Source organism: Ochotona princeps, chromosome 3 (assembly GCF_030435755.1).
Source record: "Ochotona princeps isolate mOchPri1 chromosome 3, mOchPri1.hap1, whole genome shotgun sequence".
Lineage (NCBI taxonomy): Eukaryota > Metazoa > Chordata > Mammalia > Lagomorpha > Ochotonidae > Ochotona > Ochotona princeps.
In genome coordinates this window covers 22,409,684-22,553,862 of record NC_080834.1, presented here as the reverse complement: position 1 = coordinate 22,553,862, position 144,179 = coordinate 22,409,684, and the positions used below count along the sequence as shown (strand labels likewise).

Genomic DNA, 144,179 nt, shown 5'->3' with positions numbered 1-144,179 from the left:
TCAGGTGGGGCAGTGTTTGTGAGAATTCAACAGTGTGTGTGTGTGTCAGGTGGGGCAGTGTTTGTGAGAATTCAACAGTGTGTGTGTGTGTCAGGTGGGGCAGTGTTTGCATATGTCTGGAGTGTGAGGTTTTTTCACTGTGCGTTGGAAACCTTAAACTCTGCAATGCATTTTCCAAATAGCTTCAAAATTAGTTATAGTGTTTGTGTAACACTTTTACTGAGCTATAACTTCTATAGGAATTGTTGTAGTTCTAGGAGACCCAAGAAAACACAGTTAGAATCCTGAAGATGATGCAAAAGCCAGGCACCTGGTGTTGCAAAGATGCAGGTGGAACTTGGACTTGAAGACTGGCATGGACACGCAGCAGTCACTTTGTAGAGTGCGGTGGAGGCACTCATGGGAGAAAGAAAACAATAGGTACTCTGACCTGAACATGGGTTTGCCTTGTGTTTCAAAAACCCAATGAACGCACGGTTTCTAAATTCACGTTACAAGGATTTGTTTATTCAAACGGAAACAGATTTCATTCTTTTAAATATTAGACTTGATTTGTGTCTTAAAATCCTTGGACACATAGGGTAGGGTCCTGTATTTATGCACTTGCCCAAGGACATGCAACTGTGGGAGGTCAGTGAGCCCATATTCTAGCAGTTTCCCAGTAGTTCAAATGCTTTTACGATCTTTTGCCCTATCTTTAAAATATTTGCTTCATAGAGTGAGATGGACAGGAAGAGACAAAACCAGAAATATGCAGGCTGTGACAGGATAGCTTAAACCAGAATCAAATCAGCCAGAGCAGCTTATCTGTCTCTTCTAAATCCAGACCTATACTTTATTTCTTTATACTCAATTTTCAGCAACAAGAGAAATTGAACCTGAAGAAATATTACTAAGGGAGAGGGGGAAAGGAGGTTCACTTCATGACATAGAGAAAATAAAACTATTACTCCAGGATCTCTTGCTCTGAGACCTACCCTGACCTTTGATAGATATATCTTTCTGTCTTTGTGCTTGTCTATTGCTGCTTGGTGAAGAGGCATTTGTTACTACCACGGAGGTATTATTAGTATTTGTTGTGTGTTTATAAAGGGTTAAAAAGCTATAGGTTGAATTCTTTATTTCCTGAGTCATTTTGCTGTTATGACCAAATCCAGAACAAAAGTCATTTTGGAGCGTGTTACAGCTGAGGGTCTAGCCTTGGACTGCTGCGAAGATCACTGTACTGGAGGGCTAAGAGATCTTCTACAGCATTCCATTCCATGAGCGCGGTCTCTGCCCAGAAGTGCTCCCTTACATAAACACAGCCGCAGCTGACGCAGCAGGGTGAGTCAGGATTGCTCACACACAGCAACCAAGTGGTAACACAATGCGTGATTCTTATGATCCTTCATCTATATTCATTTCTTCACCAAGCTTGCAGGCATCTCACCATTGATGGAATGAAGTTCAGATGTCAACACATCACCAGTGTCAACATGACTGCTCCTCTCCTTCTGGCAGCCTAGAATGCAGAAGCCATGATGAAGGATCGGCCATGTGCCCTGTTTTCAGGTCTGATGGTACACCAAGCTGCCCACCAGTGCGAATACTCATTGAGCTCCATGTTTCCAAGTTCGCTCTGAGGTAATCAGATTGGGAGATTACCTCCCTGACTTGATTTTGGAAAAATGCAGTATTTACTTTCCAAGCTATCAGTGCTGCGAACGTAGTAGACACAGCCAGCTTACCCAAGTGTGCAGAGCTCATCAAATTCTTCTCATTCAGTGATGAGGTCTTCCATTCTGCCTGTGCTGAACGATGCAGACAAAGGAAATGAGACTCACTGCTCTATGAACACCTGTGTTAGTTAGGGTAAGGCTGCTTTGGTCTTTGAAGTTGTGGTTTTTAAAACACAGGCGGTGTCCTACCAAATGTCTTTACCTGCGCGATTGAAGCTGAATTGTGGAGGCATCCATGTTCCGACTCACAGCAGAGGAAAAGAACAAATGAGAAGGAGCAACACTTTCTTTTAAACCAATGAGGCAGAAATTGTATGTGTCACTTGGCCTCATGTTCCCTTGGAGATAACCACGTCACATCCAGCCAAGCAACAAAAGGGCTGAAAATGTCACCCGCAGCTTGGCGGCCACATGGAATTCTATTCAGGAAAAGCAGGAGCGTGTGTTTTCATAGACGACTAGTAGTCTCGACTACAGAATCATTCAAAACGTCGGTACCTTCTGCAAGGTCCATTCAGTAAAACGGACACTAGCCTAATATAGTCACAGGGTTATGATGTAGACTGGTTCTGAGGCAAAAGTCACTCTGCAGGATAATTGGGCCTGACTGCTCACTGGGTGCAGAGATGTGGGGCGAGCTGCCTGAGATTAACTTAGAGGACAATGCCATAGGCACAGACATGGAGGCGGCATGGGGAATCACACTGGGCATAACGAAGATCTTAAAGAGAGGAAGTGCTTTACAAGATAAGACAGTAAGACCATCAATAACTGTAATATAGGTATATTTTCATAAGTATGTCTCTTTGGAAAAGCTGTGTAGACAGGAACATTAGTTTTGGACATTTCTCTATCTAAAATTCTCTAGCATTAATATCAGACAAATCATCCCATAAATTTTCACATATTACGTTTGAAAGGTGATGAGAGAGGTTGAGAGGCTGGTTTCCCACGTACTGGTTTACATGCCCATAAAAGGCAGGATTAGATCAGGTCAGCCAGGAACAAGGGTCAGAATTCAGACTTCCTACATGGTGGCAAGTGTTCCTCTAACAGACTTGTGAGACAGAGCAGGCCTCCAATTCAGGCACTTCATCCGAGGATCAGGTATCCCAGCTGATGCCTTCATTGCTATGTGGAGCACATGGCCACCCCAGAAAAAAATGTATTTTGAATTAGTATATTCTTATTAAAAAATGTGTCTTTTCCCTCTTTCTGATAATTTTATCTAGGTTTTGTTGAATGAAATTAAATATGTATTATATTTCTATTCTATTATAAAACATATATATGGACATCATCCTATTTTTAAACTTACTCATTTGAGGTTTTGAAAATACTTGGTGCCCAGGGGCTCCATTGTTAAGTGATGATCTGGCGCCACCCAGCAGATCAAATGAACATCGTCTTTGTGGTCACTTCTAGAAGAACCTCAGATTGGGTGGGGGAAACGGGCAGACAGCCTTTGAGGTGGTCACAGTGGTCCCAAACTGCAGCCTGCCTGGTTAGGTCAGCAAACAGTCAGTTTCACTCTGGATGAAACCATCACATCATCTGAGTTATATTGTTGCTTTGTCAATGGCAAATTATACACATAGATTTTAAAATGTCTAACATGAGCAGTTTTGCTTCTACCCTATGATTATAAGCAGAGTTGATGGTTTGTCAGCCCTCATGGTCCTTTATAGTCTTCTTTTTTTTTTTTGTAAGATTTAGCCATTTTTATTGGAAAGGCAGACTTACAGAGAGAAGGAGATGTGGAGAGAAAGCTCTTTCATCCACTGACTTACTCCCCAAGCAACCGCAACAGCCAAAGCTGAGCTGAGCCAATCTGAAGCCAGGCGCCAAGAGCGTCCTCCAGGTCTCTCACATGAGTGCAGGGGTAGTGGATGGGAGGTGGAACAGCCTGGATACAAACTGGCACCTGTATGTGATCCCCACAAGTGCAAGGAGAGGATTTAACCTTCAGGCTATTGCACTGGGCGCCATCGTATTCTTTTAAACTTTATTCTGAGAAATCACAGGATAAAAGTGATAGGAATAATTTACTTTCATTGACATCTCAGTCATAAAATACTCTTAAATGTGTCCATGGTGTTCAAATTGGGGGGGGGGAGCATCCTAAGGAAAATCACATATTTTTTAAAAAGTTAATTATTTTTATTTGAAAAGCAGATCTTCAAAGAGAGAGCCAAAACAAGCCTGAGAGTTAGGGCAAGCAAGCGAGAGAGAAGCATCAATCCACTGATCCACTTCCCAGATGGCCATGATGGCCAGAACTGAACTGATCCAAAGCCAAGAGCCAGGAGCTTCCTCCAGGTTTCCCATGTGGATGCAGGAACCAAGGACTAAGACTTCCTCAGCCACCTTCCCAGCCCAAAAATAGAAAGCTGGATAGAAAGTGGAGCAACCAGGATGGCAACTGGCACCCATGTGGGACAGCGGTACTGAAGGGAGAGGCTTCCCCTTTGAGCTGCGGTGCTGACACTGCGATTCAGCTGATTTAGCATGCTGTAGGTGGTTTAGATCTTCCTAACAATGGCATGTTCTCCACATGCCTTTAGATCTCTTGAGCTCCTTGGAGAGTTTATTGGAAACAAAATTATGTCAAACATTGTCCACCTTTGTTGTTAAACAAATAAACCAACATAGGTTTATTGGTATTTGACCAAATTGTCGTCAAGTATGTGTTGTATTTTTCCTTGCAAATGTTCACCTTCACACAGAAAACACTGTTCATAAAACATGTTATTAAAGACATAATATTTGAAGATATTTATTTATCTATCCAGTTTCCTAAGGAAAGGCTAGATGTGTTCTTGTGACAATTTGATTTAGGATTGCTCAACATGCTTTTAGATTCCTCAAATCTGGGGACAGGTGGAATGTGAAAGTTGTAACTGGTTGAACTGCTTCCTGCTTATGGTCCTATCACTATGCAGTATTAACGTGTTTATTGGTACAAATATTCACAACACAGTGTGTGTCTGTGTGAGTGAACAATAGCTTTAATGACTCAAATAAACTTTCAGCACTTTTAGATTTTTCCCTGAGTCACCATTGCAAACTAATTTTTCTTCTATACAACATTTGGCTGTTCCTATCAGTTGAGTCTCTCAATCGAATATTCCTGTTCAGGATTTCAAATGAACTCATGTTGACCTGTAGTAATGCCTGGTATCTTGAAGAGACATTAACTTCTAATGTTATACATGGCCTCATATTTTCCTAACAATGTACAAGTTTCATATACCTAATAATACTCCATATGCTATCCTGATAGTGATAAGTGGTCATTATATCTTTATATGATAGAGATGTACATATTATACATTAAAAGTCATCAGGTGTGAAAAATATTTCCCAGCTAGTATTGCATATACAGCACAATTTACGGTGTGCAATTCTAAAGTTCATAAAATACAGTCTGAGTATTTTTCTAATGGAATTGAGGTTTTTTATTTTTCATAGCAAAAGCAAGTTATTGACCAAGTCACCTGGCTTTTCAGAGAATCTTACTCCTTTTTATGTTTGCTGTAGACTGACAATACTATAACTTACATTTCAAGATAAAATCTGCATTTCACAGTTAAGTCCTTCTGCTGTGCTTGGATATAAGAGCAAAAAGAAAACTAGGAAACTAAGACACTCTGACTCATCTATGCATCTCTGGAACATGAACAAAATGAAGCATTGGCTAAGCTGCAAGTCCGTTTTCTGCTGTGGAGGTTCGTTATCTGTTCCCTTGCTTGGCTGAACAGTTGTATGACAGAACAAGAATTGGAGTGCCTTCCCCATCTTCCTTTCTTGTAGCGCTTTCCGGAGACAAAGTGCCTGGATGGAGTGGGCACATTATCAGCCCGGTGCATTTTCCTCTTGGCATCAGGACACTGTCAGCCCGAGCTTGCTTTGTTTCTTTTTCGTTCCACCCACACCTCACCCACTCATCACCACTTAATTTTCTTCATCTGTATCTTGCAATTTGTTGGGCTTAAATTCATTATACAAGCAAACATATGTGATCTTGTTTTGCCAGCAGTTTGTTTAGTGCTTTAAAAATCACAAGAACCTTTTTTTTCCCCCACTCCAAACGCTGCTGATTCAGCAGGACATTTTTTCCTTTTGAAAGGTAAAACTATTTCAAATGAAAGTTCTCCTAAAGATGATTTGTTTTTTCTTAGCCTTACAAGTTTCGTCATCTCTGCATTTCTCTCAGCAGAAAAGGCTCCCTCCTGGCTTTCCCTTTATTTATAGGGTACTATACCAAAGATATTTTTTCCTGGAAGCAGAGAGATTTCTTACCTTCTGACATCTTGCGGGTCGACACGACTCTGTTTTGACATATTACATTCCTGAATGAATTATTCACTTACGAGGCTAAGCAATATTTTAAGGAAGACAAAGCAAGGACATAACACTTATCTGATGATTGGTTCATAACACGGAAAAGAAAAAAGTACACAAAAATGTTGAAATGGAATAGGGAGTGATTTATGCAATTTAAAAACAGCAACATGGGCCATCCATGCAGCAAGAATGAGGAAATTCACACCCTTTTCAACCCAGGGTGGCGCTCCACCGCATTCAAGAGAACCCTGGATAGTCATCTGGTCATTGCAGAAAAAAAATCAAAGAAAAAATACCCACAACGCAAGGGAAACATAGAACTAGAATAAGAAAGACAGGTGAGATGAGGCGGCTGTGGAGAGGGGCCAGCTTTCTGTTGGTTGAGTTCTTTGTATTTATAAATGATGAAATGATTAGGAAGAAAAATGTGCTGACCTCATCAGGCAAAAGCCCTGAAACTTCACGCTCCTTTTTTCTGCACTTGCAACAAATGTTGGTAATTTAATTTTGTAGTATTGTGACACTGTGGTAATATTTAATTTATGTATTGCGAAAAGCAAGGACAAACAGTAACTTTTTGTTTTCTGGAAGAAGCATACACAAGTAGCCTCTGCTTCTCACAGGACTTAAATTAAATAGAATGTCCCTGAAGTAATTTTGCTGAAACTCAATCTTCATTACTCTTTGCTTTCTGAAAGAAAAGGGCCTGAAAAATTGCTAATGTGTTTTTTCCAATTAAAATGTTATTTTAATATTTTGCACAATATAATATTTACAGAATATTTACAAAAATACTACATATGTTTGCTTGTGTAATGGATTTAATTTGAAAAATGCAAAGGCTTTAGAGTGCATTATCATTGTTTTCATTTGGAAAGCCCTCCTCATTTGCATGCTTTCATTCATAGGCTATTCATATTTATAATGTGCTGAAGCTATACATATTTATAGTTTGCCAACACACTCATGCTTAACTTAAAGCAAAGCAAAGTGAGGTACTATCTGTTAAAAATGTTACATCTTAGTATGAAAAAATAACAAGGAAATTCTAGATTTGTGAATCTCAATTTTACTTATTTTAAATTCCCTGAGTACATTAGGGTAGAATTGAATATACAAATGTATTCCTAGATACTACAAGAGTGGAAAATGGAATTAAAAATTAATTTTAAAACTATAAACTTGTTTGCAGTTTTCATAATAAGAATGTCCCTTGAACTTTCAAGAATATTCTCAGATATACTCTCTGTTACACAAATGAGTGTGTTTAAAATGTGAATAAAAGCAAGTTTTTCATGGATGTTTTTTGTTTCAGTAATCTATTTGGAAGATTTATTTTTCCTACTTATAGAAAATGAATATATTTTGCATGTTTATAGTATAAGTCTTTTGAGGTATGGGGCTTCTCCCTGTCTCCTCGTTCTCCTTTCTCCCTTACCATCACCTTATTTTTTTTCTTCCAAATTATTATAAAGCCAGCTCATTCACTTCACAATATCCAACTTCACTTTCAATATCAAAACTTTTCAAGACATATTCAAGTAGATGAAAAAGAAAAGTAATTACACGAAGCAGAAGTAACAAATCAAAATGGAAATTCTAATGCTACTCAGAGAAAGACATGTGCTGTGTACAGAAGTTCGTTCAGAGTGCGCTAACTTCACCTATGCATATGGCATATTTTGGTGCTCCGTGTAGCAGTTGTCACAGATAGAGACACCTGTGCTATTTGCTTTTCTGGGACAATTTTAACTAAGCATTGTGGTTTTCAGCTGGGACCATTTTGTTGCAAGTGATAAGATTTCATTCTTTTTGTGGCTATATGGGGTTCTGTACTGTATGTGGTGCCTATTTTATGGGCACCACATTTTTTTATCCATTCATCAAATAGTTGGCATCTGGGTTGCTTCTATATCTTAGTTATTGTGAATTATGCAGGGATAAACATGGGGTTACTGGTAACTCTCTCATGCAGAGTTTATTTCATTTGGAAATATTCCCAGAAGTGGGATGTCTGGATCATATGATAAATCTGTTTTCAGATATCTTAGATATTTCCATAGTGATTTCATAATTGCTGTAGTAGTGTACCTTCCTACCAACACTGGATAGGCATGGCTTTTCCACCACATCTTCACCATCTTTTTCTTTTTCTTGCAATACAGCCCTTCTCACTGGGGCTAGCAGGCACTTCATTTGTTTGTTTTTTCACATATCTATTATCCATTTAGACTTCATTTTTTGAAAATACCTGTTCATGTATTTTGCCCATTTCTTAACCTGATTCTTTGTTCTCCCATTTGAGTTTCTTGAGCTCTTTGTAAACCCTGGATATTAGCCCTCTATCTGTTGCGCAGTATGTGAACATGTTCTCCCATTCTTTTGGCTGCCTGTTCACTTTATTGACAGTTTCCTTTGCAGTGTAGTGACTTCATAGTTTTAATTAAATATCTTTCAGTATCTTTCCCGTGAAGTCTTTGCCTGTGGATTAAGGATCTAAAGCTATGATCTGACACCATCAAACTGTTAGAGGAAGTCCTTTTTTAAAAAGATTTGTTTGTTTATTTATTTATTTTTGTGAAGGCAGATTTACAGAGAGAAAGAAATACAGAGAGAAAGCTCTTCCATTCACCGGTTCACTCACCGAGTGACTGCAACAGCCAAAGCTTAGCAGATCTGAAGCCAGGAACCAGGAGCTTCTTCCTGATCTCCCATGAGGTGCAGGGTCCTCAGGCTTTGAGCCATTTTCTGCCACTTTCTGAGGGTACAAGCAGGGAGCTGGAAGGGAAGTAGAGTCGCTGGGACACAAACTGGAGCTCACATGGGATCCCAGCATATGCAAGGCCAGGATTTAGCCACGGAACCAATCACACTGGGTTCCAGAAATGCTTAATAAAGTATCAAATTCATGGACTATGTACTTGAAAAGGATCTAGTTTGGGACATTGGGGATTCTTAAAACTTGTGTGATGAAGTTTTCTCTTTTTTTCTGTATCTGCGTGGGACAGACACTTTTATTTCATACCTTGTTCAGTGAGACAACTCCATTAATGATGGGGCTTGGATGTTTCAGAGACACCAGCTGCTATGGAAATTTACAGGTGCTTACCCAAATATTTGTACTTATTTTCTTCAAGACTTATAGGAATAGTACAGAGATCACAAACTCTCACTGATGTTCAAAGCATTGCATTGACAATCTTGTGAAAGTCTTTAAGAATCTCAAAATTCGTCTTAGGAACAGGTTGTCTTTCTTCCTTCCAAAGATTTATTTATTTTTATTAGAGAGGAAGATTTACAGACAGAAGTAGAGACAGAGTGAAAGATCTTCCATCCGTTGGTTCACACCCCAATTGGATAATGGGTCAAAGATGAGCCTGTCTAAAGCCAGGAGCCAGGAATTTGGAGCTTTTGGGTGTCTCTTGAGGGTGCAAGGTACTAAGGTTTTGGACCATCTGACCAGAGCCAGTGTGAGATTCTGGCAGGACTTAGCCACTGAGCCATCGTGCCAGGCACAGGAGCAGGCATTTTTTGTTTTAAACAATTTCCCTAAAGTGATCCTTATGCAGCCAGAAGTTTAAGAACTCTTCTTCCTATTGATGTAGTGTCTGAAAAAACCCAGGGACGTGTGTGAATGGAAGCCGCCAACCAACACGTAATCATTCCTGTTTCTTCCTGTCGATGCAGTGTTCGTCATGTATGTGGCAGATGCGTTACAGAATGCCAGGCACAGATGCTGTTACAAGAAAACAAAAAGTTTATTATTTTTTGTGTTTGCTCTTGTGGAAAAATAAAATACTGATATGTATTGTGAAACACTCCTGATATTAACCTGGATTTGGACACTTTTTAAAAAGATCTATGTATTTTTATTGGTAAGACATATTTATAGAGAAGGAGACAGAAAGATCTTTCATCTGCTGGTTCATTCCCCAAGTGGACCCAAGGACCAGAGCTGAGCTGATCCGAAGCCAGGAGCCAGGAGCCTCCTCTGGGTCTCCCACACGGGTGCAGGGTCCCAAGGCTTTGGGCCATCCTCGACTGCTTTCCCAGGCCACAGGTAGGGAACTGGATGAGAAATGGGGCACGGGAATTAGAAACGGAGGCCAAATGGGATCCTGGCACGTTCAAGGTGAGGACTTCAGCTACCAGGCTACCACTCTGGGCCCTGGATTTGAACACTTTTTAAGAAGTATGTTTTGTCAGCAATTTTTTGAACAATGGTGTTTAGCATGTAGCATCAGTGTTTGTCATTACAAAAATAATCAATCATGTCATAATGCTTCCTGCTGTCACATTTAACCTTTCCAACGCTTTATTGACCAAATCACTAATAATAAAGAGTCGATATTCATTTGTTCAGTAGTTAAGTCACTACTTTGTACATCTTCACCTCATATTGGAATGCCTGGGTTTGAGTCCTGCCTCAATTCTGAGTTCATGTTTTCTGTTAATGCATGTCCTGGAGACAGCAGCTGAATGCACTAGCTGAGTCCCTAACATCAGCATTGAATCCCAAGCTCCTCACGGTGGGCTTTGGGAGTACTGGGGGAGTGAACAAGTAGATGATATCTCTCTCTTTCTCTGCCCTCCTAATAAATAATAATAATATTAAAGCAATATAATATGCATTCCTTGAAAACATAAATTTTGCCATTGTTAAAATATATATATTTTAAAGATTTATTTATTTTTATTACAAAGTCAGATATACAGAGAGGAGGAGAGACAGAGAGAAAGATCTTCCATCTGATGATTCACTCCCCAAGTGAGCGCAATGGCTGGTGCTGCGCCAGATCCGAAGCCGGGAACCAGGAACCTCTTTCAGGTCTCCCACGTGGGTGCAGGGTCCCAAGGCTTTGGGCCATCCTCGACTGCTCTCCCAGGCCACAGACAGGGAGCTGGATGGGAAGTGGAGCTGCTGGGATTAGAACCAGTGCCCATATGGGATCCCGGTGCGTTCAAGGTGAGGACTTTAGCCGCTAGGCCATGCTGCTGGGCCCAATGTTAATATATATTGTTTGTGGAATGCTTACAATTTCAGAATTTAGATTAAAGTAGCTAGGAAATCTTTCCCTTTTTCTTTTTGTCTTATTTTGTTTTTTGATCATAGCACTTTCCTAGTCATCAGTTAGAGGGCACAAATTCTGGGGGTTCTAGGAGATTCTGACTACGTAGGAGTGATGGGAGACCAGGAAGCTAAAGGCTTAAAAGAAATGCCCCCAAATAGGTTTGGTGGTTAAGAAGCGCATCTGCAGTTCTTGCAGAGGACACGCCTGTGATTCTGTGCGGTCCTGCAGACCTCTGGAGGTATTGGGAGGAAATACAGCATGGGAAACGGAGCGTTCACAATGATGCAATCAATCAGTACTAAGCCTTGACTCTGAACCGTCAATCTGTTGCATAGCTCTAATTACTTTAGCCGGTGACTTGTATGTGAAAATGTATTTGTATTATGTGATCTCTTAGGAGCCTCCTTACAATCTGACGGTGTTGTAAATCAATTTTATCAATATCTTATAAGGATTAAAATTATGGATTTGTTTACTCAGCCACCACATACAGTGTTAAGGTCAACTTTAGGTCTCAAGACTTTTTCCTATTTTCCTCCATGGCGGCAGTTTGGTTCTCTAGCACTGGCACTGTTACCTACTGTTCTTGCATACTTTGCCAAGGGGAATTCCACTAGCTTATCCTTTCATAAACAGATCAACATGGCAAATCAAAACTGCTAGCATGGCAACTTCCGATTATTGCCACCCAAACTAGAGACTAAAGCAAACACAGTTCAAGAGCTCTGTCTCTTCCTAAGAAAGAAGTTCACAATTCGTCAGAGTTGAAGAAAACACTCGTCTAATGCATGGATCGCTTCAGTGTTGGCCACGTCCTTCTGAGTGGCATAAGCACCAGCTTTCTGAAAGGTTTGGGGAGAGATTCTTAGGGAGGAAGGATGAGAATTTTAGGGCTCTTTTCAGGGAATGAATAAATTAGAATAACAAGGCTTATTGAATCATAGGTTATTTTCAAAATATCTCTGTTTATTTTCATGTCTGGAAGCCAGTGGCAAGATGTTCATGTTGGCCCTTGCATCAGCAAGCACTTCCACACTGGATGGATTTTTTGCACTACTTGGTTTGGCAGGTTCTTGAGGTTTACCTCTGAATGATTAAGACAGAGTTTTCAGGATTGGGCCTTTATACTGATATACGCTCAAATCATACTGCTGGAAAGAAGCAAATCAGATTATGGATGCTGGAATAAACCTTTTGTTTTACATAGGAACTATTTCACTAAGTATATATTAAGTTCTTGTCCATTTTCTTAAGCATCTATTAGAATGGATCAGCATTAATGAACTCGTGATTCTTGGGGTAGGTAACATTTTGTCTCAAGGAACCGGAATGCTGACCTCTGAACTTGATGCCAGAAAATAAACGTATCAGAGTATAAAGAGAGAGAGAGCTATGCTTTTTTTCTTTCAAGGATTTATTTTTCTTTTATTATTACTTTTTAAAATTCTTAGCCCACTTTTAAAAAAAGATTTATTTATTTTTTTAGGAAAGTCAGATATACAGAGAGGGGAGACAGAGAGGAAGATCTTCGGTCTGCTAATTCACTCCCCAAGTGGCTACAATGGCTGGAGATGTGCTGATTCAAAGCCAGGAGCCCTGAGCCTCTTCCAGGTCTCCCATGCGGGTGCAGGGTCCCAAGGCTCTGGGCCGTCCTCGACTGCTTTCCCAGGCCACAGGCAGGAAGCTGGATGGGAAGCAGGGCCACTGAGAGTAGAACCGGTGCTCATGTGCAAGCTGAGGACGTTAGCGGCTAGGGTATCCCAGGCTCAATATATATATATTTTTAAAATCTAGTTATTTTTCATATTCTATGTAATCTCTTCCAATATGCATAATTTCAGGAAAATAATTAGTTATGTTTGTTGGTATAATACGATTAAATCCTGAACTATGTTTTCTTTGTTTTTAAGGTTAATGAATGTTTCTATTATTTTATTTTAAAGATTATTTTTATTTCTAGTGATTTTTACATAGTTGATTAGGGTGATAAGGGCCAAGGGCTACAGGAAGGTGAGTGAGATCACCATTTCCACATTCTCTTTTTTTCCTTCCTGTATCTGGGGAGAGGAGGGAGATAAAGGAAGAAGCCACACCCAGCCTCCCAACCATCCCAGGGTCCCTGATGTGGGGCATGCTCTGAGGGTTCAGCTCAAGAGGTTTTGATAGTTCAGCAGTTCTGATTTACTGCTGATCTCGCCACTCCAAGCATGATGAAATCTCTCCAGAAACCACTAGTTGACACAGTCCACTGTAGAGTCTTTGTGCAGATATTCACTGCCAACAATTGGATAGGATAGTTTATACATTTGTTCTGTGCTCCGTCCTCTGTTGTGGTACCAAGTGTCCTCTGCAGACTCCAATATACTGCCACATCCTCCATGTGTTCTAAGTCAGCAATTCAGCTGGGGGGATCCTCATGGAAACCTCATCTCAAGTGATCCCAGACCTGATTCTTGTGTGTGCTTGCCAATGCAGGGTCCAGCACAGTCCCTTGCCCCAATCAGTTTATGCACATGCTGGTGGTTGCAATTGCTGAATCAGTTCTGCCTCCAGCCCTGTCTTCTGCACAAACCGATGGATGTTTCAGCCCAGCCTGATCCCGCCCACTACACGCTTGGCCTTCACGTACACCAGTGGGAGCTGCAGCCTAGTCAGAATGACCTGCAATAACCCTCACCAGGCCCTCCCGCTGCCCTGGTTTCCATGCTTGCCAGTATATTCAGTCTGCTGGTTCAGTCTGTCCCACATCCCATCAGCTCTCACACATGTCAATGGGCATCAAAGCCTAGTGCAACCCAACTAGCCCCACTATCCAGCCCACACATGTGCCGAGGGTGCCATTCTCTCTCTAGCCATATCTGCTCCAGTCCTGGTTCTCATGCTCACCAGTTGGAATGGCAACTCAAGAGGGAGGTGCCCATTGTTTCCCTACTGGGCCCACTCCTACTCCCAGATCCTGTACTCTCCAGGTGGTTCTGCAGTTAAATTTGACAGAAGTTGCCCCCAACCCTTGCGCCCGCATCTGACAGCTGATGCTGCTGCAAAACCCAACCAAAACAATACCACTCTGGCTTGTGCATGCACCAAAAGGAACAGTCAACCCAGCTTGGCTTTCCCCTGATTCAGCTCACATGGGGCCAACAGGTGTTGTAGCCTTGCCTGGCCTCATTTGCCCCCGTCTACCACCATTCTAACTCTCACACTCATCCCCCGGTGACTTCGCGCTCTAACCCGAGTGTCACCTGTGGTGGTTGAGTGCTGCAGCCCAGTCTCTCATGGCCCAGTTCACCTCAACATTTGCCAGTGGGTGCTGTAGCTTGGCTGGGCCCAGCCCACCCCCGATTCTAGCTCACTCTGGTTGGGGCTACAGCTTATCTCAACCCATCTGATCCCCCAGTCCCAGCTCTTATGGGAACCGGCATGGGTTGAGACCCAACCCAGCCTGACCCACACTCCATTCAGGTGCTCAGATTCACCAGTGCATAATGTGAACTGGCCCAGACTGGTTCACCCCTGATCTGCGCCAAGCATACCCCTGTGGGTACCATTCTCCAGCCTGGTCTGGGCTGCTCCTTACAAAGTTCTTGCTCTCACCTGCAGGGGCTGTGTCCTGAAGGATGAGTTCCACAAGCTCCTCCATCAGAACCTCTCCCAGTACAAGATCTCACGCACACTTGTGGGTCCATTGGCCAGTCCTACTTATTCCATCTCCCTGTCTTCTCAGGAGCAGTAGCCTTTTCTGACTGGCCTTCAATCCATTCCAGTTTGTATTGTTGAGCGTTACAGCCCAGCCAAGCCTGGTACACATCCAGACATAGCTCACACATGCCTCGCAGGGACAGAGACCTGGCCTAGCTTATCCTACACCTACCCTGGTTCTCACAAGTACCTGTGGGAGCTGGAGTCTAGCCCAGTCAGGTGCCTGACAGTCCCAGCTCATACTTGTGCTGAGGAACACTGCAGTAATGTTCAGTCTGGATAGCAGCCCCCACTCTGGCCTTTGCACTCACCAGTGGGAACCACAACCCATCCAGGGTGTCTCCTTAGCTTCCCAACCAGGCCTGTTCTCAGCCATACATCTTGTGTGTGCCAATGGTTGCTCTGATAAGTCTTGGCATAGTCCTTCACCTGTCTTGGCCTCTTTTTTTGCCTTTAGAGACTGTAGCCTGGCCTGATCCAGTCTGTCCTCAGTCCCAACTCTCGCTGGTGGGTGCTAGAACCTGATCCTGCTCAGTCTGCCCCCATTCCTGGCTCATGCAAACTGGTAGGTATAACACCCTAGCCTGGGGTGACCTGTGCTCCAGCCTGGTTTCTGCTCTTGCCCCTGAGCTAGGGTTTGCCTGGCCCTACCTGTTCTATCCCCTTCCGAAACCAACCCACACATTTGCAAACAGTTGGAGCTTCCTTGCCCAGCTTGCCTGAACCCCATGCCTGGACCACATGCTCACTAGCAGGAGCTATGACCGACTAGGGAAGTTTCCCAAGTTACCCCACTCAGCCCACTCCCAAACTCAGATCTCACTCATGCCAGCAGGTGTTAGGCTCTTGCCTGGCATAGCCTGCTCCTACACAAGCTTTTCTAAACAATAGAAAGACCGGCAATCCTTCCAAACTAGTTCTATGAAGCTAGTATCACCTTAATACCAAAGCCAGAGAGAGAAACAACAGACAAAGAGAACTACAGACCGATATCCTTGATGAATATAGATGCAAAGATCTTCAATAAAATACTAGCCAACAGCATCCAACAGCGTATCAGACAGATCATTCACCTGGACCAGGCAGGATTCACCTCAGACATGCAGGGATGGTTCAACATTTGCAAATCAATAAATAAATACATCACATTAACATATTAAAAAATAAAAACCATATGAACTTCTCAATAGATGCAGAGAAGGCATTTGATAAAATCCAACACCACTTCATGCTGAAAACCCTAAGCAAGGTAGGCATAAAAGGAACATTCTACAACACAATCAAAGCAATTTATGAAAAACCCAATGCCAGCATTATCCTAAATGGAGAAAGATTGGAAGCCTTCCCACTAAAATCTCAAACTAGACAGGGCTGTCCACTGTCACCGCTACTCTTCAATATAGCATTGGAAGTCTTTACTTCTTTCAATCTCCTTGGCTTAAATGCTAGATTGCTGATAGGAACTGTACTGACCATCTTTGGTCATTCGTGATAATCAAATACAGTAGGATACAGACAGCCCGAGAGACAGATTACTCTCTCTCTCTCTCTCTTTTTCCTTTAAGATTTATTTATTTTGGCTGAAAGGCAGGATCACAGAGAGAAGGAAGACACACACACACCCCTACCTCCCATTCATTAGTTCATCCCCAAATGACCATAGTGGCCAAAGCGAGACTGAAACTTTCACCCATGTGGATGCCAGTGCTGAAGGGAAGGGCTTAGCTTATTATGCCATGATAACGGCCCATCCCTGCTACTCTTTTGACATAATACTGAGTGAAAGAAAAGTCTACAGAAATTTATCTGTGTAACCCACTTTGATGTTTGATCTTTTTCTTTTCCTCCCTCCCTCCCTCCTTTTGTCCACCCCTTCCTCTCCTCCTTTTTTTTTTTTTTTTTTTTTTTTTTTGAAAGGTAGAGTTACAGAGAGAAGGCCATGGAAAAACAGAGAGATCTTCCAACTGCAGTTTCACTCCCAAGCGACCACAATACCAAGAGATGGGCTAGGGTTAAACCAGAAGCCAGGAGCTCATCTGGACCAAGCACTAACCATTGTGCCCTGCTTTCCTGGGGACATTAGCAGAGAGCTGGATCAGGAGCAGACAGAACCTGACTTGGCATCATTTGGGATGCCAAGATGCCAGGGAGCAGCTTGACTTGACACTCCACAATGCAGCTCTTTTCACAACAGCCAGCCTGTATCACAGTACACTGGTTCATTTCTTAGAGCTATGTGTCAGTGGTGTCTTACCAGGACTGTAACAGCCTTCCTGCTGACCACTTCTGTTTGCCTCTGGACTCTGCTTCCAATTTCTCTGGTCACCAATGTAATCTCATAAAGATGTAAATCATTACTCCCTTTTTAAAAACATGTTCATGGTTTTCTATATTAATTTGGATAGGGTAAAATGTGTAATTTTGGCCTTCAGGTCCTATTTTCCTTCCTAGCGTTACATATAGTCTTTTCCTCCTAACTCTTATTTTTTTTCTTTTCTTTGGCTGTCTTCTTTTCTACTTGGGACAGGCTATTAGTACTTTAGACACTAAAGCCATGACGTCTTCCTCAGCCTTTTCTTTGCAGTTTGGGCAGTTAATATCTTGAATTCTTTGTGTCCTTCTCCTGGACTATACGAGGGCACTTCAGTAAGTTTGCTGAAAAAAGTAGAACTAAAGATAAGTTTATGCAAAAAAACTTTATGAAGTTCATGTATATTTTTTTCCATATTACACATTTTCCATGAGTAGATAGTGCAAATGTGTCTTGGAAAATATTCACTCACATGTGCATTGAATGGCAAAGCTCAGTTGTGACAGCTGCTTTGGAATGTTTTGGGAGTAGCTTTTGAAAAACTACGGTTGCTATTGTGAAATAATTCACAAAACCTAATGAAATATTTGCCTTTAGGGATCAGAACTGCAGAGAAGAAAGTTGATGAAAGAAATTACTGTTAGACATTTTGTGTCAAACCAACCTTGGAACTCTTGCTTTGTGCCTTGCAGCTTGAGTGCCGAAGAGAAAAATGCAAATTTTCCAAATCAAGTGCAGTTAATATGCTCACAGCTCAAGCAGACTGTTGGATACACTTATTAACATTTGCAAGGATTAGAAATGAATGGCGTTTTCTCTGAGATGTCAGCCTTTTTTTTTTTTTTTTGCCTTTTAAGATTGGATTTTCTCTAAAGCTACATCAATTATAAATAATTGCTACTGAAGCTGGTACATCCATCATAAAGCAAACAAACTCAGAAATTAAGCTGAAAAATAAACAAGAAAATTTTGCCTTTTTATTTTTAGTAAGTGAATTCAAAAGCAAGCTCAGATGACTTTCTCATTGGTGTAAATTTCCAGAAAAATCTATCTCTTGTTTTTATTTCATTCCCTCTTTTTTATCTTTTTTAGTTGTTCTTTATTCATTTTTCATTTTTTTTCTTTTCCTTGTCCATGTGACGGAATATTGCTGCCCCAAGTGTTTCTGCATTCTCAGAAGAGGGAATAGGACTGGCCAGTTGAGATTCCTGACCAATACACTAGTGTGAGGGTGGTGGATGAAACGTAGCCCCTAGCAGTAAAGAGTGATGGATTACTGCCAGGCAGGCCAATCGAAGAGTGATAGGATTATCGGTTCAACTACTGTTTATCAATACTAACATGCAAGAAATACTAACATGTTAAATTAGAGGCTATTGAAAAATGAGAGAAAATAATATTTTTTATGTTCAAATAAACTTTTCCTTTTTTACAATTGACTTTCTAAAAGCTTCATCATGTGAATGCTATCCTTGCTTTCTCTGGACACACATATTTGAGCAACTCTGTTGCTTGTAAGACCATTGGACTGCAGTGCCAGTTTTCATCATTCCGTTTGCCTCTGTATGCTCCTCTGCGTGAGTGCAGGGATGACTCTGCGGAGAACTGAGGCTCACAGGACTTAGTTAATTCAGATTTTTGATCCTGTTTGTGAGGACTCTGCAGTAAAAATTGCTGGGTAAGCCAGCCACATACAACTTCTGTGGTAGTTTTTTGAAGAATGCTGAATATCTCTTTCATTACCTTCTCTTCTATATTTTTTGAAGAGTCCTGAGACAATTTCAGCCCTTTCCTTAGCTTTGGTTACTAACCACTCTATGCTGATGATTCTGAACTCATGAGATCAGTTCCCACCACGCTCCTGATGACTGGGGCTATCCTAGGTTTACTGGTCCTTATTGCTTCCACACGAGTAAAGTGTCCAACACTGGGCCTGAGCCTCGCTCACTTCCTTGGTCCCAGTCTCTGGGACCTTGTTTCTCCTCTTGTTGTCACAGTTTGGTTATCTGCACCATCATTCAGCAAATCTAATGAGCAAATCCAGACATCTGTGGCTCTGGATTCTATATTCTGTTTCTGGCCAAGCACATTTCTCTGGTGTCTAAGTCCTGCTGCTAGCTTACAAATCTGTTTGACTTGGCCTTGAGTTATTCCAGACACATCACAGTCATCTTGGATTAACATCACCAAATCTCAAGCCTGTCTCTGTCTGCATCACTGTCTTCTGCTCTGGCTTCAGATTGCTGCCAGAATTACAGCTATTACAGCTAAAAGATGCTATTTTAAGAATATGGAAATAATCACTAATCAATAATAATGTTTTGCTTTAAAGATCAGTCGAATGTTTCCACTTTGAATTTGGTAACGAATCAGTTCCTCTTTAATTTGACTCCTGCATATTTTTTTCATGTCTTTCTCACACTTGATGTTAGTGAGCCACTCAGAAATTCCCCATGCTACATACATGTAATTGTGTCATAATTCAACATATCACAAATCTATTATTTATAAATATTCACTTGAGTTTCTCAAGGCCTAGGCATCGTTGTTGCCTTTGCATCTTGGGACAACTTCCTGCCCAGAGTGGCTGTGGGCCACATCGTCATTACGCAAGCTATGCCCATACAACAAGCCGACGCGTTTATTTTTCCACTTGGAAGGCGCCGTGCATTGCAGTAATTGGAAATGTATCCTGTGCCCTGATGCCGCCCTTCCACTGTGAAACACCCGCGATAATCACCTAGTGTTATGGAAGTTGATTTGCTGAGGAATTCTGTCATAGGTGACAGCCAGAAATTACAATGCTGAAAAAATTACAAAAAGGACAATGTCACATGTCAACTCTTTCTATTTTTCCCCTCCTTAAATTCATTCAGACGTTTTTAAATATACTTACACTAATTTAGATTTTTGAGAAGCTTGCTTTGTAATTTTGTCATCACTAAGATGCAATTATTCCTGATAAGACAGAAAATGCATAAGCAGACTGCTCCTGTATTAGTATCCACTAATGTAAAAGGAAAGTGCATGTCTCCTGTAAAATAAGAACACGTTGCTGGACTTGGAGTACAGGATAGAGTGGAAAGCTAGCCTTGGAACTCAGAATGGCCTCCAGTTTCTGCCTAGAGAAAGGTTCCCAAAGCCAAGGAATGGTGGAAAAATAAATGGATGCTTCTGGAAAGTTCAAAGCCCCATCTCCAGCCAAGAGGGTAAGGATTAGTACCGTAATGCATGACTTTAATAATTAAAAACCACGATGCTTTATAAGTATAGAATACGAATTTATAATAGGCTATCAATCCTTTAAGGAAAGAACCATTATGACAGTAAAATGGTTTGAATGATGATATGTAGACTGGAAAAAAGATTGGTATGATATTTTAAGTTAAACACAAAACTTACTAATGCTGTACAGGGCAATTAAAATTACCTTTGGAATTATTTAAAGGGTTGATACTAATAACATATATAGGTATAAATGAAACCAAAGATGCATGAAAAAAAATCGGCAAAGGAATATGCATTATTATAAATTCAGAGCAAAAATCAATAGCAAATAATAATCAAACACAAAGAAAACCACTTCCTTAGAAAACAGGATAACTGTTGAGTTGTTGAGCCATATTCTCTGGCATGCCCTGATAGACATATTTGTTTTGGACAATGTTTGTTGACAATCTTTGATCTCATTTCCAACCCTGCAGGGTGTGTACCCGTGGGGTCTTGCAGCTTGGGCTCCGTGGAGTCATTCTCCATTTGCATCTGAGTGGTCAGACGGAAAATGCTAGCTGGCTGGGTGCTGCTCTGTGAGCCCAGGTCAGGGGACTGCGTTGGCTGCCCTGCGTTTTCACACCATGGCAGGGCAAAATGTGCAGTAGGACAATCTTCAGGTCTGATGTGGAAAGTGAGTGGGGGAGAAGGTCATTCAAATTCTTCAGAAAATTCCTCAGACTTCAAGTCTGGTGGCTCAGCAGATGTAAGAATCCATCCACAAGCCCGGTGCTGTGGCCTAGAGGCTGAAGTCCTTGCCTTGAATGCACCGGGATCCCATCTGGACGCCGGTTCTAATCCCGGCGGCCACGCTTCCCATCCAGCTCCCTGCCTGTGGCCTGGGAAAGCAGAGAACGGCCCAAAGCCTTGGGACCTTGCACCCACATGAAAGACTCAGAAGAGGCCCCTGGCACTTGGCTTCAGATCAGCACAGCTCTGGCCATTGTGGTCACTTTGGGGAGTGAATTGATGGATGGAAGATCTTCCTCTCTCTCTCTCCTTCTCTCTGTATATCTGATTTTGCAATAAAAATAAAATAAATCTTAAAAAAAAAAAAAAAAAAAAAGAATCCATCCACTTACATCTACGGAAAAGCAGGTATGCGCCCCCTCATGGTGGGAGGTGATCTGTGGAGAAAGAGCTGCCTTAACACTTGCTGGTTTCACTGTCAAATTTCTCACCTTAGTCATTCCTTTATGTGATAAAAATGAAAGTAATAATAAATTTGATATATGTTCGGATGACAATCAGGATCAATACAAGCCAGTTTCAGTAGATCCTTGATTTTAGGACTTCCTGAAACAGGAAAAAAAAACCCTTAGTGTTAAATCATGCCATATTATGACAGTTACATATGGAGAATTATTTTTGTCTCATTTACCTCAAACTTTTAATGCATGTGACTGACTAGGAAACTCCTGGGACCTGCTGTAAGTGTCTATACCAGGCTCTACCAAGAACAAAGTCTAGTTGTCCAATGAGTAATGAATTTGCACATTAGGGGTGTGTGTGTGTGTGTGTGTGTGTGTGTTTGAGAGAGACAGAGAGAGAGAGAGAGAGGGGTTTATCTAAGTTTGAGCTTGCAGCTATACTATGTCTTTGGTCATGCACTACGTCGCGGGCTATATTTATCTCTTCAGCTGGATGTCTTGAATATCTCTTGAAAGAAAACGTCCTTCAAGTCTTTTCTTCATGCTGGCTCAAAGAAGTGGGGTTTGCAAGGAAAACACCCCAGGATTTCTGCGCTCCTGACAGAGATGTGGTTCACAGTGTGCAGCGCTGCTGGTGTGTTACGTGTCCCTCCGTCTCGCTGTCCACAGCGTCCTGTCTCTGGGGGAGTCATTGCTTTTCCATGTTGCAGTTCATTCTGTCCCTGATCAGGATTCTGAATGATAAGCACTTCATACTTTTCATTTCACTCAGCATTGACTTGGTTTTTTCTCTGTCTCTGCTGTTGTTTTTTCAAAAAATGTGCATAGCTGTTTTTGCTAAATTTAATCAGAATAGTGTCTTTTAATGCTTCCAGAAAGTGCTGAAATAATTTAAACATTGCTTCTCACGTTATTTTTTTTGTTTAGCAGAAAAATGCATTTTAATACTTTATTTGAAAGATTTTAATTTTTATTGCAAAATCAGATATACAGAGAGGAGGAGACATAGAGAGGAAGATCTTCCATCCGATGATTCACTCCCCAAGTGAGCTGCAACAGGCCGGTGGGCGCCGATCCGATGCCGGGAACCAGGAACCTCTTCCAGGTCTCCCATGCAGGTGCAGGGTTCTAAGGCTTTGGGCCGTCCTCGACTGCTTTCCCAGGCCACAAGCAGGGAGCTGGATGGGAAGTGGAACAGCCAGGATTAGAACTGGTGCCAGGATTAGAACTGGCACCCTGGCGTGTCCAAGGCGAGGACATTAGCCTCTAGGCCATTGCACCAGGTCCCATTTTAATACTTTTATTAAGTAAAAGTCACTTATAGATTAGCTGAGATGTTTTATGCAAATTCCACTCTTTATTGAAGCACAGCTGAAAATTGTTTTTGCCTTTCTCCCTGAAACAATCTTTGCCTTGATTGTTCCGTGTGGTCCCTTTCCTGGCATCCCGGGACTTCACTGAGCAACGAATCAAAAATGAAACTCTGCCATTCTTTCTGTGGTCTGTCTTACTGTTCTTCCATGTCACATTTGCTCGCAGCCATCCTGCTCCCGATCAAATGTACATCTGACGCCAGTCGGGCCCTGCTTTCTTCACTGCAGTGTGTTTGGGACTTAGAAGAAAGGATTTTTGGTGAACTTTTGTTGAATGAGTGAATCAGTGAGTACATGCAGTTCATTGATCGAGTATATGAAAGAGCATTCTTGTTTGGAAAGCAAAGCCTGCACACCATCAGTGTAAACTTCCACTGGAAGCATGTCAGACTTTAAGAGCTAAAGGATGGGCTTGGCAAGGTGTGCCTTGCCCTCCTATAGACTCCTCATGACAAACACTGCCCGTTCTACTTTCTGTTAAGCATGTATTACTGACTTGGATTAGGAGCTGAAATTTGATACACACATTGGCTCATTGACTCTTCTGTAAAGTACACCAGTGTTGTGGCCGGCTGGGTCAGTAACGTGGGCACGGTGAAGGATCTGGGGATGAGACACCGACACGGAGTCCAGAGATGGTGGAAATGTCTCTCCCCCGCCTCTCTCGAGGCCTGCTTTTATTGCCTCCACTCTTGACCTCTCACCAAGTTCTTGTTTACACTTTAGCCCACACTCTCAATATTGGATACAGCTGAGTTCCATTAGACCAGGTGCTTTCAGCCCCAAGCCCATTGCCTGTAGTGCTCAGCTTAGCGAGTGCTAACCAACTCCTTAGCCCACAACACACCAGTGTCTTCACCACTCGGAATCATTTACGCTGGCTCTGTGGCCTCTGCAAGGTCATACAGCAAGTATGGGGATCAAAACTCAGGCTCCTACCTGCCTGACTGCAAGCCTGGAGCCAGCCTGTCTTCTGTTTTCTATGGTGGATGTGTTCTTACACAAGGAAATCTGCCAAAGGAAAAATGTGAATATTTCTTAGATGGGCATTGCTGGGCGCATTTACGAGGAAAGCAAAGTTAGTTAGTATATTAACTGCAATATTTAAGATTATCAACTCACAACGAAGTTGGACTCAATGTGGCTGGACGCTGAAGTCTACTGAATGGCTGACTGCAGAATCAATCATATATCTTACACCCAATGTATAAAAACAAATAACACATCTAGCAATCAGAAACAGAATAAAATAAAACATAGCGAGCATGCATATAATATTATGGGAGTTGGGAGACTGAACTGCTGGGGTTCACTCTTAGATGGCTCATTTCCCACCCAACGTATAACCGTGCATTTTGGTAGGTTAATCACGCTTTCTGCGCTTTCGTGACTTTGGTTAGGGTTTTGAATTCTTTCAGGGTTTTCGGAATTACAGTTAGAGGTCAGCAGGTGTCAGCACATCCCCGACCCTCGCAGCCTGCTCCTGCAACCGCGCAGCCTTCTCTCGGCACGGTTCCCTATCTCCCTCTGCTGGCGGACGGCGGCCGGGCAGGCACCCTGGTTGCTATGGGCACGAGGAGACGCGGTGACCAAGGAGACCAAGGCGGCGTCGTTGAGGGGCAGCGGTTCTCCAGGTGGGCTGGGTGTGCGGGGACGGCGGTGGCGGGCGGAGGGCCCTGGGCAGGGTCTGGTCGGGGTGGGGAGGCAACGCCAACCCGCCCGGCAGGCGATGGACCAGCCCTGCCTTGTCCCCTGTGCAGGCTCAGGGACTGAGTCCTGCTGACTGTGGGTGATCCCTGGACACACAGCCTCGGGCCTTGATCGCTGGTAAGCCTGCGGAACAACTGACCTTCTCAGGGGCTAGCCGCTTTTATCCAGCTTTAGATCCGTCGTGTCTTATGAAAAATTGGATATGCTGAGAAACCGTATGACCTGCGCTTTTGTAGCTTTTTATTCCCTGCCCGGGCGTCTGACTTGCTTCTCCAAGTCCGTCTCTGTCAAGTAAAGGTGATGGTCGGGGTGTCTGCTCCAAGTGCTGAAACTGGGCGGTTATTTCTTCCCTGTTCTCCTAACCAACATTACAGGGGCTCAGGCACACACAGCTGCTTACCCGTTTCCTAATAATCTGATTTGTTAAATTTGAAGGTGACAAGGGTCGTTTTAGAAGTTGGTGATTGAATCCTCATTGGATTCAGTCCAACAGCTGCCACTTTGTTTTTGTAATACTTTTCCAGCTCACAGACATTACTGCTGCATCAACGTTTCCTTTTTTGAGACATTGAAAAGCTACCATTCTATTGTGAATTCCTGAGAGTGGACGCTATACCTCACCTTGCCCTGCGCGCTGCACCTGGTACTTGGAACAGGTGACTTGTTTAACTCGTAATTGTGGCTACTCCCCAAACTTTTGGGAAAAACAAAACGTATGGTTTTTGGAAGTGTGGGAGAGTGTGTTTGTTTACAAACTTTATGCCCCTACTGTAGATTGTATTATAAATTGAAATTGATAGACAAATGTTGCAAACCTTGCACGTTGTTGTCAGCACTGGGTAACGTGCAGGCTTTAAAGTCATTGTCCGTGATTAGTACTTTTGTGCGACTAGAGGCAAATTGGGTGTCTGTAAATATAACAGAAAAAAATTTTGAAAAAAAAAGTCAAATACTCCTTGAAAACTAAAGGCAAATCCTGTGTAAATTTATTTTTTATGACAGACAAAATGTGAAAGACGAGTAGTTATTAAAATTTTAGATATGTAGAACAGCTAAATTTTGTGTCTTAGAGAAGCTAACAATAAATATAAAATTTGTATAAAATAGTGATTTCTGATTTTGTCGCATGTACTGGAGATGGCTTAATTTTTTTTTTTTTTTTTTTTTTTTTGATGCTGAAAACCCCCTGCAGTAACAGTGGGTGGCATAGAAAGAGCGTTGAAGGGCCTAGGTTTCTGAAAGCTGTGATTGTCAAATGTCATAAATGTTTCATTGTCTGTAACATAATGATGGGAAGTGCTTAGTTGACAGCAATGCTGGTTTTATTCGCTTTATGACTGTGGCATTCACACCGTTGTTAACAGAGAGGAGTCTCAGTCACTTTCTCTCTGTATCTGTACATATATGTATATGTATGTATGTATTCTTTAAGATTCAGTCTGGGGCCCCCAGGGCAGTGGCAGGGACCCCAGGCCTGGGGCTTCACTGGCTGCCTCCCAGGAGGTGCAGTAACAGGCAGCTGAAACCAAAGTGGAGCCGGAACTTGGACCCGGCATCCCAGAACCCAACGCCCGTGTGAGGACTGGAGCCGTCCCAAGTCATAGCTTGCCTATCTTGGCCCAGTTTATGTGAACGCAGCCGTAAGGCTCGTTAGGTATAAGAGATGGAGGCAGAGGGGCTGGGAGGAAAGACCAAGGGTTCTCCAGTTGGTGTCTGAAGTTGCCTCCCACCCTACAGCTACAACTCGCTGGAAACCATTGAAACTGCGGTATGATAGCTCGATGGGGGGTGGGGGGGGTCCTTGTCAGTGTATGTAAGGACCAAGTGAGGCTCTCACACAGTCTTATCACCTCAAATCCAGCAATGTAGGACACCTGGTCTCCTACCTTAAGTATTTCAAACTATTAGTTGCTACTTGTAATCTGGAAGTATTTTCGAAGGGTACGTTGCTGCTTTCAAACTGAAGGCACATCTGGGTTATTCTGGAGAGAGCCTGCATCAAAGGGTAAGGACAACGGGCGGCGTTGTGGCGGCTCTGTGCAGAGCAGACTCCGCAGTGGGGCTTGGAGAGGCAGTCAGTACCACCTGGCTCAGTTTCAGCGCGGCGCTGGGAGAGCATGGCTGATCTTTCCTTAGCGGGCTCCTTAAGCACACACGCTAAGGATCAAGTATTGCCTGTTCTTTCCTTGTGTGTTTTTTTAGATTGCAAAAAACATGTATCTTGGTCAAGGATAGGCTCAAATAAAGGGAATGTGAAAGTAAGACTTCTTTAATTAAATCCACATTTTACATTAGATTAACTTCAGTTCAACATTCCTTCCTCTAGCCTGTGATGTTTGGTTACTATGGTACTACTGGCCCAAACATGTTAAAAGCCACCCACACGAGGCGGCTGATGAGATTCTTTCAGAATACATGCTAACGCAATGGAAAACTCTCCTTCATAAATGCCTAAGATAATTAGGGTCATTGGAAAAGCCAACCAGACTTAGGTACACGGAAAGTCAGATACACGGAGAGGAAGATCCTCCATCTGATGATTCACTCCCCAAGTGAGCGCAATGGCCAGTGTTGCACTGATCCGAAGCCAAAGTCAGGAGCCAGGAACTTCCTCCAGGTCTCCCACACAGGTGCAGGTTCTCAAGGCTTTGGGCCGTCCTCGACTGCTTTCGCAGGCCACAAGCAGGGAGCTGGATGGGAAGTAGAGCTGAGGGATTAGAACTAGTGTCCATATGGGATCCCGGTGAGTGCAAAGCAGATAGCTTTTAACAAAGCCTTTTAAAATTACTTAATCAGTGATTGCCTCACTAAAATGAGCAAAATCATTCAGTGGTTCATTCGGTTGTGTAGATATGACATTGAATTAGGCTTCCATTTGATTAATTTTGATACCAGACTTCTCTAAATGTTAAAGCTTTCAGACTTACTTTCAGTGGTTTCTTCTAAAACCTTGGTTAGGGCCGCAGAAGCACGCTAAGCCTCCATCTGCAATGTTGGCATGCCGTACAGGCACTGGTTTTAGACCCCGCCGCTGCTGTACTTCTGATCCCAGCTCTCGGCGAAGTTGGAGATTAGCTCAGGTGCTTGGGCCCCTGTTCCCGCTTGGAAGGTCTGAATGAGGCTCTGGCTTCTGGCTTTAGCCCGGCTCAACCCCAGCTTTGTGGCCCAGTGGGCACTGAACCAGTGAGTGGAAAGGAAGGGCTGTGTCTCTAGCTTTCCTCTTGTCTTTGTAACTTTGTCTTAAAATAAAAGGAAAGAAAAGAAAAGAAAAAAGAGAAGAAAAACCCTTTCATTAGCTGCAGAATTAATAAAAATATTAGTGGCATGCAATACCACTCACTGGGTATGAGGTCTTTAAACTTATGTCTGCTTTGATCTTCCATACATCCCACATATCAATCAAATGGTACCAGTCTTTGGGTCCCTATGCATTAATTGCTCTAACCAACAACACAGGATTTTCTTTCCAGGCACACTCACCTGTAAAGCCTTCAGTTCCTTCAGAGCTTCACTCAGGTGTGAGCCAGCTTCGCTCTCTCCATCCCCTCACTCCGTGTATTATTACTCAATGTTTTTAAAAGACTTTTCTAGTTTCTACGTTTTCCTGTGAATTTATGCATGGGTCCTACATACCTTAAAAGACTCTATGCTTTGGTCGTGACTCGTCCGTGCCCTTCAGCACAGTGACTCACAGTTAAAAATGCTTTAACAAATATTTGTTAGGGTTATGCACACCTAGGAACGTGTGGATAAACTTCCGGGATCAAATCCTTTTGACATTTAACATTATGGTGACTGCGACACTGTTTCATATATATATATGCATATTTCAAATACAATTTTAGGAATTCAGAGATTTTTACTTATATAAAAATTTAATAGTCATACACATGGATTCAGTAATTCAGCTTTACCAAGTAAATGAGTTCAGAACCATGAGTAATTGGGATACTCAGGAAATAGACCGTTCTGAATAACGAACTTTTCGGGTAGCTCAGAGTTAAGCAAAATATTCATTTCCTACTGAATAATTCTTCCTAAAATATGCTAATTTCTGCTCTATGTCAGAGTATCATTAAATTTTCTGTGATAAGAAGAATATTAGATTTCCTTAGGTAGTTATTACATCATTTAATTCTCATTTTAAACTCATATGTATGTGAAAAATGGTTTTTGGACTTGAAGTTATAACTCAGAGATTGTTTCACTGTCCAGTGTATTTCCCTGTAGCTTGTTGTTGAATAACACATACATCACATACAATGGATGCATTTGAGACAAGTGTTAAAACATCATAGGATGTACTTACAGTCTTACACAAAGAAAAGCAACAACAGTCTGCCATGTTACTACAGAATATTATCTTATGGGACCACACAGGAATGTATGGTCTATTGTTGATTGAAATGTTTTGCAGGATACAGCCATATTAGTCTTTTTTTTTTCAGTTTTGATTTTTAATTGAAGTTTTTTGTTTTGAATTCAATCTAATTTTTTAATTTAAAAATTTTCTTTATTTTATATGATACAGTGTCTTAGGCTCAGGGATTCCACTTCCCCCTTTACCGTTTTCCCCTATATTGTAATGATGGTTTAGTCCCTTGACAACATCTCAAGTCCATTATCCTGCTGGTTAAATGTATCCTGACGTTGTAGGTGTAGACAACATTAGAAAGCCAAGCATTCTAGTGTCAAGATACATTTAGCAGTTTCATTGGGAGTCCATATTTTATTTAGAAGTACAGATGCATTTAGAAGTATAGATTGCATCCTATCTCCACTTCATGGTATACTTGTTTCCGTTATATAGATCCTCTGGATAAATATACGTAATACACACTTACCTATAAGTCTGTTGATCTTGCATTTTGCTTGAAGGTTGCCTTATATCAGAGAGAACATATGAGATTTATCCTTTTGGGATAGCTTATTTCACCGAGAATAATGGTTTCTAGTTGGAACCGTTTTGTTGCAAATGGTGTATATAACTGTTAAGTTTTGTGTAATCTTAATCATGAAGAAGAAAATATATACTTGTCTTAATGAATACATTTTCTTTTTGATTTCACTTTTCTTCATTCTTTTAATATGCAAATGGGGTTCAAAAATTTATGGAAAGTGGAATTAAAGGATAAATATCTTTCGGTGCAATTTGTTGGTAATCCATGTGTAGATTTTTCACAGTACACATTTTTATGAACTTTCTGAAATACACATGTAATGATGGTGAGATTTCAGCCCTGTAAACATGATATTACATTTAAATCTTATTAGTATGAAATTATTTCCATATTTGTAGCATATATGACAATTTTGTGTTTAGCTTTTGATTAAAATTTTCCCTCATAAAGATTTCTGTTTTTAAAATTTGCTGAATTATATGTAGTTTTTGCATATTTCTTTTGTTCTTGTTACTTTGTTTCAGAGTTTTCACAAATCAATATTAGACAATATTAAGACAAAAATCATGAATACCAAGGATTTCGTAGTTCTTCCATGGGGAAAATCTGGAAATTCTGTGAAGTTGAGATATAAGTAAGTACAAATATATTTTTTTCTTTCTTAAAAACAATTAAAAAGTTTTTTTTGCAGTATAAATTGTGCATATAATAATGTTTATATAACATTGGTTAGAGTTAAATTCAAGTGTGAATTCTTGTTGCCATTTTATCCACATTTGTGGGGTTTTTTTGGCAGTAAGAAAGTAATTTTGAATTATTATCAATCTATGGCAGTTTAAACAAATTGATACTAAAACACTTGTTCCACAAGAGTTAAAGTAAAAGTTATAAATAAATTGTTGGCTCACTTACCATAAGACACTTAAACATATTTTTGTGACCCTGATTCCAAAGTAGAAAGAATCATCTCAGACTTTAGAGAGAAATTGAAATTGGAGAGACCATTAGGGTGAGGGATCCTTGAACAATGGACCAAAGACATCACCCACTCCAGGCTGTCCACCACCCACTCCAGGCTGTCCACCACCCACTCCAGGCTGTCCACCACCCACTCCAGGCTGTCACACAGTCACCAGACGTTCTGGTGAATACCTGTGTGCTGGGTGGACTGTGCCTGTGAGGAGCTGGAGCCACACAGTGCAAAGTTTGCTGTGATTTAGGATGCAGCTGGACTCAAACCACGTTCCCCTGAGCTCATCCAGAACCACTGGCATTCCTACCGTTCTTCTCAAACTGTCCTCATGATAGGCCAGAGGGACATTTTACTTTCTGTGTTCCCTGACTGAACTCAGTCCATCTGTGGTTTTTTAGTGTTTTTAGAGCTTTCCTAGTGTTCTGTTCACCTTGAGAAAAGAGGTGAAAAAATCTTAGGTAAACTGGAAATATGCAAATCTATGGCATTTTCATTGTTAGTTAAACTACTTCTGGTGCAGGCAGGAGCTCCTTGTGAATAAATGCGTTTATCTTTCCATCTCAGTAAAGACTCACTTTCTCTGGAAGCTGTCCTTTGGGCCCAGTGCTGGAGCATGGACACAGCCACGGAGCCTTGGTGCTTGAGGGAGAGGGCCAGCACAGGGACTCGGAGTCACTTCCACGTGGGAGGCTCTGCCGGGTTTCATATCATCCTTTACTGTGCTCATTTGGAGTGTGAGCTGAAATTCTCCTTGCAGAGTAAATGAGAAGGCAAGGGTTCCTGCTTTGTCTTGGCCAACTTCTTGGAGCCCTCTGGTAATCTGTTCATCCTGTCCCTTTCTGGATGTGTCCTTTCCTGGGTATCTAGGATCATGTCCCCTTATCCATTTAGCTTTGGGGATGTTCACCATACCTGTACATCAGTCCCTTTTCTACATCCATTATTCTTTAGTTTGGTTTCCTGTCATAGCATGCATGGTACCTCTGTGCTATTTGATGACTGAAGAACATTAATGTAATAATGATTAATGCATATTTAAGCTCATGATGGATAATGAAATCTGAAAACTAGGTTGTCTTCAATCTGTGGAAGAGTCAATGACTAATGCTGTTAAATAACCAGAATTGTAAACTGATGAGAGTAACTTTTGGCCAAAGATTGATGGACTTCTGATATTAAAACTAAATCCTCCTATGCAAGAATGGCTTATGTAAAAGTAAGCTTTTATTGGAGCTCTCCAAGATGGTAGAGGTTCTACCAAATTGCACATTTTGCCTGTTTGAAAAAATGAAAGGTTATAATAAAATTAAAAATTAACTTTCCTTTGTTCCATTTTGTGACATGAATGTGCATGTGGAAAGACACGAATTATGTGTAAAGAGAATTATGACTTAGAGCTCCAACACGATAATCAAAGTGTAAGAATTGAGGTGAATGCTAGCAGCCAACAAGCACGAACTTTGGGAACCTAACTGCAGAGAAGCACAAACAAAGCAGTTGAAAAGCTTCATCATTTGTTTATTATTAATATTTTAATTTGAAAATGAAAGACTACATAAAATTACCCTCCTTCCTCTGCTTTTGCTTACTCCAAGTGAACATTCCACATTAAATGCTTTCTCTTTAGACATGCCCAGGAACTACGCATGGAAAAAGTGCAGCTAGAATTGGAGAATGAAGAGATGGAAAAGAAACTAAAGGAATTCAGATTTGCAAGGAGCAAAGAGAAGGAAGAAATGGGGTAGGTGAAGTTTGTAATGAATTTTAGAAGAATAAACTGAGTGTTGAAAAGAAACTACTTTATGTACACTTGTCCTTCCGATGAAAGAATTCATGTGAGTATATGGTTTCTGACTATGACAGTCATATGAGCTACATTGTTTTTTTCTTTAAAAAATAGTTACATTTTTTGTCTTCTGTGTTCATTTGGTGTGATCCTTCTTATTTGCCTTCTTAGAGGATAATTCTCAATAATCGATGATTTGGAATTTAGGACAACAATGCAAAAATGTGTTCTTTGCCTTTGGAGGATTGCCATCCACAGGAAATAAAGACGGGTTTGTGTCAGAGGGCATTGGGGTTGAGACGCTGCTCAGTAAACTCACAGTGCGTGTTGGAGACCCTGGACTGTGGAACCAGCTACGCTCTCAGCCCCCCGTACACTCACACTGAGTGTTGGAGACCCTGGACTGTGGTCCTGGATCTGCTCACAGCCCCCGTACACTCACAGGGTGTTGGAGACCCTGGACTGTGGTCCTGGATCTGCTCACAGCCCCCGTACACTCACAGGGTGTTGGAGACCCTGGACTGTGGTCCTGGATCTGCTCACAGCCCCCAGTACACTCACAGGGTGTTGGAGACCCTGGACTGTGGTCCTGGATCTGCTCACAGCCCCCGTACACTCACACTGAGTGTTGGAGACCCTGGACTGTGGGCCCAGCTACGCTCTCAGCTCCCCGTACACTCACACTGAGTGTTGGAGACCCTGGACTGTGGGCCCAGCTACGCTCTCAGCCCCCCGTACACTCACACTGAGTGTTGGAGACCCTGGACTGTGAGCCCAGCTACGCTCTCAGCTCCCCCCGTACACTCACACTGAGTGTTGGAGACCCTGGACTGTGGGCCCAGCTACGCTCTCAGCCCCCAGTACACTCACACTGAGTGTTGGAGACCCTGGACTGTGGTCCTGGATCTGCTCACAGCCCCCGTACACTCACAGGGTGTTGGAGACCCTGGACTGTGGTCCCAGCTACGCTCTCAGCCCCCCGTACACTCACACTGAGTGTTGGAGACCCTGGACTGTGGGCCCAGCTACGCTCTCAGCTCCCCGTACACTCACACTGAGTGTTGGAGACCCTGGACTGTGGGCCCAGCTACGCTCTCAGCCCCCCGTACACTCACACTGAGTGTTGGAGACCCTGGACTGTGGGCCCAGCTACGCTCTCAGCCCCCAGTACACTCACACTGAGTGTTGGAGACCCTGGACTGTGGTCCTGGATCTGCTCACAGCCCCCGTACACTCACAGGGTGTTGGAGACCCTGGACTGTGGTCCTGGATCTGCTCACAGCCCCCGTACACTCACAGGGTGTTGGAGACCCTGGACTGTGGTCCTGGATCTGCTCACAGCCCCCAGTACACTCACAGGGTGTTGGAGACCCTGGACTGTGGTCCTGGATCTGCTCACAGCCCCCGTACACTCACAGGGTGTTGGAGACCCTGGACTGTGGTCCCAGCTACGCTCTCAGCTCCCCGTACACTCACACTGAGTGTTGGAGACCCTGGACTGTGGGCCCAGCTACGCTCTCAGCCCCCCGTACACTCACACTGAGTGTTGGAGACCCTGGACTGTGAGCCCAGCTACGCTCTCAGCTCCCCCCGTACACTCACACTGAGTGTTGGAGACCCTGGACTGTGGGCCCAGCTACGCTCTCAGCCCCCAGTACACTCACACTGAGTGTTGGAGACCCTGGACTGTGGTCCTGGATCTGCTCACAGCCCCCGTACACTCACAGGGTGTTGGAGACCCTGGACTGTGGTCCCAGCTACGCTCTCAGCTCCCCGTACACTCACACTGAGTGTTGGAGACCCTGGACTGTGGGCCCAGCTACGCTCTCAGCCCCCAGTACACTCACACTGAGTGTTGGAGACCCTGGACTGTGGTCCTGGATCTGCTCACAGCCCCCGTACACTCACAGGGTGTTGGAGACCCTGGACTGTGGTCCCAGCTACGCTCTCAGCCCCCCGTACACTCACACTGAGTGTTGGAGACCCTGGACTGTGGGCCCAGATCTGCTCACAGCCCCCGGGGGGCATCACTTGGCTCTCTAAGCGATGTGGGCACTGTTACCCAAAGTGGTCTGCATGGAAGCCTTTGCTCTCAGTTTCCCCCATTGGGAAGTGAACCAGCAGGGCAGAAATTCATTTTCTTTCTCTTTCTTTCTCTCAAATAAGTCTTTTTCAAAAAAAGAAGCCAGTTTATATTTAGAACTATTTTTATTTATTTAGAAATTTTCATAGGCAAAAATACACATGTACGTATGTCACGAATACTGAATATTTAAGAATGTTTGGACTGTTTTCATCAAATGCCAATTAACTAAAATGTTATTATTGATAATTCAAATATTATGCCTGGATGTCTGTATTAATATTACTGAGACTGTTGCTTTATTATAAAAAAATTAGGATTGAAGAATCAGAATGAACAGACAGATATCATACAGCTCATCTCTTCTTAGTTCTAGGGTGACTTCCATCTTCTAGCTTCACTTGTAGTGATTAACTTTGTTTTGCACAAGTGGCTTCTCTTTATATGTGTATACAAACATGTCTGTGTAAGAAGATGTGTGTTTTAATGTGTAGGTGTGTTGTGTGTGTATATATACCCTTTTTCTACAAATGAGGTTGATTATAAGGCATGGGTATTAAGTCATATCTTACTAGTTTACTTAATATATTTAGTGTTCCCACATATGAACATATGCTGGTTTATCTCATTCTCTTAGGAATAGTTAGGTACTATTTAAACGATTTAGTGAGGAGGACAAAGAATAGCAAGTTTAGTAATAGTTAACCAGTGTTTGTGTACATATAATTCATTTACTTTTCAAATGTTTATTATGTTTTCAGTGTTTTCTGATTGTAAGTACTAGCATGAACACATATATTTTGTTTATGCTTGGGCCATCCTCTGCTGCTTTTAGCAGGCAGAATGATCAGAATTAGAAAGGGGGGCTTAGGGCACGATAGCATAGTGGTTAAAGTCCTAGCCTTGCACACTGGGATCCCATATGGGCGCGGGTACTAATCCCGGCGGCCCTGCTTCCCATCCAGCTCCCTGCCCGTGACCTGGGAAAGTAGTGGAGGACGGCCCAAAGCCTTGGGACCCTGCACCTGCGTGGTAGACCCGGAAGAAGCTCCTGGCTCCTGGCTTCGAATTGGCTCAGCTCCAGCTGTTGCAGCTGCTTGGGGAGTGAACCATTGGACGGAAGATCTTTCTCTCTGTCTCCCCTCTGTATATCCGCCTTTCCAATAAAATAAAAAAAGAAATCTTAAAAAAAAAAAGAAAGGGGTGCTTAACCTGCTAGGGCGCAACACAAATCCTGGAAAATTTTCCTGTTTTGTTGCTTTTTCACTTACTCATCCAGTGGCCAGCTCTTCCCCTTTATTGAGTTGTGCCCAATTTTTGCTTCTCAGTGGATCATGGCATTTCTGATGATCAAATTCTCAACCTAAACTTCTTGAGTTTTCCTTAGCTGTGGAAACTTTTCTAGCAGCCTTTTAAACATTCAACGTTTGAGTTTTTAGAATACTTACACCGGTTTTTGAGGTCAGGCAGACAGTAAATGTCAAAGGCGAAATGAGTGCCTGCCAGTCACTGGTCGGCTAAGCATGAGTCCAGGGTTTTCATCCTGGCTTTGTTTACTATCCATGTAGCACAGGGCAAGCTGTTGTCTCGTTATTTCTGAAATAGGATTTGGACTCTGGGTCCTGGTGATTGCAAGTAAAAATGCATGGAAAATAGTAAAACTTTAGTTTGTTTTCTTTGCAAACTACATGGCGGTTTATTTGAAGTCTTAAAAATTTACTGCTTAGGAGAGTGACTGAGTATTTTTGGATGTTGTTTTGCTTTGTTTTCCTCTTGAATTTTGTGAATTCTTTTCTTTTAAATAAATAAAGCTGGAATTCTTCATCCTTGTTTAGACATTTCGCTCATTTCTCAACAACAGCCACAATTGTAGCAGAGCTGTATTTTTCAAATTGCTGGGGATATTGGAGCATTCTTGATGCTTAATTTTCATTTTGTGGTATTTTGTTACATGTTAGCAACTGAATTTCTATTCCCTGAAACAGAGAACATATATTTCTTTCATTAAAAGGAGAAATGTTTTTAGTAATTACATTTGGTCTTATTTGTGTATCTTGAAGGTCAAATGGATACCACTGGACATCGGGCAAAGTAGGCAAATTGAGTCATCAGTCACACACAATGCTGCAAAGCAAAGGGAATCCTGTCAAGGTGAGAAGATCAGATTTGTTCCTTGGGCAACTTGCTAAGCACGCAGATATAAATTACAATGTTCAGACCTTGCATTCACTTTAGGTTCAGGAGTTAGCTATTCTTGCATTAACAATAGCATGATACTCAACATTTGATTCATTTTTATACACAGGTTAACACACAACTTTGTGTTTTCAACTCAATTTGAGGTGAATTTTTCTGAGTTTCTCAAGCTGATTTTATCCATTCAGTTCAGTGCTAGTTTCAAATATGTGAAATAGATTACACAGTTCTCTCTTGAAGGGAAGGTTAATTTAATTAAATTAATTTAATTAAATTAATTTATTGCAGCCTGCTTGCTTACTGTTTTTTACTCCTTTTGAGTAATCCTCATGACCCTGCAGCTTGTTCCTTCTGTGAGGTTTTGCTTCCCTGTGTGTCAGGGAACTCATGTCTTCTACTCTGCCAGCATATATTGGCCTCATCTTTGCCTGGTATTGTAAAATAGAACAAGACTCACATTTAAGATCAAGACCAAATAAATGTCTTTGCATAAAGGAAATGTTTTATGTCTGAATTCTTTAGTATAAGACACATGATTTTGTAACTTTTAACTTATACAGCCATAAATATATACAACTTAAATTTTATGATTAAATTTTATCATTAAATATCCATTGAGTCCGCTGGCATCCAGAAGCATCTTACTTGGCACTTGTAAACATTTTGGCATTGGAAAAGCATTTTATTCTATAGTGTCATTCCCCTTTGTGAGTTAGGTTAGTTTTTGGACTTGGATTTTCTATTCCACTTCCCATTTGTATTATGCTGCCAACATAGTGTTCCATATTTCAGATATTATTATAAATATGATATATTAAAATGCTGACTCGTCACTATTCTAAACTTCAAGCTTACAAACTTCTTTAATTGAATTTATTAACTGTTTTCTCACTAAAAGGTGAGCTGACTGAATTAATTGTGGTAAAATTTAGTATGTATATTTTTGCTATTATCATTTGCATATGGAAAATCTTCTCGAGACATAGTAGTTTAATCCTAAAAATATTGGAGAATCTACAAGGGTTATTTAACAGAAAAGTGATGATAACAAACCACCTGAATAAGTAAGTGGGAGGTTAGTATATAAAGAACTGCAGGATTACACAATATGGCTCTTGAAAGAAAGATTGGGCGAGTAAGTTGGGTGTCTTGATATGTTTCATCACGTTAATGAAATTATGTCAAAATTTAATGAAGCTACCTGACAGTTTTTGAGCAGGAGGATAGCAAGATAAAGTTAATAATTCGTGATGAATGATCTTGCTCAAATATCCAGTGAATTTGGACTCTAAACTGTTTTGCTCATGCAACATGCCAGAAATCAGTAGACGAATGTATCTCCTCCCACACGTATTTATAGAGAATTCGTTACATGTAATACATGTGTGTTGTAAAACAGAATGTGAAAATAAGATGTGGTGAATGTGGGTACGCGTGGGTGTTTCTGACTCTCCCTTTTCTGAGTTCCTTTTGGCAGACACGTTATAAGCAGGTCACCGGTTTAGGCCACGAGGCTACGAGGCAGCCTTGGAAGAATCTGATGGTCAGACAAAAAAATTCCCAAGTAGAACTGTGGCAGCAACAAATCATAAAGAGAACAAAGAAAGAGCAGGAAGGCAAACACACTTACTGTTTCACACTGGCCCGCCTCGGGGAGAGCTGAGGAAAGAGAGAAAACACACTTACTGTTTCACACTGGCCCGCCAGGGGAGAGCGTGAGGAAAGAGAGAAAACACACTTACTGTTTCACACTGGCCCGCCTCGGGGAGAGCGTGAGGAAAGAGAGAAAAGTCTGGAATGCATACCCAGAGTTTGGTTTGAATCCTCATGTGACAGTTGAACAGGATAAATGTCCCAACTAATGACCTTCAAGAAGAGGACATGTGTGCAGAATGTAAAGTCAAGGATGCCCACTTGTGGAATATGGCAGGAATGAATATTAATATTTTATACCAGTCAACAGTTTAGCATATTTTTCATTTTTAAAAAATGCTTTTCCATTAAGTGCTTGTATCACCCTTAAGTAGCACTTGTCTTTATTTGGGAAACATAGGTCAAATAACTTAACATCTAATAAATGCCCACGGTAAAGCATCAGGAAAAAGATTGGAATGCAGTGTACCAGGCCTATTACAACTCTGGCTCACTCTCCAGTGAAGAAAGCCCAGGGAGGAAAAAGAAACATATTAGAAGTAGAATTAATACAGTGCAAAAGTAGAGGCAGGCGTTTTCAGAGCATATGGTGTAGTTGGTATTATCCAATACATTGCATGTGAAGAGTTTAGACTGCTGGTTTAATGTTTCTCAAGGGAACCATTTTGCTTCCTAGCAGACGTATGGCAGTGTCTAGGTGACATTTCCTGTTGTTCCCACTGAGATGATGTGAGCCAGTTTGTGGGCTACTGATAAGGGAAGCATTGCAGAGTCACGTGATCAGGGCCAGTTACTGGGGATGTGGCTTCTACAAGGTTGTTCATTAAGGAGGCCTTCGCCACAGAGAAACATAATTTCCATTTTCCGTCGATAAACTCGAAGTCACCATTCCCTGCTCAGGCCTTGGGATGGGAATGGATGAGTTTGAGTTCTTGGGCATACAAAAGGTCGGGAGTCAGCATCTGCAGCGGGTGGATGACTGGACGGCTGGAAAGCCATGGAGCCCCTGAAGATGCTCAGCAGAGATACTTGGGGAGCCCCTCTAGGTAGTGGGTGGATATGGGACATGCAGTACTGGGACTTGGAAGGTGTGGCCGGTGACCATGCTGCTTAGATGCAACCGTTGGTCACAATGGTGGGGTCACTTGAGAGCCGTTCAAATGGTCACAGAGGCCAGCGTGCTGCAGAGTCTTCAGTGCCGGATGTCTGGTAAATATGGACAAGGAAATCTTCAAGGTTATCAGAGAAGTGCTGAGTGACTTGTTGAAGTTCAGGTTTTATGTCATGTTTACTTGTGAACTATGCAAGTGCCTCCTTGGTCTGTTCCTACTCCACACTCAACCCTTCGCAGGCACTTGTAATTTACCTGGGAGCAGCTTGTTCACTGAAATATTTTTGTGCATTTTAAATCAGTTGAAGTGAATATGGCTATATTCATAGAACAGAGAAACTTTACTCACAATAGAAAAAAATGACATAATTTCCCTAACAGTGAGTTGATTTTGTCTGGGTATATCATGTATGCACTGTGATAGCCTTGGTGAACACAGCCTATGTTGCAACTCAGATAGATCATCAAAGTAATCATATTGGGTAATTTGGTTGTGAAAAGAGAGATTAAATTATCTGTACCTTGTATAACATTTCCAATTTAAATAAAGCAGGATTCCTAGAAAAATCGATTATTTCAATTCTGTTCTCTCTTTTGCTGTGTTTGGCACAGAAAACATCTGAATGGCTACTTCAAAGAATGTGAACAGTAATGTTCTTTTGAAGCAGAACCCCTAGACTCCCTGAGAATAATCAGGTCTCAGTGTTCAAAGATGACTGCGCTTGGTACAGCCCTAGACACAGAGAGAACCATTGTCCCCACATTCTCATGTATAAACTGGGTAATTGAGCATGCAAACTGAACACTGAGCATCAATTGACAATGCTGGTATAAACGGACACAATTCTCCATGTTTGTGTATTTTAAATGTTGGTTTAGTAAGACCAAGGCAATTGGCAAATGCTTCCTATTTCTTAGAATATTAAGATCCCAGAATTTTTAAGTTATTATTTATTTGAAATACCTGGTACTGAGTTTCAGTTTCTTGATTTTTCTGGCTTCAATGTAGGAAAGTCAGAGATTACGAATACTACATTTGAAAGCTGAGTTTGTGATGTTTAAACATTTGCTTCCCTAAATTGCACAAATTGTCTCCTATGGTATATAAGCAGACAGACTCAATCAGAATTTAGATTCAAAATGCAAAAATATTAAAATTTGTGTTTCACAAAGAGCATGAATAGAAAATATTTACTGAATCTTTACAAGGTTTAAATACTAGCATTTTCTTAGAATAATTTTATGACAATATGTAGTTTTTTGTTTGAAAATGTAGTATTTAAAAAACTGGTTTATAGATGTTTCTAAATTTGATTCTCTGTTTAAGAATTTCCTATTTATAAATACTGGGGCCTATGTTTGCTTTAATGATGATGTACTAATTTTATATTGTCTTTCCAAAAGTAATTTTTGTTCAAGATAGTGAATAATGGCATAACTTTCTTTTTGCTAAAACTCAATATTTCTTTCAACAAGATAATGTGTACTTGACAAAAGTATCTATTTTATTTTTACACAGTTTTCAAGCCAGAATTTGAGATTTAAATTCCTGAAGGAGCAGACCCAAGGTAAATAATTTGACATGGTTTTAATCAATGATAAAGATATAATTCATTTTATTTTTCTGTTTGAATTGCATGTAAAATAAAAGTGTTCTCATTGCTCAAACAGTGTAAAAATTCTAAACCTTAAAGTTACTACAACTTGACTTTCAAAGTACATTTTATTCAAGTTAAATTTTTGAAGCTGTGGCCTTACTTTCTGTCAAAAAGTTTCATCTTAGAACATGATCACAGTAACTTTATTTTTCCAGAATTAGAATATAATGGCACCACTACTTAAAACTTTACTGATATGATCTTTTAACCAGAAAGATAATTTAGCAGTATAAAGTTATGATATAAAATTCTACTCTAAAAAACTAAATAAATTGAAAAATTGCTTGGTACTTTTAACTGTTCAAGTGGACATAAAATTTGATTATGTAATAATTTAAAAGAAGGTTTTTTTTCTGGTGGACAAATACAGCTAATAATTTAGTAGATTTTTCAGATTTAAATATCATAATACATACATAAATAATATTATCATTATGTCCAGTTTATTCAGCATGGATTTCACTTTGATTCAGAGTCAAAGGAGAATACCACGAAATTTCTATCAAGAGCACAGCTTTAACATTCATAATGTCATGTGTTCACTTGTGAATTTTAAGCAGAATAGCTATGGGGTGGTGTGCAGCGCGGTGCTATGGGACCTTGTTGTGGGGATACTACAGTGGGCGCCTGTGGCTCACTTACGGGTTAGAGCTGGCGAGCTCTCTTTTCTATAGGGCAGGTATAATTTAGATACTATTTGAGAATTTGCTTTTATCAGTGGAAAGCTAAATGTCGTATTCTAAAGGGTTTGTATGACACTTGTTTTTCTTCTAGCGTCAGTGAAACAGCCATTTAATTCTAAAATGGCAAATTCTTTGAGAAGTGAAAAATCCAAGACCAAAGGGAGGGTGTGTGGCCAGTGTGAGAACAAAGCTGCTCTCCTGGTAGGTACGAGTGGTAAGTCGTGGGAGTAGAGTCGTTGGTGTGTACACAGGCTGCTCCCATCTTAATCTTCTCCTTCACTCTGTTAGCTTGAGTGCCACGTGCCAGGCAAGGCCCACAGCTGTGCTTCCTCAGTGAAATCAGTGAATCTCATTCTGTCATTTCTGCTCAAGAACATCACCCCTGCGTCTTGTTATTCCTCCTCTGCAGCCTGCCTTTTGGCACAGAAACATGTTGCAGTGTCTCCCTTTTAAGACCAAAATCAAAACCAAGCCTTAAACAACATGTCTTCAACCTCCACACCTCCCTCTGCATCCGATTACGGTAACGTTCTGAGCAGTCATTTATGCTGCTGCTCTACTCTGTTCCTCTTCTGGTAGAACATCATTTACTCAAGGTGACATGGGCCTATCATCAATGTGCAATGAAATACCATTTGATGAGTCACAGGGGCTGTTCTGTGTGTCTTCTGCTCTGTCCTCACTACAAAGGCCGTACGCTCTGCCTTTTACGCCCCTGGGTTTACTTGTGCCTGCTCTGGAACCTTTGCGGGATGGAATGACATAGTATCTTTGGATTTCTTTCACTACACATGGAGATTGAGCTTTGAGTTGATGGCAAATGTTGTCGGATTTATCTGTAATATGTTAATTTCCATTATCAGGCACCATCCTGGTCTATGGATGCATTGTATTTGCTTGTTGATTCACATGTGGGATACTATTTGATTGTTTATGGTATGTTTAGTTCTTTTTTCTATAATGTGCTAGGCTGATATGGGCATTTAAGCACGAGTTTTTTTTTTTAATTCTCAAACGACACATTGTTTTTCTTTCTTTTACAAGTTTTGAAATAATAGAACAGAAAATGCTGCTTTGTGACAATTCTCTAACTTTGCCTTGGAACCAATTCCATGAATGCTTTCCAAACATTATGGCAAAACATATAAAGTTTAACATCCTAGTTTTAAAGTTTGTAGTTCAGTGTCATGAAGTGTATTTACATTGTTTTGCCGCCATCAGCACCATTCATCCATCAAACTGTTTTAGTCTTGCAAAACTGTAATTCTGTCTATTGATAATTTTCTGTTCCTCTCAGTCCCCAGGTCCTGGAGAATGTCATTTGCTTTTTGAAGATTTGACTAAGTCCCTTATATAAACACAATCATACAGTACTAATCCTTGTGCCACTGGAGGATTTCACTACGCACAGCCTCAAGTCTCATCTATATTATAGCATGTGCCAAAATCTCATCCACTTTAAAGCTGAAGTAATTGTATTAATTGTATCATAGCTGGTTTATCTCTTCATGGTCACTTGGGTTGTGGCTATTACAAGTAATGCTGTGTGAATGTGAGTACATAAATAGCACTTAGACCCAGCCATCGTTGGGAGGGTGTGCCTTGGAACTGGAATTGCTAGGTTTCCATTTTCTTTTGAACTCTCTCCATTTAGTTAAGGGTCTCTTCCATCACCCTTTCGAAGTCGTCAGTCTTTTACATCCTTGCTTTACAATGCTTCATGTACAGTTGTTACATGAGTTTGTTATGAAAATTTATCACAATGCTTCTCTCCTTATGTATGACTTCCCGCAGGTGGTTGGACACAATGCTGTCTGTGACTCCCTTTGTTTAGTTTCTTCATCTTCATTGCTGTTTCTTGTTTTAAGTTTTCACCTATTATTCATACGGTACTTCAGGACGTAGATTTGCAGTCTCTTCTGTCATCTGTCTATACGTATTCTTTATCCGTTCACTTGGATTTGAAAACCAAATCTCCACTGGTGGTATCAGATTCATGTATCTATCCCATACCTGTATCATGGACTTTTGACTCAAACACTTGCTCAACACCGCTGTTGAATAAGCATCATTAGCTTACCATGTTCAATGCTTAAACCCTCGATTTCTCTCCAGAAAATGTTTTTTCCCACACTCACCTCATATTAACAAGAGTCAACTCTAGTATTACCCTCCTTGACGGTCTTTTATGAAGTACCACAGCAAAGCTATATTCTCTAGGTTGTGAAGTTCTTCATTCATTAACTCTGTCTTTCTGTAATGTATGCTCATTTCCTACCTACCTTATAATGTTAACTTTTTAAGGTTGAAGGTATGGCCTGCTTCACTGCTATATGTACCACTAGAGATATGTTTGTGGTATATTTGTCACTCAACACATTTGTTGAGTTGATCATTTCTTTAAAATTATTCCATAATCTAGACTTCTATTAATTTATATACATTTTCATTTCAGTATTGAAGGAACTTTGATAAATTTTGTTATTAAAATACTACATACACACTCACACACATACATATGCAGAATTTTATCTCTCAACAATGTAATGATTCTCATACATAAGATTAGGGTATTCATAGTTTTAAAGAATCTAGAAATGCTGCTTCTTTAAGGTATATTGTTAGGCATGTTTAACACAAGTTTCAAGTGGGCTAAAAGAGAATACTATACATCTGATATGTAACTAAAATCATACTAAGTATAAAAAACATACAATGCTATTTGATCACATCAATTTAAGAAAATTGAGACTATCCAGAACTTTATAGAATAAAAATAAATGCTGGTGGTCCTTGAATCTGGACTACGAGAGCCAAGCCATAGCGGACTTGTCTACTGCTAATAATGTAAACCAAAAGACCTCTGTAGGAGCTGAGAGTATTCCTTGTGGTCCTGTGGCATGTTTAATACTTTTTAAAGGCCTTGGAATTTGAATAGTATGACATCAATAGTTAGGTTTTGACCTAGACATAAAGGATCGCTTTCTTCTAGACAGTTGAAAAAATAATAAGAAGGAAAATTCCATACAGGATAAGCAACATGTGACTTGGCTAGGAAGCATAAGAGAATGATCATACATGCAGACTGCAAGAGGTCACTTGCTGGAAAACCACACTAAAGACCAGGTGTAGACCCTGCGTGTTCATGGAGAATTTCTCTAGGGTTTTAACCAATAATGTTCTTTGAAATGAAATGAAAATTATATTCCATAATAATTATCAAAATCCAATAATAACCTTTTTAAAGATTCAAGTTTGGGGAATTTAATGAAGTAGACTGTTGTTTAATTCTCACTTTATCTTGTGTTTTAGTTGCTGTCACTGTATATGTTAATGCTGAGTAATTAAAGAAGCAGATTTGGGAAAATCTGGGGAAAATGTATGTGGGAGTTAGGGCTTAAGAGCTTGCATTTTTGGAGCTGGCATGCTAATCTTTTGTCTGCCAGCACTGGCGTATCTTATGGGTGCCAGTTCATGTCCTGGATGCCTCGTTTCTGATCCAGCTCTCTGCTTATGTCCTGGGAAAGCAGAGGAGACTGGCCTAAGATTTTGAGTCCCTGCACCCACAAGGGAACAGCTTTCTTTGTCTCTCCTTCACACACACACACACAAAAGGAATTTTTAAGAAAGGCTGAATTTTGGGGAATTGAATATCAGCTTTGCTTATTTTCAGTTATTTTGTCTTTATTTAAAAGGCAGACCTTCCACCCCTGACTCCACCCCAAATGGCTGTCTGGCCAGAGCTGGACCAGCCTGAAGCCAGGAGCTTGCTCGGGGTCTCCCACGTGAGTGCAGAGTTCCAAGGAGGCATGTTAGCAGGGAGCTGCAGTGGAAGTGGGAGCTGGGACTCACAGTGCTGGCTTTACCTGCTGTGCCACAGAGCAGAGCCTGTGCTATTTCAGCCTTAGCAAATGACTTAACCACTCTTTATCTAGTTTCTCATATGCAAAAATATAATAATAGGGACAAAAATAGTCTGCTCTTCAAAATTTACTGAGGCTGATGTGTTAATGCCCATGGAGAATTCAGGAATTTGTCAGACATGTAAAAAGAGATAACAAGTTGGATATTTGTGTTGGCAACATTTTCTTATAACCTGAAGAATTGACAAACAGAGCAAAGTTTGAAACTAGCAAAGATGAAACTCATGACTTCCAAAAACTTTATTTTAAAAAGAAGTTTTAGTCACTTTAAGCTGTTTCTTATTGGCAGAACTGAAGTGCTGAATATAAAAATCGCCTATTAATGTGGCAGAAGTGGATACTTTAATTAAATTCAGATAGATTCTGAAGGTTTCATGCAACAGTCTGGCCTTCATCAAATTAACATTCATGTCGAAGCTGTGCTCGGGCGTCATGGACAAAGCTGTTGTACAGTGAATTTCTTAGGCACATTTTTCGAGGATTTCTATCTGTTGTATAAACCTCCTAAATATGCTTTCCATTCGCTGGCATTTTCACTCACCTTTTCAATGCAAGAGTGAGAAAATATACGAACTTACTCTAGAACTCTGGATTTGATGGTCTGGCCTATAGACGCTGTGTGAGGGCTTCGGTCAAAGTCTGTTGTAGGCAAGTACTCGGCATAGGCTCAACCAGAAGCTGAGTTAAGTATCACCTTGTGCCTCAGATACAATCAGTGCCCCAAATTTGTCATAAACTCATTAAAACAGTAGCCACTACATTAGGCATTTTGAAACTAATATTAATAGACCTGTCATGTTTTATGTGAAATGATACATCTTAATTCATTTTACATCTCACATTATAAATTTAAGGCAAAATTTTCATTATTTCTGTGACATGGAAGCTCTTGAAATCATAGCTAAAACTGTAGAATTGATTTCTATATTAGGAATTGTATTTTCTTGTGCTGAAATAAAGGCCCAGTTCTGGCTAGCTAATCACCTCTGAGAAATATTACCTAAGCAGGTCATTCAGTCATTTGAAACATGATGTTTTATTTGATCACAGATTTCATTAGGGGTCTCTACTAAGTAGTGATGGCTGTGACCAGTGATCAGTCTGCTAAGTGGTGATGGCTGTGACCAGTGGTCAGTCTGCTAAGTGATGATGGCTGCGACCAGCGGTCAGTCTGCTAAGTGGTGATGGCTGTGACCAGTGGTCAGTCTGCTTAGTGGTGATGGCTGTGACCAGTGGTCAGTGTGTATCATGGCTGGCCCTCAGAAAAGAGCCATAATGTGGAGTCTTCCCCTACGACGCTGGGGCACTGTGGACCTGTTTTTGATCCTTAGGTCCCCGTTTGAGATTGTCCACCTGACGGTGAACAATAATGGCGCTCCCCTGACAGACGGCTGTACTGACTAAATGAAATGAGATAGATGGCCCCACAAAGAGCCAATCAGTGTTCACTGAACATTGTGCATATTTCTGATACTTGCTAGTGATACTTGTATGAAATTGCTTACCCTTTAAAATCTATTTAGCATTATCCTAATTATTTTTTAAACAATAAGCTTGATTACATAATTTTAGGTAATAATGCCATCATATGGGGACTTCAAATGCAATTTTATACCATTAAAAATTCTCTCGGGCTGGAACCTTGACTCAGTGGCTGCATCCACGCTGTATGCACGCCAGGATCCCATGTGCTTGCCTGTTTGTGTCCTGGTGGCCCCACTTCCCATCCAGCTCCCTGCTTGTGACTTGAGAAAGCAGTCAAGGACGGCTCAAAGCCTTGGGACCCTGCACCCTCGTAGGAGACCCGGAACAGGCTCCTGGCTTCAGATCAGCTCAGCTCCGGCCATTGCGACCACTTGGGGATTGAACCAGTAGTCTCTCCTCCTTTATGTAAATCTGCTGTTTTAAAATGTAAATCTGTTTTTTTCCAATAAAACAAGTCTTTTTAAAAAAAATCTCTTAAGACTTTAGTTCATGTTTCTAGATCATATATGAGAAGTCTTCAAAACATTCATGGAAAATATGTCCCCTAAAAAAACATGTGCATGGATTGCAATTTTTTTGGCACCAAAATAAATGTACCTTAGCTTCATTGGACTGTGAAGTGTCTGAAGTGCCCTCAAATAAGCTGGGCTCACTGCGGAGATGTCTGCCAAGCGTCGCCTGAGGCTTGTTAGAGGCAAGGTGGCAGGTCCCAGTGCAAACCTGCTGCCCATTGCCTGCCGGTGCCAAAGCCACGGGTGAATCATGTGTCGCTGTGTTACAGTCTGTCACCCAGGGACCAGCAGTTCTCCACACACCGACCCCTGGCCGGGCTCCTCCTGCTGATTGATTTTACTGTGCGCTGGTAAGGCTGTGCTGTGAGAGCAAATGAGAAGGACGGTTGGACAGGAGTCCTCCTCCAAGAAGGGAGGTTTCCCCAGGGGATGCGTGCTCCTGGCCCTGCGCACTGGAGCCTCTGGTTAAAGTTATTTCCAGCAATGATTCTGTTTTCCCTTTGGGTCATGCTTGGTTCTGTTACATTATAAATTTGTGATCACGTTTTTAAGGTTTTATTTCAGCATTGTAGCGATTTGGGAGGCACGAGATAATCTGTCATTTTCCCAGTTAGACACACTGGGATTCTGCAATGTAGTTACATCCGTTGTATTTCTTTTTTTTTTTTTCTGGTTGATTTTCTGAGAATATTCTGACAATCATACTTTAGGAATTGCCAGTGCATAAGAGTAACTTGTGAGGAAGTGGATTTGTGTGTTTTTGGGCAAATAGTTTAAGCATCATTTGAAACATTCTGCGTATAAATGTGTGCAGAAATTTGAAAGCAGTCATAAACAGAATCCACGGTTAATGTATTTATTTTTCAGTGCTCATATCATTATTCAAAAATTGTTCCTCCATACCTAAGTGAAGCAATTATTTCTAAATCTGACTTTGATTTGGCTAATTCGTGTGTATTTCAGAGTTAAATCCCGTTGGGTGTGAGTAGTGGCCCAAGTTTTTTGAGGACTTCTAAATTTTAATGATTTACATGTATGCAATTGGGAAGAAAGATACTGGAAAATAAAATATTTCTGTGAAAGCTTTCCCAAGTCATACTATGATGTAGATTTTTGCACGTGTATCTTTTTCAGGTTTGCCTTGAATGTGGGGAAGATTATTGCTCGGGGTGCTTTGCTAAAATCCACCAGAAGGGAGCACTGAAGCTCCACAGAACAACACTCCTGCAGGTACGAGTTTGTAAAACGCTATATACTTGCGATGTGCTCATAAAATATTTCAACATGAAAGCATTTAAAACATGCTCAGTGATCTAGAACCCATGACGACTTATAACAATTTATGAAATTCTGTTATATACAACCATGACATATATCTGAAAAGTACGGATCCCTCGATTCTACTTGGCCATCTGAACTATTTTAAGCTAGTCATTGAGGCGTTTTGTCTGATTAGTGGCTCCATGTGCTCTGTGCATACAAAACCGACGTTTAAGAATTAGATGACATTTTCATCTGTTGTGCTTTTGAGCACGAGGTTTGTTTTAGGTATTGCTTTTATCTGGATTACAAACCAATTTATGTTTACTTCTGGTGTTTATTTCAGGAATTAGTGTTTTGTTCATCCGGGCTCAATGTCATTTCCAATTTTCCTTCTACACCTCGGGGATCCTCACTCATTCTTAGAAAGTCTTTTCCATTTCTTTATTTTTTAGAGATTTATTAATTTATTTGAAAGGCAAAGCTGCATAAAAATAGAGGGGGTAACACATTGAAAGTCTCCCATCTTCCTCCACTCTTCAGAGCTGGCGCAGGCTGACGCCAGAAGCCAGGAGTTTCTTCCAGGTCTCCTGTATTGGTACAGTTGTCCCACAATCCCGCTTTTAGGCCCAGGACCACTGTGAGAAGCAAAGGTGCTTTGTAGTGGATTTGGCATTTGTACTTACCTGATGCCAGCAGGCAGGCGTGGTTAGGCCTGTACTCTGAAAAACTCCTGGTGGATCTTCATCTTCAGGTATAACAGCCAAACAGATATTGACAGGTGTCAAAGGTCCTCAGGACCCAAGTTAGATTCAGAAACTTAGAGAAGACTCAGCTCACGTTTACTGGAGTTTCCAAGTGACCTTTCACAGATCAGAGCAGATGTAATCGAGGGGAAACAAAACACAGCCTGCCACATCCCTCCCTTGGGCCTAAGAATTGAAGAGCAGTCTTTACAGAAGTGAAGAATTGCACATGGATAAAGAATACAGAACATAACTGCACAGACTCCAGTTTGAGGGTAAACAGTTGAATTATCCCACTCTGAATTTGTCAGAAAAATTTTATGCTGATGTGCTTGTCACATTTATTGCATTTAAGCATAATGCTGGCTGATAGCAAAGATCCAGGGAAGGAGATATGGGCCTCTTCTTGAGTTTCAAGATGAAGCCGGATTTTGTTTTCATTTGCTCTCTGTGCTTCCCTGCTCTGCAGCCCTTCTCCTTCCCAGTCCCTTCCCCTGACCCCCACACATGCACAATGTCTGATGACAGTTACTTTGTAGTTTTCATGACCAAAGGCACTATGGGTCAAGCCAGGATCCAGGGGCTCCTAGCAGTGTGCCACTTGGGTGCCAAGCCTCTCTTCTGCCCGCCTTGGGGCATTGGTGAGGAGCTGGGTTGGAAGTGCAGTGTTCAGGACTTGAACCAACATTCATGGGGGACGACACAGTGGCGGCCCCTGGAGAATGCTGTGTAAAACTGGACCATTTTTCCTACTGCATACTATCATTAAAGAAGTTATTTCCCGTATCTCAACATAGAAGAATACTACCTCTATAGATGGGATCTTATAAAACTTTCAGTGCTTGAATTGTGGAAGTGAGAGTGCGTTTACAGTGCGTATGCATTTCATGGTAAAACGCGTGCTTTCTTCTTGTGTCTAACTTTGTTTCGTCTAGGCAGAAGCTTGCCCATGGAGTTTTTGGTAATTGCACACTACGATCTTTTTGTGTGATGTAATTGACAAATGCAAATTGTGTTTATGGAATGTTGTGTATCATTTAATGTTTTATACACATTTATCACATCTCGTCACATTACCGCTTTCGTTTTTCCACTTTCTCCGTATGCGTGAGAGAAACTTTCCCTCCCTCCCACCCCCATGTGTGAGAGAAACGAGAATATTTTTGATATTTTTAGCACCACGTTTCTTGGTTTTAACTTCAAGGATGGGAAGGTTGGTAAGGCATAGATAGTAAAATGATATTTAAGTTACTCCTGAATGTCAACCCATAGAAGACATTATCTCCAGAAACTGGCATACATGAATTTCACAATACGCATGCAATTCAAAGGGCATGTCAGGGACATGAACCACGATCGATTGCTTCAAGTTCAGGTGTTCTTTTCTGTGTATAAAGTTAAGGCCAAACAAGGAGAAGGAACCGCAGTGTCCTGCTTGCTTCTCTGGAATTGTGCTCCAGCTTGCAAAGACCAGAGCTGCAACTAGGTGCTGTCGGGGCGAGTCCTGGGTATTGCATTACGGTGGGGAAGAGAAATCCTCCCACTGATCAATGAAAACCCATCCCGCAAGCTAAGCGTGTGTTTCTGTGACTGTCTTTGCGAGAGCATTGCTTCATCCACTGAGCTTGCCAAGCAATGAGAGACTTTGCAAAGAACATTCAGTGTAAGGAATTTAATGTCCTGGTTAGAACTTCATTTTTACATGCTAAATCATTCTCTGCCATCTAGTCTTGCCTTAATTGTCCCTTTAGCAAGTTGTCATTTTCTTCCTACTTCTAACTTGTATCTTATCTTTGTTATTTCCCAGCCAGCTCATCTCTCTCTCCCCTTGTTTGCCCCATTTTCTCCTATGTTTCTCAATGAATCAAGACTCTTTTTGATGAGCTGTGTTATTGATAATTGAAATTGGTGACTGTGGCATGGATTTTAGGAAAATTCAGCTTCATGGCACTTCCTTGAATCCTAGTTCTCCCTGTCCCCACCCAATCGCAGACATTTTCATTTGTCAGGGAAGATTCTGCTCTGCGTTCACTGGATGTCTGTGTTGCAAAACTTCTTTCTTGAGTGGAGTTCCCGGAAGGGCAGATTTGGACATGCAATTGCTTATCCCAGTGGCACCAGGAAGAAGGAGAAATCGGAGAACCCTTTAAGCCCTGATCGCTCTGCCCATGAGCCAGTGTCCTGCTGCACCCTGGGTAACATCAGATCTCCCCTGTGGAAAAAATGAATTGTGTCGTAGGCTCTTTGTGCTCCGCTGAGCCCAGCCTTGCTGAGAAGTGAACCCAAGGATGGAGAAGCTCCCCTCTGGGTCTCCTGGATTGTAAAGTATGGTGAAAATAAATGAAGACTTAAAAAGAGAATTTTGTCGATGGCAAGTCCTTTTTCCCCAAAAGGAAGTTGTCATTAACTGATCTGATTTTAGAGTTCAGGTTATATAAGTAACACAGAAAATTATGAATTGGATATTTGTAAGTATTAGTAAGTATTACCCTTAGAAAAATTTATTCAAGTGTATATAAACACTTGAGTGCTGCCATTAAAAACCTCTTTCTGTAATGTGCTGTGCACAATGGTTCTTCGGTACCTGCAGGTCTCAGATCACGGCCCTTCTTTCTTTCCTCTGCCAGACTGCGTACGAGCTCATCGTTACTGACGAGCCACATCCCGTGGCAAGGGCCACTTGGTTTCTATTTCCCTCGTTGTTGTTTGCCAAGTGCTTTTAGTTGTCTTGTGCATATTAATTTTTGAATGAATGAAAGTGTGAATGAGTCTCTAGTGACACAAACTCCTAAAAGAAAACTTCACTTTAGGTTATAATTTTTTTTCTGAGAATTTAAAATCTGCAGTATTAATTGAAGAGCAGATAATTGAGTGTGTGGTGAAGGGTTAATGGTTACTTTTGTTTTTGAGTGACTTGTAGTTAACTATGTGCCCAGACAGCATGCTTATGACAAACATGATCTGTGATCGACAGTTTGCACCTTTAAGGAAAGCTCATTTGGAGTGTGCTCTAGCTCCCTGAGCGAGTTTTGTAATTGGCATTTCCACCGTGGGCTCTGGACAAGGGAGCTGAACGTCGGCCCCGATGGACACGAAGGCCCCTAAGCGGGCTGTGACTGCGGCCTGAGGATGCCCTTCCCCAAGACTCCAGAGCAGAGGCATGGCCTGCTGCCAGTCATCCCTGCTTCCCTCAGTCTGAGCAGGCGGCTGCCAGGAGCGGCCGGGTGAAAGCTTACTTCATGCAGGCAGAGTCCTGGGCGAGCAGGACATCTAAGTGTTTTCCTTCTTCAGAATTTCAGAAGATAAAATGGTGGGATGCCCAAAAGCTAATATGAAAAGTTCTTGGCTGAGAGGGGAGTTGGACAGGATGTTGAGGCCGTTCGGGGAGTGATCCATCAGGTGGAACATTTGGCTCTGTCATTTTCTCAGATATATGAATGACTGAATAAGTAATTATAAATAAATAATACAAAAATGCCAATCTTTTTGCCACTAATCCCACCCTTGTACTATCTTCCAGCTCTTAAGAACCAAAATCTACTTTCTATCCCTTTAGAGATCCTGGATCATTCACATAATTGAATCATGTATCATGTGATCTTTCATGACTAGCTTGTTTTACTTACCTGTCTTTCTCTAGACTGTGTGGGATCCTGTATGTCAGTGTTGCATTTACTCTGACTAAATACACTCCGTTTTGTGGATGTGATTTTGCAGTGTCTTCATGCGTTCAGCCTTTGGTTGTTTTCACCTCTGGCTGTGGTGAATAACGCTACTGTGAACATTCGTGTCGAAGTGTTTGTTTTTTGTGGATCTGTGTAAATGGTGGTTTCTCTGGATTGGATTCTTATTTGTGCACTTTCTAGGTTATGTACAAGCACTGTGTTTAAGTATCTATGGAATTTCTAGATTTTTTTTTTTTTGGCATGGCTGTAACATTTTATATCCTATGTACAAGTATTCTATAAGGGTTTCCTGCATGCCAGTCAACGCTTGTCATCTGAAGTTTGAGTCCAGCTTCCTGGTCGGCGTGAAGTGATAGGTCATTGTGGTTTTGATCTACATTTCTGTGGAGTAATCCCACTGAACATCTTTGCTTGTGCATCGTCCTTGCAGAAACGCTGGCAAGAAGTTTTAAAAAGATCTAGATGTGGAGACATCTAATAGTTGGGTGTGGTGACGACTTTGAGACCTTAGTACTAAGAAAAGCTAGGGAAAGGGAAATAGAGTTGGAAGTGTTTGAGATAAGGGAGTGTGGAGTTTTGATTACCCTGGAAAAAAAAAGTGGTTCAGGTGTTATGGAGTGCAGCCAATGATTGCTCCCTCCTCTCTCCTTGTATACTCTTCCTCCCACGTCCTAAATCAGCCAGGTTATTGGACGCAGATGAGTCCAATTAGTCTTTTCAGCTACAAGCCCAGTTCCTGTTCCTGCCCATCCCAACGAGTGCCAATTAACTCCTTAACTCGCAACACTCAGGTATTCGCTTCTGCCCACCTGTGACTCACCTATCAACTGAAAGGGGATGGTATTGATTGCAATGTTGTGTAACCACTCCCCTTAAAAGGCCAGTGAAGCGGGGGGCTCACTCTCTTTCTGGCCAGGTGTTCCCGTAACTCTGGCACCTTGACTCGGCTGACCCAGGACAGGTAATCCCCTGAGTATGGTTCCGGTGTACTGCTTTGACTGGACTTGTGATCTGTTATTTTAGTATGGTCTGTTATCACCAAGCTTGGTTAATAAAGACTCCTTAATAAAACCTTAGACATGTCTGGTGTGATCTCGCTCACACCCCGTAACGTAGGGAATAGAAAGCAGAAATTAGGGACAGAGTCATTGCGCCAGTGGAGGGGGTACTCCAGTATAAAAACTTGATGTAGCAATGGCGCAAATCAGTCTCCAAGGGAGAGGTGAACATTTCTGTGCCATTTATGCTGAAGGAATCTTTACACTAAGCCTGATACCTGCAAGCTCAGAGCCTGAGGGGCTGCTGTGAAGATCAGGTTAGATGGCAGCAGTGTGGAGCAGCTCCTCTCGGCAAATGCTCAGTACCTTAGTTCTTACCAGTCGGGATGAAATTCAGTTCCATTTTACGTCACCTGTGTTTAAAGCCTTGAAAACAGAGTAATATTAATGTAAATAGGTCCAAAGAATTCAGATGCAGATCAATACTATTTGGGAATGGCCTATTTTTTAAGCAGTTTTATGGCGATGATAAATATTTTAGGAGGCTTATAACAGCCACCCTCAAAAAAAAAAAAAAAAAAAAAAAAACCCAACAAAACAAACAGCAGTAGTGAAGCAGGGCGTGTTTGGCCTGTTAAGAAGCTAGCTAAGTTCAACGCTTGAATTTTTAACAGCTTCCAAAATTAGAGATAATTTTGTTTTTAGATATTTACCAGCATTTCTATGTATGCACACTTCAAAAAACTTTTTGAACACAGATATCAATTCTAACGTCAGCATGTATTAGGTATTAATGTTAAAAACTTAAATAATGTTGTAATAGTTAGTATCTTTAAAATTATAGCCAATTATATACAAAGCTTACAGGATTCATTTCTCAACTTTTCTGACTTCCTCTTTTCAACATGCTTAAGCCTTTAAGTACTTTGTCCTGGCTTTCCCTCTTCATTCTATGATAGCCATTGCCCTGTAGGACAAAATACTCTCTAAGCAATGAAAATAATGTACGGATACACAATTTTAAAAAAAGCTAGCTAAGGCTCCTGATCCAACTTTGGAGCAGACAGCTTTAGTTCCAGGCCTTGCTTCTGACTGCACTTTCTTGTTACCGTGCGGCTTCGATGGTGGCCACAGTGGACTGTGGGGTCGGCCGGCTGTCACTCCAGTGGACACCTCACCTTGAGTCCCTGGCTCCTGGGTTCAGCTGACCACGCCCTTTCTATTGCAAATCCTGAGGAATGAACCAGTAGATAGGAACTCTCTCTCTGCCTCTCAAATAGATGGTTACTTTTTCTAAGAGTAAAATAGCAGAGTTTGATTTAGCATAGCATATTTTTGACAATGCGTGCTTATTTAGAAAGCAGAGATAGAAAGAGGGTTTCTGTCTGCCGGCTTCTGCTTGCCTTAGCCAGGGCTCGGTGGCTGCAGCTCGCAGCTCAGCGCTGGTCACCCCTCTTGGTGATCCCTCAGCATCACCTGCGCCTCCCAGCACACCTGTGCCCAGGAGCTGATTGGAGAGCACAGAGTCTGGCTCTCCTCTATGGCATGCTTGTGACCAGCTTGCTGCTCGGTCACTGAGGGACGGTCAACTACCCATCTTAGATAAAGATAGGACTTTTGTGAGGGCAAGACCGCAACTACTATCAGCATAACCAAATGTCTGAGAAAAATGAAATCACAGTGATGCTGGATATTTTAGGAGCTGTTAGAGTTTATAGGTGCCATTTGTGTTATTTCGTGATTTTGTTAGATTGTCAGTTTTTATGCTGGCTTTATTCACTCCTTTTTCGTTTATTTGTCTTCATGAGATAAAAACAGTCCAAGTGTAACATTTCAGCAAGACTACGTTTCAAAAAACCAAATATGATAAATTATTGATTACTGTTTGTTTTATTGAGCTCTGCCTGTTATTTCAAGGATTGCATATAAATTCCTCATTTCTCATGTAGTTCAACTATGAGTAGTTTTTTTTTACTAAGAATAATTCTTGAAAGCAGCAAATTCATTTGGATGCATTGTGCATGTAATATTCGTTGAAAATAATACGAAGTACTTGCCAAGATAATTAATATGTGCATAATTATATGTACCAAAATTGAAAATAGAAAGTAACAGTGCAGGTGCAAGCCTCCATCTATTTCCTTGTTTCTGTTCTGGTGCAATTTGAAGATTACTTGTTAGGTAGAATGTTTTTAGTGTTGTAGTATTTGAAAGGCGTAATTTGGTTAGACTTAAGTTGCCTGTTATTCTGGAGACCAGCTAACAGTAAAAATTGTTGACAGTAAGTTGCTTGTTTGAGCTACTATGTTCATAGTCATGTTGTTCAACTTTAAAAACATTTTAGCTGGAGCAGATTTATTTTTTATTTTTGCAATACTTTGTGAAAATTCTAATTGCATTTATCATCAAGGGCATGCATCTAGACGTTTGCTAATTTTTATTGTCTTTTTAAATGTCAAAGAGGCAAAATGATACATAAATATTTGCTTAATAGAAGCCGACGGAAACCAGTTCCTTGGAGTAGTAGCAGATCTAAGGCTCTTGCAAGTTCTGCTTAAAGCCATGTGAATGTTGACCCTTTTAAACCTATTAACATAACATGGATCTAAGCTATGTGTGAACTAGTTTCACCTGAAACTTCTAAATTCATAAGGATGCCTGTCTCAGTCAATATAATCATTAATTTGACAATGTTTGTTGTTGAATAGGCAGGGTTTTCTTCAGTGATGGCTGTTGAGTAGGCGGGGGTTTGGTCAATGACGGCTGTTTGAATTTGGAGGGGCAAAGGCTACTGCCCGGTTGGTGATTTTTTTCTAGCTGAACTAAACTTTCACTGTTGCACCTTAACATTTACCATGTGCTATCTGTTCCAAAATGCTATAAAACATAACCCTTCTTAACTTTGATTAATGATGCATCGTCAGTGTGATGAATTCTTCCCGAGTGTAATTTGAAAGATAATATCATTCTAGGGAGAAAAAGAAAACACGTTCAGGTGAGAATTTAGAAGTGACTGGATGAAATCCCATCATTACACAGTGTATTGAAGAATGTGAGAGCACCTGTAAATGTTGGCAGTTCGTCATATTCTTTGGCTCCAGGTGAAGATGTATACTCCGAAGAGCTGTACGGTTTACTATACGCCTTGAAGGCTGTTTGATTTGACTTAAAAACGTTTTTAGCACGTTGAACAACGGCCCAGATAATTTGTACATGCTTAGTTCCCTTCTCTTGCTGTTGCTGTTAGTACTGCTGTATTTAAATCTTGTGTTCAGAAACAACAAAAAAAATGCAACTAAAGTTGTATCAATGTTTGGAAATATTTTGCTAAACTATATTACAGTGTTATTTTAAAAATTGTGCTTTTATTTACATAATATTAACCCATTTGTGTGATATGTAATAGTATTTCAATGTGTGTGTATAATTAGCTAACTGCTAATCAGGCAGCTAGCTTTTGCCCTTATCGTGTTTTTAATGCTAACAGCTTAATATCTACTATGTTCTTGTGAACTATACTAACAATGCTGTTCTGTTGAACACAGGTATACTTTGTATCTCTCTACCTCTCCCTTCCCAGTATGTTTAGATTAACTGCATTATTAATTTCCATATATGAGCAAGAACATGCAGTATTTCTCATTTTATGTCTGTCTCATTTCCTTAACATACAGTTCCACCAATTTTACTATAAATGACATAATTTCATGTTTTTATGGTTGAATAATATTCCTTTCTATGTATATGCACTGTGTTTTATTTCTCCATTCCTATAGTTGGGCAGCTGGGATGATTTTCTGAGTACTGACGTAAAAGCTAGTGGTGGGGCATCTCTCTCTGATTGGTGACCTCATCCCAATCACTATTGTTCGTATCAAAGCCTTCTCGTGTTCTGCTGGTGTCTTCTTGAGTAGATCTAGTAGGTTTAGACCTTATGATTGGAGTTTGATCCATTTGGAGTCTGTTTTCATTTAGAATAAGAGGGAGAGGGAAGAAGAAGTTTCAATATGCTACTTATGAATACCCAGTTTCCCCACCACCATTCACCAAATTGGCTTGTCGTTTCTCTAGGCTGTGTGTTGGCCATTTGTTGAGAATCTGGATTTATTCCTGAGATCTGTATGCTAGTCCAATATTTTGTGTATCTGTGTTTATGCGACAACTATGCTGTGTTTTACTGTTATCTGTACAGCGTGTCTTGAAATCACACATTTTGATATTTTTGGTTTTGTGTTTTTTGTTGAATATTGGTTTGGCTTTTATTTTTCTTACGTTTCAACATACATTTTAATTTTTTTAGGGTTCTAAAAAAATGCCACTGGGTGTTTCCTGGAATTCTGTTAAATCAATCACTTTCTTCGTATAGAATGAACACTTTAAATAACAACAATTCACCCAAAGTGTGAACATGAGACTTCCCCACTTTTTAAATGTTTTCAGTTATTTTGCTAGTGCTTTGTGAGGTGTTCACGTTCTTGTTAAGTTTATTCCCACGTATTTGTTTTTCTTTGTATCTATTGTGAAGAGGCGTGTTGACTTTATCGCTGGTTTTCTTAGTGAATTCATTATTTATGAAGTGCTACTAATGTTTATGCTGATTCTGCAGCCTGCATGCTAACTGAAGTAATTTGTTAGTTCTCATAGTGTCCTGGTGTAGAATCTTCAAGTTTTTTTTGCATATAGAATTAACTAATCTGTAAAAAATGGATATTTTGACTTTTTCTTTTACTGGTTGTATGCCTCTTAGTTTTTTCTCTTGTCTAATTGCTTTGCCAAGACTTGCAGCAGTATATCAAACAACGGCCATGAGAGCAGACAGGCATATTTAGTTCCAGATAATTGTCTTCACTTTCTCGCACACAGCATTGTACCAGCTGAGAGAGTGTGTCATAGGTAGACTTCAGGACGTTGAAGCATACCACCCTTCGGTGGCTCATCTGCTCAGGTTTCTTTTTAAATCATGAACACATGCTGGACTTTATTGCTGTTTTCTTCTACATGCGTTGTGCTAATCCTGTCATTCTTATCTTTCTCTGTATTGATGAGATGTATCACATTTATCGATGTGTATATATGGAATTACCCTGGCATCCTTGGCATAAATTACACGTAGTCACATTGATCTTTTTGATGTGCTATTGGATTGCATTTGCCAGTAATATGTTGATATATTTTGATGAATAGGGATATTGATCTACAGTCTTTTTCTTTCTCTCTCTCTCTCTCTTTTTTATTCTGTTGTTTGGTTTAGTTAGAAGGATAATGATTGCCTAATTTGAGTTTGGAAGGATTCTTCACCTTTAAACGTTTTAGAATAGTTGGAAATAACTGGTCTTAGTTTATTTTCTGTGTCTTTTTCAAAGTTCTTTGTTACTGTCATTTTCCATGACTAAGTTTTGTAGACAAAGTGACAATTGGCTCCCAGTCTTCCTCTCCATTTTACTTTTCCATTATTTCCCCCATGTGATAACAGTAGTGTGGTACTTTAGCAAGAGTTCCAAGGTTAGCATTCTGCTATTTAAGTATGTTATGGCTTCACTGAATTCTACAATAAATTTCAAGAAGAACTTACCCTAATGCTCCACAAGCTGTGCAAAAGGATATGATGCCTGATGTGCCACCCATGGTGATGAGGCAGGCTGGGTTTTAAACAGCATCCCTGCTCCCCCATTGGTCTACAAAGATTCTGTTGCTGTTTTGGCTTATGGTTGCATTAAGAAATCCCAGGATCCACACACATCTATGTTTTGATTCACCTCCTGCTACCCCAGGGGTTCCCTCTTCCCATTTGTCTGTTGATGGGTCTGGAATTGCTGTTGGGGTATCTGTTCACTGCAGCACCTCTGCACTGTTTCTGCTGCTTCTCTGTGTCCCTGAGACCTCAGGTGTCCTGCTGCTGATCTCCTACTCCTAGCACTTGGGATTGCTTCTTCTGCTAATCCTTCTCTGCCCACTTTAATGTGTCCTCCCCCTGCTCAGCCATTTTGTGTCTCCTTGCTCTCAATGTCTTTATGTCTCATGTGGAGGTAATCTGTGAATAGAAATTATCTGTTTCTTGTACGGTTTTCCAGATTTTGGGCATATACTAGTTCATAATTTTCCTGTTATGATCTTTTGTGTCATTGTGGTATCAGTTGTATCCTCTCTCCTCTCCTCTCTGCTTTTAATTGTTTGAATTGTAAGTCCCTTTATTCTCGGCTCATCTGGTAAGAGCTGTTGGATGCACTGTTGTGTTCATGTCTTTCAGATCAATTTGATAACACTGCACAGTTTCACTGTTGACACTTTGAACGAGATTATCTGTGCACTTATCACAGATGGTGCTGAAGTCCCCACTTTTAAATTTTGAAATACTAGTTTCCCGTTAGATCTGATGATACTTGATTTATAAGATTGTGTGCTTTCATATTAGGTGCATATGTTAATCTTTGTGTCTTAAAGCTAAATCCATCCCTTGAAAGTTACAAAGCAACCCTCTTCCACTGCATTTATTCCTGCTCGTGTGAATCTACTGTGGCTGTTGCAGTCTACCCTCTGCTTACTGTTGTCTTTCGTTTGCTTGGCAAATAATTTTGCCTCCTTCCAAATTCAATCTTCACCTTTGAATCAAGTTTGTTGTAGATAGCATGTTACAGGGTCTCATTTTAAAAAGATGGTCAATCAGTATCTTTTCATTTGGAAATTTAATCAATTTACCTTCAAACTTGTTGTTTTCAAGTAAAGGCAGATGATTAATATTATTATTACTATTTTTGATTCATTTTAGTTTTTGTTTTTAGCTTCCTCCTCTCTCGTTAGTTTTGTGATTTTGCTTCACTGTGTTGTAAAGACCGAATCTTCCATGATTCTGTTTTGTATCTCTCCCCTTGTATGGGCTTTCTGCTTCTCTGTGTTTTCATGGTGGTTGGCTCTCCTGCTGTTGGTTCAGGTCTTAGGATCCCTCTTCACATCTTTTGTAAAGCGCAGTCTGTTGTTGATGAATTCCCTTCAGAACCTGGAACATGCCGTTCCATCCCCTACTGGGCACAGTGTTTCTGTCGCCCGGTCTGCTGTTTACCTAGAGAAGCTTTTGTTAAAAGTCACACTGTGCTTTTTCTTCTGTGATTTTTAGAATTTTCTACCTTTTGCCCTCTTATTCACCAATAATCCCAAGTGTTCTTTAAATAGTTTCTTAGAGGCCATATTTCTTGTTTTCTATTTTTTTTCTTAAAAAAGCAGCACATTTTTTCTCATAATGTCAATTTTGAGCTTCAGATATCTTCCTTTTACTTGATTTAGCCTGTGATTGTGTTTTTAAACTATTTTTTTTTAATCACTCTGTGCTTCATTTCTAAAATTTCCATTTGGTCCTTTCCAAGATCTGGATCTTTTTAATGAGTTTTGCATTGATACCATGCATCAACTTCCCAATTCATTTACATTCTTTTTGTATTTTGTCTTATCTTCTTCAATTTCTTTAAACTCCTTCCTTTGGATTTTGTATGAGATATTTTGTCAGTACCTGTTTGCTGCTAATTAGTATGTTGTTCTCTGGATGTTAAATTAGTACTTGAACTTTTTATGTTCGTACATTAATACTTGCCCCTGGAAAGTCACTTTTCTGTGTTGTTTTAGAGGGTGACTTTTGCCCCTCAAGGTATGTTTTTAGCATCAGTTTGGTGGGCCAAGTTAGCTCTAACTCTGCTTGTACACCTAAAAACTCTCAGCTTGTTCTGCTGTAATCCCCAGAGACAGCGGGCTATGCAGTGCTTGTTCACAGTACTCATGGGGTTGCATGGGTTGGGATGAGGGTCTCTGGCAGTGGGGAGGGGGCAAGCATGCATGCACATGGGTCACATTGGAAAGATTCTGAAGCAGTATGAGTTTGGAGTGGTGCAAGGTTCACCACAGAGCTGATTCTTAGTCCAGAGTGCTTGTCAGCCTTTAGCAGTGGGACTGGGGTCCCAGGACCCAAGCACCCATTCACGGTTCCAGCATGGTAGCATAGTTCCAGCAGTGGGACTGGGGCCCAGGACCCAAGCAACTATTCACGGTTCCAGCATGGTAGCATAGTTCCAGCAGTGGGACTGGGGCCCAGGACCCAAGCACCCATTCATGGTTCTGGCAGGTTAGCACAGTTCCACGTGGAAGTACCCGGTAATAGATATAAGCCACTATTATGGTTCTTAATTTATGTGTCTGTATATTTTAAATATAACAATATATTTCAATATAGCAAAGTATTTTTAATTTGCTACTTGAAATGATCATTGTTATTACTGAGTGAAATATATGTGTCTACTAAATAGACAAATTGTTTGTGAATATTTTCCAAATTGCTAATAATAGTTAACTTAGAAGCATACTTAAATATGATTTATTTTTGTACATTTGAGTTAAATATACAAATAAGTTAAAACAAACAAAAGCTAAATTATGCATAAATGTAATCCCTGAGTAGCAATTTATTATTATGGCATATATATTATAATTTTACACATGTTTACATGTTTTACTGTTATAAATTTATGCTTTTTTGTTAACCAAAAAAATACTCAAACCTGTTAAAAATTAAATATAATTCAACAAAATCAAAGATAAAACATATTTCCATGTTATGAAGTATCATATGTATATGAAACAGGAAAGAAGAGGTTAAGGCCAGAAGGAAAAAAAAAAGGTTTTTGTTTTAACTCCTAACAATTTATAGCCTTTATAGCCTTTTGATTTTGACATATGCTTTCTAAATTTTTTATTTGCTTATTTTTTAGGCTACTTAGGTATTACCTGCTTTGTTTGTGTAATTGTTTAACTTAGTGAAAATCAGCAGGTCCATACACAGTCTTACTATGGAGAAAGGTGATGTTTAACTGTGTGACACGTGCCGGACAGAGCATCCCCACGTGTCAGCATTTTATTTATTTCATATGAGTTAGGAAGACTTTCATGTTTTCTTAAGGTAGAATGGCATTCCATCACTTATTTTTGTTGTTTATACTTTTTGGCTCTAAGTTTAAAATTTTTCTGCCAGTCTAGGTTATTTAATAGGCCACATAAAAACAAATGGAATATGGATAACAGGTTTCATTTGAAGGTTGAAATAGTATTTGGCTTGTGTTGCTGAAATAAATACATACTTGTGTAATATCTTAATATAAACAGTTAACACCATTGATTTCAATATTTTATAAACATAAGATAAAAAGCAGACGTTGTTACTATCTTTGTAATTGATAGATTTTTTTAAAAAGGAAATCTACAACTCAGGCTTAGTTTAGATTACTCTGTTTTAAAAACATTACTTGAAATATAGAAATTTCTACTAGTGTGAAGTGTTAGCATTGGTTGAATTTGTTTTGGCGGCCAGGTCCTTTGATAATTGTTAAGATTTGGAGCAAGCATCAAAGGCTTGTATGTGTTAGAGACGGCGATTTATGTGTGTAGGTCACATCTGCCATTTTATTTATAGGCCGTTTACCAACTCAGTATAAAACAGCGCCTAGGTAAATTGATATTCACTGATTCGTTCCAGAACCAGATTGTGAGGAATCTTAATCCATTTACAAAAGGTCTTGAATGGGAAGGTTTCAGTGTAAAGTCTATTATTTAAAATGATAACCAGCTTAAAAATTAAAGTAGTCACATTCCCAAGGGAGAGGACAAAGTAATTCTCGCCTATCCTTCCTGAATTTGTCTTTTTTGCTGAGGACATTCGCAAAGAAATAAAGCCTACGCTTGTCTTCCTAATACCAAGCCCTCATAAACCTCCAAGGTTCTTCCCTTGGTGTGTGAGGCAAGCTCATGCAGTATGCTAAATCCTGCTGAAGTCTTGGTTGCACTGCCCCCACACTTTACGCTAATTGCAGTTTTCCCAGGTACTGTGACAATCATAAAAATGATTTAAAAAACGCTTTTCACTTCATGGCCTTCTATGTAATGATGGAACAGAGTGACAGCCAAAGGTCATGTACCATCAATACAATAAGGACTAGAGCAGATGCGCTCAGGATATCAAGGAGGTGCAGAGTGTGGGTACTTCCACAAGTCGTTCCTGGGCCTGTGGGGTAAGGCAGCGGGAATCGGAGGGCGGAAGGTGCAGCTTCCAGACAGACAGGAAAGCTGAGTGAAGGCACCCCTCCAAGTCACCGCAGGGGCACAGGTGGGAAGACACCCCACTGAGTCACCTCGGGGGGCACAGGTGGGAAGACACCCCACTGAGTCACCTCGGGGGCACAGGTGGGAAAGGTGAAACAACCTGGCATTGACTAGGCCACCATGGACAGACAGCTGTTGATGAACACTTCCAAATACTGTATACTTTCCTCAGTTGCTTTATCACCAAGAACTGCTCAGTACTGCTTAGTTGTCCTCTTTTAGATTAGCTGTATTTCATGCTTCAGTCGTGATGTTCACAAAATACCACTTCTGTGTGTCTGAGTTATACTTGATGCGAAGGCTTTGAGGGTTGCCTGGGGTCACTTACCAGTTGGACTGTAACTCCTCATGGTGCTTAGGACAGGGTATTTAAACTCTCCAACCTTCAGTTGCTTTATCTTTACAGCAGCGATACAAAGAGTTGTGCTTTGAGATTACGTGTTGTGATGTTTTAAAGATGCTTAGCATCATATGGTGCCTAACTAGTCCCTTTGGTAGAGAGCAGTTGTGATTATTGTATTGATAAATGTCAATTTTTCCTTTTGAATATGGCAAATTGGATCAAATATTAGGAATAAAATACTTAGACTGACATATTTGATTCTTTAATTATATTTTCTTCCTTTTTTAAAAAGGCAAAATCTCAAATATTATCCAGTGTGTTGGAGGCAGCGCATCAGTTCATAAAGGAAGCTGCTCTGGAGAACACTGCTATAGGAGAGAGTCCTGGAGGTCGGCAGGAACCCCGCGCACCTGTGCATCGGGGCAGCTCTGCGGTAAGCTGAAGGAACAGAGAAAACGCTGTGTCCTGTGGGGACTGTGGCTGTCACTACTCATACCCTTAGTTGGAGCTGTAGAGTTTTACGGAGTATTTCCCAAAATCATTAAATAAGGGTTTGGTTTTTGTTATTCAAATATATCTTGACTGTAGGAAATCCTAGGAAATCCTTCTGACTAGAGTATTTGGTTTCCATTTGATGCTAATTTTATTTTTTCTTTAAAAATTTGTTATTTGAAAGCCAGACTTACAAGAGACACAGGGAAAAGGAAATCTTCCAGCACTGTTCACTTCCCAAATGATGAAAATTTCTGACTCTGTGTCAATGTGACGCTGGGAGCCAATGAGCTTCTTTCAAGTCTCCCACTGTCTGCAAGTCCCATTAGCAGGACCCATCCCAGGAATATCAGCAGGGAGCTGGAGCAGAAGTTGGATAGTACGGGCTTGAATTAACACCCATATAGGGTGCCGACACCACAAGCAGTAGCTTTACTCACTTTACCACCACACAGGAACACACTGATGTTCTGATGAATGATCTTTTGACCACTTGGCTTTTTGGATAATTCTGAGATGTCAAAACTAAACAGATAATCGAAGAAAACAAAAAAAATCAGTGATACAATTTAAAACTTTTATATTGGACTCAGAGAACAAAAAAATACAAAATGTTACCAAGCACTTTAGGTGACAAGTAATTATGGCTATTTAAACCCAGACTCATGGGCCCAGCACGGTAGCCCAGTGGCTAAAGTCCTTGCCTTACACATGCTAGGATCCCATATGGCACTGGTTTGTGTCCCAGTGGCTTCATTTCCCATCCAGCTCCTTGCTTGTGGCCTGGGAAAGCAGTCAAGGACAGCCAAAACTTTGGGACCCCGCACCCATGTGGGAAACCTGGAAGAGACTCTGGGCTCCTGGCTTCAGATTGGCTCAGCTACGGCTGTTGTAGCTGCTTGGGGAATTAATCAATAGATGGAAGATCTTCCTCTCTGTCCCTCCTCTTCTCTGTATATCCCACTTTGCAATAAAAAGAAAATAAAATCTTTAAATAAATAAAACCAGACTCATGCCGAATTCTGGCACATGTTGAGTTTGACTACCAATCTTAGAATGTGCTGGACAGGCTTTAGTCAGTTCACGTGTACACTTTTACAATCAATCTGTAATGCATTTTTACTAGCAAACAGACATCAGATTTTGGCCTGTGTTAAAATCTTCATTCTTGCAGATGTTACACATTCTTTCTCCTGTAGTTCAGAAATAGTGACTAACTAAACAAGATCATACTGCTAACTGGTAGCCCAAGTTTGGGATGATTTTAAATGTTATTTCTGATGCATGCTTACAGACATACATTAAACGAACTCTATGCTTCGAGGATCCCTTTCCAGGGAAAGGACTATGCGCGAATCTTCCAGGCAAATTAGCACAATGCTCACGGCTTTCACCTTCGATAGATTTGCTGAGTGCTTTGTGAAGAATCCTCAGACGGGGTACAGACTGCTAGCTAATTATGGTCATACTGACAGCCAGATGCTGTCCTAACTGTTTGACACACATTACTTCCTTTTGTGTTTGCTTAGAAGCAAGGATGGTGGTAGTGCACTCTTTTAATAACTTTCCCAAGATATCATTGGTAGTAGGACGTAAGTGCAATTCAGGCTATGATTTAGGAAGTTTCTTCTTGATACTTTCCATTTTAATTTATCCTGTGTAAAAATAAGGGGGATAAATTAGTGGCTATTATTTACTTAACACCTTCTTCTAGGAGTTGTTCCTTTTCTGGACACATAAGTTGATGAGAAAGTTAGAGAGGAGGCTGTGTTTTTCATCCTTACAATAAATTCTTACAATGTTTGCGGAAAATGGAATAAGATCTTTTTTTTTTTTGGTGCAAAATCTTTTGAAATTCATGCATAAAAAAGCTCTTTAAAAGAGTAACCGAGATGTGATACATAAAGAAGTATGCATGGATTTGAGTGATGTTTGCATCAAAATAAACTTGTCCTTTCCATTCTGGTTTTTTTTAAGCAAATATTTGAAGTACCTTGTATGTATATTATGTAGGCTTTCTGCCTCTTGTGCTAATTTGAAATAATTAATTCATTGGTCAGTGTTATGGCCAATTGCAGACCTGTTAAGGTCTCATGGTCGAGCTCAGTTTCCATGTGAGGTGTGTGTAGATATATGTGGTTTGGAGCCATGACTAGTGTTGGGAACGCTGCACGTGTGCCCTAAGATGGTCCTGAGACCTCTCCTCCTCTCGGAGCTTGGCGGTACACAGGTTTCAGGAAGTGCCTTCTGATTGGCCCGTAGCTGCATGCTTGGCACGTGTGGTATGCGTGATCAGAGTTATGATTGGTCTGCCCACGGCGTACATCGGTGACCTTTTAGCTGATTGGATTGGGATTGTATATAAGAGGTGGGGGTTTCAGGAAGAGAGAGAACAGGAAGAAGAGAAGGAGACGGACAGAGACGGGCGGAGACGGACGGAGACGGACGGACGGACAGAGATGGAGGACATGGCATGATGGACAGACAGAAGAAGACTGGGGGCGACGAGGAGACTGGGGAATGAAGCAGAGAGAAGGAAGAGGAAGAAGAGGAAGAAGAAGTCAAGTCGACCGGCTGGGAAATGGACTGGTTGGAAGAATAAAGTGGCTCTTGAATCAGAACTTGGAGTATTGGGTGATTTCTTCTGCGGGACGGGAGTCTCCAATAGACTAGAGCGTGAGTTTTGGGTGCTTATGTATGTGATGCAGGGAACTCAGACAACATCTGTACTCTTAGCCAAAATGCCAGGGCCAGGAACCTCATTTTTAATGAACACATCCGCGGAACTTTAATGGCTTGAAGAGTTGCAATGGTGCCAACTATGGTGACTTACGGTTTTTGAATGGGTTCCAGCCAGTGGGAGGTATCCTTCCAAAGAATGCTACTGGAATCCATTTTGTATTTCGGCAGCATGCATAATAGACACAATGACAATTTTCCTACTGAATTTCCCTAAGGAAAATGCCTCTTCTCTTTTCCCCAACCTTTAGATGTCACTGTTTGAGTTACCTCATCTAGCTTTCCAAGAAAACAAAAGAAGTTCTTTTTTTATGATTTATTTATTTCTTTTGGAAAGTCATTTACAGAGAGAAGAAGGAGAGACAGAGAAAGATCTGTCTGCAGGTTCACTCCCCATGTGGCCGCAACAGCCAGAGCTGAGCTGATCTGAAGCCAGTAGCCAAGAGCTTCCTCTGGGTGCAGGATGCCAAAACTTTGGGCCATCCTCCACTGTCCTCCCAGGCCACAATCAGGGAGCAGGATGTGAAGTAGAGCAGCTAGGACATGAACCGGTGTCCATATGTGACCCTGGTACATGCAAGGTGAGAACTTTAGCTTCTAGGCTTCTGTGCTGGGCCTCAAAGTGGTTATTTTCTACAACCCTTTTTCCTCCTCCTCAGTATTGGTCTGCCTGATCTGTCCTAATAGAATATCACAGGCTGAATGTTTTAAACAAAATTTACTTTGTCACAGTGTTGTAGACTGCAAGTCTCAGATCAAGGATTTGGAAGACTCAGTTTCTGGTGAGGCGCTTTGTCTTTATTTCCAAGTGGCTAACTGCTGCTGTGTCCTTCCGTGGCCTTTTGTCTGCACAAACACGGAGGAGGAGTGTGTGAAGGGAGTGTAAACCAGGAGAGAAGAGAAGCAGAGCATGAACCGGGACTGTTGGATGAAGCTCTGCCTGTGTGACCCCTTCCTCTCCTAACCTCTTCATAGAGCCGTCTCCAAATGTGGTTTCGGAGGTTAGGGCGTCAGTCCATGAGCAGAGGCGGGGGCCCTAACTCAGCAGACCACGGTCACCATCTAAAAATATTCCTGAATGTTTGCTCACTTCAGTAAACTGTGGCTAGCTTTTCTTTTTTCTTTTTAAGACTAACAAGGTTATAAAGCAGCTGCCTTTTTTCTTTCCTCTTGTAGGACTTAGTCAACACTTTTGGTTTTCTATGTTTGCATTTCTGTATCCAAATCTTATATACTTCACATATTGATCTATAAACATGCTTTATGCACGCAACACTATTTCATATAAGTGTATTCCGAAACCTTCCCATTAAATGTAGAATAAAATGCTGCATTTATTGAATGTAAAATGATCTTTTAAAGTATCTAATTACCGCTGATGAATATTTATGTTGCTTTTGTGCCAGCATAAATGAAAATATAGACTAACTTTGAAAAAAATTGCACGCATATTAATAAAATAGAATTCTGAAGTTGCTAGGTGAAAGGATTACACATTTTTAAAGTTGGTTGATAGGGCCAAATGGCTGTATCATTTTAATTGCTTTCTTGAATAAAAATCCACTGTTCATCTGTGTTCCATGCTGTTGTTAACTTGTTAATGTTTGGTTTTGTTGCTTTCTGCCTTGAGTTTCTGTGTGGCAGCAGGTCCTTCATGATCTGCTTGTCTGCCTTCTCGCCCATACGCTGTCGTTCTTGGTGTGCTGTTGTGTCAGTACGCTTCTGCCCCCAGCTCTGTGCATCCCACGGTGCCGGTGGACTCATAGCGCGTGTCTGATTCCCCTGCTCTGCACTAGTGCCCTTAAAATTTTTTGCCTATGGAATTCTTACATTTTAAATGTTCTTTATTTCCTTTAAAAATAATGAAAAGAAAATAAATTTCTCTTGTTTCATAAATACAGTTTTAAGCACAATTCTTATTTTCCCTTTCGGAGCCTGGTTCAGCTGCACCTGTTTTTGGTGTGTGTGTGTGTGTGTGTGTGTGTGTGTGCGTGCTAGCCTGGGTGTGAGAGTAGCTCACACACCGTCTAGTGTCAAACAAGCTCTCCAATACACCCTGCTTAGATTTAACATTTCTTTAACAATGTAGTCTCAGTGGTTTCTAATAGTTGGAAAAATCCTATTTTCAGATAAGGGCTGAACTTAGACTTAATCTTTTTTTGTGTCTTAAAGATGCACATTGGAAATTGAGGAGTTTGATCAGTAAAAATAATCCACACTTGACAATCTTAGCCACTGGTGTAAATTTTATTTTGTTTGCATTTCTTAATTTGGTGGATTTATTTTTCTGTTTCACTGATTATTGCTGAGTCCTTCCTTCATTTTGTTTTCTGATTTCGGATGGCATCTATTTATCCAGTTGACTTTCAATGAGTACTTCATTTACGTGAGGTACTGCTTTTTGCAGGGAGGTAAAAGACAGAATCCCCTTTTTCATTATCGTCTATTAGTTTAATGAATTAATTCTATGATACAGAATTGATTAATTTTATCACACAGTTCCACAGCCTCTGGGACTTCTGGTTTCTTCTAATGGGCAATAATCAAGCATGAGCAAACACGTTCAGGGGAAAACCTAAAGGATGATAAAAACTCTTATTGTAGGGAACCTGGGAGTATTGTATTTAGATGATTTTGAAACAGAGAGTGAAACATGAGCAAGGGCTGGATGAAGACGCAGGGAAGGCTGACTGCAGGCTTCGAGCATCACTGGCGCAAGGCCCTGAGGAGTGGAGGTGCTGGAAGGGGACTGGAGAGGAGAAAGGAGAGGAACTCCAAGGCAGGACACCCCAAAGTTGTGTAGGTTGCTACATATCCTAGTTGGAACTTGGGGTTTCATAGAGTTTGTGTGCAATAGTGACATTCTCAAATTTACGTAAAAGAGACGAACAAAGCAAACCCTGTTCTTGCTGATGTGGGGAAGCGACAGGGAACAGGAGACTGGGGAAGCAGAAAGGCTGGAGACTACGCTATTGCAACTTCAAGGTGAGAGCACCAGTGAGTAGCATAATAAGTCATCAGGCTCTTGTTTCGATAATTTCTGAACGCATTTTAGTTACTCATGATCTTAAAGAAACATGTAAAAACATAAACACAACTTTTGAAAGCATTTATTTGCGTGAGAGCAATACAGAGAGAAAGGGAGAGAGGGAAGGAGGGAGGGAGGGAGAGAGAGAAGAACAGAAAAAGAGAGTATAATATCTTCCAACTATTGCTTTACTCCCAAATGGCCAAGCCAGAAGCCAGCAGCTTATTCTGAGTGTCCTACATGTGTGTAAAGGCCCCAGTCATTTGAGCTGTACCCTACCACTTCCCCAGGTACAATAATTGGGAGCTGGATCTGAAGCAAAGTAGCTGGGACTTGAACTGGTGCCCCATGGGATGCTGATGCTGCCGAAGGTGGCTTAACTCCCTGTGCTACAATGCAAGCCCCCGATAAACACATGGCAACGACATTCTTAAAAGTGTGTGGTTCATAATGACTAATAAATACTCCTATCTGCACGTTTTACAAACTTGAAATTTAATCACCTGTTTTTTGTTTTAGGTAGACGTTGCAGTAGGGAAAAGAACAGAATGTACAAGTCCGGGAGAGAAGCTCTTGCTGGAAGGCTCGTTCAGCGAAGCGGCTTCCGCCCAGTCATTTCAGGAAGCCTTACGTCAGTGGAGAGCTGGCAGTCACGAAGAGGAGAGACAGAACTTACCAAAGGCAGGTACGGCTAGCTTGAAAACACAAATGCTGTAAAAGAAGAATGAATTTATCTCAATACCTGGAATGTACTTGCATGTGGAAACACTATAAGCATTGGAGCAACCGCGCTCTGACTCCTCACAGCAGTACCAGGCAGGAGCACTTGGGAGTTAGTTCATGTCCAAACCAGAACCGAGCAGGCGCTCCCTGCATTGTTCGCCATGTAAATTCAGACAGCAGAATGGATGGAGTGTTGGATTTTGTCAGCTCCTCTGTTCTTGGCGTGGTATTTCTCTCAGCATGTCTATTGCTTATCCGTAACACGTACAATGGGAGCATCTGTTTATGTGTTTCTTGAAAATCATGATTTTGGTGACTAGTGTGGACTTTTGCAGGAGATGGTAGGTTTTTTTTCCTTTTGGGAAAACTATTTCTTGATTTTAGCTTTCTTGGTAATTTTCACTTATGTATTCTAAAAACTAAACATCTAAGTGACTGAAACGTACAGTAATTGTGTAATAAGTTTTCCAGTATCTCTTGAAAGAAATCATTTAGTATTAGCATATTCGATTATTACTTTTATTGCTCTGAGTATTTTAGGGTGGTCCAAGCATTTTCTATTGAAAAGGAAATATCAGATAATAAATTTGAATCATGTCACTGACTTTCCAGACGCAGCCAGTTTTACTGTTTCCATTTCATTCATTTCCGGTGAAGGAATTCTTCTTTCTCCTTTATCACACAGTGTAATTCCTGATGCCAGGGTATCACATGGCGTCTTCTCAATGACAGCTAAATGTTTCCCTGTACTGTCACAGTCATGTCACACCAACTTCATCAATGCTTGTCAGACTTGTGGTGTGTAACCCGGTGTTTACCTTGGCTCTCTTTGGGGGATTTTGTGCCGTATATTTACAATTTTACTTTTATGCATTTGTATTCACATATGCATACAAATAGCTGTCTGTAGAAATGTGAATTCTTCTGTCACCTCGTGTCAATGCTCTGCTGTACTCTAAATGTCCTGACTTAGAGTCCTCGATGTTTTAAAAAAAGTTACAAGGGCCATCTTAGGCATTGGTGTGCTTGCACAGTGACCTTGAACTACACATTACATGTGTACATGTAGGAACAGCATCTCAGCGATGGCTTTTCTCAGAAGCGCCTGAGGAATGTTAGCTCAGTCTTCCCGACGGCAGCTGAGTTAGTCCTGCTCACAGGAGGTGTAGCGGATGACTGCCTCTCCATGCTTTCTGTTTCTTCAGCTTTGTAGGTCCAGAGAGTAAGGAGTTACTCGAATATTCCACCCTTGACCCGGCACCCTTTCCTCTTGCTCACAGCTCACATCACGAAATTCATGCCAGTTCCAGTTGTCCACCAATCAGCCATTTCACCTGAGAATCCCACCCCCAATCTCCCAGCCCCTCCCCCAACGCCGCCCACTTACCAATCAGCCTTAGGCAATCGCCTGTGACAGTCGCAGGCACCAATCTGGGAACTGCCCTCAATCCCTCCCAATCTCCACCCCCACACCTTGCAGGATCACCTGAGTGACAAAAAGCCCCCCAGGTGCAGCTCTGTCTTCTCCTTCCAGACAGCCCCTCTCCCTCCCCCTTGCCTGCCCACCACCCTAACACAGAGTACCCTCACCTTACCAAGCAGTTAAGCACAGGAATCCTCAAATGGGTTTATTGTGGCTTTCCTCTACTAGCAATATTGTATTTCTGGAAATTATAGAGATCAATGCATTAATCAAATGGCTGAAATATAGAGGGAAACTGCTTGGAAATATTCCTGTTTAACTTGTCATTTGAAACGAAAGGCAGTGGGGGCAGAGACTGACGGTTTTGCCAGCAGCTTGGTTGTTTACCATCGTACAAATCGCAGTTGCTTTGAGATTGACAATAGTTGTAACAGACCCAGAGAACCTGGTAGCCTTTTTAAATCTGGATGATAAATATTTTAGCCTTTTCAGAGTATTTCAGACAACTCTTCCACTCCGTCTGGCCATTGTTGCATGAACAGAGTCACAGACAATAAGTAAATTCATGACTGTGTTTCAGTAAAAAGTTATGAACACAGAAGTTTGAACTTCACATATTTCTTAATCATTGCAAACATAACAACTATGCTTATTTCTCAGGTTGTGCAAAAGGTGCCCCTGGTCAGATCTGGCTTGCAGGCTGTGTTTTGTTTGGTTCCTGACCTAACAAATTCTTTTCTGTTCTATTTCCATCAGTAAAAGGAATCAGAAAAGTTTATTTTTCCTAGGATAGAATAAAAATCTGCCTTTTGTACCTTTCTAAGCTCACTCCATACCTGCCTGAACTCCCCTGCTTTCCAGCATTGAGTATGCTGCAAGGAATGTGTTTGTTTTACTGTTGCATGCTTGGTAATCTTTATACGTTAGATTGACAACATGATGCTTGAGAGAGTTAGTGAGCCAAGATATCTTCCCAGGATCATTAAATTAGATTCTTTCCATCATGGACTCGGGACACATGGGTTTTTATGGGACTAGCTAGAGGTTTCATACAGAAGTTGCTTTTTCTTCCTACAGTGTGCCAGAAGGATTTTATTTAATCACCACGATGTCTTATTCAACAGTACCTTAGACCAGGACATTCATTTTATCGTGAAAAAGGTACAATCCCCACTAAGGAATCTGCTATTTTACCATCGGCAACATTATCTAGAGCTAGCTTGCTTACTGGGTTTAGGGAATGGGCCTCTTGAAGGGCCAACGTGACTCAGACCAGAAGACACTGCCTTGTGAAATCGAGGTACTTTTCCTACAGGATGCTTTATATCCTATAAAGCTCTAGTTATGTTCTCATGAAATCAGCTGTTAGGATTACCACCTTGGCTGCTGAACCTTATTATCACTGAATTAATAATAAGAATGGGGAAGGTGCAGCTTACTGCCCATGTTGGTGGAGCACAACTACCGTTGGATGCAAGGGTCACTTCTGCATAATCCAGAAAAGATGGCTTGTATCTGGAACACGAGAGGGCAATCCTACTGCTCCTTTATCTGGCGGTACTGTTTGGATGGAAACTGGCTGCACTAACAAAGTGGTGAGACCTGCCCTGTGAGTTCTTGCTGGGTTTGGCAGTTGGAGACACAGCACACTGAACAGGGACGGTCTCCCACTCCCTGTGCTGTTGCTTTAGAATGAAGAGATCTTCCACTTCTGTTGGCAGCACTTCTCAGAACAGCCTTCCTTCCACAGATCTGCTTTCAGGGACCTTCAAACCTGTCACCCTCACCCTAGACTGATTCCTGCCACCCTGGCCTCCTGCTTGTCCTCCAAACACTATAGGCATACTTTCACTTGAGGACTTTTTATTAAGGAAAGTATCAGTTATCCATGAGAATTTCGCACTGTTCACAAAAGGTAGCCACCAAAGCATGAAGCAAAAGGAAAATCAAAACCCAAATGATATGGCTTTTGTGGCAGTTCCCATGAGCTCTGCTGCAAATATTCATATAATCTGTTTGCTGATAAGCATACTAAATAAGAGCTACCTTGCTAAATGTAATACACTACTAAATGTTATCCTCCTAGAAATATCACCAATCTATTTAGTTATCAATCTATTCACAAGCAAATTAACCCCAGGCCGCCTCCCATCGTTGTGTCGTGAGTGTGTGACATTGGCAATGAGGGAAAAGTGAGTCCCAGACCATCGGCTCTAATATCCTTGTAGATTTGCAGCTGTGCCCTTGGCACTGCGACAGTGGCCTCGACAAGGGTAGGGGACAAAGGGAATCCTGTTTTCTGTTTGTTTCCTTTCTTTTTCTCCCTCGCATCTTTCATATTAACACTTTGTGAACAGTGAGAAGGAAGACTCAGTGAAGGCTTCAGTTTAGTGGATTTTATTTGGTTTTTCTCTGAATTTTATCCTTTTTTTTTTTTTTAATATAGTCTCTGTTTGGAAAGACTATAGATAGAATGACTACTCTTAATATTTGTTGTTTAGTGTTTGGGTGCAAACAGAAACTAATGATGAAGTCCACATTATGAGATTGGGGTATGTTCTAGTTTTCACATTCAAAAACATAATTTTTCTGTCTTTATTCTTCCCGTTTCTCTCTCCTGTAAATCCTGGATTTATGCTGCCTTCTCTTAGAAGGTTCCGTTCACTTTGAGGATATCTGAATAGTGACATTAATTTAATAGTACTTCAGTCATCTCTTGATCATCTAGAAATAAACCCCTATGTTGATCTTGACTCAGGAGGACCACTGTCTCCTTGAGTCTCATACTTACTACGTGGTTGCTGTTTCCCACCATGTGCAGATATTACTGGCAGTGGCTTTAATTTGTGGCTTCCTGAATGCAGGCATTTACAGAATGTTCAAGAAGTTTTGTAGTTTTCATTTTCACTTAAAAATCTGCTGCTTTAAAATAAAAAAAAAAACAAACCCATGTGAATAGTAAGAGGCTTTTGTTTTAAGAGATTATTGAAGAGAACACTCAACAAAATAATCAGTAGATTATCATTTTTTAATACTTAGTACTATTTAAATCATAATTCATTGCTCAAATAGATATCAAATCATGTGCTTCAGAATGGTGAGTTCTGTATTTTGGGGGAGATGTAGAAGGTGGAGTAACTTATACCCGTGCTTGCTTTAACTCGCACAGTTACGTTATATTGATTTTTATAGACTCACTGGAAGAATGTGAAGTACAAACTACTCTGAAAATTTGGAGAGAACCACTTCATATAGAATTTAAAGAAGACAGTCTGTCCTACATGGAAAAACTCTGGCTTAAAAAACACAGGAGGTAGTTTTTGAATTGTTATTAATATTATTAGCAAACATTAAAGCTGTTTATGTTTCTTGCTTATATGACATGACTTTGGTAGCAACTTTATATTTTCATATTTGCATAAGTAATTTAAGGCAGTATTAAATCCCTCTAAAGCTTCTACTGTTCTGAGAATTTTAATTCTATTTTTATTTGTAATGCCTCACTAATTTAGAATTTGCCTTGAGAAATAGAAATATGTAGGGGAAAAGCACAAAATGGTACAAAACTTAAACAGGAAAAACAGAGTGATAAATGAGATTATATTGCTGTCAGCATTTTTACATTAGCCTAAGTATTTGAGATAACAATTCAGAATCTACTTTTGAGATAATCAGACCTTTAATAGCGATCAAAGATATTTTAGTCAAAGATTATATCATTAGACCTACTACTTCATAAATTAGTTGGAAAGTAAAGTATTATGATGTTAAACCAAAATTATACATGAGTATAAAATATAGCCATCATAATTTTATTAGATAAGGTCTATAGATTCTCAGATTTGGGAGATACATTAATTATTATGTTTTCTTTGTAATTTTTTTTTTATTTGAAAGGCAGAGAAACACACAGAGAAAGAGAGGCAGGGACAGGCAGAGATGTCCCGTCCAAGTGCTTGGAACATCTATAGCCAAGCAAAGCTGAGACCAAAAGCCTGAGTTCCAGCCCGGGTCTCTGACACTGGTAGCAGGGACCCAAGATCTTGAATACTGGCTGTGTCCCTGCCAGGACGTACATTAGCAGAAAACTAGAGTCGGGAGAGGAGTCGGGACTTGAACCCACGCACACAGATGTGACCATGGACATCCGAGGTGACGTCCTGACCACCATGACAAAAGCCGGCCACTGGAGGAGTCTTCAAAAGCCACAATCTCAGGCTTCCATACAGCAGAGCTGCCCACATGGCGCTTTTCTGCCAAGCACCTGGAGAAGTTGCCAACTCACAGATTCTTGCTCAGTAGACCTGAAGTAGGGCCAGGATGAGTGCACTCCTGAGCTTGTAATAGCTCCCAGGCGGCCTTCTGCAGAGGGTGCTCCCACCTGGGTTCAGTTTCGAGGCGTACACAGGTGGAAGAACTCTCTACAGCGTGCCTGAGGAGTGGTCACGGAGTCCTCGCTTTTCTTCAGGCACACAACACTCTCCTGTGAGCAGGCATTCCATCTTCAGAATATTCTGCCTAGTAGGACATCTCCCAGGAGGCCATAATCTGTCTCTAGCTGGCTTCTAAGCTTCATTCTCTAGCATGCCAGTAAGAAAACCCATATTGAACAAATCTGTTTTTTTTCCTCTTCGTGTAATCTCTTCAGATTCTGAAAGCTAGCTCTCTTATCTCCGTTAATACTTCTGGTTGAAAGATTAATATCTATATCATGCTTTCAACTGCTTTTTAATACAGCAAGTTTTAAGCATTTAAAATTATGACACAAAATATACAGTAGATTTTCAATGTAATACAAAGAATTCCAAGGTATCATTCACTCAGATTTCGGTGACCGAACATCTTACACAGCTGTGATGCATTTATCAAAACCAAGGAGCTGACATTGGCAAAGTAATCCCGGATAAGACATCGATTTGCCAATCTTTCCACTGATGCCCCTTATCTTGTTTGAGAATCCAATCTAATCTCATCTAATTAGATATTTCATCAATTTTTAAATTATTTTAATTAAATTTTTATTTTTCATTATGCAGCTCTTTAGGCACAGGGATTTTTCTTTCCACCCTCCTCATTGCCCTTCCCCCACACTGATTCTCCCTGTGTTATTACAATAGAATTGTCTTCCAGCAACAGTCACAAGTGCATCATTCTCCTATATGAGTGTATTCTGATGTCGTAAGTATAGACAATGGTAGAAAGTCCAGCATCTTCCTGTTAAGATATATGTAGCGGTTTCATTGGAGTCCATCTTACGTTAGGGGCAGAGATGTAAGGTGCACTGTGTCTTCACTTCTCAGTATATATACATGTGCATGTGTACCTATATATGTGTTTATCTTATGCTTTGTATGAAGGTTGCTTTATATCAAAGAGGACATATGATATTTATCCTTCTGGCACTGACTTCCTTCACCAAGCATAATGGTGTCTAGTCAGGACCATTTTGTAAGAAAGGGTAGAATTTCATTACTTTTGATGGCTGAGGAGTATTGCATAGATGTGCCTTGGTTTCTCCATCCGTTCCTCTTTCAGTAGGTGTCTGGGTTGTTTCCATATCTTGTTTTGTTTCCATTTCTGTTTCAGTTATTCAGCCTTTCTGTTTGATATGACCTCAATATTTTGAAATATATTTGCCAGATGTTTCACTGAATCTGTACATTTGGGTCCTGTCATATGTATTCTTCTTTTCATCATTAGACTGCCCTTACACGCTTTGAGTAAAATTATCAATGGGTTGGGGCTGGCACTATGGCATGGCAGACTATGCTTATGCCTATGTCACTGGCATCCCATAAGGGCGCCGTTCGAGTATTGGTTTCTCCACTTCCAGTTCAGCTCCCTGATTATGACCTGGGAAAGCAGCAGAGTATGGTTAAGTCCATGGGCCCATGTATCCACAAGGGAGACCTGGGAGAACTCCTGGCTTCTTTTCAGCTCATCTCCAGCCATTGTGACCACTTGCGCAGTGAATCTTCAGGTGGAATATATATTTCTCTCTAACTCTGCCTTTCAAATAAAAACTAAACTAAAATTAAAAAAAATCTTTTTTGTAAGAATGCCAAAGGCAGGATATGTCTGTCTCATATATGGTGAGATTATGATGTCACTACAGCTTGTTTGTGATTTTGGTCTTGATCTATATTAATCTACGTTGTTAAAGAGTTTCAACAACTTTTGTTAGTTACTGTATGACAGATGCTGAAGGTCCTCCCATGTATCTTGTGGTAGTGTTTCAACCTATGAGCATTTTCAGGTTCCCTTAGAAATTGTCTGTTAAGGGTTGTCAATAATATAGCAGGTTTCATGGGTTTACACGTTTTTTCAGGGAGTACTACCTTATAACTTTTACTTTCATCTTAAGAAAAAAATTGTATGTGTCATTTAAGAATCTTTTGTGATGTTTAGTTAATTTACAGATTTTTAATATATTAATATTCTGTTACACCATCCTATTTCTTTTCATGAGTTAAAGACCCAATAAAGTTTCATGGTTGATTTTGTATGCTCACCCATTTGACAAAGAAAGCAAGATCTTTCACGGGGCAGTTGAAGTGATGCGTGTCGGGTTTTGAATTGCTGCTTTCCTGTTTTGTAGAACTCCGCCGGAGCGGCGTCTTAGCATGGTTCCTGGTACATTTACAGCCCTGTGTGCAACCTCTGGGGAGGTACAGTGTCCTCAGATGGAAAATGATGAAGACGGAGATGGTCAGTCAAGCTTTGGTTTGATATTTTCAAATTGATGAATGCCAATTTATACACCAAGTTTTAGTTACTATCTACCTTTGTTTTATTGTATTAGTCTCAACTGGATCTTGTAACTGTATCTGCGGATAAAAAGCGTACACTCTTTTGTAGATTTACTTCACTTGAATTTAAATAGTTTCACTTAAAAATTAAATTCGAAGAAATATATGTTTTGGGATCTGGCATGGTAGTTATGTTATTGCATGAAGACACAGGATGGCTATTTCTTTTTTTTTTTTTTTAAGACTTATTTTTATTACAAAGTCAGATATACAGAGAGGAGGAGAGACAGAGAGGAAGATCTTCCGTCCCATGATTCACTCCCCAAGTGAGCCGCAAACGGCCGGTGCGCCCCGATCTGATGTCGGGAACCTGGAACCTCTTCTGGGTCTCCCACGCGGGTGCAGTGTCCCAATGCATTGGGCCGTCCTCGACTGCTTTCCCAGGCCACAAACAGGGAGCTGGATGGGAAGTGGAGCCGCCGGGATTAGAACCGGCGCCCATATGGGATCCCGGGGCGTTCAGGGCGAGGACTTTAGCCGCTAGGCCACACCGCCGGGCCCAGGATGGCTATTTCTTTTACTCCTTGTTTCATTATTTGAAGTAAAGGAACTACCACATAAGGTACATTCTTGATGTGATTTTATAATCTTCCTAGTTAAAGAGACACAAATTCAAAACCCAGTTATTTTCTTCCAACAGAAGAATTAAACATCGAGAGTCCAGAACCGTCTCTGAAGATAGTCGAATTGGATAAAGTAAGTGCAAGATTATTATTTATATTTCTTTAGAAACAGAGACTCTTACCATATGTGGTGAGGGCCACAGGGGTCTCTAGCCAGTGGACCACCCAAGCAAGCAGGTGGGGATATGACACGGTGCCGTGACGGTGAATTGCCAGAGACAGATTGGAGGGATGCCTGTCCATGTATCAAGCACAAGCTTATATAGGGTAAGGCAGAGAAGATGATTTCTGGGATAGTAACAGCAATTCTCATTACTAGACTTGTCCAAGGAGCCTAGAGGAGCTCACTAAGTCCTGGGGGGCCTCTGTGTGGGCACCGGGTGTGGGGTGTTTAGGCAAACAACAAGGCATGAAGAGCTCCAGATGCATGCCTGGTCCCAGGATTTTTTATGTGCATGCCAAGGCCGGGGGTTACTAGGCATGCTGAAAGGCATGGGATCTCTAAGAGTCTGCAGAACCTCCACCCAGGGCCTCTGGCTCTTAGCGTAGGTCAGATAGACTAAACCCAACAGGGCATAGGCTACATTTCGTATCGTTCAAAAAGAGCTCTTATAAGTCCACATGATTTCATACAAAGTTTACAGTGCTTATATCTTTACTTTATACTAAGAATTAAGAAGTGAGTGAGGAATCAAATGTCCTCAAAAACAACTTTTTTTGTATGTGGGAGCTAAAAAAAAAAAGAGGAAAGATGTCTGTTTTGACATTGCTGAAAAATAAGTCGTCAATGCTTAATACATTGATTATATCCATATTATACTATTGGGGTCAATGTGATGGTCTAGCAAACAAATCCTCCGCTTGCGGTGTTTGCGTCCCGAATGGGCATTGGTGCATGTCTTGGATGCTCCACGTCTGACCCACCTCCCTGTTAATGGCCTGGGAAAATAGTAAAGGATGGCCCAAGATTTTGGGCCCTTTTAGCCACGTGGGAGACCCAAATGAGGCTGCTGGTCCCTGATTTCGAATTGGCTTAGCTCCAGCCATTGCAGACATGTGGGGAATGAGCCAGCAAATGGAGGATCTCTATCTCTCTGCCTCAATAAATCTGCTTTTCAAACAAAAATACAATAAATCATTAAAACACAAACAAGAAATAATTTTATGCTGCTGTAGTTTTAATGATCTGTGATGACCTTATAATTTGCTGTAACTGGGTGGAATAATACTTTTCTGCATTGTTGTTTATAGCCATTGTTTATATTTCCACAAAACTAAGATTTTGTTTTGTTTTCCTTTTTTTAACTCATTAAAATTCTTACATCAGCACTACGCCTTAAGTATTAAAAAGTATTAAACAGTGTGAACCTATGATAAAGTCTGTAAAGTTAATAAAAATGAAAAGCATGGAGGGTAGAAGGGAGAGGAAGCAGGAACAGGGAGCGGTCACTGTGTTCTTAGAATCGTATCCATAAATCATGTTGAGTCTAATAAACACCAATTAATAAAAAAGATAGTTGAATGTGTTTAGCTCTCCCAGAACATGTGTTACGTGACAGCGTTAGTGCAGTCATGATGTCCCCCACAAATCGGCTTGGTTAATGTATAATAAGTGTATTAAGCATACTGACACTTTGTCACACATATTTAATAAGACTTACGAAGAGGATTTTGGAGACCCAGGAAGCATTGTACCCTACAAAGTGGAGTTGGCTGATGCAGATTACCACCAATGGTAAGATATGTTAAATCTCTTAAAACGTTTATTAATACACACACACACACCCCTGAGCAATCACCTGTTTAAATGAGAAATTCATGGAATCAAATTCTATGACTTCCGTTTATGATAAGTGTTTCAAAGAGTGAGGTTTAGTGCTGCACTTAGCAATTGTTTTGTAGAATTCATAAAAGTAATAGCTAGATGTATAATTTTTGTTGTTAAAATGTACTCCAAGTTGGTTTGCTGTGGAAGTTTTTGGATTACGGATGGTTTGGCCATCCAATATTATTTTGATTAATTAGCCTTTATAACAATTCTTTGTTCAGATGAGTTAAGTTTTAAACATTTTGCAACAGCTGTGAGCTTTAGTAAGCCTCATGTTTAGACAGATGGACCTACATATCCAGCAGCAAGCTTGCTTTTGTCGCAGGATTTTGGCTGCAGATCCATTCTTTTTTTTTTTATTCTCAGATAAGAGGTTTATGTCCACTACTGTATCCCTAGGGAAGGATTGGCATTTGTGCTTTCTGCCCCCCCTTTTTTGTATTCCTTACCCTGTATTTGACTGACTCCCAAGTTAAGTTTTAGAATTAGTGGAGAAATACTGATAGAGTTTTGGGAGTGGATTCCAGCTTTGGTTTGGAGGTACCACAGAATAATATTAGTTTGGTTTGCTTCCTGGATATTCCAAATGTCAGTGCAGCAAGAGCCTCCTGTAGAGTCCATGTCTTGTGCTGCCACAAAGGACTTCAGTATGGGTATCAGGTTGTAATACAATGGATTATTTTATAAAAAGGGAAAATTATTTAAATTTTTACTATGCTTATAAATGGTAATAATTATGAAAACCAAAACCTAAATACTACGAATGCCACATGCTGGTTTTAAAATTGCATAGCTAGCTCATTGATAAGCTATTATATATTTACATAGTAATAAAGTCTTGGTTTCATCAAATTTCAATGAAGTTTTAAAATAACTAAGTTTTAGAACAGAAAATTTTTGAGATCAAATTTATTTCAGGATGTTATAAAAATAAGTTTGAATTGAAATTTGCAGCTAAGTTCTATTTTCTTTTATTCTTGGTTTACATTGTGTTGTTTATTACTTGTGGTTGGTTTAAGATGTGGGCACAGTAAGGTCCAAGCTAATCAAAATTAATGGAAATGACTCTGTTACAAGGTTTACTATCTTTGCTTTACTGAAATGTGACTTTGGAAATATTACTTCTCTCAGTCCTGTTCTTTTGCTTTTCCCAAAATGTGAAAGTTGTACATTTGATGAATATCAGAAGAATAGCTTCCCGTGTGAGAATGTCATCTACCGTCATGTTTTCAACAAGGGACAAATGGCTCACTTGCACCTCTGTCTGACAAACAGCTTTACACACTGCAAAGATGACGTGACAGGTAGCCCTTTTTGACTTTCAAAAAATCATTAACAATGAATGTTGACAGATAATGAAGGCAATAGTTATCACAAACCATGAAATGCTCAACTATATTGCCAGGTCATATTAAAACCAGAAAACTTGGTACTCAGAAAAAAAAAATTGGTAGAAGCATGCAAGTTTCTATTATGCAGGCATTTTCGTGTTTGTAAGAATAATGAAACAAATTACAATTTCTTTACTGGTTATTATAAGTGAAGCTAGCATCGAGAAGACCTGTTAGTGACCAAGGTCTGCATTGCACCCTGGAGCCCTCTTTGGTGTTAAATTCTTCCCCCCGAATGAATGCTCAACTTAATGTTAAATTTGAAATGAAGTAAAGCCTAAAGAAACAAAATGTTTTGTTGTTTGTGTATTCGTTGGTACTGATGATTTCCTGGCAGTTGATAGGTAAGAACGACACCTACAGACATGTGTTTTCTGTTTCCAGGTTGTGAGGTCATCATTTAGAGAGAGCGCAGAGTACTTGCCAGAGCTCAGATTTTGTTCCCCCTCCATCTTTAAATGACCTTGAATGTGTCATTTCCATTGGACTTTCTTTTCCTCATCTGAAATATAGGAACTAGATAATTTTCAAATTTACTTTGAAATACTATATTTGATCTAAATTGTAAGGAAAAAAATCAATAAACACATCCTACTTGAATCTGAGAAGTTCCAAAGGGCGCTATTGAAAATCAGTTGTTAACGTGATGGATACCTTCTAACTGGTCAGCGGACGGTTGACAATCATGGTACACTTATGGTAATTGTGCTAGTCTTCTATTTCCGACTACAAACCCACTAAATCAAGCATACACACACGAGAACTCAGGACTTCCCAAGACCAAATCTGCTGCAGAGAGCAAATGCTGTTTGAGCAGGAACAGGGCTTCTCATTGCCTCTGGGGAGATGGTAAAAACGAATGTCCACTTAAATGTTACTTAAAAGACACATTTTAAAACTCTCATTTTTTCCCTAGCACTTTTTTCTTCACAGCAAAATTGAGCAGAAAGTGAGGAGTTATCATAAATCTTTTGCCCTCACAATACTCAGATTCCGCACTGTCGGGGTCTTGTTCCAGACTGATTCGGTTTTTGCCGCGTCCATGAGCCTGTATTGCAACATCGCCAAAGTTCCACAGGCTACTTGAAATCTTGCTGCCAACGCTGCATATTCTATAGGCTTTGTTCATCAGAGTGTCTGACATACATCCGCCATTTGCAGTGACTCGGGCCAGTCTGTGCTAAAGGTCTTCCCATGCTCCAGCTGTATATCCCCACACTGCCAGAGCCAGGCTGCCGATGGTGATGATGGTGATGATGGTGATGATGGTGATGACGATGAGGACGATGACGATGAAGATGATGACGTTTTTACCTGAAAGGCAGAATTCCAGAAACTGGAGGAAGGACAGACAGATACTTTCCATCTGCTCATTCCCCAAATCGCCTCAACAGTCGGAGCTGGGCAGGTCTGAGGCTGGGAGCTAGCAGCTTCTTCCAGATCGCTCATTTGGGTTCAGGGGACCAATTCCTTTTTGCTTTCCTTTCCTTTTTTTTTTTTTTTTTTTCTGGTGATCTTCATAGTTTTACCTCTTTCAGAATATGAAATAATTGGGTTCACACAAAATGTGGATTTTTCAAATAGTTTTGTTTTACTTATCGATCTACTCTTTCTCCCATGCCTTTTAAAGTCTTTTGTTAGTATCCATGATCTGTTTTATGGATGGGACACACTGTGCTATTTATCAGATTAATATGTTAGTGTTACTGTTTGCAAGACTTGACAGCTGTGGGAAGCAGATATGAACAGTCTATGTGAAATTCTGCTTGACACACTTTTTAAATTCATGTGGGTAAATACCAATGAGTACAACTGTAGGACCAAAAAGAATGTGCTACTTATGTGAGATGTTGCCAGTATTTGCCTATGCATCTGCAACAGTCTCCATCCCCTATTCCTCTACATCCTCCCCAGGTATTGTCAGTTTTTTATAGTTTTTCCATTTTAAGAACTGTGCAGTGATAACCCTTTTTTGTTTCAGTTTCAATTCAGTAGCAACATACAATGCTGGAGATACGGCGCTAATTTACACTCTGTGTATGTCCTTTATTCAGGTATCTTTTCAGGATTTTTGTTCGTTTTAAAATTGGATTTATTTTTGTTGCTGGATTTAAGAAAATTTGTGTGTTTTGGATACAGCTCCTTTATCAAGCACATCTTTTCCAAATGTTTTCTCCCAGTCTTCAGATTCCCTACTCACTGTCTGGAGATGTGTTGTTTGTTTGCGTATTAGTTTGTTTACTTCGTTTATGTTTTTTTAAGTGTAGAAGTTTTACATATTAAGATTTTATCAATTAAGAGTTTACAATCTTAAGTGGGATTTATCAATGATTTGATATTATATTCATAAATTCATTTATGTTTATCTGTGTTCCGTGTTTTGTATCTTGCATCTATTGTCTGCTTTTCTTTGAAATCCTTTTTGCATTGTGAATGTCCATTCTCTATGCCACCAGTTATTGAAAAGCTTATTAGTTCTTTATTGCTCTTGCCTTTTTGTCAATGATAGGTTGACTATTTTTGCATGGCCTGTTCTGGGTTCTCTGTTTTGTTGCTTTGATCCTTTGATTTTTGTCAGTGCTTGATTGTCTTGATTGTTGTAGACCGATACTTCTTCAGGAGCGTTCTGTCAGTCCTAGTACTTGTTTTGCTTCCTTTCCATTGCTTTGGCTCTTCTGGGTTATTTTCCTCCCAAAATAACTTCAGAATTAGTTTGTCAGTATCCACAAAATCAAGTGAGATTTTGTGTGGAATTTCATTGAATGTGCAGATTGAATTGAGAGTAGCTAACATTTTGACAATATTGGATCCACTTATCCATGAATATGGAATATCTATCCATTTGTTATTTTATGTTTTATTAGAACTTTGAAGTTTTGCTTATATAGTTGTATTATACCTACATATTTCATTTTAGGGGTGTTCTAATAAAATCTCATTTTAAATATCTAATCCACTTATTCAGTAATAAGTGAATGCATTTTAAATATATGTGTTTTAAAACATTAATTTATTTTTGCTTGATAATTTTGTATCATGCAGTCTTTCTACCTCATGTGTGAACCAAGACAGTTTTATTTCTTTTTGCTTTGTGTACATTCTGTGTAGGTTTCTGGTTTCATTGTTACCTAGCACTGCCAATAGTGATGTTTGAAAAGGAGTGATAGAATGACCTCCTTGTGGCAAGAATACTCACTCTGAAGTAGGATGTTGGCTGTGAAGTCTCTTTACGATATCAGATTAAGGATGTTACGTTCTGTTACTAGTTCTTATCATAAATTGGCATTTAACTTTTCCAAGCCATTTTTCTGCACATCTAGATATGATCACACACTTTTTCTTCATTAGCTAGTCTGTGTGGCAAATTAGAATAATTAATTTGTTGAACAAAGAGGCAAAGCTTATGACCAAACATGGTTTCCAGTGAATAGAATAAGTTATATTATACCTTTACTTTATTGTATTTTAAATGCAATTAAAAGTTTTTTAACCCTTTCAACAATAATAAATCTCAAGAATGAAATTTTTCAATCCTGTAAGTGCATTAGGTAGTGAGAGGTATCTCAGTGTAAGATACAACATATTTTTCTTCCCTAAATCATGTAATTTCCTGATTTCAGATGGAACTACTGAATTATTCTGGAAGTTTCATTGTGTTCAATAGCTTCTGTAATATTTTCCAATAAAAATATTTTTTTCTGAGATACAAGTTATTTCATTTTTCACAGCCTTTGAGGTATTTATGAAGTAACAGTAGTTGAAATTAAAAGTTCTAAGTTGTAGTGTTTAACTGCTAAGTTACACAGATATTTGCTTGCAGTAACTCCTTGTGCTGTAAAGCAGAATTTACATAATTGGAAACTCTTTTTGTCGAACTATGTTATGCAGGGATATTTATTTGGAAAAGAGTAGGGAACAATGATCTGGGTAACAATATACATATTATTATTTAAAAGGAAACCATGGCACAATTTTTTTAAATGTTCACTTTTCAGAAAATCTACACCAAATTTCGACCACCCTAAAAACATATTGTGATTGAGGGAGAATTGGTGGGGGAAATAGAAAAAGACCACTGTGAAAGGCCCATGTCCTATGTCAGATTCAACTGTTGGAGGGTCAGGCGTTGACACTGACAATTTTAGAGTACCTTTAGATGATCCAGTTGTGTGTCCAGACTGGAAACCAGTGGTCTAAACCAAGTGGTTCAAAGCAGACACAGAGGCGGGTGAGTAAGGTAATCCTGCTCATTTTATTGCCTTCCGGAGGCAGCTGTCACAGCTCCCCATTGTTTGTCCCCTAAGTACTGCCTGGTAGATTTTCCTTTGCCCTCTGACTTTCATTGTTACAGTAGAGGAAAGAGGTAACGTGTAAACTGGTCCCCTATGCTTCACTTTTATGAATTTTTTTTGTGGCATTTGAGTGACAAGAGCAAGTGGGGAGATGGGAATAAACCACAGAATGAAACTAAAATGTGATTAATTTCAGGATTTCCTTGCAAAACAAAGTTTTGCCTCCTTCAATTAGGCTACTTCATTAATATTTGGCTGTTTGAGTTAAATTATTCACAGTCAGGGTATTTTAGCCCTGAAATTTCAAAAAGGAATTGTGAAAAAATGACATTTAGTTTATAGTATTCATCTAGGACTCTTAGTTGATGAACAGTTTATTTATGTGTTTCTACTTATGCTTTATAAATGTGTGTTTTCAACAGCAGGACCTCCACATTCAGATTTGGACAATATGGTGGATCCCAGTGCTTACTGTCCTGACGCTGACCACATAGAGGAATGCAGTACTTCTGAAAGAAATGTTAAAGAGAAAGGTGTAGACGCAGAAAGCAATCAGAATTCTGATTATTACTGCATATCACTTGAGCATGAGGATTCTTTGGAAAGTCTAGATTCAGAAAAACCCTCCATTGATGAGAAAGTAACTCAGGGTGTCAAAGAATCTTTGGGATTTAGCAATCTGCCTAAGTGGCCAGACTTTGAAGATTCTAAAACTGCACACTCACTGCTGGTAAATGTTTATTTTATTTATCATGCTAAAAATTTTGTAAGGAACTTCATAAGAAAGTGTCACATAAACACAGAGCATCATTAGATGTTGCTTTAATGCAAAAAGTGCTTCTTTATCTGATCGTGACGTAATTTAAGAGTGACCGATGGAAAAAATTCAGTGACTTAAGGACAAATTCCAACATGGTGAATGTAATCTTGACAAATGAACTTCTGTGATGGATTATCATTCTATATAGCATGTTAAGAGTGTAGTTGCTTTGTCAAATAAATTTATTATGATGAATAAATAGTTTTTTATAACTTTTAATGTAGTCACTAGTAAAGGTGAAATAATTACATCTATGGAAACAGTCTCGTTTAATGAAGGTATAAGATAAAAAGAGTAATTCTTTCAACAATGTGGTGGAGATATATATATATATATATATATATATATATATAGAGAGAGAGAGAGAGAGAGAGAGAGAGAGACTAGTTGTTTTTTCTCAGGTGTTTATAAGTCATTTGAAATTAATTCACTCAGTGCCTACATGGAAGAGGGAGCAGAGAGGAAGGATTACTGCTTAGCTGTGCTAATTTGTTTAGAGAAATGTGTTCAGTACCTTCTCTGTCAGGTGCTTTACCTTCCAGAGGTGAAAATTTGGAACTGAGGCCACTAAAAACAACTGAATGCTGAAACTCTGTTCAGTCACTAAACAAAGAGTGTAAGAGAAACATTCAAAGGTGCAATAAGGTGAAAGGAAATTGATTTCCGTTGGAGATTTGGGCTTGTTCAGTTAATCGTCTGACGTAAACAATATACATTATGGGCTTGTTTACTGTAGGTTTGAATGCGATCACCCAAATAACACGTTTGAACACATATGTCTAACTTGGAATAGCCAAGGCAATAATGTAACATTATTGCTAATCTATACCTATTAAAATCCTGATGTATGTGGTGTAGGTGAATCCTAGCAAATCCTAGAAGAATATTAGCACAAGTTAACACACAACACGCCCCTACAACCAAAGACCTGCTTCTGTCCAGTGAGGAAGCAGCCCATCCTATCACAGATTTCAGTTTAGTAAGCAAATAAGAGATCCAAATTCCAATTTCTACAGGATTGGAATGCTGAATAGAGGGTACCCATTCTCTTGTACTGGACATTGAATGTGTGTGAACTTTGCTCTAGAGGAAGGCATCCTCTGGGTTAAATTGTACACTAAACAAGCCTGCTCTTTGTTCTTGAGAAAAACACAGTCTCTGACATTGCATGTTTAAAGAAAAGAAGGAATCAAACGTTTAGGACCGAGGTACTGCTTTATATATGAAGGTCAATCAAACATCCAAAATACTTGCATTGAAACTTTGATGAAATGGGTGGAATAAATAAAATGTTAAGTATAAAATAAGCAAATTACTTCGTATCCGGGAGGATGAATTTAAACAAATAGCTTGTATTTCAGCAATTATAAGGAAGATCAGAGCAAGCCAGAGAGGAGGCAGAAGACAAATTCACAGCCAGGGTAGGTTTATTAAAAAGGAAAAAATAAACCCGAGACTGCCTGCATGCTGCTCTGTACGTGGGCAATGCCTGTGGCTTAAAGCAAGAACCCAGTCATGGGCTGGGTTTTCTAATTTTTAAAAATATTTATTGTTGAAAGGCAGATTCTTACACGGGAGAGGAGGAGGGTCACACAGAGAGAAGTCCTCCATCTGCTGAGCAGATCCAAAGCCTGGCACCGAGAGCTCCTTCCTGACCTTGGGCCATCCTGTGCTTCCTCAGGCCATTTGGGAAGTGAACCAGCAGATGGAAATTCTCTCTCCACGTAACTCTTTCAAAATAAATGGATAATTTTAAAAAATGTTAGTTTTAAATTTAATCAAGTCTATCAAGGTGTTATAAAGAAGGACAAAGGCCATGGATTAAAGAAGTGAGAGGGAAGAGTGACTATGGAACAACCAGTTAATTGAAATAGGGTGGAGAAGCGCAAGAGGAGTGAAGGAAAGGCAAGTGTTGGGCCTCAGTTCCTCACGATCCTTCAGATGCAACTTGTGAGCAAAGCTCTTGATTATTTTAAGGGTGCTTGTTTGAAAATAGTTGTGGAAGACAGAGACTGATTCTTTCTCTAGAGGAAGGGCATGCTTGTTTACTGTTTACTAATGTTTTCTAGAGAAAGAACAGGAGAAAAGACAGACAAAGCCTGCCACTTGTGTAAAAGATTGGGTTCCCTTAACTCAGGAATCTTCCATACCACCACCCACTGTGTGTCCAGGTGTCCACTATCTCTCATGGCCTACGGAGGGAACTGGTTCTGGAAATTGGTACGGATGATGATGCTCTGGCTACTGTTGGTGGTGTTAATAATGAAATCCTCTATCTGAACGTATATGAATGGATCTTCTGACTGCATCTGTGGATGTGTAACAGCTGAGCGAGGGGGAAATCTCAGATACTTCATTTCTTCACAGCAAAGAGAACAGATAAAATTGGCAGACAGACAAATACAATTGAGTATCTGCAACTGATGTGAACAAATAAAATTATGCAGTTTTAAATAATTAGAAATGCATTCCAATTTGCCGTATGTTAAAAGACAAACCCCACCTACCTGTTTTTGCCAAATTAAGAACAAGAGGAAGGTTTGCAAAACATGGGGATAGTGGTGGGACAGAAGTTTAAGAGCAATGGTGAGCACAGATTAGGAGCTGGGGTGGCATAGCAGGCTAATCTTGCACTTTTGGAACTATGAAATTGAATATGAGAAAGGTTAATGTGTTTCTAAACTTATTGTATTTTCAAATTATGGAAGAGGTAGAAAAAGCTAAAAGGATCTTAAGAAACCAAATAAGTCAAGTCCTTGGATATAAGCACAAAGTTAGGCTAGATAAAAGAAGCAATTCAGTTAAAGAAAACTAGAGCTGGAATGGTAAGAGTGCCCAGGAGCATCCTGTGTCATGCTGAGGGAGAGCGGTCTCGGGTCCTGGACACAAGAGCATCCTCCCTCATGCTGAGGGGGAGCTGTCTCAGGTCCTGGACACAAGAGCATCCTCCCTCATGCTGAGGGGGAGCTGTCTCGGGTCCTGGACACAAGAGCATCCTCCCCCATGCTGAGGGGGTGCTGTCTCAGGTCCTGGACAAAGGCACATCCTCCCTCATGCTGAGGGGGAGCTATCTCGGGTCCTGGACACAAGAGCATCCTCCCTCATGGTGAGGGGGAGTGGTCTCAGGTCCTGGAGGAGCTACTGTAGTTTCTGTTCTGAGACATCTGAACAATTTCCCACCTCACTATGAATAACCTCCTTTCTAAACTAGACCAATAATAATTTGCTTCTGTTCCAGCATGTCCCGCAGAGTCCTACACAGGAAAGCTGATTCCCAGCGCACACGTGTTAAGACCTGTGAGGCTGTAAAGGAGCTGTTTAGCTTGAGACAGTGGCCATCGCCAGCGGGAGGGCCTTGTTAGAGAACTTGGTGTAGTACTCCCTTTCTGTCTTCTACTTTCCATCGTGGAAGACTGTCAACCCACACCAGAGCTGGATAACTTACTGCCAACTTCCAGAATCATAAGAAATAAACTTCTTTTCTTTTTTTTTTCTTTTTTTTAAAGATTTATTTTATTTTTATTACAAAGTCAGATATATTGAGAGGAGGAGAGATAGAGAGGAAGTGGAGCCGCCGGGATTAGAACCAGGGGCCATATGGGATCAAGGCGGGGACCTTAGCCACTAGGCCACGCCGCCAAGCCCATAAACTTCTTTTCTTTATAAATTACACAGAGTAAAATGTCCTGTTACAGCAACAAAAAAATGGACAAGAATTTAAACTAGCCTACGTGTGTCTTGCTGCTAACTCCTTTTTCTTCATGATAAAAAGCCTGTAAATGTTGTATATGAATTTTAAACAACTGTTAAAGAATCTATAGTATCTAATTATTCAGTATCTCAGAGAATAGGATGAAGAGAAAATGCCTGAATTACAATTTCACTGAGCCAGAATGTCCTGAGTGGTGGAACTATGAGAAGACTACTTAAGGAAATGTTTTATGGTGGCCTGTGACACAGTGGGGAAAGCTACTGTTTGAGACAGTCATTTCACATGGGCACTGCTCCAACTGCTCTGCTTTGACTCCAGCTCCCTGAGAATGGGCTGGAAAACCAGTGGAAGATGACCCAAGCGCTCAGGTCCCTGTCACACATGTGGGAGACCTGGATGCAGCTCCCGGATGCCAGCTGCGGAGAGAGCCAGCTGATGGAAGGTCTCTTTATCTCTGTTTCTCTCCGTAACTCTGCTTCTCAAATATATGAATAAATCCTAAAGAAAAAAAAGCATTTACACCAATCTCACATATGTGTATATGTTATATAAATAACATATACATGTATGTATCCTTATATAAGACATTTATATATGCAAATATATGTAAATGTTTATATATTTGATGCAGAAGACACCCACATTTTATTTTGAAATTTCCTGTCCCAATACTTTCCTTTTGATCCCGTTTCTTGCTAGTGCATGAGGTAGCAGATGACAGCTCAGCTGTTGGGCCAGTCCACCCACATGGAAAACCCAGACGGTGTTCCTGCTTCTGGCTTTGGCATGGGCTAGCTCTCTGTGTGTGTGGGCATTTGGAATATGAACCAGAGGATGGCAGATGTGTCGGCTGGCCTATCTGTATCTCACCTTTCAGATACTATGAAATGTGTTTAAACATAATGATAGCAAACCAAATCCATTTTCAATCTTACCCAAGAAAGAAACTAAGACTATCTCAATAAGTGTGGGAAAAACATTGGACAAATGAAAAGCTTCTAGTAAAACAGTAAGCATGTTAAAGGACATTTGGCAAGCTGCAGAGTGATGTAATATGGTAATTGTTTTAGAGAAAAACAAAGCAGTAGTGAAAATAAATGAAGCAAAACCTTCCTGACTAACATGAATACATCTAAAAAGGTTCTTAAAACTTAAGTGTAAAAGTAGACTTTGAATATAAATGCCATATTTTTGCAGACATTTAAAACAGCTTCTTATGGCTCCATGAAGAAGCAGTAATTCTCAAAAACTTGTATTTTGAATACAGTATATCGGTATCAATACAATAGTGTAACTAAATCTAGTAAGCCCGAAAATTGCTTGGATTAGTTATCTGCAACAAATATTTTAAATTACCATTACTGAATTATATGCCCAAGTTATGTGCTATCTATACACCTACTCTTTAGTGTAAAAAGTGTGTGCCTTTGTTAACATTCACATTCCAAATGATTACATTATCAGTGTTTTGTAAAAGCTATCTTCTACAGGTCATGGGAAATCATGAAAATTATGTATAGATTTCATAAGGGTGTTGCATCAGAATAAGCTAATTCAATTTCCTCATGAACTTTTGGAAGCCCTCATGAATAACGAGTACTCAGGAATAATTATCAGCATTTTCAGAATCACTGTCACCAGATTAGAAGGTCAATCAGAATGTCTTAATAGAATTCTTACGGATGTGGAAAAGAATCTGCAGGTACTAATATTTTGATTTGGCACTCCCTTTGTCTGTGGTTTTAAAGTGTGTCTGCTATTCTGCTTTTGAGAACCCATGTCCGTTTGGATTCATTCCTTAACTCCTGTCTTTCATTCCAGCTTTTCTTTTCCGGTGAGCTCTTCATGCAGTGTCAGCCTTCTCTGCTTCTTTTTTCCAAGTCTGTGTGATGCCTCATGGAGAGTTTCCTTCCTCTCTCCCCAGTTCAGGCAGGAGGAGAAGTGAAGCAAGTGTTGCAGTTCAGGCAGGAGGAGAAGGGAAGCAAGTGTTGCAGTTCAGGCAGGAGGAGAAGGGAAGCAAGTGTTGCCCTCAGGTGCTTACGTTCTGGTCCCGTTTCCACGAGCACTTTCCAGTTAGGTGACTGACTCAGTGATCTGCATGCCACCTAATTTCCAGTTCTCTCAATTGATTTGAATCTGTCAGGATGGCTGCGACTTTCACAGCACTCCTAAATTTCAGAAGTGTACCTTTTTTTCCTTTTATAGAGTAATACCAGCCTTTCTAATTAGTGCAAAAGGGGTATTACTAAGTTAAGATGTTCATTAACAGGAAGGTGCACCTGTTTAGGACACATTCCTGCTGTATTCCATTTAGCACTACAGAACTGGTTAAAATAAAACATGCTGTGACAGAAGCTAGTTTAAGAAACAAGTTAAATGCCTGTGATGCATAAAGTCCTCACCAGCTGAAACCCTCCAAAAGACCGTCATGAAGAGGCTCCATGGATGTTCTGTTTTCCACTAGGTCACGGTAAACTCAGTCCTTCACATTAGTGCTTTTCTTCATGGTGGATATTCATTTGGAGGTCTTGCAGGAAGAATGTGTCATAGGACTCAGATTTCCAATTGGTTTAGTTTATGTTTTGTGTAGTTGAAGGGCAGAGTGACAGAGAAAGACATCTTCCATCGCTGAGTTTACTCCCGAATTGCACAGAACAGCCTGGGTTGGCCTGGCCTAAAATAGGATCTGTGAACTCCAACCATTGGATCTCCAACACGGCTAGAGCCAACAACTGTTGCCTTCCAGGGTATTCATCGACAGGGCTGGAGATACATGTGTGATTTCATCCCAAGCACTGCACTGTGGGATTCAGGCATCCTAAACCTCCTTGAATTCTCAGCAGTATAATGCCAAGTTTGGGGATTTCAAAGGAATCTTCAATAGACCAATGGCCCCTCACTTGCATATTATCATTTTTAATAAACAATATTTAAGACATCCCAGTGATTTTATCTGAGGGCAAAAATAGTGTATGTTTACAGAAAATTGTTTGCCACTTTCAGTAGGCTTTAAACTGAAGAGCCAGGATTCTCCTTGAACAGCTTCTTCACCAGCCTCCAACATGAGTGAAGCTGTTGGGTCATAGTTGGGGAGAATACAAAAGGCTCTGAAACCAATGGTGGCCTCCAGGGACCCACCAACAAGGAAGGTTTTCTAAAGCATCATTGTTAGAGTGAGCAAGGGAGATCCTGCTGGCTACCAGTGCAGGATGTTAGGTGGAGTTTTTATTGTAACAACTGGCAACAACTGGTATTGCATTTCTGTACTCCGGGAACTATCCCCTCCAACGCCAAGGCCAAAGTCAGGGTTTTTTAAGTTCCTATTGACATTTCACAACCAGGGATTTTTTTCTCAAATGGTCCTATCAGCAGAGCACATTCTTGTTGGCACGTGATACAAATCATCGAATCAATTTAGGAGGTGGCACTTACAAATTATCCAATCAACTCAAGTTCAAACCACCCTTTAAACCAATCAGCTAGCAAGCATATTTACAGAAGTAGATAGCTGTGGTTAGCTGTGCTTGCAACTCAGGAAATCAACGTGAAGTCACATCTGCCCAGTGCTGTCACCCAGCTGTTCCCCATCACACCATCAGAAGAATTAGAACTTCACAGTTTTTAGATTGGATCCTTTTAGAATACTTACGGGACTGGATCTACCTTCTCCCTAGCCCTTATGAGAAGACTTTTTTATCCTCCTTCTACCACAGTAGAATTCATTCCAACAATGGAACTTTTTTTTGTTTTGTTTTATTTTGTTTTGTTTTACAATTAATCTATTTTGCTGCAGTAACAGACTTGTGTTTCTGGAAGCTGGGTCAATTTTCAACAGTGGTGTGTGCTGGCATCTGAGTGTAGTTAGGCCACTTAGTTTCCACTTTGGATTTCAGGAATTGAGTGCTTCATGAAGGACAACTACTACTACCTGGTAGGGCAGTAATGGGAAGAGTATGGCTGCACTTGCTTGATTCTGAAACTGTCAACATGTACCTTGGTGAATTTGGATAAAATCAGAACAAGCTATAGCCACCATTTTCTCATATGTTAAGCCTGCCTTTTAAAACACAGATTTACAACTGCAGAATCCAAATATGAGCTTCATTAGAGCTAAAGGAATTCAGTGGTTGATTGTTATCTGGGAGAAGAAGGAAGCTACCTGGAAACAGTGCACCTGGACTTGTCTTTGAATGAAGGTCTCCACTGAGTAATCACTAGATTTTATATTTTCTCATGTGATTTATAAATTCATATAGACCTATACATGGTGCTTTGCATTGTTGAATTCATTGGATCTTACTGCATTGAGATATGAAGTATATTTATTAAGAATTGTTAACACGAGTAGCCACTTGGATTGTATTATAATCCTACCTACTGCTGTTACTTTGAAGTTCCTCAAGATTCTTCGGTATGTTTGTGGTGTATATGTGTGGGTTAATATCAGTTCTATTCTAGAATAAGAACATATATAAGAATTAGAGAATGAGGGTTTATATTAATGGTTAAGATGCTCATGTTCTATGTCACAATACCACTGTTGTGGTGAATGGAATGACTCAACATATCATTTCTGGATTTTCCCTTCACAAGATTTCCAGGTGGAGGCATGATAATGTGTATTCTAACATAAGTGATGGGTCTAAGACACTAAGGGAAGAAAATAGATAAAGAAGAGAAGGGAAAGCTAAATTGTATTTTTATGAACTTCTATCACCATTTGATTTAAGATAACTTTCAGTTAATTAACTTCCAGTTAATTGTGATTTATACAGTTCTGTGAATTCAGTATATACAAGTATATACTGAATATATATTCTATATATAGTATATATAGTTTTGTATATATACTGTATATATGTATGTATATATGTGTGTATATATATGCATGTGTATATATATATTTGTCCTCAGTATTAGAACCTAAATTTGAAGAAGGCAGCACTCATATGAGGTAGTTTATAGATAGTTGATGAAAGATTGTACTTTCTCGTTTTGATGTGGTAGAAAATAAACAATTTTGTTGAATATTTTGTTTCCTAGTGGTTACAAGATATAGCCCTCAGAAGTAAGCCTATAATTGAAAAATATCAAGGACTTGAGCGATTCTTTATTTTTGATACAAATGAAAAAGTCAACTCACCTTCTCATAGCTTAGCAGGCACCCGTTCCACACACAGGAATACATTTGCAGGTAATCAGAAATGATCTGTGGACCTAACACATTTCTAACTCATTTCTTGTTAAACAGGTTTGATCTTCTGAAATACTCGGGGATTTGGTTCAATAAAAGTAATAATTTCTTTCTTGCCCAGCCTAAATTATTCATCTTGTATATACTGACATATGTGAGCTATTAAAAACATTCATGGAAAAGGTGCATCATGAGCACGTTATGAATGCATTTCAAAATGTTTGTGTCCCAAATAAACCTACCCTTCAACTCCATTTTCCATAAACTTTTTTGAAATATTCTCTTGCATTCATATTTAAGGCTATTATTATAATGTGAAAAATTATTGTGATGAAACTGGGGAAAGCTTATTTATAAGTCTTGGAAGTGTGGCCCTTATTAAATTATAAAATGGTAGAAATAGTTCTGTCATGTTGTCATAGTAAGTATATAACTATACCTTAAAATCTAATCTCAAAATCTCAGCATTGGTGAAATTTCTGAGAAATCTGACATTTGTGCTTTTGAAAGCCAGAGAAGCAAACAGGAAGATGGAGAGAGCGAGAGAGCGAAAGAGAGAGAGATTTCATCTGCTGGTTCCCCGATTGCCCATAGAAGTCAGGGTTGTGCAGTTTCAACTTAGCAGCCAGACATAACACGGATCTCCCGGGCTGGTGGCCAATCACTTGAGCCATCCACGCCTGCTGCCCGTGTAATCTGAAGTTGGGTTCAAACTGGGCTGTGTGATATAGAATGTGAATATGTCAAACTGCATCTTCACTGCTATGACAGACCTCGTTATCCTTAACCATTCCTGAAAGGTGTAGTATAATAATGTTAAAACCATTGTGTATTGTGTATCCACCACTACCATTCTTCTCTGAAACTCCTCATCTTCAACAATAAAATTCTATTTTCAGAAAAGAGTAATTCACCATTTCCCTTCCTCCAACCCCACATTTTGTTTGTATGATTTTGATTACCTCATAAAAACAGAATCATATTGTATTTGGGTTCATGTGTGTTTGTATGTGTGTAACTAGTTTAGTTCACTTTCTGTAATGCCTCCAAGTCTCATTAATGTTGCATCTGTGTTAGAATATCTTTCTGTAAAACACACACACACACACACACTCTAAAGCATTTGCAAAAGTGAGCATAGATGTTCTGAAGTCTTGTCTGCCTCGCTTCTCTTTTGTGTAGCCATCAGTTACTCTTAGGAACACAGTTTGAAATTTCATTGCTCAAATGGAAATAGGATTTGTTTGGTTTTAGAATTTCTTTTCCAGGGCCAGTGTAGTGGCATAGCCTGCACATCCTCCACCTGCTATCACTGGTGTCCCATATGGACGTCAGTTCGTGTCCCCAGTGCTCCATTTCTATTCCAGCTCATGTTATGGCCTGGGAGAGCAGTGGATGATGGCTCAAGCTCTTGGGCCCCAGCAAACTCATGGGAAATCTCAGAGAAACTCCTGGCTCTGAGCCTCAGATCAGCTCATCTCTGAATGTTACAAACATTTGGGGAGTGAACCGGTTGTTGGGAGATTTCTCTCTGTATTTGATTTTCTCCCTGTAAAATCTGCCTTTCCAAGAAAAATATATCTTTTAGAAATACAAAATCCTTTCTTTATTAATATTGAATAGAGGCTGAGTCTAGAAGATTTATTTTTGCTCTCCATGAAAATACTGAGGCTTAACAATAACAAAAGTTCTGTCCTTTTAAAGACAAATTAGCATTCTGTGTTTTATGTTTTCTGCATTTGCTTACTGTGATTCCTTTTAACTCTTATAAACAATGTTGTCGACCCGGGGAGCACAGACATCTCTTGCAGACACTGCTTTCAGTTCTTTTCAGTGAATACCTTGAAGGGGAGATCCTAAATACCATTATGTATCTCTCTCTCTCTGTCTCTCTCTCTCTCTCAGGAATAATGGTGACCCTCTTTTCTATAGCAGCTAGACCATATTAGATTCCCATCCAAGGTGCATAGGCGTGGCGGTTACCTCACATCCTTGATGAGAATTATTACCTTTTTTGATAGTAGTCAGCCTCTTGGATCTAAGTTGGTGAGTCATTGAATGGTTTTGGTGATTTGGGGAATTTTTTCCTGTCCTTGTTAGTCTTTGATATGTCCTCTTTGGAGAACTGTCTTCTCATGCCTTATGCTAATTTCATTTAATTTTTTATTTAAAATGTTTTTGATATCAATTCTTTATAGTGTGCATGATATTCATATATTTGCTTTCCTTGTGTAGACTGCCCAAACAATGTATTGGTTCTTCCTTACTTAAAGGCAGAACAATATCAGCAGACACAGAGACAGACACATCCTCCATCTGTCGGGTCACTCCCAAATGTTCACAATGGACAGGACCAAGTCAGGTCATCCAGGCTGCCCACACGGCTGGCAGAGACTCGAACATCTGAGAGCCATCACTTGCTGATTCCCAGAGGCACTGACGGGAATCTGGACCAAAAGCAGACTTGGGCCTGGACACCAGACACTCCAAGATGCAAATGTCCCAAGTAACATTTTACCAGGTTTGCTAAAAAGGCCCACACCTAAAACACTGCATGTTTTTCTCTGTTAATAGTGCTGTTGTCTTTTAAAAAATGGTTTATTTATTGTTTTAGAAAGGCATATTTACTGAAAAATAGACAGATTGAAGGATCTTTGACCCACTGGTTCACTCATCAAATGCTTAAAACACCAACAGATGAGCTGAAATGAGGCTTATTGCCAGAAATCCCTTCCAGGTCTCCCACCTGGTTGCAGGGTTCCAAGGCTTTGGGCCATTCTCTACTGCTTTCTCAGGCCACAAGTAGGGGCATGGAGAGGAAGTGGAACAGCCGCGACATGAACCAGCACCCATATGGGATGTTGGCACTTGCAAGTGGAGGTTAGAGTTGGTATCATGCAAACAAAAGCCCAACAAAAACGGGAAGATCATTTCATCTATTTTAGCCTCTGATGCAGACAAAAAAAGATCAATTTATCTGTTTTTGCTTTATTTTGTTATCTGTGCCTTTTGCATTTCCAAATTGCATTGTATTGTCTTCTGGGAATCTTATACATTTAAGTTTTACACTTCAGTTTTTGAGCTAAGTTTAGTTAATTTCTCTATGTGAGGTTAGGTAAAGGTTCAGATTCATTGTTTTGCATATGCATTGAGTTGTCTAACAGTGTGTCTTTGAAAGAACTATTGTATCCCTCCTGAGTAGATCTAGGCAGCTTATAAAAATTATTTGATTATCATATCGGGAAGCAGAGACATTCCAGTATGTATCCACTCCAGAATAAAAAGGATGACTCCCAATGAAATTGTTGAATGTACCTTGACAATAGGATACTAGACAATTCACTATTGTCCATGCCTACAATGTCATGATACACTAAATAGCAGGACTTTGGACTTGTGTCTGTTGTTGAAGGATTATTCTATTGTAGTAATTTTAGGAAAATCTCTGTAGGGGAGAATAAAGGTGTGGAGGGGAAATCCTTGTGCCAATGGAACATTGTCATAAAAAAAAATACAAGGAACAAGATTATCTAAGGGTGCTGTCCTAGTCAGAAATATTTTAAACCAGAAAAATGCTCTTTTCCAAGTGCAAATGACTTCTTCATTAAGTTATGTTGTTTCTGTGAGAATCTCAACATGATAAATGAAATATTTTTTGCTATGCAAACATAAGTTATGTGTTTAAGTAAATCATACATTTATGTATTATGGAAACACAAAATGGTTGCTGTATGGGCCAATAAACCTGTTTTTTAAAATAATTTTAATTATTACAATTGGAATTTCTTTCTCAATTTCTTGTTCATGTTCTTTTTAATCGTTGGTATGCAGAAATATGAGTTTTGCTTACTGAGTTTAGTTTTTTAGTTTTTCATTTTAGATTATTTTGCTTGGAAGCTTTAAGGACAAAATAAGGGTGAGTCAGAGAGAGAAAGAGTAAGAGAGAGAGAGAGAGGGAGAGAGAGAGAGGGAGAGAGAGAGAGAGAGAGAGAGAGAGTCTTCCATGTGCTGGTTGACTCCCTAGTTGGCTGTAACAGTCAGAGGTGGACTGATCAGGAGCCAGGAACCTCTTCCAGGTCTCCCACACAGGTGCAGGGTCCCAAGGCTTTGGGCCGTCCTCGACTGCTTTCCCAGGCCACAAGCAGGGAGCTGGATGGGAAGTAGGAGATAAACTTGTGCCTATATGGGATGCCAGCACTGCTTTAGAGGAGTAGCTTGCTAAACTACCATGCCAGCCTCATGTTTAGGGTTTTTTTGTTTTGATAAACAGAGATCATATTATTTGCTAATGAAGATATTTTATTTATTCTATATTCTGCATCATTGATTGTTATTTATTTTTCTTGTCTGAATACTTGACCTTTCAGTATTGTGTTCTATAAAAGTGGTGAAAACATGCTTCTTTGCCTTGTTCTAGATCTAAGAGGAGAAGCTTTTGCTTTTTCACTATCAGGTGTAGTGTTCTCTGTGGGTTTCTATAGAGACTTTATTGAGTGGAAGTAGTTTCCTTCTATTCTTAATTTGTTGAATGTTCTTTTTCTTTTAAGAGTATTTGATTTTGTCAAATGTCTTCTCTGTATCACCCGAGACATTTCTATATTGTTTTCCTATATTATATTAATTATACTGATGGATTTTCTTATGTTGAATTACTGTTGCATTTTTGCAATATGTTATGCTTGGTCATGGTGCATAACACTCTTAACACGCTGTTGAATTTCATTTGCTTAGATCTTGTTAAAAACTTTTACTTCACTGCTCATTAAGCATACTAATTAATTGGTCCTTTATGCGTACTGTTTTGTTCAGTTTTGGTATTGGAACAGTTTTGTTTTTCAAAATTTAGAAAAGTTTGAGAAGGACTGATGTGGATTCTTTCACTAATATTTTATAGAATTTACTAGTGAATCCTAAAATATGTGCATATCTGTCTTTGTGATTTTTGATTCTTGATTCAAGCGGCTTGATAGTTACACCTCTCAAAAGTCTTCTGAAAGTTTCTAGAGAATGTGTGCTCCACCAAATGACATGAGTTTCCAAAACTTTTGACCAAAATAAGTTTACTTTTTCCTTGCATTTATCCACGGGCTTTTCAAAGGGCATTGGTATGCTCAGGTTTTGATTCCTTCCTGACTTGGTTGCTCCTTTTTAAATTTAAGTCATTGTGTTATTTATGTTCTTCGATAACCTATTCTTTCTCAATCGTTTGTTCACGTGCGATTATTCTTGCATGATCCAGGGGGGTGAGGTGGAGTTGCAGGTGGCATAGTTGTTAAAGCATCACATCCCATGTTAGCGTCCTGAGTCTGGGTCTCAGCTCCACTTGCTATTTCATGCTGTTCCCCATGGGAGATGGCCACTGATGTTCACAGTTAGGTATTAGCGTCCATGTAGAACAGCAGGACTGATTTCTGGCTCCTGGATCGCATCTGGCTCTACTGTAGCATTTGGAGAATGAATAATTGGTGAAAGATCTGTCTCTCTCCATCTGTATCTCCAAATCTTTGAAACACAAAATACAAAACGATTCTATCTTATGCTGCATTGCTACGTATTGTCTGAATTATTTCTTCCTGTTGAATTATATGTTACAAGTGTATTATTTTTATAATTGATAGTTTAGTTTTTCATTTTTAGCAATCTTAATTTATTCGCTTTTAGTTTATTTTTATGAAATGTACTGTTTCATAATGTATGTGCATATATATAGTATTGTTTAGGATAATGTTCATTAATACAATGAACATATCAGGCCCACAATCAGGCCTCTTTTACTGCATGTTATATTATTTCACTGTCTTTTTTTTTAATTGCCAGGGGACAGAGAGTGGATCCCAAGCCACAGCTTAAGCACACATGCTGATCATGCAGTTGCCTTGGGTGTTTTTCGGACCGTCCAGAAGTTATCAATTGGAAGACCACAAAACACAGGTAAGACTGGCTTCAAGGTAGCAGTGCCACATGGGTGGCTCAGATTGTTTATATTTTAGACCTTAATAGCTTAATTAAACATCTGAAAATTTCTTTTTAATGGTACATTTTCAGACTTAATCATTTAAACTAAGTATGTTGGAAATTTTTTCCCAAAACAAAAATTTTGGAACTACAAATAATCTCATTATCCTAGGAATATTTGAATTATTTCTCCAGGGAATTCTATGTGTAAAATGCCGTTCAGGATAAGTGTATTTTAAACAATCCTTATGAAGTGTAAACTTGTGTTTTACCCTCATTGTCTATATCACATTTTCCACACTTTTCCATTTGGTTCAGAGCATTATCAATCATATCCATCTGTAAATGATTAAGTTAGGTGAAGTTTGCTGCTTGTAGCTGAGTTGTGATGGCTGCATTCCAACCCTGATGCTGTGTGCGGTTGCTCTGGGATCTTGGTTTCCTTTCATTAGTTCCATTCAATGACTATTGCAGAATAACTCTTTTGATATGGTGAAAGTACAATATCATACTTGTTGAATGGGTGTGTTCAGGACAAATACTAGCATTGAGATAACTAATATTAAGTCACTGCCATTAAAAATATGTTCTTTGTGCTAGATTTCTTATGAAGTAACAGTTGTTAGTTAATAAATCATGGCATGTGTTAAGTTTGTTCTCATTGTACTAGGCCCAAGGAATAAAGTAATGCCTGCATCATGATCTCGGGTCCTGGGAGCTCAATGTTTTAGGAGGAATCTTGATGAAATATATTATTTAGCTTTGCTTAGAGGCTCTCTTCAAACGAGAAATTTAGCAATGCATGATTGTTCATATGTATTTGTCTCTGTTGGTTTAGGTTCTGTCGAAAACTCCTTGGTAAGCTTACATTCTGTTCTACACGTATTTGTTTGAAATCTGCATGAGACATTTTTAAAAAGCCTGTTAATGCACAAACCATTTATGGCTTTTTCCCTGTACCATCCTTAGGTACCTGTTTTAATATCAAAGTCTACAACAGCTTTAAAATTCTCATTGTTTCATTCTAGGGTAATCGGAGGGAAATTTTAACTTGTTGTATACTGAAGAAATCAAGTTCAGATGTGTGCAATGAGCTATCCATTACTAAGATAATGTCTTTTTGCATGAGTTGCCGAACACTTTTAAATAGCAATTCGGGCATATCAATTAAAATCAATAATATTTTGCAGACAGATTCGCTGGGACATGCTTTCGACCCTGGGATTGAGACGATCTCTTCCCACACCCGAGTGCTTGGCTTTGATATCAGCTCGGGGGTCTGACTTGGGCTTCCTGGATGTGCAGGTGCCAAGAAGCCATAGACAGTGGCCCAGATGCCAGGGTCATGGCCGTCCTCCTGGGGTTACCTCCGCTGCATTCCAGACTCTCAGCTTCAGCATGGCATTTGGCTAGTGATCCATCAGATAAACGCTCCCTCTGTGAGACAGGCTCACACTTGCCTGTGTCTCTCGAATAAAAATGTTAACACAACAAACATTTGTTATATCATCCACCTTAGTCCAGGGACTATGTGATGAAATAAAACTTTCTCTTACACTCTGGTATACAGGTTCTCAGAGATTCATATGACTCACCTGGGAAAACTGGCAATGTATTTTCTGAATCTTGTCTTTCGGAGGTTCTTTTCATTAAGGCTAGGGAAAGACTTAGGAGTTTGCATTCATTTTATTAACAACTTTGTGTTGTGCTTGTCTAGTCTAGAAATAATATTTATTTTGTAAAAATCATATTTTGGAAAAAACAATGCATGTATTTAAGCATGTAAGCTATACCATTTATAAATTTTATAATGTACTTTTGGAGGTTGATAATAAATTAGCAATTATACGCACTATCAGTTATAACAGTGGAGGTTGGTTCATATATAATTTTGTTAAGAACAGAAATAATGACTTTGCCATTGAAAATACAGATATACCAAAGATCTGAGAAACCATGTGAATTTCAGTTGAAACTTTAAAAAATAATAACTTCTCAAGGGAACTGTTAGACAAATAAAAGATCCTTAAAATAAAATTTTGCTGACTGTAGCTGTAGACGTTTTGAACTGATACCATGATATTAATAAATTTCCATTTTATAATATATTCAAACTTATAAGGAAAAAAGAAACATGGCAGCGAGGGCATATTTGTGTGTTTATCATCAAGTTCATTGAATCTCTCTCTACTGCTCCAACAACTTTGCCCCTGTGACCTCACCTTCGAGTGTCAGTCAATGGCAGTGCTATCAAAACAATGGCTAATCCCATGGCAATCATCTCGGCATCATCACTCGCATCTCATTCATGCCAAGTTCTGAAGAATTCTGCTCCAAATTGGAGCCCAAACCAAAGCACTTTCATTTTTCCTATTCTAGATGAATCCAGGCATCCCTGTTTCGTAGGTCCTGTTTCCTGCACCACATTCAGACGCCTGTAGTTAATTTCTGTCCAATTGTATTACCAATATTTATATTCGTAAGATTACTCATGCTGAAATGAATAAGAAGTGACTGATACTTTAAATAATTTGATGTCATTTCTGCAGTATAAAGCATCCCAAAGCGTTGCACATGTACTGGAAGTGTAGGGCATTAACTGAGTTGGCTTCCTGTGTCTCTCAGCGGCACCCTGGTCCATATAACTCCACTGGCTTTTGCTCTGTTCTCAAGGAGGCAAGGTTCTTGCCTCCTAGTTTCAGGATTTGCTTTTCTCTCAGCCAGTGTGCAGTGCAACCCACCTTCCCACCATCACAGTCTGATTTGAATGGTTGTGTTTTTCCCTGGTATTCAGTGCCAGTTCAGATGCTACCTTCTTAGAGAGGCCCTCTGAGATCATGTTATCTGTCCTACCCTCTATATATCTTTTTGGTCTTTCTCATAGAACCTATTGTAATCTGACTTGATAATGCTCATTTGTTTATTTTCTGCTCCCTACCACATGTTGTTGGAAAGAACAAGGGCCAGCTTGTCCTCTTCGCTGATGCGTCTTTAGTGAAACAACAGGGCCTGGCATGTTATAAATGCTCAATCCATACTTCTAAAGGTGTGAATTAGGTATGTGTGTGTGACTTTGGAGTTGAATTGGAGGATAAGGGAGAAGTTTCATTCATTAAGAAGTATTTATTATTAATATGAAATGGAGGAGAGCGAGTGAACCCATTGCCATTCGCTGGTCATTCCTCAGTGTCTGCAATGGTCGTTACTAAACCGAGGCTGAAGACCAGTCTTCCACCTGAGTGGCGGGAATCCCTGGCTGCCCAAGCCATTACTGCTGCCTCTCAAAACCTGCATGAACACAAAGCTGGAGTCAAAACGAAGCTAGAAGTGAAAGGCAGACACTCTGTGGGGAAGCGGATGTCCTGCTTGGCATTTCAGCTGCTAGGCTGATTGCCAACTTCTTATCCACTTCGGAATTCCCAGATTTTTATGTGATCCCTAATAATCTTATTTTATAGTCAAATCAGGTTAGCTATTAATTTACACATTTCAATGTTGGAGATTCTTATGTCATCTACTTCCCAGGTAAGCTGTGAAGTGCCCTCTCAGATCCCACGATGGCTTCTGATTCAGTGTGATGACACAATTAGGTTCTTAGCTGCACATTCCAGCATTCTTCCCACTAAACAATGAGGCTAAATAAAATGTCCATATGTGTTTTGAGAACCCTTGGAAAATAAATTTCTATTTTATAACATATTATTCCCAGCTTCTTTTGCTGTGGGGAGTGGGAAGTGGGAGAAGGCTGGAAGCTAATGGCAGTAATGATTTACATTCTTTATTAGGATTAAATTATTGGGTCTTTGAAGAAGAAATGTTACCATTTGTTATAAAAATTCTATTCAAAGACAAATTGTTTAAAATTGTTTCAACAAATTACAGCGTTAAATCTAGAATAGCAATAATTATCAGTATGTTGAATATTATTATTCAGTGAAGTGATTCATATTTTTATATCATTAAGAGCATTTTTTGTTCATTAATGTAAGCTAAAAGTACATTACATTTTATCTTCTCCATGTTTGTCACACTTTAATTAGTAATCATAGAGCAAATATTCTGTAGCTGACACCCAACAAAATGTATTATATTTAGAGTACAGCTGTGAGCAGTTTTAATAATTTCCTGAGATTACATTGCCAGTGATGGCACACTTTACTCCAAAAATAATTTCTTTTAATGATAATCTTCACATTTAGCTTTGTTAAAAAAATCATGGCATGAGCCTCTCAATTGTGGCCTGTTTTACTCGTACCATTTTTATTTTTTTTTTTGTTTTTTTTTTTTTACTCGTACCATTTTTAATATTGTGTCCAATCTCCACCTTGGGAAGAGAGCAGTGGTGATGACCCACGTGAACAAAACTAAGGATTAATTCAGTTTGCTCTATCTACTCCTCTGTTTCCATTCGTTTAAATTTCACTTTCAAAGTGTTTTCCAGTAAGAAGTTTTGTCTCTTTGTTATATGCTAAGCATAACTCTGACCCATCTTCTGGGCATTTTTTTTCCTTCAAGTGGGATGAATTAAGTTTAAATACTGTGGTGACTAGATGCTGCTATAAAAGTTGAGCAAGTGTTTGTGCTTTCCTTAATTTACTGAAAGATATCTACACCATTTACATTTTTCTTGCTTTACATTTTCTATGTTGGCAGTTGTCCCGGCCTTACTAATGACGCCTTCCTTTGCTTATGTTATTTAAATAAAATTGCTAAGTTTGTTTGCATTTTGTCGTGTCTGAGACCTCTAGTGATACAAATACGGAAGGATATTTCTTAAATGTCTAGAAATTTTGTCCACAGCGAGTTACCGTGGTACTCAAAGATGGGCTGATCCTGCTGTTCTTTCCACCAGTGCCTCATCATACAGCAATTTGTGGGGTTATATATGAAATAATGATTCTCTGCCTGGTGTAGACAGAAGGGGAAATCGGAGTCATCAACGTAACTCAGGGGTTTCGTGTATCTTTAACACCTAGATGTACTTTTTTCTTCAGAAATGTCTCTGACCACAAAAAGGGACATAAAGGTCAGAATTTCATTTTAGCAAGAATTATTCTAAAGATTGTTTCTGAAATGTTCATTGATATTGTTACCCCTTTGGACTCGGCTTTTTAATTGCCGAAATGATCACACATGCTCCTAGGTTCTTCTTAGGGTATTAGTTATATTTAGAATAGATTTCAAGCTTATGAGCCGTTGGATGTTGAATACGCTGTGACTACTTGCTGTCACTGTTTTGAATTTTACATTTTTCTGAGTCAATAGTGATACAGTGGTACGTGGTGTGTGTTTGGTTATATCATGATTGGGGCTATGATGACTATACCTGAAAGAGTCCACTATTTTACACTGACAAGTTGTGTTAAGGGAATGCAATGTTGCTAGACAAATTATTTCTGTTTAGTGTATTTATCCAATTAAGAGAGAATTGTTCAGGACATTTAAAAATTAACCATGGTGGAATTTTAAAACCTGAACTATGAAAATTCCTTTTATTTGAGAAATACCAAAATGTAGCTAAGTTGTGTTTCTATGAAACTTTGGAGTATTTTTTTCTCTCTTAGACAGAAAACCCACCTACCTCAAAACACCAACTGAGCCAACGTTTGAGATTCTGATAGAACACGCAATAGCCTGAGTTAGGTCTGTGCTCCTGAACTTGTACCCTAAAGAGCCGCACGAGTTCACCTATAGGTTACAGATTTGATCGTACATTCACACAGTCATTACATACTAACATGTTTGTTCTGTCTCCAATTTTTAAAACATAAGAATAACTTACATAGATATATCATTGATATTATGCCTTGCTGAATATTAATTTATCTTTTTCTGAATATAGAAAATTAAAGACTAATTACAAGGAGAATTCTTTATAACAAAGGTAGTGTGATTCGAGATAAACAAACTGGCCAGCTAGAGTAGATGATAATCAAAAGTTGATTTTCTCATAAACTCTGTTGGATGAACCTTACATATTCTATGTGTAGGGGGCTGGTATTTTGAATCATTACTCATACAGAATTTAAAGGAAAAAAAAAGTTGATTTAGAAAATTTCACTTCTTGTTTTAGCCCAGAAATCACAGAGACCTTCATCTGCAAATTTGCCACTTTCCAGTTCTGTTAAAAGAGGCTCCAGATGCCTTCCGGCGTCTCCCTTTCCATCAAGAACAGCTGCTCAGTCACAATCTACAACTGCGGCTCAAGTTTCAGAAACTGAAGATCTTGCTAATGCTGATCAGAATGAGCCTTTCTTGGATGACACTGCTGATCAACAAGCTATAGCAAGTTTGGAGAAAGAATTAAATGTGCTGAGGAATCCGGCAGGTAATGCTGTGGCTTCTTTTACCCTGAAGATGATCTGTCCTCTGCCTCTTTGTTCATAACCCATACAGTGAGAGCAAGAAAAACTGAAAAAAGTTATTTTTGCTTCTTTTTTAAATGAGAGATTTATTTATTTTTATTTGAAATGCAGAGTTACAGAGAAAGCTGGAGAGAGGGTCTCCATCAGCCGCTTCATTCCCCGAAGTGCTGCGATGAGCAGGACTGAGCTGATCCAAACCTAGAAGCCAGGGGCTTCTTCCAGGTCTCCCACTTGGGTGCAGGGTCCCAAGGACTTGTGACGCCCTCCACTGCTTTCCCAGGCCTCGCATAAGAGCAAAGCTGAGCTGGAAGTGGAGCTGGCAGGACACAAACTGCAGCCCATACGGAATGTTAGGGTCATGGGTCAGGATTAGCCAGATGCACCGTCACGATGGTCCCAGGTTTTTCTTTTTAAGTCATCAACTACTGATCTGTTTTCTTGGATATTCACTGATAATACTACAAAAATAAGTTTCGAAAATGGTGACATGCAGAATTGGTTTCTTTTCATCCACAAATTGTGCCAAAGAGACTTTGATCTGCACAGAAAAAAAATTCTCATTTCTCCTTGACCACTAACGGTTTAATCTTTTCATCAATTCTACTGTCCAACTCGCTTGTTACATCATTTAAATCCAGTCTTCTCACGTGTAGGTGTGTGCCCAGATTCCTAGGGGATTGTTGTTGAGAATACATTGATTCAGCAGGCCTGTGGTGCTGTTAGAATCTACTTCCATCACGTACGCAGGCAGCAGCAATTTCACCACTTACAAAAGCACAGTTTGAAGAGAAGGTACATTGCATCTTCTATTTTAAACCTCAGTAACTATAGCCTAGTAAACATGTGTGATCCTACAAAGTCTAGGTCAACAACAGATCATTAAGGGACATAGTTTTATGTCTTACGAAGTTACCCACACAAACCCTATTCTTTTTAATTTGTAAAATAAATGATTGGAGAAGTTATAAAGGCTATTACTCTTAACAATAAATAAATTGACCACTTATTCTAGCACTTAAAACTCTTGAATCCTACCTTGGAGTGACTGTATTGCCCAGGGCTCTGCCCTGGCGCCAGTTCCCAGTGCGGACTCTGAAAGGCAGTGATGACGGCTTACGCATGGATTCATGCTGCTCTCATAGATGACCTGGGATGTTTCAGTGGTTCACGCCACGTTCATGGATGACTAGAAATGTTTCTAGCCTGTACTAGCTACTGCGGACATTGGGAGGTGAACCAACCAGTGGAACCTGTCTCTCTCTGCCCTCCAGAATCCATAAAAATGAATCAAAGAAGCTTTACAGTATTTCAGTCTGTATCTTCCACAATGAAGAACAGTTTCTTATGTACCCAATGATTGGAATGGTGAGTGTTAACATTGACCTAATATTCTCTAACCACAAAGGCTTTTTGTTTTGGATACAGGACCTCATCCAGAAACCTTGACTATTTACTCATACTTCAGTGCATGACACTTTGAAATTTGTTGGCATAATTGAGATTTTTTTTAAATATTTACAGAAAGAACGAGGGGCAGAACGGTCTTCTATCCACTGGTTCACTCCCCAAATTGTCATAATAGCCAGACTGAGCAACCTGGAGCTAAGAGGCGGGAGCTTCCTCTAGGTCTCTGGTGTGCTTCATGCTCCCAAGGACTTAGACCATCCTCCAATGCTTTCCCAGGCTGGAAACAGCTAGATGGGAAGTAGAGCAGCTGGGACATGAGCCTGCACCCACAGATAGAGGATTAGCTAAGGAGCCACTGTGCTGGCCCTAGTTTACATTTCTTTACAGAATTTTTTTGCGGTCTGCTCTGTGTTTCCCAAGAGATTGTCTTTCTCTTCCTCTTCATCTCCATGTTATGGATTCATGGTTATGTGTTGGTTGTAGAGATCGTTGCTATGACGCTTTGTTACTTGCCTGTGACATCACCTGCTTTTATGATGCAATGAGCCTGGGTCCTGCTTGGAATCCCCTAAAGCTGTCAGAGGATCTGATAGTGCTTGGAGCTACTGTGTGGCATCTAGGCGCTCCTTGTTATCTGTGGGCTAAAAGACTGGGTAATGAGGATAGGAATAGGCCGTTGAAGGATCCAGCTGGCTTGTCTTTTTCTCCTGTATTCTACAGAGTGAGCAACTTCATTTGACCTGGTTTGAAGTATGCTCTGTCTCCATGGGGATACCTGCAGGCATGCAATTTCATTGCTTTTGCTAAAACTTTGTGATAGGTATGTGGAGGCTCTAAAGGAGGTTCAAGTGCTTTCCCCTGGCATTCCCTTCACCTGCTTTTCTCCAAACTAATGAAGCATTGGTGCAATCTGTAAGTTATTTTGTTTACTCTCATTGTCCTGCTCCTAATTGCGGTGTCTGTGCATTAGGTGGGCAGATGGGGTTGACAGAACCTGCATCAAGCCACACCTCAGTGTCTCTAGCCTGTGTGTTTGGTTGACCTTTGCCATGGCTTTTCATGGGACCGTAAGAACCTTCTTGTTTGATTCCTTTTCGAGTGTTATCATTTTGTTCTTATCTACTTTGCTAGGAGATTCAAGAGAGAACATTGTAATATATATTTACCTGTGTAAATCCCAGAGGCCGATCTCATATTTAAAGGCCATTTTTGTGATAAGGCATATCAGCTCTGACCTTGATCAGAAAGTTCAGTGTTGAGTTCTGGCTTCCATTCTGTCCTTTTGAATTCACGTTTAATCAGAAGAAAACAGACTTCTTCCATTTTCACAAGTGGAACTTTTGCATGTGAAGGCAAGGACAAGCTGAATGGCCTATGAATGAGTCCTTGGGGTTTTCTGAAGATCTGGCTTTTCTTTTCACCCCCTTTATGCAGGAAAGTTTCCTTTGTCTTAGGAAGATTAACTCTGGGTGAGTTCATGTCTTTCAGTGAGAGCTCACCTGGAGCTCCGAGTAAGGAAAAGCAGTGAGACGACAGGTGCTCTAGGGACATAAAGCTCCCGTCTGGAAATTCCTTGTTTGCACACAAGCCATGCGTTGCGTAGCATCAGTGGGCAGGAACATGCCACCTGCTTTTCACCTTTCCTCATGCAGACTGGAGAGATTCTTCCTAGATTTCTTGTGGCTCAGTCACACAACATGCCGCCTACGCAATTGTAGATGTGTTCACGTCCCCATGCAAGTTGATTTCTATGAGCAGAATTCTTCTGGTGTGTTTCTGTTAGTTCTAGGAGACATAACCTTCCTCCTCCTAAGCCCTTTGAAAAATAACTTACTCAAGCAGCTCAGAGAATAAAAGACAGACAAAATTTATATTGATCAAACTATTTTTCTTTTGGTTAGGATTGTTATGGATGGTACCAGAAAGCCATTTCAGAATTAGCTGGTTTGGGCAGAGGGACGTGTGGGGTGTGTGTAGGTACAGATACAGCTTCCTCATGAACCAGAAGAAAAGGGACAGAGAAGCAAGATGGCTTGAGAACCAGGCTTCAGGAGCAGTGTGTCAGACTTCCTGTTGATGTTAAAATGTTTTTTAAAGATTTTTTTAATTGTAAGCATGGATTTACACAGAGAGATACAGAGAAAGGTCTTCCACCCAATGGTTCACTCCTCAAGTGGTTCCAATGGCCAGAGCTGAGCCAATCCAAGCCAGGAGTCAAGAGCCAGGAGCCAGCAGCTTCTTCTGGGTCTCCACATGATTACAGGGTCTCAAGGCTCTGGGCCATCCTCTCCCAAAACCAAAGCAGGGAGCAGGAAGGGAAGAGGAACATTTGGGATATGAATCAGCATCCATATGGGATCCTGGTGCTTGCGAGGCAACGACCTCAGCTGCTAGGCTACTGTGCTTGGCCCTGGTATTCTAATGTTTTGTAAGTTGCCTTTAGGCTTCTTTCTGTATCACTGACTGAAGTGATATAAAGATGAGTGTAAACTTAGAGAAATAGAAGTCATAATTAAATTAAGTTAAATTTTGTGCATGACATATTTCAAAAGTACTTCTAAAAAGAAATGGAGAAATGGAATTAAAATTAAATTTTGTTTTGTTACTTTTTAAAAAAAGATTTATTTTTATTGCAAAGTCAGATATGCAGAGGAGGGAGACACAGAGAGGAAGATCTTCCGTTCACTGATTCACTCCCCAGTAGCTGTAATGGTAGCAGCTGCACTGATTCCAAACCAGGAGCCTGGAGACTCTTCCGGGTCTCTCACGAGGGTGCAGGTGCCCAAGGCTTTGGGCTGTCCTTGCCTGCTTTCCCAGGTCACAAGCAGACTGCTGAATGGGAAGTGGAGCTGCTGGAATTAGAACCAGTACTCATATGGGATCCCGGCACTTGTAAGACAAGGATGTTAGCTGCCAGGCTACTGTGCCAGACCCTTGGTACATTTTTTAAATACCTGCAAATATTTTTAAAATTTGTGTTAATATAAAGAAAACAGCTTTTACGTTTTTATAGGGACAGCTCTGGGATAATTACACTTTCCTTGTTTTCCATCTCCTTTCCTCTATTTCTATCCTTTGTTTTTATTTGTGGAAAGCATCATTTCATTGCACTCTAGAATCACAGGTTTAAGGCATCACTAAACACAATGGTCAACAAGGAAAATGTAGAAAGACCTTATTTCTACAGGTGTCCGGGCAAGAGCTAAACATATGTCATGTCACACAATGTTCCTTTTGTATCTATTTTTGCTTTCTAAGTTAACTACCACATTTCAGAGAAAACAGATGACAGTTACCTTTTTGAGACTGGCCTCACTAAACAGAGTAGTTTAGTCACATGTGTTTTGTTACAAAAGATAGGATTTCATTGTTTGTATAGCTTAGTGTAGTATTCCGCAGTGTCTATATACTATATTATCCTTAGCAAGTCTTCATTCGATGGACATCTGAGTTGACTGTACATTTTATCTATTGCAAATTGAGCTGCACTAAATGGGAGTGTACTGATACCTCTCTCCTATGTTGATTTAATTCCATATCATTTGGGTGAATTAATAGGAGTGCAGTGACTGGGTCATGTTGTAGATCTATTTGCTTTTCTCTAAGGGAATCCTCATATTGTCTTCCATAATTCTTGTATGTATTTTAAATGGCTTTAGTTTTACCAATGAGCTTCTGAACTCTGAATTCAAGCAACAGCATCTTACTCCCCCCAAAAACATCGTACACTTTGGGTATCTTTTTATTGCTGTGTTCCAAAGATACCTGAAAGGTGAGAGAATACCCATTTACTCTAGGAGTGGAAGGAGTTTTACAGTTCCCCAGCAACCAGGCAGTTTCCCAGGAATAGAGTAAATTTTCTAATGTAAACATCAATCCTCTTTTGCCTGGCCTGCCTTGCATTTTTCTAATCGGAGTTTTGTACAATGGCTATTTTGGTTTAAAACAGATACCTTGGGTTTTGTAAATAGTTTAATTGTTTTACTGCCTGATTTCTTTCCCTTACCTTAATTGAAGTGATGTTTCCTTTGCTCTGATTAATTTCACAAGGTAACCTAAAATATAATTTTAAGGATGGATAATTGGGGTTATTCTGTTCATCTTCTCTGAATATGTTCTATGCTATATTAATTAGCTGGAACTCAAATGTCTTAATAGATACTTAATGACTTAAAGACGAGACTTAAAAATGACTTAAGAGAGACCTTCAGTAGGAATTCCTTGGAGTTTAATGTTGCTACTGAAGTTTAGAACAATGCGAATTAAAAATGCTGAAGTGTTTGATTTCCCATGTGAGTATTCCCTTTCCTTAGCATGTATAAAGATCCTTGCATGCCTGACTTCTTTACCTTGTAGAAAACGAGATGAAAGAAAGCTGGACACTAAAGAGTTAGGTTCTGTAACAGTGGTTTCTAATGTTGGCAGGATAACAGAGCTCAGACCTATTTCCAGCCCCTGCAGTGATGGTTCTGTGGTTTTAGCAGGTGTCAGTTCTCTACGGGGCACCCCACCCCTACGTTCTTATCTCTAGGTAGTGAGGATAGGGTTAGCTAGGGTACTGCAAACACTTTGGCTTGAGAATATTTTCTTCTCTTCAAAATTAAATGTGCAGCCATCTCAAGTTTAAACATGAAGTGATAAGGCTGTCCTGAGTGTTTCAGGAACGGAAGAGCAGGAGCCTCATCCTAAACCCGTGGAATTCATCTGGGACACTGAGCTCAAGAATTTGTAGGATGGTTTCATGTTAGTATTTTGCAAACATGTCGAGGTCTGTCTTTTAAGAGTGCACATAAAATTCACATCAAATACGGGAATCACATCTTGCTCAGAAACTTCAACTTGCTTGGAGCAAAACAGAAAACATGAAGAAAAGGGGAAATGCTTTACTGAATTAGAATAAATATAGCTGCATTGATGTTGGTGACTTGTAACTTAGGGAGTGTTTACTTGGCTGTTTGATGAGGGGGGAGAAATGAATTACTGTCTAGCAATTCTGACAGTTTAAAAAGTTTCAACAGTATAATGCATGCATTTCATTAAGAATGATGGGAAGGTATTGTGGCCTTCATAATGTAGTAATATGTGCTTAATTCTTCTTATTTGAGTGGGTGGGATGGGTGTGTGAGAGAGAGAGAGAGAAGGACAGAAAGGAAGAAGAAAAGAAAGGAAGGAAGAAAAGAAAGGAAGGAAGGAAAGAAGAAAAAGAATCAAAAAATAGAGATCTGTCATCTGGTTCATTTCCCACACGCCCATGTGGCTGTAGGGCGGGCTGATGGAAGCCAGGAGCCCAAGCGTAATTCTGGTTTCCCATGTGGCTGGCAGCCATCACTGCGTCGCAAGGTCCGAGTCGGCAGGAAGCTGCAGTCAGTGTGCAGGGCCATGTTTAGAACGCAGGTTCACTGAGAAGTGCTGTGGCATTTTAGTTGCTATGCTGAAGATCCATCTTAGTAATAATTATTTTTGTACTTGAATTTTCTCATTAGTTTATATGTATAACACATTTGACTAAAGACTGCCTTTATTGAATTTGGGTTATTTGTCCATACTTAGCCTGAAAAATGCACAGGCCTTGTGAAAAGGAGGGATATTTAAGGATGTTCCTCTTTGAAAATCAAATAATTCTTTTTCTTTTTTAAACTTCAAACAAAGTAAGGACGCCACAAAAAGAGAGAAGCTCTGCAAAAGCTTACCTTTTGCTTGGACAATGTGAGGACAAAGTTATGTCAGGGAGACGCTGTGGGTTCTATGGAAGGTTCTGACATGCAGGCCAGTACAGGGGCTTCTTCAAAGAGGTCCACCTGAGTGACTTTCTCTGATGTTTCACGACACTTTCAGCAGTGTGATGTATACTTAAAGATGAGTGTGACTGTGGCAGCATGCTCTCCAATGCCCTCACCTGGAATCCCACATCTAACTTGCCCTGGACTCTCCCAATAGGCATACAGTAGAGAGCTGAGGAGTAATCTGAAGTCTGCCCTTCACTGGTTGTGGTTTGTTCTTGCACCAAATGCTCCGGATTTGTGTTTCAAACGTATGTGTTGACAATGCATGTAATTGAATGTTTCAGACCCCTCAGAAGAATGTTACAGCCTAGCCTCAGAAGGGTTGCCAGCTTCCGACATCCCTTCATTGACTCCAAGTCAGACTTCCCGGGGTTTCGTTACTCCCTCACCTGTCAGGGCGCCCTGTGGAGTTGAGCAACTAAGGTGAGTTAAGTCTGTGCCTTCTGCGTAAATATGGCACAGAGTAGATTTTGGTGATGCCCAACCAGTTATTTTTACCACATAAACAATTGTTGACCTTTCTGTGTGTTTTATGTTGCTCTTTTTTTGTGTGAATTTTTGGGCCATTTACTGACCTGTTAATGAGGATTTAGAAAGAGTTATGAAGTTGTTATTTCAGTATGAACAAATAGTTCTTTGCTGCCTAACGTGTATCATAAAAATGTCAAGGCATTTCATTTGAAATTTGATAATCCTTCAGTATTTCTCTCATGATGAAAGGCAGTCACCTAAAACTTCATTATTTTGCTTTAAAAAAAGCTTTTCCATTGTATATAATTTTGGAACATAATAGAATTTTTTCCTGAAATGCTCTAGATTATTAATGCTATTATTATTTGTATCATTTTATTATTTCCCCACATCAACTAGTATGTTGTTAAGTTTATGAAGAATGATTGTTATCCTATTGGAAGTTTCAGAAAAGTAGACTGCTATAAAATTATTATTGACATACTGCAATTCCTTGAAAAGATGAGGCTTTTTTTTCCAGAAAGTAGGGATAAATGCTAAATAGTAGCTCCTTGTATTGTAAATTCCTTTGACTGGTTGAAGTATAATATTGCAGAAACATGAAATCAAGTTTGTCACTGTCTTTCTGAAGGAGGAATTCATTTAAATCAGTCACAGTAACTGCCTTAACTATTATCATAGATCTGGGTTGGTTTGTGATCTGGTTTAACCTATGTTGGGCATTAAAAAATGATCCCAAGGATCATTTAAATTATTTAGTATTTTAAATTATTTAGTGGTGTATACAGGCTGGAAATCTAGATGAAGCAGGGTCCCAAAGTTGACATAATATAGACTATTCCAAACATTACTTCTGTAGGGCCAGGGCTTCTGCCAATCTATCCCATAATAAAACGTGACAATATAAAATAAAAAAAAAACTGGAGTCATTAATTTTGGCATTGGCATATCTTGACCGGGACCCACATAGTCTTAATTCATTGTACACAAGGAGGTGATTTATATGGCAGTTTATTCATTGGTGGGATCCTGTTAAACATGAGGAATGTTTTTAATGGTGACCCTGAAATGCCTTCTGAATCGTCTGTGAAGAGCGCAACATGAGCCCATAAAATCCATCCTCTCTGGTTCCACTGTGGCATTATTTCTTGGGAGAATGAAAAAAAAATCTTATTAAAATGAGACTTGCTATATTGGGTACATTGAACATTGTGGTTCCAGTGTGACACATGCCCTTCACATCTCCCTGCCTCCACCGACTTCCACATATGTAATATTGATCAGAAGACAAATGAAAAGTTGAAACCTGGTTATGTGTATAGTATATTGATTCTTGAATGTATTCCTAGCTCTTCTGGAAAATATACTGAAATTCCATCTACACTGGCACTTTCTGAGAGCAGTACGGATGAGGAAGAAGAGTTTCTTGATAAGCAACAAGTCATCGTACTACCATAGTTGAAGCATACTTCATGATGCTTTGTCCTTTCCCTTCTGTATCCAGAGTACAGCATACAACAGAAAAAAATGAAACTACTGATTACTCGTATGGGTGCTGGCTGTTTTGATTATTGATTTCTCAAGGCTTACAAACTAATAAATGTTAGTGAAAGTACAAGGTTAACAGATTTTTCTTCCAAACTACAAATTATAAGTCCAATACTAACGCAAATTATAGGTCGTATTAGTAAAATTTGATGAATTTTAAGAATAGTTATAATGATGTAGTCCGTAATTGAAATCTTTTTTCTGTTAGAATGTTTGGCATTTACAGAAGCTCTGGTAGTTTCAAAAGTAAACACAAGTAGGAAAATGACTCCAAATAAGATGTACTCGACAGTTGTCATCCTGTGTTGTAAAGCACAGAGAAGGTCTTGCACATCATATTCTGGTAAAGCAGTACACTGGTGAATCTTGTGTGTTATCTTAGCTGGTCTTTTGTAGTGATGGTGTTTATTTTCTGTCTTCCATCTGGTGGTTCACTCCCCAAAAGACCATAAGGCTGGAGCTTAGCTCCACTGAAGCCAGGAGCCAGGAGCTTTCTCCAGGTCTTCCACATGGATGCAGGGGCTAAAGGACTTGAGCCATTCTTCCAGTCCATAAGCAGGAAACTGGATCTGAAATGGGGTAGCAGAGACACAATCTGGTGCTCTGTGATGTTGGTGTTGACGTTGAGCCACTGAGATGACCCGGGCCTTGCAGATCTTCTGACTTCTTAGAGATCCACTATTGTGTGTGTCCATTTCTTGAGGTCTCCATCCTTATCATCTCCCATCTACTCAAGTGTGTGTGTTGCTCTTCAAAGTCTGCCATGGAGTCAGTTTGAAGGATGCTGACAGTGCAATGATACACTTTCTGAAATATTCACCTGTGTTGTCTAGTCATGGTTTCTCAGATGGCTGTTCAAAGGCTTATGTAATCACAAGATTCAAGGATTTCAGAAATGTAAAAAAGTAAAATAAAATATGGAGGAGTTAGCTTTGTGGTTACTTTGTGCCAGTTTAGGACAATTATTTCCCAGAAGCTTGTTGACTTATCAGAAAAAAAAAAATCGCTGAGCATTGGCTGTTTGGCCTAAATGGGACTATGCCTTGGATTCATGCTCTCATGTCCTCTGCTTCTGGGGGTGACCTCTACTAAAAGATTGGTAATTGCCTTGTATAAATTTGTGTTTGATACTTTTACCAGCTCATCGGTAAATTTTTTTAAAGATTTATTCATTTTTTATTACAGCCAGATATACACAGAGGAGGAGAGACAGAGAGGAGGATCTTCCGTCTGATGATTCACTCCCCAAGTGAGCCGCAACGGGCCGGTGCGCGCCGATCCGAAGCCGGGAACCAGGAACCTCTTCCGGGTCTCCCACGCGGGTGCAGAGTCCCAATGCATTGGGCCATCCTCGACTGCTTTCCCAGGCCACAAGCAGGGAGCTGGATGGGAAGTGGAGCTTCCCGGATTAGAACCGGCGCCCATATGGGATCCGGGGCTTTCAAGGCAAGGACTTTAGCCGCTAGGCCACGCCGCCGGGCCCCTCGTCGGTAAATTATACTGGAACTCACACATGTCATTCAGTACTGGATAGACAAAGACAATAAAGATATCAATATTGTTTCTATATAATTTAATATCAAAATGGCCTTTATTGAATTGATTAATGCAAGTGGACAATAAGCAATCAAGAAAGACAGTCATATTATCAGAATAAAATGTTGCAGTAGAAATAAATGTGTTTAAAAAGAGTGTGGCTCATTCACCATCTCTCTACTTTTAACACTTCTGCCACTGTCCTGTGCAAACACATTGAGTCCTCCCTGCATCTTCATCCTTTGTGTCAAAAATGCTTTTGGGAACTTTTTCTGAGGTTGATGCCTTTCTGAATTTTAGTATTTGTAATTGAAAATGGTAAGTTAGGCCTGGCACAATGGCTTGGTGGCTAAATCCTCACTCTACAAGCACCGAGATCCCTTTTGGGTACCAATTCGTGTCCAAGTTGTTCCACTTTCCACCCAGCTCCCTGCTCGTGGCCTGGGAAAGCAGTTGAGCACAGCCCAAAGCCTTGGAACCCTGCATCCATGTGGTAGAGCAGAAAGAAGTTCCTGGCCCCGGCTTTGAAGCCAAGCTCTGGCCATTGTGGCCACTTTAGAGAGTAAACCTGCGAATGGAAGATTTTTCTGTCTTTCCTTCTCTCCGTAAATCTGATCTGCTTTTCCAATAAAAAATAAATGTTTTAAACATAATGCTCTTTGGTTAACATAGGAAATGATACAATAGCATTTTTTTTAATGTATCTGCTCCATTGTCAGTTTTCTTGACTGCCTACTATCTTTGGCTTTAGGACATCATTTTTGTTTTGTCTTTGTTCTTTTGAGTATAATTCATGGAATTTGAGTGCTTTCCTCAAGGTTGAAAGGACATGTGCTGTTCTTGCTGGGACAGCACTGGTCCACTGCTATTCCTTTTGTATTCAAGCATATCTTTAGTCCTATGAACTAGCTCTGGAGATTGTAATGATGCCTTTAGCTTTTACAATATAGTACACTTGAAATGAATATTTCATCGTTGCATCAATGGCCAAAACTTCAGAAACATGTCATTAATTTTATCATTTGACTTCCAGTAGGACACCGAAACATGAGAATCCCTCTTGGCAGAGCAGAGCATAGACCCCTTTCTGCCTCTGTTTGCTTCCCGTAACCACACATTTATAAAAGTTCCTTAATTCCATTGCCGTCAGTCTAATGAGGAAATAAGAGCTCAATAAGATTAGAGCCTTTGCCCAAAGCAGCATCATTGTTTTCTCTCATTTGGAAGCTGGAGCTTAAAATTGCGGTTGAAAGCACACACCTAATTCTCTGGGTGGAACTCAGAATGCTACAGACGTTCCAGAAAAAGTCCAGCCCTTACTGATGCTAGAGTTAGTAAAGTGTGCCTCCAGGAAGTATGGGATAAACTACCTAATAGTTTTACATTAAGCGTGTTGGGAGTTGGTAGACAATACCCAGACTTAGATCTTGCTATTATGGCCACAGAAGATTCTGTACTTTTAAAGCTCTGTACAGAACATGGAAGAAGCAAATTGGTATTACATTTTGATAGTTCTAAAGTTTTTTTTTAAGATGTATTTACTTTTTATTGGAAAGGTAGATATACAGAGAGGAGGAGAGACAGAGAGGAAGATCTTCCGTCTGATGAGTCACTCCCCAAGTGGCCGCAACAGCCAAAGCTACATTGACCTGAAGCCAGGAGCTCTTCTGGGTGTCCCACGCAGGTGCAGGGTCTCAAGGCTTTGGGTTGTTCTCAACTGCTTTCCCAGGCCAGAGGCAGGGGACTGGATGGGAAGTGGGGCCACCAGGATTAGAACCGGCGTCCATATGGAATCCCGGCGCATGCAAGGCGAGGACTTTGACCACTACGCTGTCGCGCCGGGCCCAGTTTTAAAGTTTTTATCAATATCCACTGAAGTCATTCTTGCCTTGTGCACTCTGTCACACAACTAAGGGCACTGGCATCACACCTTCTCAAGTTCATTTTCTATGCTCTATACGTGATGTGCATAAAAAAACAAATATTTTTTGGACAAATGTATGTTATATAATGTTGTCATTGCTGCAATAGGGCACTCAGATGTTTTAAATAATGCCTTGACTCAGAAAAGAAAACAATTTTCTTACCCATTGATTGCATTTTCAGAGAATCTTGAACAGCTCTCATCTTTTCCTGTTTGTTTTTTTTTTTTCTTTTAAAGATTTATTTATTTTACTACAAAGTCAGATATACAGAGAGGAGGAGAGACAGAGAGGAAGATCTTCCGTCCGATGTTTCACTCCCCAAGTGAGCCGGTGCGCGCCAATCCGAAGCTGGGAACCAGGAACCTCCTCCGGGTCCCCCACATAGGTGCAGGGTCCCAATGCATTGGGCCGCCCTTGACTACTTTCCCAGGCCACAAGCAGGGAGCTGGATGGGAAGTGGAGCTGCCGGGATTAGAACCAGCGCCCATATGGGATCCCGGGACGTTCAAGGCGAGGACTTTAGCCACTAGGCCACGCCGCCGGGCCCCTCTTCCTGTTTTTGACACATGCTGTTTTTCATTTCTTAGCTCTCAAAATAGACCTTCTCAGAGAGGATTTCTCTAATTTCGCTACCATTAGGAGCTGCAGACTCATGGACCTTAGCCTTGTTGGCATGCTGACAACCTGCTGCATTGCAAAGCCTGCCTTGGGCAGCAGGGCCACAGCAAGCAGGATACTGAGGCTCGAACCTCCGCCCTTGTTCCTGTTCAGATAATTGGTTTCTCCCATTTCAATATAGATGATTAGTTCCAGGGAACCCCTCCCCTTTCCCTCCTCCCCTAGAGAAGAAGGTATGTATATGAGGAGTAAAATAAAGAGCTCGGGGCACTCTCTTTCACTGAGTACGAGTGTCCGTGTATTTCTTGGGCCAGCAGCCCAGCATTCCCAGGCCACCCTCAGGGTTTGAGCGTCGTGTTCTGCAGGTCAGGACATCGGACAAATTTGTTTCCCTTTTTTCATTTTTCCTTTATTCTTTCACATTGTGTCCTACTGTTTTTGCTTTGTATCAAGCACGATTGCTAACATACATGTGTGTTTTGAACGTAAGTCTGCCTATTAGACAATACATTTTGATAGAGCAAGATTTAGCTACATTTCTTTCATGATTAAACACAGGATGCACCTGATAGCCACTTTAACCCCTGACTTTCTCTCATGGGACACAGCAACAGAAGCACTTACAGTCAGATTGTCAGGGTACATGATTGACGAGTCAGAATACTACTTATTTGAACATATATTTTTCATTATACAGTGCAGAAGAAAGATACAGACTTAACTTGGCTCCAAACAGTGTTGTGGAAATCTAATGGAGTAAGAAATGACAGAGTACCTGGAGCTTGGGAGGTGCTGTGCCATGTTTACTATTTTCACATTTTTTGAGTTATGAGGCAATCATTGAATATAAAGATGAAATAAAAAATGAATGAAAGAGTTGGATGTAGGAGAAAGTGAGGAAATATGATCCACAAAACCTCTTAATTCCAAATGTAAAGAATGCTTTCACTGATTTAGAGTTTGATGTGTAATGTTGTTGTTTATCTTAACAGCTATGTGTCCAAATTTATTAAGGATCGTTCTGAGATTTTTCCATATGTGTTAGCTTCCACCATGTGTATACTTATGGTTTTAAATACTAAAATTGTGCCAGTGCTTATAAGCACCCTGTACAGCAGGCTGATATAGAGGAAAATTTAAAAAAATACGATTTATCTCTCCCTAAACCTGTTTGATAGGATATTTTGTCTCATAATAATTTTCATCCCTGGTTATTTATTACTAGGTAAATTTGCATAAAAACAATGTTTATTTCCTCAGGGTTCTTCTGAGTCTGTAGTTTATCCCCCTCCTTGAAGCTATAATTCTTTGTTAGTGACACCATGATTGTTTGCTGGGTAAATGATTATGATGTTGCAAACAAGATTATGACTTTAGCTGGGGAATCTCCAGCAGGGATAGATTAGCTATAGGAAATAAAGATTCTGCTTGCTCAGTGCCAATATGTCCCATCTTTAAGGAAAGAGATCATTTCTTAACATTTCCTCTAAGGTGGCTCTCTCTCTCTCTCTCTCTCTCTCCTTTGATTTATTTATTTTTATTGGAAAGGCATTTTTATGGAGAGAAACAGAGATGAGAGAAAGATCTTCCATCTGTTGGTTCACTCCCCAACTGGCCGTTATGGCCGGAGTTGAGCTGATTCAAAGCCAGGAGCCAGGAGCTTCTTCCAGGTCTCACATTTGGGTGCAGGGTCCTAAGGCCTTGGGCCTTCCTCTGCTGCCTTCCCAGTCTATACTTAGGGAGGTGATCACAAGTGCAGCAGCTAGGACATGAACCAGCACTCATATGGGATTCAGACCCAGGTGGAGGACTAGCCTGCAAAGCTACCATACCAACCCAATTGTCCGTTATAATGTTTGAATAACTTGAGTGTTTATTGACTTTTCTTATTTATTTGAAAGGTATAATTGCAGAAACAGAGTGGGAGAAAGATATCTTCCATCCATTGATTCAATCCCCAAATGACTACAATAGCTGAGGCTGGACTGCGGCCAGTCTTAACCTGGAGGTTTTTCCACATGTCCCACATGAGTTCAAAAGTCCAACTCATCCTCCACTGCCTTTCAAGGCTATAAGCTGGGGGTTGGATGGGAAGAGGAGTAGCCAGGATATGAACCAGTGCCCACATGGGATACTGGCACTTGCTATTGGAGGAATAGCCAATGAGCCATTGTAACAGCCTCTGACATTTTCTTTAAAGCCGTCTTCCTAGAGGAAGTCTCATGAGGCAATTCTGGATAGAATTGTCACACCTACATCAAAGTGAGTTTGTCTTAGTCAATTAAGAAGGCAAGTCGTTGCCAGAATAAAATCGTCATTGTTACTAGGAAAAATGAGGACCACTGGTATGTCTGCCAACCAGTAGTTACACCTTCATTGCTGTTGCAGGTGTTTGATCTAAAAGTTAATGTACTATTTGGGTCATCTGTATATGATATCAGAATGCCTGTGCTAAAGTCCTACTTCATATGCAATTTGATCCTCCTGCTAATGCAGATTCTGGGAGACTTGGATGACGTTTCTGACTCCCAACTTCAGTCCAACTCCAACACTGGTGGGCACGTGGAGAGTGAACCAGTGAGTGGAAGCTCTTTCTCTCTCCTTTCTTCCTGTAATTACTGACATATGGTGTTTTTTCCCAGAATATATGGATTTGCTGTTAATATGATCTGAACTGTCTTAGAAATCAATCTTTTGAGATTTAAATAAGTTATAGCTAAGAGACATTGATAGAACTATATAGTTTCTTAATTAATCTGCACTTCATGTTCAATTTTCTTTATGGCATTATAAAAACCATGTTGTACTTAAGTTACACAAACATAGAAACCTCTTCATCATTCAGCTTTACCCTTTGACCTCAGGACCACTTCAAACAGATTCTGCAGCTCTGTAAAATTCAGTTGGTCTTTGGGATAATTCCCCAAAAGGGTGCTTTGGCAAAGACTTTAAATGCACTGTATCAAAACTACTATTCTATGAAATATTTGTTTTCAATGAATGTTCCAATGTTAGGATGTTTTGAAGCCTATGATTTGGACATTTTCACAAGAAAATAAAAACACAAGTCTTATAAGAAGGTGAAATATTGAAATAACAGAACAGGGATTACAGGTGGTTCTGCACAGCAAGCTCACAGTCATGTTTCCACAAAGTTGTGCTCGACTTTCATGTACTCCATGCACTGCATGACAGACGAGGGGCATGTGTCATTGCATTTGAGCCCTCCATGTGTGCGATCAGCATCCCATATGGATGTAGCTTTTGGTCCTGGCTTTCCAACCAGCTCCCTGCTCGTAGCCTGGGAGAAAGGGTGTCAGTGGCCCAAGGCCTTGGGCTGCTGTGCCTGAGTGGGCAGCTGGAGGAGGCCTCTGGCTCTGCGGTCCAGACAGAGTTAGCTTCGGCACTTGCGACCATTCGGGGAATAAACAAGGTGGAGGATCTCTGTGTGCTTCCGCTCTGTTGACATTTGTCTTCAAATAAAAATAAATCTTTCAAAAAAATGAAAGAATAATTGCTTTCAGAATGGAGTTTTTGGGGAGACTTAGGGTTTCTTAATGTGTGAGCATGGAGGGAGAACCAGGTGTTCAACGCAAGCATGCGTGCCTGGATGCATTTTAGGTGAAGGGTTTATTGTAAAACTCTACCATGTAGTTTGAAACAGGTTACTCAAGGATATTCCTAGTTCACTTTCTCAGGCTGACATTTTGGAATTTACTTTGTTAGAGAATTAAGATATGGGATTGAATTGACTATGAATTATAAACAGTTTTCAGAAAATTGTGGAGAGAGTATAGTTCTTTCTTTTCAATTCATTGAAACCGTCAAAATTACCAAACCTGATTGTTTCTGTCACACTGTTAGTGATTCCATTTTTTTTCCTTCAAATAGAGAAATCCACTGAAGTTACTGTTTCTGGTAATAAGCAAAATTGGATGGATATCTAAGAATACAGTAGAGCTGACCTCAGTGTAAACAGAGGTCCTGGGACTTGAGGCTGCTGTCCCCCAGGAGGGTCACGCATGCCTGAGTGGTGTGGTTGGCTGGTGTGCTCCCTCCTCCTCAACTGACTGGCGTCTTCCCCATTCTCCTATGTGCCATTCATGACTGAGGACTTGACACATGTGTGATTTTATCTCATGGCCTTTAAGAGAGTTCTTTCAGCTTCATGGATAGAGTTTTCAATCCTAACTCCAGAAGCAGGAAGTTAGACTGCTTTCAGTTATTTTCATCTTTGCATGTTAGTAGGTCCAGAGAAATTTTAGGTAACTTCTAAAAAGTGAAGTGGGAAGCTGACATTGTGCTATAGTGAGTTAAGCCAACAGCTGCAATGCTGGTATGATACAAGACCGCCTGTCCGTGTCCCAGCAGCTCCACTGCTGAACTAGCACCACACTAATATGCCAGGGAAAACACTAGAAAATGACCCAGGCATCTAGGGTCCTGCCATATGCTTGGGAGACATGGATGCCATTCAGAACTCCTGGCTTCAGCCTGGCCATCTGGAGAGTGAAGTGTGGATGGGAGATTCTTCGTTTTTCTTTCTCTCCCTCCTCTGTCCTTGCCTTTCTCCCTTGGTTTAACTCTGACAATTAAATGAATATAAAGTGAAGAGGTCCAGATATACCACACACCTTTAAAGTCTCAGTGAAGAGACTGAATATCAAAAGGATGAAATCCTGAGTGCCAGGGGAACAGTAACAGAGCAGATGATTCAAGGCTGCTCTCGGGCTAGGCCAACTCTGACTGTAAGGTCAAGGTGTAGACGGCACACCAGCATGAGCAGTGCGCTTGCCAGAGCACTCACAGCTACCCTCTTCAACACAATTCAGGCCTGAGTCTTGATCTATTTGCAAGGAGCCTTTGCTGAAAATGAGAAACACGGAGTTTCATTCTGTTTTGTTCTATAAGGACTCATCTTATAAACACCTCTTCATTTCCTTGACCAATCTATTTGAAAAGCTTGTGGATTGAATTTCACACTGAATTCCCTCTCAGCATTGCATTCTGTGGCAGTGCCAGCAGACTCTCTCGAGAGCAACATTACAAGTATCTATAGCAGGTGCTTTCCCTGGGGGGTCTGGAATCCGGGCCGGATGAGTCTCCTGGGAACTCAAGCCCGCCGCACAAAGACGCACTTCTGCTGCTTCCTGAAACGGTCCCATTTCCTAGTTGGTGAAGGAGGAACTAAATTCTAAGCAGATGCTTGTGATTAAAATGAGAAATAATGATAGTGAAACTCTCAGCAAGGCTGTGCGTTTCCCTATTGTTGGATGAATACCAGGGTGAAAACAAGCCCATCCATCTACAAGTAAATATTGCACTGGGGGTAAACGGTTCATTTTTCCAATCCGAAACAATTAGATTTTGACAGCATCACTCTTCTCTCAAGATTTTAGGTTTATTATAACATCATTAAAAACACATTTAGTTGGGATTAGTGAAACATAGTTCATTGCTCTGTTATGTAAAAGAAAATTCTGGCATACAGCTAGAAAAAATGGCCCCGTATTTTCGAAGGTAAGTCTTTTCATGAATCAGTCTCTGAGTCACTAATACTTTTCTGAATGAAAATTTATTCTGTTTTGATGGAAATAAAGAATGATAAACTACAATTATACCAAATGAAAAAACTTTCCTTATTTTTTATTCTTGAGTGTTAAATAAAATTCTTCCTTTCTTAAAATTAGATTTTTGAAAAATCATTCTACTTGAGTCTCCAACAAAAGTCAAAGAAGAAAACCTTTTTTTATTTTTGACATAGACTCCAAGTATGAACATTTGAAATCCAAGTATAAATAATCTAATACTTCAAATATCTGAAAAACTCATCTTGGATGGGGGGATTTGTTCATAGAGCAGGCTGAATTTCCATCTTGCTGAACTTAGCAAGTCTATTAAGAAGGGGAGATACGCAGTCATAGCTTCCGTTTCAAAATAGATTTCTCTGAAAGTATTTCCTCCTTCTCCAGGATAATGATTTTTGCTTCAGCAGCAAAATTCCTCCACGGTGATGCTGCATGCATTTCAAGAAGTTTCTCTTTCTCGCCACTGACTCGGTATGTCCTCATGTACAACAACCTCTGTTGTTCTTTGGTCATCTTACCCTCTTAGCATTACTTGATGTGACTGACTGAGCTTTGCGTGTCTGTGTGGAATGCCACTATTTTGCTTCACTTTTTATCCCACTGCCTGCAACAGTTTATTTAGAATGAATGAATGAATGAATATGACATTTGAAAGGCAGAGAGATGGACAGAGACAACTTTCATCCACTGATTCACTCCCGAAATGGTTGCAATAACCAGGTCTTGGCTGGGATAAAGCCAGGTGCCAGGAGCCTCATCCCAGAAGGCAGTCAGGGGTCCAAGTACAAATGCCATGTTCCGTTGCCTTGTCAGGTACATCAGCATGAAGGAAGCTTGACTGGAACCCAATCCAGTACTCCTCTATGGGATGCTGGTGTCACAAGCAGAGCCTTGCCCAATCTCACCTCCACACTGGCGACCTGGAGCCAACCTACACCCGATAAACCCCTACCCAACCCTGATGTTTCATGTGCTGCTGTTTGTTCTAAAGTTCTTCTTGCTCTGAATACAGAGACCAGCTTGCTGTTTGAATTCATGGTAGCTCCAGCCTCGTACCTGCATTCTCTCTTTCTCCTCACATTGTTCAGGTCATCAATATTTCTCAAACTGTCACAGGCTATATGCAAAGGAGGCATGCAACCCTTCACTTTACGCCCTTCCATGTTAATGTTTTGGAGTATTGCAACAGTGTCTGCCTGTGCTGTCAGTGAGTCTGACGTAGAGAGTGTGTTTGGTGAATATAAACCGAACGATGGAATGCTTTGTTCTTGCAAAGTCTATAGAGAAAGTGATTGTTAAGTCATTCACAGTATACTTCATGCACCTGTTACAGGGTACTGTGAACACATCTCATCTGCCTTACAATGACCTTATATGGTACATACTACTATTATTTCCACCTTTCAGATTAGGAAATGGAGATACTAATTGTTTAAATAACATACCTAGATTTATAGAATCAGCAAGTGGGTGATTCTATAAATATATACTTACCAACATACGTAGTATTTTCTTTCTATTTTTTTATTATTAATCACATTGCATTATGTGACAGTTTCATAGACTCTGGGATTCCTCCAATCCCTCCCCATACCTCCCCCCATGGTGGATTCCTCCACCTTGTTGCAGTGTTACAGTTCAAGTTCAGTCAAGGAACATTTAAAAATTTTATTTTTAGAATGGTGGATATGGGGAAGAGAGGCAGACATCTACCTATGAAATTGGTATCCCGTATTTGAATACTGGTTCAAGTTCCGACTGCTAAACTTGTGCTCCAACACCCTGCAAGTGAAGCTTGAGAAAGAGCAGGAGGCAGCTGCAGCAACTGGGTTCCTGCTACCCAAACGGAAGACCTCAACCGAGCCCCGGCATCCCCGCCTCGGCCTGGCCTGCGCTTGATTGTCCTGGGCACTTTGGTAGCGAACCATCTCTTGGAAACTTTTTTCCCTGTCTCTCTCTTTCAGCCATTTTGCCTTTCAAATAAATAAAATCAATCTTGTAAAAATATATTTTTGTTCTTAAATATTAATGTAAAAGAACACGTTTCATGGGTACAATTCTTGGATAATAGTGATTTCTTCCCTCAATCCCCTTCTTTCCCTCCTTCCTTTAAAAAAGTTTTCTTTTGCAAAGACATTTTTAGTTCATTTCTATAATTGCAGGCTTATTGCACCAGTAACCATATATTCAGCAAATAGCAAGTAAAGATCATAATTTCCTAGGAGTAAAAAAGAGGTTAAAAAATAATCAAATCACCAATGTCCATTTTATTCCTATATATTTCTTGCGTTATATATTATCTCTTGCATGTCACAGAAAACATGATACTTGTTATTTTGTGATTGTATTATTTCATTAAGTATGATGCCTTCCAGTTTCACCAATTTTTGTTGCAAAAGACAATATTTCATTTTTGTGGTTTATTTGTTTCAGAGTATAAATATGTTTGTATGTGTTGTGGGCTAAGGAGTTGGTTAGCTCTCGCTAAGCTGAGCACTGCAGGCAATGGGCTTGGGGCTGAAAGCACCTGGTCTAATGGAACTCAGCTGTAGCCAATATTCTGCTAATGAGAGTGTGGGCTAAAGCCTAAACAAGAACTAGGTGAGAGGTCAAGAGTGGAGGCAATAAAAGCAAGCCTCGAGAGAGGCCGGGGAGAGACATTTCCACCATCTCTGGTCCGTGTGTCGGTGCCTCATCTCCAGATCCTTCGCCGTGCCACGTTACTAGCCTAGCTGGCCTCAACAGGTATGTGTTTCTTTATCTGATCATCATTGAAAGGCACCTGGATTGATTTCATATTTTAGCTGTTGCCAATGAGTTGCAATAAACAAAAAGGTGTAAATAATTCTTCCATATGCTGATTTAATTTCATTTGGGTAAATTCCCAGGAATCGAATGGTTGGGTCTGTTAGATTTCTGAATAATTTCCATATTGCCTTCGTGATGGTCGTACTAGCTAGCATTCCCATCCCAGTGGATCAGGGTGCCCTCTGCTGCACAGCTCCACTAGAATGTGTTATCTTTAATTTTTCTCTTAATAGCCATCCTGACTATAGTTCTTACTTGCAGTTGTCTGGTGTGTAATGATGCCAAGTATTCGGGCTTGGTAGCGTGGCCTAGTGGCTAAGGTCCTCGCCTTGATCCCATATGGCCGCTGGTTCTAATCCCGGCAGCTCCACTTCCTCTCTATCTCTCCTCCTCTCAGTATATCTGACTTTGTAATAAAAATAAAATAAATCTTTAAAAAAAAATGATGCCGAGTATTCTTCATGCGTCTGTTGGCCATTCCTATCTCATCCTTTGACAATCGCCTGTGTGTGCCCTTTGCTCAGCCTGTCACCGTGTCCTTGACCATCTTACCGATGAGAGTCTCAAGCTGTTACAGATCCTAGACATTAATCCTTTCTGTCACGCAGTTTGCAATTATTTTCTCCCGTTCTTTCCATTTCATCTTCGCTTTTTCTGAGTGTCGCCTTTCCCGTACAGAAGCTTTGTAGTTCTTGGTATTTGAAAGGGATGGCATTGAATTTATAAATTGGTTTAGGAGGTACTGAAATTTGGATGATATTAATTCCACAAATCCATTTACATGGAAGAAAATTCTTTCTTTGTCTTTTTCTTCTCTCTCTCTCTCTCTTTTTTTTTTGCTTCTGCCTCACCAAGTCTGTTCTTAAGACTTTCTAATATATATATATTATATTATCTAATTATATTATACAATTATATTATAATTATATAATTATATAATTATGTTTTATATATTATGTAATATATATAATAATAAGGAATAATTTATATGTTATATAATATAATCACATAAAAACAAAGCTCCAGGGAGAAAGAGAATCAGAGAAAGAGAGAAGGAGAGAGACAGAGATATCTTTCATGTATTCTTCCACTCCCCACATGGCCATAATGTAATGGGCAGAGCATCCTCTGTGTCTCCAACATGGATTCAGAGACCCGAGGGCTTGAGCCATGCAGCACTGGTTTCACAGACCATCAACAGCTGGATAGGACATGGAGCAGCTGAGAATCCACCTTGTGCCCATGTGAGATTCTAGGGTGGCGGGCGAAGGCAGCCTACCTTGTGGTCCTGGTCCCCATCTTCACATTCCAAGTCTTACTGAAGTCTTATTTTGTGGAGTCATATTTTCTTTCTTGTTCATGTTATTGTACCTCCACATGTTTTAGTCACTTGCAAAAGCACTGCTGTTTTTCTTTTAGAAAGGCTTTTTTTTCAAGATTTATTTATTTTTATCACAAAATGAGATATACAAAGAGGAGGAGAGAGAGGAGAAGAGACAGAGAGGAAGATCTTCCATCCGATGATTCACTCCCCAAGTGACCGCAACAGCCAGTGCTGCGCTGATCCGAAGCCAGGAACCAGGAACTTCCTCCAGGTCTCCCATGAAGGTGCAGAGTTCCAAGGCCTTGTGTCGTCCTTTCCTGCTTTCCCAGGTCACAAGCAGGGAGCTGGATGGGAAGTGGCGCTTCCCGGATTAGAACCAGTGCCCATATGGGATCCCGGCGCATTCAAGGCTAAGACTTTAACCACTATGCTATCGCGCCAGACCCAATTGCCATTATTTTTATTATTGTAGTTTTTTTTTTCCTCTCTAAAGACAGAGTGTGTAATTTGGTTGATGGATGGGAGGTGGGTGATGAGAAGTTCCAAGCTGCTGTGTGTCCTTCCTCCCTTCGGTGCAGTCTCAGGTGAGTTGTGAATCATCTGGTTTCCTGAGTGTGGCTATCAACACAATAATTTTGAGATATTTCATTTGTATCACTCTTATTTATTTATCTAATATGCATTTTTGGTAAACTACAATGTGTTAGGCCCTGGAATTGGCAATGGGGCCAAAAAAAACAAAAGAGAATCCTGCCTCAAGGCACTTCTGATCTGTAGAGAAGATGGACTCCAGCGTAGCTGCACTAATGAGCACGGACGGGCCTTGTGTGTGTGAGGTTTGTGTTGAGGAAGGCTTCCCAAAGCACGTGTGTGCAGCTGGAGTCTGCAAACTGAAAGCTTGCCATCGCAACGGAGACATTTGGGTGAGCGACGAGAAACATTCCTCCAAGGCAACGATGATCTCTTTGAATTTAGAATTAATGAATTAATGGTATTTTCAGCTGTGTATTCATCACTGTGCAGCCTGATGATAGACAATTTTAGATTTCCCTATGCTGAAGTTTATTGAAAAATGTCCCATCCTGTAAGGAGACCACTCTATCCTTCAAAGCCCCAGCATTTTGACCTTCCCTCCTTGTTGCAGGAAGCAGCAGGATCTGTTTTTCAAGTGATACATTTAGCAAGGATGACAGCATATACAAAGGGCAAAGGGGACTGCCACTGCCACATGAATACAGACTGAAGGCAGCCACACGTGGCGGGGAGTGTCATTCAGAGCAGCAGCAATGAACTTGCTTGTCATCTGAAATTCCTGGAGAAACTTTCTTCACCAGGAACCTGTAGCAAAATGAGTGACGGGGTCACAGACTGTCTTATTTGTGATTTGTGGAACATAGAAAACAGCATCTGAATTATCTGGGGAATGTTTGTCTGCTGTCTTGTCATAGGCAGCTTAAAATTCAACACGGGATAATGTGTCATAAGTCAGTTTTTTCCCAAGCACACGTGATCCCAATGAGACGCTGCAGGAAGGGGGCCTGACTGGGTAAGGTTCTCAGCTCCTGTCCAAATTTCATGCGGAGTCACTCTGTCCATCTCTTTCCAATCACCCTTTTGTGTAAGGCCTTGTTAAGGATTTTCTGTGTTAAATGTTGCAGCAGCACTGCTTTGATTAGAAGCCAACATTCATGAGCAATGCATCCTAGTTATGACTGTCCTTTTAGCTATGTGGAATATCACTGCTCATGCTTAGTGACGCATCAAGCACAAAAGTACAAATGGACTGCAGAGCATTCTGGGCTGGGAAGACTCAGCTGGTCTCAGAGCTGAGTCATTGTTCTGAAGATCTACTTTTGTCAGTTGGAAAAGCATTTCATAAATCAGCTTAGCTGGAAAAGGAGTAGGAGAGGAACAAACTAAGGCATACGAAGTGGTTTCACAACATATTTTTTTTTTTTTATAATCTATTTTATTGTGTTGTTGACAATCTTTACATAGTTAATTACAGTTAAAGAAAGAAAAAGAAAGAAAAAAAAAAAAGGTTCAGGGGGATAGGGAAGTGGGTAATACTATTATGTCCACATTGTTTCCATCTTGTATCTGAGGTAAAGGGGGATATTGAGGGGGAAGCCCCACCCGGTTTCCCGCCCACCCCGAGTCCCGGATGTGGGGCATGCTCTGAGATATGTGCTCGAGTGGTGTTAATAGTTCTCCGGTTATGAATCGCTGCCAGTTTCGCTCGATGAGGTCGTCCACTAATTGATATGGTCCATCATAAAGTCTCTGTTTGCCCCATATATCGCTGCCAACATATAGCTGAGATGAATGATTGATCTGCTCTGTCTTCTGTCTTTTCTTGATTAGAGTTCTGAGTCCAGCAGTTCGATTAGGGAGATCTCCAAAGAAACTTTGAGGTATTCCCAGACTAGCTTCTTGTATGCTCTAGCAAGCACAGGGCCCGGCACAGTCCATCACCACGATCAGCTGGTGGTTGCAATTGCTGGGTTGGTTCTGTTTTCAGTCCCGAGTTGCACTGGAACCAATGGGTGTTGCAGTCCAGTCTGGTTCTGCCCAGCACGTACTCGGCCCTCACACAAACCAGTGGGAGCTGCAGCCTAGTCGGGGCGACCCACAATAACCCCCACCAGGCCCGCCCCCTACCCTGGTTTGCCAGTATGTGTAGCAGAAGACCAGTCTGTCCCCCATCCCATTTGGCTCTTGTACGTGTCAATGGGTATTAAAGCTTAGTTCTATCTAACCAACTCAACCATCCAGCCCTCACGGGTGTTGTTGAGTGCCTCTCTATCTAGCCATCCCAGCCCCCGTCCCAGTCTTCATGCCCTCCCACGGGAATAGTGACCCAAGAAGGGGGAACCCACTTTTTCTCTCCCAGGTCTCTCTGTCCCGGTTTATGCACTCTTTAGGTGGTTCTGTGATTTGACTTGACAGAATTAGTCCCCAGTGCCAGCTTCTGCGGCTATGGCCAAACATCCCTCACCCACTCTAATTTATGCTTGCACCAGCAGGAATAATCAGCCCAGCCTGGCTTTTCCCTGATCTAGTCCACATGCAGCGCACAGGTGTTGTAGCCTTGCATAGTCTAGTCTGTCTCTATCCCAGCCCACGTTCACAACATATTTTATACATTCATAACCATTAGAGGCTGAAAGAGCACAGAATGTTGTTTGAACATTTACTCATTTTATTATTTTATGATACAATTCCATAGGTTGTGGTAAACTCCTTACCCCTCCTAAAATCCCCTCTCCCACACTGATTTACCCTATATTGTTACAACAGTATAGTCCTTCAAAAACAGCCTTAAGTCATTAATCAGCCTTAATCATTGTGGGCATGGACAAAGGTAGAGATTGTTAACATATATTTAACAGTTTTATTGAAAGTCCATCTTTGATTTGAAACTAAGTATGCATACTGAATTGTATCTTCACATCATGATATAATGGTCTCTATTACACAGCCAAGGTGGATTCACAGAGAGGAGAGACAGAGAGAAAGATCTTCTGTTTGCTGGTTCACTCTCCAAGTGACTGAAACGACTGGAACCGAGTAGATATGAAATCAGGAGCTTCTTGCAGATCCCCACATGGGTGCAGTGTCCCAAGGCTTTTGGCCGTACTCTACTGTTTTACCTGGCCACATGCAGGGAGCTGGATGGGAACTGGAGCACCTGGGATACCAACTGGTACACATGGGATCCCAGAGTGTGTAAGGTAAGGATTTAGCCACTGAGCCATCACACTGGGCCCAAGTTACAGATTTTTTTAAAATATTTTATCATTTTATTTTGTCACTATCTTTTAAAAACTATTAATTATTTTTAGTTTTGATGATTTTTACATAGTTGATTAGGGTGATAAGGGTCAAAGGCTACAGGAAGGTGGGTGAGATCACCATTTCCACAATCCATTTTTTTCCTTCCTGTATCTAGAGGAAGGGAGGAGACGAGAAGCCACGCCCTGCCTCCCAAACACTTCTGCACCCTGGGGTGGAGGGCAGCCACCTGACACCGCCCCAGGGTTCCTGATGTGGGGAATTCTTTGAGGGTGCTCAAATGGTGTTGATAATTCAACAGCTCTGGATTACTGCTGATCTCGCCACTCCAGGCACAATGAAATCTCTCCAGAATCCCCTGGTTGACATAGTCCACCTTAGAGTCTCTGTTTGGCCAGATATTCATTGCCAACACTTGCTGCTGGGGTAGTTGATCAATTGTTTGTATCCTCTGTCTTCTGTTGAGGTACCAGGTAAACTCTGCAAACTCCAATGCACTGCCATGTGTCTCTGGATATGCTGTCTACTGGTCCATCTAAGCCATTAAAGAGGCTCAGCTCGGACACATGTACTCCATGGTCTGACCGTGGAACTTGCAATTCTCTCTGTGGTTGGGGTTCTGAGTCCAGCAATTCATTTGGGGAGATTCCCAAAGAAATATCTGATGTGATCCCAGAACTGATTCTTGTGTGTGCTTGCCAATACAGGGTTCGTCTCAGTCTGTTGCCCCGATCAGCTAATGCACATGCTGGTGGTTGCAACTGCTGAATCAGTTTTGTCTCCAGCCCTGTGTTTTATGCAAACAGTGGTGCTGCAACCCAACTTGATCCTGCCCACCACACACTTGGCTCTCATGTAAGTCTGTGGGAGCTACAGCATAGTCAGGGCGGCCTGTAGAATCATCCAACAGGCCTACCCTGTATCCTGGTTCCCATGTTTTGCAGTATGTACAGCAGACTGGGTCCAGTCTGTCCCACATCCCACATTCCATTCAGCTCTCATATATGTCAATGGACATTGAAGCCTAGTTGAACCAGTCACAATATTCAGCCCACATGCATTCCAGTGGATGGCATGTTCTTCCTAGTCATGCCCGCCCCAGTCTTAGTTCTCATGCTCATCAATTAAAGTGGTAACCAAATAGAGCAGTCCCCACTGTTTCCCTAGTGGGCCCACTCTCATTCCCAGATCTTGCATTCTCCAGGTGGTTCTGCAGTTTAACTTGACAGAATTGCCCCACCCCCGTGCCAGCCTCTGCCAGCTGATGCTGTGGCAAAGCCCAACCAACCCACACCCACTCTAACTTATGCTTGCACCAATAGGAACAGTCAGCCCAGCCTGACTTTCCCCTGATCCAGCCCACATGAGGCCAGTGGGTGGTAAAGCCCTGCCCTGCCTGGTCTGCCCCCATCCAAACTTACACTCTCCAATGTGAGTGGTAGTCCAGCAGGGGAGTCTTCCACATCCCCCCTGCCAGTTTTGCCTCTACCGCCTTAGTCACACACATGCTGATTGGGTGGTGTGGGTCAGTCTGGCTCAACCCACCTCACCTCAACATTTGCCAGTGGATGTTGTAGACTGGCTAGGCCCAGCCCATCCCCATTCCAACTTACGCTGGTGGGTGACACAGCCTATCCCAGCCCATTCAGCCCCCAGTCCTGGCTCTCATTTGAACTGGCTTGTGTTGTGACCCAACCTGACCAGACCCATACTCCAATCTGGCGCCTGGATTTGCCAGCAAGTGATATGAACTGACCTAGCCTGATTTGTTATTTACGTGCACCAAATGTATGCTGTGGGTATCATTCCCTGGCTTGGTCTGGGCTGTTCCCTATTGTGGTTCTTGCGCTCACCTGCAGGGATTGTGTCCCAAAAGAGGCATTGCCCAAGTTCCTCCATCAGAATCTCTCCCAATGCCAGATCAGCACACACTGGTGGTTCCATTGGCGAGCCCTACTTAGTCCCTTGGGATTCATTCCTCACCTACACATACTATACCCTTACCCACGGATGCCCCCTAGACAGTAATTCCACACTCCCAAGACCCCAGAGCTCGCTTCCGGGTGGCCAGCAGATTAGCCAAGATGGCACTGTAGGGATTCTGGCTAGGCCCACAAGCCCAAGATTCCTCTACTACTTGGCAGTGATGGACGGGACGCTGGACACCCAGCAGAAAGCCTAGTTCTGCTGTGGCTGGGAGATTCAGATACCTGCACCTCTAAGCAGATGTACTTGGACTCCACCCACACACATGGTCCCAAATTATAGATTTAACATTTTTTTACTTAATAATATTGGATATCAGAGGATGATTTTTGGTTTTAAGGTAATGTTACATATTTTGACTGTAGTGATTAAGAGGGACCATGACCTAGAATTAGTACATATTCCTTTCAGTGGGACAGACATTGACACATGGGGGTGAAGAAATTATCCAGCTCTAGCAAGAAAAGCAGATAGCTTTACCAGTGACACACGGAAGATGATGGAGAATCAGACATTCAGTAAAGATGAAGGCAGGGGCAGAGCAACGTAGGCTGGGGAGTGCTAAGCTAATCTCAACAGGACTCAGGAACAACAGCGTGCACAAAAGCCTAGTCTGATTTTCAGACTAAGGTCCATTTCCCATCCTTAAGTCTTTAGAATATTGAAAAGAATCACTTCATGTAGTTGGCGAACTGCGTGAAACTGTAAACTTGTATGATTTTGTGTTGTGGAGAGACCATGGAGTTTTTTTAGTTTTATAGGAATATGCATTATAAAAAGATTCATAGTTTAAGTATACACTCTAGGTTATTTTGGATTCAGTCCAAGAAAGGCATTATGCAAGAAATCCAAGCAGCAAACTGCTTTTCAAGAAATGGGAACCCAGCACACGTGTAGGAGCCAGGCTGCCAGTAGGGTGAATCGCCCACTCCTTCGAAGCAGCTTGTAGGAAATCAGACTGTCACTCTCTGTTTTTCTCTGAGGTAATTTGAAAAAAATCACAAGATTCTTTAGCTCAGTGCTGAAGATCTGCATGATTTGTTGCTGCTGAAGTGCATCTATAAGAATGTAAGATTTGGGTTCATTTTTACACTTGGCAAATGTGTATTTGGCAATTCGTGCTACACAAGGTATATGATTTGAGTGGGAATGCATGGGTTTGAAACCTACATTTTGGTAGGATAGTTTAAGAAGAACATAAGATAGTAGAGATTACAATTATAGATGTAAAAGGAAGTGTTCATAAATAAAAGATATTCACAAGCGGGAAGAGCACATTTCTGCTCTGCGTTCAATGGAGCGGGCTGTGCTATGTTGCAGCGGCACATCACCCCCTCCACGGAGAGAGTAATAATCTCAAACAAGACACGTTTCTCTTGGTGATTGGGCCATTGTTTCATCTCTGAAGGATGTAGGCTGATGCATCCTCTCTCATATGTGACATTTTTGGTTACTGTGAAATACACATACACAGAATGAATGTGGCAAATCACATCCTCTTAATATCTGCCAGGAGCTGCAAAAATTTGTATTCGTATTCTTTGGTTAAAGAAGCAGTTTGCCTCAGAAGGAAGACTTAGATAGTCAAGAAAGAACGTTATAGATTGTCATTGAGAGCTGAAGGATGAGATGCAGCCAATCAAAGGAATGAAGCATTGAGATCTGGAAGAAAAGAATGTTCCAGACAGAGCAGCATATATGAGTGGATACAGTTTGTAATTTTCTCGTGTAAAATTTGTGTCACCTTCAGATAGTAGAAAAGGACTGGGGTTGTTGAATCTGAAGACAGAAAAGAAGCTGAGTCTGTGTACTTAGAGTGTGGCAGAAGGCCCATTAGGGTTTCAGGAGACAAATAACCTGACTGAGCTTAATACTACAGAACGTATGTTGTTAGAGATCACTTGGGATCCCGGCCATATGTAGGGGAAGTGCATTGAGTCTATCGATGTAATCCGACTTGACTTGAGTGGATCTAGACTTAAACACATATTGAGGCTCCTTTGCTTACTTACAGTTTAATTAGTGCTGCTAAATTATACTAGTGGCCACAGTGATTTCCATAAATCACTGTTTCTGCATCCTGGCAGGTCTGCATTCTGAGTTTTCATCCACACCTGACTGTAACTGCCCCCTGGAGGACACCGGCACAGCTGACGGTAACTGCCCCTGGAGGACACCGGGCAGCCTCCAGTGCAGCTGTACTTGGATTTAACTCGGGGTTTTGTGAGTTCATTTTCCGTAAGCAGAGAAGTGTGAGGAGTAAGGACGCTCTTTTTGCTTCCAGTTGGGCTTTCATCATGTTCACCAGCAGGGCTGCTCTTTATGGCAGTAGAGTTTGTGAGATGCCATAGGATGGATGTGGGATACAAGCCATCTAGTGCTCTGACAAGCCAAAAGCCTGGATGAGGCATCTGTACTCATAGACACATTTTAGGACTAACACTTGTCCTGAAGGTGACTGGCACCCTGTTTGCCTGAATTTAATCAACAAGAATTTCTGGTCTCAGTGGTCTCAGTAATAAAATACATGAAACTGTAGTCCCATGAAATTCCTAGTTGTTTTTCTCTGGATTTGTTTATCAGAAGAAGATCCCAGATGGTAGAGTGAAGGTAATATAGAAAATGAAGTTATTTTCATGAATTCCAAGTCTTTCAGAGCACCTGATGTTCTGATGACATTGATATTGACTTAAATAACTTTTAGAATGGTGATGCATGAGAGAAAGTCTCATAATCAAATCAGCCTTAGTTGCTAGAGTTGTGATGAAACCAAGACAATATAACTCAGTTTTTATTTTTTATTATTAACTGTATTTTTCAAAAAGTGCAAAAAGAGTCCAATGGAAAGGTCCTTTGCTGAGTGTGAGCTGGAGGAAGGAAGTATGTGCTGCCCTCTGACTCTCTTTAGTACATGCAGTCTGAGAGGAATTATTCCTATCCCAACTAGCGAAGAAAAGAGACACTATTTTCCCTTTTAAAAATTATTTTATTTGTTTGAAAGGCTGGCACTGGTGCTAGGCCCAGCAGACCAAGCCTCTGTCTGTGGCATTAACATCTCATATGAGCGCATGTTCTAGGCCCAGCCACTCTGCTTCTGATCCAGCTCTGTGCTAAAGGCCTGGAAAAGCAGCAGAAAACGGCCCTAATCGTTGGGCTCCTGAACGCACATGGGAGACCCGGAAGAAATTCCAGGCTCCCGGCCTCAAACCAACCCAGCCGTGGTCTTTGCCATCCCTGGGTGAATGATCCAGTGGATGGAAGGCCTCTCTCTTTCCCCCTTTCTCTCAGAAAATATGCTTTTAAAGTAAGGAATAAATACACCCTTATGTCGTAAGATGGGAAGATTTCAAATATTTTATCGAATTATTTTTGAGTAATTGATGCCAAATATTTCCTGAATATTTTTTTTCAGAATTAACTTTATTTATTCCCATCATCATCATTTTAAGGAGGACTTTATGTTATTGCTTAACTATAAAGTTAGATTAATTCAAGATTCACAGTTTACTTCTGTGGCCTAATATGATTTAGAACTGAAATCTATCATGTCATAGAGCAAAAGAGCCTTTGTACGCCAGTTTATCAAAACTATATCAAATTAGGCAAATATAAATCAATTTACTTACAAGAAGTTTGCAAGTAACTCAGAAAAGTGGCTTTTGACTGATATGTACTATAATGGGAAGATCAGTTAATTCAGAGACTTATTGAGAAACCAGTCTTGCCCTGAGGTGAGTAATTGCCACACATTTCAGCCTAATATCTTGTTTCCCACATGCTATGTTCCCTCCTGTTTTCACGTCTGCTAATTGCATGTGTGAATCCGTAAGATACACAAACTGAGTTCCCGGGGCTGACTCACAACACACTCAGCTGAAACACAAAAGAAAGTGAAACTGCCCAACCACTGCAAATGTCTGAGCTTGGACCAAAAAAAACACAAAGTGATGATTTAAGGGAGAATGTGTGCCTGAACCTCCAACTTCACTAACGGATTATAAAATGTGTTTGTTCATTGATCATACTTCCAAAAGGAAAGAGTGTTAATAACAAAGTTAAAAATAAGAGTACCTTGATCTGAACCACCAATTTAATGCAATTCAATTAGATAGATAGGTAGATAGATATAGATATAGAAAACTTAAAGACCAGGAAATTTAAATAATTTGCCCAGAGTCAAACAGTGGTCAGAGCTAACACTACATTTCGACTCTCGGGATTCCCAAGAGAAGTCTTTCCTAGGATGTTTCCTAGGATGTCTAGCTTCTGGTTTTCTAGAAATTTTTTCAAGATTGATCTATTTGATTCTTTAACAAAGCAAGAATATTTTCTCGGAGACCTACTGTGTGCCAAGCCCTGTAGTAAGAATTTTTTCCTTTTGTTAACTTTCCTTAACGATGATTTATTTGTTACTGTGTGTTTACAAGGCCCGTTTTCAGAGGCTTATTTAGGCAGCATTGTATACTGGTTAACTAATGTTGTATGCTAAGAATGAGCGTTGATTAGACAAAACCTGTACAAAATGCCAAGTTGTGGGTAGGTAGGGCTGTCAAAGAAGCTTCCTCGTGAGGAGTAAGATGATTGTTGTGTCGAGACAGAAAGCATAGCTATGCAGTGCTAGGCTAGAGGTTGCAAACTTCATGAGATTGACCTTTGCTCCTCCTTTGGGTTGTCACAGCCAAGGAACACAGAGCTTATGGAATGGAATCAAGGCTGGGTGTTGACCTGGACCCCTCTCTGCACCTGCTTCTTGTGCTATGCACAATAATCATCAAACAAGGAGGAGAGTATTCCACGTTGGGAGTCGTGCCACAGGCATCGCATTTGCCACTGCCAACAATGCCGCATTGGCAGTAGTGCTGTAAGGCCCCCCAACAGGGAAAAACCTTACCAATTGTCTCGAGAGAGTGAGTTTCCCCAATGACCACTGAAGACGAGACTTGATGCAAAAGCAAGAGGCTTTATTCGATCACTAGCGCGCTGGGGCCGAGGCCAGTTCCTCACGCAGGAGGCTAGGCATCGACCCCAATCATTAGACAGAGGGGTTTTTAAAAGGCTAAGCTAAGGCTAAAATCATTAACATAGTGGTCTGAGAGGGTACATGGTATGATTCCTATCTTTTTGAAGTTATTTAGGTTTGCTTTGTGTCCTATCATGTGGTCGATCCTGGAGAAGGTGCCATGCACTGCTGAAAAAAATGTATAATCTGTG

General features: G+C 40.5%; 1 protein-coding gene across 2 annotated transcripts; it reads left to right on the top strand.

Moving 5' to 3' along the window:
- Positions 1-30,095: 30,095 nt before the first annotated feature.
- Positions 30,096-119,469, top strand: ZBBX (zinc finger B-box domain containing). 2 transcript variants are annotated; one of them, XM_058661180.1, is made up of 19 exons: positions 30,096-30,189; positions 32,156-32,269; positions 36,458-36,548; positions 40,877-40,925; positions 41,790-41,899; positions 48,753-48,848; positions 65,078-65,218; positions 71,564-71,729; positions 76,383-76,503; positions 79,789-79,898; positions 80,640-80,695; positions 82,278-82,357; positions 83,615-83,754; positions 88,556-88,863; positions 97,709-97,859; positions 103,677-103,790; positions 109,888-110,142; positions 117,654-117,792; positions 119,190-119,469. In XM_058661180.1, exons 1-19 carry the CDS (start codon positions 30,122-30,124, stop codon positions 119,296-119,298), a joined length of 2,418 nt encoding a protein of 805 aa, XP_058517163.1. In that variant the 5' UTR covers positions 30,096-30,121; the 3' UTR covers positions 119,299-119,469. The 2 variants fall into 2 exon arrangements, with proteins under 2 accessions (XP_058517163.1, XP_058517164.1); XM_058661181.1 differs by lacking the exons at positions 88,556-88,863; positions 97,709-97,859.
- The last annotated feature ends 24,710 nt before the right edge of the window (positions 119,470-144,179 follow it).

What these genes read in the sequence shown, in the direction of transcription:
- ZBBX (XM_058661180.1), top strand. Translation starts at nt 30,122, where the DNA reads ATGAATACCAAGGATTTCGTAGTTCTTCCATGGGGAAAATCTGGAAAT. An exon ending in TGGAAGACCACAAAACACAG is followed by an intron (nt 103,791 to 109,887) that starts GTAAGACTGGCT and finishes TTCTTGTTTTAG; the next exon opens with CCCAGAAATCACAGAGACCT. An exon ending in TGTGGAGTTGAGCAACTAAG is followed by an intron (nt 117,793 to 119,189) that starts GTGAGTTAAGTC and finishes ATGTATTCCTAG; the next exon opens with CTCTTCTGGAAAATATACTG.